Here is a 144,179-nt window from a genome sequence, read left to right on the forward strand (position 1 = left end):
AACACCGGAGATACCGGGAGCTGGGAAGCCTGGAGGAGCCGAAGTGATGAGAACTGACACATCCGAACGTCGACGGAAATAGCCGAACTTCAATCCGAATGCTTTCGGAAACAGTCGAGGCGAAGACGGAAACAGCCGAGCGTCAGCCCAAGGACAGCAGAATTCAGACGAAACTAAGCGAGACAGTGGAGCGATGAAATGACTACGGTGGCGGAAATAGCCGAGTGTCATTCCAAATGGTGGCGGAAATAGACGAGACGTGGTGGACCATAGAAATGGACGGAGAGACGAAGATAGCCGAGGGTCAGTCCGAATGGTGGCGGAAATAGACGAGACGTGGACCATAGAAATGAATAGAGACGGAAATAGCCGAGTGTTAGTCCAAATGGTGGCGGAAATGACCGAGCGTCAGTCCGAGGACAGCAGAATGCAGACAAGACAGTGAAGCGATGAAATTACTACGGTAGCGAAAATAGCCGAGTGTCGGTCCGAATGGTGGCGGAAATAGCCGAGACGTGGACCAATGTATAGAATACTGAAAATATCTGAAAAATATTAAATGATTTTGTCCGTGTTTATAGATTTATAAAGGCTACCATATTGCTTGGTGACATTACCTCAGGTTGCGCCATATTATAGTAATTTTATATTTTGTAACTCTCATTAAAAAAGCATTGCGCCTGTGCCATCGGTAAATGGATGGATGTCGCCATAATTGCTGCAACATGATGGCTATGGGGTACAACAGCTCAACCCCGACACCCGCCCCCAAAAAATAGCAAGAAAGAGATGGCGAGCTGCTCATCATGGCTGAGGACCAAAATGAAAGGGTCACTAACTTTTAAAAAAAAACGTATGATATCTGTCAGAGACATATCTAAACTTTAGATCGGTGGGGGTCTGAGTGCTGAGACCCCCCACAATTAGGGTTAAGGGTTAAAAAGGGGTTTGGTTTTGGGGTCCTAGCTTCACACAAAGTAGGATTTGCCATGCGATGTCTACAGGGCTGATGGAAACAGCTGAGCATGAGGCCAGCGATCGGCGATTTATCACCTAATCTATGAACAGGTGATAAATGTCCATTGTGGTACAACCCCTTTAAAAGGATCACAAAAACATGGCCACCTTTCTTCAAGAAACAGCAGCATCACCCCTGTCCATAGGCAAAGCCTGTCCAGCAGGGAAGGGAGAGGCGGGGTGGACATGGCCAGGTCCCTCAGTTCCTCTACCCCTTTACACATGTACAATTAAAGGGGCCGACCTATTTCAGACATTGATGGCATATCGCTAGGATATATGCCATCAGTGTTAGAGGTGCAGGTCCCACCTCTGAGAATCTCTAGAACGGAGCACTCAAAGTGAAGTGGAGTGCACCGCACATGCGCAGCCACCCTCACCGCTATGGGAGTTCAGAAAATAAAGGCGCGTCGGCTCGGCTATTTCCAGCAGTCCCTTAGTGGCGAATGGAGTGGTGCCACTTCAGGGGGCCCTGTTCTGGAGATAGGAGTGGGTCCTGCACTTATCTGACATTGATGGCATATCCGAGCAATATGCCATCAATGTCTGAGATGGGAATAGTGGGAGAAAAAGAAAAAAAATGTGCAAAAAGAGGTTAGAGCATCTGGATCGGCTTAGAGGCGCCCCTAAAAAAGGTAAATTGTGGGCAACCCTTTCAATTGAATCTGTCATCGGGTTTATCCTGCCCATCCCCCTTTATCAGCTGCAGCAGGAGTCCTCTCAATGATGTGTGCGCGCTGTGGAGTCCTTGATGTTCATAGGCTGCCAAAGCCACCGCCACCTGCTGCTGATTGACAGCTTTCTCCTGTCAGTCAGCCACATGAGGGGCCCCTCCACACATGAGTACGAGGACTCCGCTCTCGGCTCACACTGCACCTAATAAAGTGTGATTTTATTTTATTGTAAACCACTGCAAGGAAGCGACATCACTGGAATCTGGGTGCCCGTCACTGCACTGTGCCGCCCTCGGATAGCACTAACCTGGTGATAGCTCATCTGCTGTTGGTTGCAATCAGTCATTCATTATCACTTGTTTTTTTTAATTTAAATGGCATCTGTCAGCAGATTTGTGCCTATGAAACTGGCTGACCAGTTGGCCGCTGAAGGTATCTGTGTTGGTACTAGGGTTGTTGCGGGTATCGAAATATCGATACCCACTCGATACTTTTGTCCACGTATTGATACGATACCAGGATTTGAGATTTATCGATACTAGGCTGCCCTACTGCGCAGAATTAGCATCACGGAACATGAGCGCGCTGCTGTCAGCGCGCTCATGTTCCCTTAGCAGCACAGGGGAGAAGGAGTCACTCTCTCCCTCCCCCCTGTGCCGCTGCTGCTGCCAATAAGAAGAGAGACGGCGGGTTCACTACGCCACCAATGATGGTAGAGGACCTTTCATGGGTCCAAACATTGTAAACTATCAGGACATGTAGAGCGGCGCCCAGGGATGTCCCTGCACTTACTATTATTACTGGGCGCCGTTCGCCCGCTGTGGCCCCCGGTATATTCTCCTGCTCTGTATGCTAATTGCTAGCATCGGAGCAATGGGGAGGAAGAGCATCTGAATCAGAGCGTCACAGCCAAGGAGAAGGTGAGTTTTTTTTTTCTCCCTGGCTGTGACGAGCTCCCCTGTGATTGGACCACGCTACAGCCAGAGAGAAGGAGACGCCCATTAAAAAGGTCAGTCTCCTCCCCCCGATGCTAGCAATTAGCATACAGAGCGGGAGAATATACCGGGGGCCACAGCGGGCGAACGGAGCGGGCGCCGCTCTACAATCCTGATAGTTAGTTTACAATGTTTGGACCCATGAAAGGTCTTCTTTAACCTTTAATACAGGAGGCAGGTGCCGGCAGCAGAATCACATAGCCGGCACCCTGCCTCTGACAGGTGTGGCACCTAAGGGGTTAACTGCCGCTGATCTGCTGCCGGCACCCGCCTCCTGTATTAAAGATTAATTATCATTGGTGGCGCAGTGCGCCTGCCCCCCCGCCCTCCCCCAGTATCAAAATTATTGGTGGCAGTGGCCACAGGGTCCTCTCCCCTTCTCATTGGTGGCAGTGGCAGTTCTGATCAGAGCCACAGCAGTGTAATCCTGGGGCTCCGATCGGTTACTACGGCAGCCAGGATGCTACTGAAGCCCTGGCTGCCATGGTAACATCCCTGCTGCTGTGTGCACAGAGCACAGGGAGAGTGTAAAGTCCTATTAACCCTAATAGAGCTCTATTAGGGTTAATAGGACAAGGGATTAAAAGATCCCAGCTTCTAGCCCCTAAGGGGGAAATAGTTATTAAATAAAAAGTAAAAAAAAAAACACCAAAATATTAAGTATAAATCACCCCCTTTCCCAATTTTACATATAAAATGTACTGTATAAACAATAAATCACATATCGCCACGTCCAAAAAATTTTCATAAAAATAAAAATCTCCTATGCGGTGAACGCCGTAACAGAAAACTATTTTTTTTAAAAAAAAACCCGATTCACCATTTTTATAAATGCGGAATGCACATGGCTTTTTTGGTGTTTTATTTTTTTTGCGTAGTATCGAATGGTAAAGTATCGCAATACTTTATGGTATCAAAATTTTGGTATCGCAACAACCCTTTTTGGTACCATGTTCTTATGTGTCCGCACTGCTGAGAAAAATGTTTTACTATTTGCAAATGAGCCTCTCGGAGCAACGGGGGCGTTACCATTACACCTACTGGCTCTGCTCTCTCTGCAACCACCGCGCCCTCTCCACTTTGACAGGGTCAGGTGTGATGATGTTTACACTGCCTGGCCCTGTCAATCAAAGTGCAGAGAACGCAGCAGTTGCAGAGAGAGCAGAGCCTCTAGGAGTAATGGCAACGCCCCTGTTGCTCCTGGAGGCTCATTTGCATATATTGAAATATCATTTTTCTCAACAATGCGGACACATAAGAACATGGGACCAACACAGATGTCTTCAGATTTTATTTCCACATGGACTTAAATATTGGTGAGGCTTAGTACAAGTACAGAAAGGACTACAATAAAATCTGCAGAAATGTAAAATACATAAAAAAAACTTTATTTATATTTAATTACAAAACATACAAAATTAATTAAGTAGAAAATAAATTACCGTCTCATAATGTGCACACAGTATTGAGAAATATTGATGATCTATCCTCAGGACACCTGGCCCCCGCGGTGCCAGAGGCTAGCAGTGTATGGGGTGTAAGCAGAAGGTTTTCAGCACCGCCATACTGTATCTGAGCTCCCGTTCACTCAATGGGAGAGGAGTTGCACTACCCTGTGTACTCCAGCTCCATGCACCGTATAAGCGTCCGGCACCGCTGATTGGTGGGGATGCCACAAATCTGATACTGATGACAGGTCATCAATATTTGAAGCCTGGAAAACCCCTTTAAGTGCCACAGACTTCATATGTACATGACTCAGGTTTACTATTAGAAGGCACTTATTGAGTCCGACTTTAGATGTCAGCATTTATGGCTTAGAGAACATATATTTCCTGCCATTGTGACTTATTTCCTGCCACTGGTGGAGCCTAGGGGGGTACTAATATAGTTTAGGATGGCGCTCTGGAGCAGGTTGGCTCTCTGCGCTTCCTCCTCTCGCATCCTTAGTATCTCAGCATCCTTCAGTCTTAGCTTCTCCAAAAGGGAAGAGATCTGCGCTTCTTTATCCAGCAGCATCTCACGGTGGGTATTGGCTTGCACTAGAGTGACAGAAAAACAGGACTCTCATAATTCAATCTACAATCACGTCAATGAAATAACACACGCATGGTGATGGTTCCTTGCTTTTTCCAGGGTAGAAAGAGTTAAAGTGGGGTTTATATATATATACATGATAAGGATAGATAGATGATAGATATATAGATAGATAGATAGATAGATAGATAGATAGCATGCATTAGTAAGAAGACTACCTCAAACCAGCCAAACCAGAGACTTCTCTAAAAGCATGAGGCATCTGTAGACAGCTTCTTTTTTTTTTAAACCCGAGAAAGTGAGTCTCTTTACCCAAGTGCTACTAAAAAAAATGTGCAAAGTACACAAGGCTGCTGTCTATCACAAGGCCTCTATGAGCCAGAAAGCCCTGCAACGGTCGGGCATCATTTGCCTCTCTTGAACAAAGCTTAGGGTAGAACCAGTGTCCTCCAGAAGCCAAAGGTAGACTGCCCCCCCAGACTGCCAGGAGGAACTTGAGAAAGTGGAGTGTGGGCAGATGTACCACCCAAAACTATGAATTAACACATGTGGAAATATATACATAACAAACAAGTGTGAAACAACTGAAAATATGTCATATTCTAGGTTCTTCAAAGTAGCCACCTTTTGCTTTGATTACTGCTTTGCACACTCTTGGCATTCTCTTGATGAGCTTCAAGAAGTAGTCCCCTGAAATGGTCTTCCAACAGTCTTGAAGGAGTTCCCAGAGATGCTTAGCACTTGTTGGCCCTTTTGCCTTCACTCTGCGGTCCAGCTCACCCCAAACCATCTCGATTGGGTTCAGGTCCGGTGACTGTGGAGGCCAGGTCATCTGGCGCAGCACCCCATCACTCTCCTTCATGGTCAAATAGCCCTTACTTTCAAAGTTTTCCCAATTTTTCGGCTGACTGACTGACCTTCATTACTTAAAGTAATGATGGCCACTCGTTTTTCTTTACTTAGCTGCTTTTTTCTTGCCATAATACAAATTCTAACAGTCTATTCAGTAGGACTATGAGCTGTGTATCCACCTGACTTCTCCTCAACGCCACTGATGGTCCCAACCCCATTTATAAGGCAAGAAATCCCACTTATTAAACCTGACAGGGCACACCTGTGAAGTGAAAACCATTTCAGGGGACTACCTCTTGAAGCTCATCAAGAGAATGCCAAGAGTGTGCAAAGCAGTAATCAAAGCAAAAGGTGGCTAAGACCCTGGAATATGACATATTTTCAGTTGTTTCACACTTGTTTGCTATGTATATAATTCCACATGTGTTAATTCATAGTTTTGATGCCTTCAGTGTGAATCTACAATTTTCATAGTCATGAAAATAAAGAAAACTCTTTGAATGAGAAGGTGTGTCCAAACTTTTGGTCTGTACTGTATATATATATATATATATATATATATATATATATATAAACCAAGGAATGTGGGCAGCACCACTGTCTGAAAAGTACAGACGGAGTGCCAGCGGCTGAGTCAGCGATCCACCTCCAAACAATATAAAATAAATGAAATCCGCAGCACATCCAGGTAGTGAAGAAGTAAAAGAAGCTTTAATCACCAAGCATGCGACGTTTCAATCCTCTCAATGGGATTTTTCTCAAGCAGTGATCCGATTGAGAGGATTGAAACGTCGCATACTTGGTGATTAAAGCTTCTTTTACTTCTTCACTACCTGGATGTGCTGCGGATTTCATTTATTTTATATATATATATATATATATATATATATATATATATATATATTAATTAGTATTTTATGAAATATTAATGCTTATAGGTGGCCATCTGATGGGACCCCACAGTAAACGAAGTATGGACTGGTTTTAGTCTTGACACTGGCGGAGACAAGGATGCGCATGCACACCTAAAGGCTATCGACACATCTGCCATGGAAAAAATTTTTTTTTTACATATGGTAGTGGTAACCTTAAGTGAAAAAATGTAGTGCTGAGTTTCAGTTTCATTGATTTTTAAATTAGACCTCTTGATATTCAGTTTGCTACCTGCTCCTAGTTTCAGACTTTTCTCATGTGGATGTGCCCCTCCCAGTAATGCATGTTGGATCTGTGTGTCCAGGTTGCTGCTGTCTTCCCTTGCAAACTGCCTTGTGTGTGTGTTTTCTTACCTATCTACAGCCTGTGTGAGCTTGGATGCTTTCCCCGACTCCACCCCCTGATCTGTCTCTAACACTGAGAGAAGGGAGAGCCTTCAGAAACAGGATCAGAGATAACATTCATCAGTACCAGCAGCTAGGTGAAGGACTTACCTACAGACTGCAGAAGCAAAACAGTAGCAAATGAAGAATAAAAAAAAAAATATCTGTGCAAAAGGTGGCCATTTCCCCCGAGAGTTACAAAAAGTGAGTGTAATTTTTCTTAAGTGCATGTCATTTTTTTAAAGGTATTTTCTAATATGTTTTAATGGATTACCTATCCCCTGGATAGGTCCTCAGTATCTGGTCGGGGGAAAAAAATCTCAGAAAACCCCTTTTAACGAGGCATAAATTAGTCACCATTATATGTAACATGTATAGACTGGTACTTTTATCCTAGGCAGTACCTTTCTGCTGTCTCTCCAATGCGGAAATCTTCTCTTTCAGTCCTTCCTGTGCGGTCAACTCAGCCTCAAGATGTCCTAACTGCTCTTGCAGCTCGACTCGCACCTTCGTTACTTCAGACACCTTCTCTTGGTCCTTCTTTGATAACTCCTGCAGATATGCAATAGATCATTATTGCCTAGCAATGTATAATCACTCACCCTGCCGTGAGTGATGTCAAACAGTCGGTCAATAGCTTTTTGGCTTGACTGGCTCAACTGCAACTTATCAGTTCAGACAGAGCAATAACCCAATATTAAAATTATGGACACTTTGAGGATGTGCTTTGTGCCAACACTGAACTATAAGTTCCTCTGCCCACTGCCGGCTATCTGTAATTCTGGATATTCGGTTCCGCTGTACCAACCTGCTGCAAGCCATCATTTCGCCTTTTTAGGGTCTCTATTTCCAGGCACAGTTGGTTGTTTTGAGCTTGCACGTCCCCGGCTAGTTGCTTCTGCTGCAAAACTTGACTCTGAGCCTGATCCCGGGACTGGGTTAAGGTTCTTATCTTGTCCTGCAGAATGGCGGCATGTTGCTGCTGCTCAGAGAAAGTAAGAAAATATTCACATTTCATTTAGTGTGTGAAAAGGATAGATAGATGATAGATAGATAGATAGATGATAGATAGATAGATAGATAGATAACATGCATTAGTAAGAAGACTACCTCAAACCAGCCAAACCAGAGACTTCTCTAAAAGCATGAGGCATCTGTAGACAGCTTCTCAGCTTTTTTTTTAAACCCAAAAAAGTGAGTCTCTTTACCCAAGTGCTACTAAAAAAAATGTGCAAAGTACACAAGGATGCTGTCTATCACAAGGCCTCTATGAGCCAGAAAGCCCTGCAACGGTCGGGCATCATTTGACTCTCTTCACCAAAGCTTAGGGTAGAACCAGTGTCCTCCAGAAGCCAAAGGTAGACTGCCCCCCCAGACTGCCAGGAGGAACTTGAGAAAGTGGAGTGTGGGCAGATGTACCCCCCCCCCCCCCCCCCCCCCCCCCCCCCCCCGCCAGGGACCTCAGAGTCACTGCTCCTGGGCCAAGGGCTTTCATACAACCAGGCTTCACTGCTTTGGCCGGGAGGGTCTGGGTCACCTCCAGGCAGCCAAATGGGCCAATGTGGATAAATAGATATTATAGATGGAGGGTGAAGTTTAACCGGGGTCTTTCTAGCTGTTCCCTTCTCTTTCTTCTAAAGTTCTTTTTTTATGAATATACACAGTGTTGTTACATGAACAGGAATCATCTGAAAATGGAGAGATCTGATCGGTCCATTCAGATCATGTGACCTCAAGAAGCCAGTGTTCTCATTGGTCAATTATCTGCTCTTTATATTATCTAATGATACAATAGATATTCTGCAGAAGTATTTAGTCGTTTAGATACAACACCCACTTTATGTGAGGTTTCTCAGCATTTTATGCATTTTTATGTGTTGATACAGCAGATGGTATGTCCATGTGATTTAGTGAACTATTGCTCATTTTAATTTTAGTTTTATTTGCGAGCTGTGTTCTTTTTTTCTTGCCCTTATGCAGCATCAGAAAATATGTTCTGGAAGAAGCTGGTTCAAGGCGAAACTTGAAATCGGGCAGGATATGGCCATGTTCAGTGCAAGCTTTTAAAGGGATTCTGTCACCAGGTTTCACCACTGTCAGCTAAACATATGCTGGTGTTCAGGGCCTCATCAGGATTCCTAATGTGGGCTTCTAAATGTGATCCGTAGCCTTATTTTGCTAAAAAACAGGTTTTACTAACCTGTCACTCACGAAATAAGGTGCCCAAGGGGATGTCAAGGGATGCAAGGTACCGGCCGCACCCACCGCCGTTCGTGCCCAGCGCCGCCTTTCCAGACTTCTGCACCGCCTCCTAATCCTCTGTGCCGCCTCTCGCTCTCCCTCCCTCCCCCCTCCTCCTGCTGTAAGATATCGCGCGTGCGCACAGGGCTCTGAGAGGCTGGCGCCAGAGTGCAGGTCATACCTGGGTTGAGCGAAGTGCCGGCGCATGCGCACTTCGCTTTAAGAAGCCAAATCGAGAAGTCCGCACGGGCGCATCAGGCAGAGCCCTGTGCGCACGCGCGATATCTTACAGCAGGAGGAGGGAGGAGGGGGGATGGAGGGAGAGCGAGAGGCGGCACAGAGGATTAGGAGGCGGTGCAGAAGTCTGGAAAGGCGGCGCTGGGCACGAACGGCGGTGGGTGCGGCCGGTACCTTGCATCCCTTGACATCCCCTTGGGCACCTTATTTCTTTGAGTGACAGGTTAGTAAAAAATGTTTTTTAGCAAAATAAGGCTACGGATCACATTTAGAAGCCCACATTAGGAATCCTGATGAGGCCCTGAACATCAGCATATGTTTAGCTGACAGAGGTGAAACCTGGTGACAGAATCCCTTTAAGGGGGTTGTCCCAAGATTTAAACTCTTGGGTGGGGGTCTGAGAGCCCCACTGGTCCTGTGTCCCAAGATTTAAACTCACCCCTATATGACTGGTGGGGGTCTGACCACTAAAAGCCCCACTGCTCCTGTGTCCCATATGAACAGAATGGCGGTCCATCATCCACGCTGCTGCGCCATTCATCTCTATGTGACCGAAGAGAAGAGGCAGTCCCACATGCTATTCATAAGGGGAAGGGGGGGGGGGGGGGGGGGGACACAGAACCCCTTTCTTGTGATCTCTGGGCATCTCAGAAGCTGGGTCAAGCTCAGACACTTATCCTATATTCCCCGTGAAAAGAGATATTGTTTTTTTTTTTTTACTAGGTTTTACTAGAAACAGCATTTATCTGTCTGGTATTGCAACTCATTTTTTGGAGTGAGGCCAAGCTGCAATACCAGACACAGCCTATGGACACAAGTGGCGCTGTTTTTTTTTATTTTTGTGTTAATGGAAGGGAAACAAGTAGACCCTTTTTTCTAATTTCATACAACCCCTTTAAGCCTTAAGATAGTAGTTGAGAATAGCAAGTAGTTTGTGGTGAATGTAACAATTTGGTCCATTTCTGGAACACCTAATGCTTAGTAAAACATGGAAAATGTCAGCTCCTGGGATTACAACTAATAACAGGAATTATATATAGTGAGTTTCAGGCTGCATGGCACTGTTATGGTGCCACTGTGGATGGCTATGCTATGGCAGCACTGTGGATGGCTATGCTATGGCAGCACTGTGGATGGCTATGCTATGGCAGCACTGTGGATGGCTATGCTATGGCAGCACTGTGGATGGCTATGCTATGGCAGCACTGTGAATGGCTATGCTATGGCAGCACTGTGGATGGCTATGCTATGGCAGCACTGTGAATGGCTATGCTATGGCAGCACTGTGAATGGCTATGCTATGGCAGCACTGTGAATGGCTATGCTATGGCAGCACTGTGAATGGCTATGCTATGGCAGCACTGTGAATGGCTATGCTATGGCAGCACTGTGGATGGCTATGCTATGGCAGCACTGTGGATGGCTCTTTTATATGGCGGCACTGTGGATGGCTCTTTTATATGGCGGCACTGTGGATGGCTCTTTTATATGGCGGCACTGTGGATGGCTCTTTTATATGGCGGCACTGTGGATGGCTCTTTTATATGGCGGCACTGTGGATGGCTCTTTTATATGGCGGCACTGTGGGTGGCTCTTTTATATGGCGGCACTGTGGATGGCTCTTTTATACGGTGGCACTTTGGATGGCTCTTTTATACGGTGGCACTGTGGATGGCTCTTTTATGGTGACACTTTTGTCAGGCATCTCTCCAATTTCTGCAGAGCTATAGACACTGCACTTACATGCCTGGTATTTTGTTCAATGTATTAGCTCTATTATACGGTAGACTGTTTATCTGTCTTTTGATTTCATATCAAGCTTTTTCCTGATACTGCAGACAGATATTGGAAGCCACAGATGATGCTGATCCTATGATGAAGGTAGATATCTAGATAATGCTCACCTCCTCCTGCTGGACCGCGCTCCTTGCCTTCCGAATCTCTTCTTCCGCCTGGGCTCGCTCATTGGCCAACGTTACTTTCACCCTGCTCAGCTCCTATAGTGAAAGATCAATACCATCTATAATAGGAGCGATGAGCAGCTGACCTGGGGGGCTTCCTACTGTCAGGACCCAACCAAATATAAAGAGCTGCAAATCTGTCACATGAACGATACTCCCAATAATATGACAGGAAGGAGTATATGTAATATATATTCTAATACCGACTACTTCTACATTATCATATCCAGCATATGGACTTCAAATGTCTGATCAGGAAGAGCCCCCGGCCCTATCTTATATGAAGGATGGCCTTATGCCTATCCCATGCATGCTTAAACTCTTTCACTGTATTTGCAGCTACCACTTCTGCAGGAAGGCTATTCCATGCATCCACTACTCTCTCAGTAAAGTAATACTTCCTGATATTACTTTTAAACCTTTGCCCCTCTAATTTAAAACTATGTCCTCTTGAAGCAGTTTTTCTTCTTTTAAATATTCTCTCCTCTTTTACCTTGTTGATTCCCTTTATGTATTTAAAAGTTTCTATCATATCCCCTCTGTCTCGTCTTTCTTCCAAGCTATACATGTTAAGGTCCTTTAATCGTTCCTGGTAAGTTTTATCCTGCAATCCATGTACCAGTTTAGTAGCTCTTCTCTGAACTATCTCCAAAGTAGATGTTTAGCACGGCATTAGGCTCAGAAGAAAATGTCATCCCCAAGGTGTGTACATTTACAAGCCAGGTGGACAATGGTGAGTTCAGGTGCCAAATTTGTCATCTCACCTCCTCAAGGGCCAGCTTTGTAACTTCAAGACGTTGCATCCTCTCTTGCGCCAACCTCTCACTGTCCTCCATGTGACGTGTCATGTGCTCAACCTGTGATGACAGTAGAGGTTACGGCTGGTCATTAAAGGGTTTGTGCCAGGTTTTAAAAGTATCCCTTGTCCACAGGATAGGGGGTGTGTCTGATTGATAGTGGCCTCCCCGGTCACAAGAAGAGGGCTCCCTTGTCTCCCTGTATGAATGGATCAGCTGTTGGGCATGTCCATGCTAATCCATACATCTCTATGGGACTGTCAGAGCATGCTAAGTGCTGCCCTCGGGGTCCGTTCTCCTGATTGGTAAGACCACCACTGATCAGATACTTACCCTTTATCCTGTGGAGGGGATACCCCACCGAATAGACTCTTATCCCACTTAAAACTTGGCAAAAGCCCTTTATGTTGGTAAGAGACAACATAATTGAAGGCTATGTACACCTTTGGAGGCAATTTTTGTTTATGATTGCATTTTACTCGTTTTTGGTGAAAAATCATATTTTCAATTGGCCTTTATTAAAAAAAAATATTAATATTATAAAATAATGAGGTGTTCTGTCACAAAGGCTTAACTGTTTTCTAGCTGTGTGACTGGTACTTTCACGTTGTATTACTAAAAGGTCAAACACTAATTTAAGCCACATTCTTATCAGTAAGATAAGAACTGAGCTATAATGAGTGTTTGTAATGTCAGAGAGCAGAGATAAGGAGCCCGTCAGCTCCCTGACTGACGGAAAAGACAGAAAATCCACAGGCTGCTACTACAGCATCTCAGCTCTGTACAGAAAAAAGGATTCCATATTGTTACTAAAGACCAACTGAAAAAATGATTCTTAGCCCAAAATAAGTAAAATGCAATAATAAAAAAATGCCCCCAAAAGGTGTACATAGCCTTTAATGGTCAGTCTATTTTCTTACTTCTTTCTGCCGCAACACGCTGGCTTCATCCTGCGACTGCCGGAATCTTCTCTTCTCTGCTTCTAATCGTTCTGTGAACAAGATACCATCAAGACAAATGAATACCTGTATGTAATCCAGCCGGAGCTGGGAGATCGCCTGGCCCTTACCTTCAGCCTGCACAGCTCGCAGCTTCAGCTCTGCACTTGTGTTTGTAAGTTCCTGCTTCACATCCAGCAGTTGCTCCTGCTGCATCCTGCACTTTCTCTCCAGCTCTTCCACCTATAGGTGCAGGGAGAGCTTCAATACACAAGGTCTCCAAATTTCTTACACGGCTTCTCATAACATGCAATTTGTCCTACCGTGTAGCGAAGCTGTGCCCACACGTTGTGGCTGGCACATGGCTGAAAACTGCCCAGCTATACAGGTGATTGTTAATGGTCGTCCCGTTTTGCTCCTGTTTATCTGCATGTTGTGACGGCTCTTCTACCGCTTAATCAACAGATTCACTTATGTCTGAGGCTAACGCTACCCTGCGACTTGTGGTTAGGCAACACTAAGATCGCAAATCTCATGCTTCCAGCCACAACTGATGAGTACAAGATGCCATATACCAAAAGCCTTAGAGGCAGCACTGAAATGAAAGGACTAATATGACATCTCCACACCTAGAGGTTGAGGAGCGGTGGACCCACTGTAAGGCCTAGGGCTGCCACCGACCACCCTGCGATCACATTGCAGGGGGCTGATGAGGTACAGAGCGAGCCCTCTTCCTCTGTAAACCACTTAGATGCTGTGGTCAATGCTGACTGCAGCATCTAAGAGGTTAAACACCTGGGATTTGGGTTCTCTCTGATCACGGCCATTACAGTTGAGTCCTCGCTGTGATCGTGCCCATTCAATGACCTTGAGCTGTTCCTGCCTGATCACCCTGACCTCCCAAATGTTGGGAGAAGATCCATTCTTCTGGGAGAGACCAACACATCAGTAAATGCACACTGTATGCGTCTATTACAGTTAAGACCATTGCCTGGGAGAACGGAGGTCAGCAGGAGACCCCCAGTGTGCAAACCAAATCAGATGTAAGGGGCGGTAACTAGTCAGAAATGTTACTGCATTTTATCTGTGAGCCCTCAGACTCCGGCCTGTAGTACATGACAGATGCAGACACGGTCATACCTTACTGCGGTAGAGAAGAACTTTCTCATTAGCAGCTGCCAGGTCTTGTCTGAGTTTTGCTTCTCGCATTGCAGATTCCTAAAGTCAAAAGACAGTAGACATGGATGAAATGCTTACAGTCAACCTGTTTGCTGCTAATAGCTATATAATGTCTGATATCTCTTATTCCTCTAATATGGAAGTCACTGTAGTGGTCGGCTGACTGCACCGGATCCTCTCCGTTTAAAGAGTGACTTCTACAAGAATTTGTACAAGAATCTACCAACAATCTCGATCCAATAAGGCTAGCTAGAGATCCGGCAGGGAACAGCTTGCCAGATCTCTATGCATTCCGGCATTGCTGAAAGCTTGAAAGTCTATGTCCGACCCCATTAACTATAATAGGGAACGGCAGAGATCCAGCCACATTCCGACAAATTCTCTGCATATTTGCTGAGTTTCGGACGGATCTCCGCAGGTCCCTATTAAGGTTAATAGGGTCGGACAAAGACTTTCAAGGTGTCCATCCTGGCAATCGCTTGCTAGGTAGCGGAGGAGACCGCTGCTATTACATGCAGCGATCTCCCTAGCAGCCATGGTGAGGACTCGCTCGTCCCCATACTGTCAAGTGGTTTGCCGGTGGCAGATCACTATTAAACAGCACAAAAAAAATCTGAATTGTCCGATGAACAAGAGTTTTCTTGTTCATTGGGCAATCGGCGGCAGTATTACACTGCAAGATGATAGGCTAAAATATGGGCCGGTGTAATACAGCCTTAACACTACCACTTTCACAATCATTACTTGTGATGTTGCGATGTGACCTTGATTCTGTGAGGCTGTGTGGCCCTATCCTAAAGGTGCTGCAAGGCTTTAGCGAGAGACAGGCTACTTCTGCTCCCTCGGGTACATATACGTGAGTGAAGCTGATGGCCAGTACAGTCCTAGTGAATTCAGCTGAAAACAGAACTACTTGTGAAAATAGCTGCCCCTTAATCCTAGCAATAAGTATAGGGTTTCTGTAGGATATGAACAAAGTTGCTAAGAAGTGCCTTTGTATGTAGCCCAGGTGTTAAATGCACCTTTCTCCTACAATATTGTATCTGCTCATAGCACATCCTACTGTCCTCTGCAATTCTGTCTGTCCTACAGCTCCCCAAAGCACATCCCACCCCCTCACGCCTCTCCTGACCTCCTTCTCTTTCCTCAATTCTCTGGCATGTAGTTCTCTCATGCTGGAGCTATCCCGCTTCGTCTGAGTTAGGATCACCCCAAGGTCTTGCGCTTTCTGCTGCGATAAAGCCAGGGCTGCATCAGTCATGTGTAACCTGCAGAGAGATGACACGTTTACCAAGACTAGAGATACAGCATATGGGCAAGTATAGGTACAGATTACCAAGACTGGAGACACAGCAAATGAGCAAGTATAGGTACAGATTACCACGACTGGAGACACAGCAAATGAGCAAGTATAAGTACAGATTACCACGACTGGAGACACAGCAAATGAGCAAGTATAGGTACAGATTACCAAGACTGGAGAGACAGCATATGGGCAAGTATAGGTACAGATTACCAAGACTAGAGATACAGCAAATGAGCAAGTATAGGTACAGATTACCAAGACTGGAGACACAGTATATGAGCAAGTATAGGTACAGATTACCAAGACTAGAGAGACAGCATATGAGCAAGTATAGGTACAGATTACCAAGACTGGAGAGACAGCATATGGGCAAGTATAGGTACAGATTACCAAGAGTGGAGACACAGCATATGGGCAAGTATAGGTACAGATTACCAAGACTGGAGACACAGCATATGGGCAAGTATAGGTACAGATTACCAAGACTGGAGAGACAGCATATGGGCAAGTATAGGTACAGATTACCAAGACTGGAGAGACAGCATATGGGCAAGTATAGGTACAGATTTCCAAGACTGGAGAGACAGCATATGGGCAAGTATAGGTACAGATTACCAAGACTGGAGACACAGCATATGGGCAAGTATAGTTACAGATTACCAAGACTGGAGACACAGCATATGGGCAAGTATAGGTACAGATTACCAAGAGTGGAGAGACAGCATATGGGCAAGTATAGGTACAGATTACCAAGACTAGAGATACAGCAAATGAGCAAGTATAGGTACAGATTACCAAGACTGGAGACACAGTATATGGGCAAGTATAGGTACAGATTACCAAGACTAGAGAGACAGCATATGAGCAAGTATAGGTACAGATTACCAAGACTGGAGACACAGCATATGGGCAAGTATAGGTACAGATTACCAAGACTGGAGACACAGCATATGGGCAAGTATAGGTACAGATTTCCAAGACCGGAGAGACAGCATATGGGCAAGTATAGGTACAGATTTCCAAGACTGGAGAGACAGCATATGGGCAAGTATTGGTACAGATTACCAAGACTGGAGAGACAGCAAATGAGCAAATATATGTACAGATTACCAAGACTGGAGACACAGCAAATGAGCAAGTATAGGTACAGATTACCAAGACTGGAGAGACAGCATATGGGCAAGTATTGGTACAGATTACCAAGACTGGAGAGACAGCATATGGGCAAGTATAGGTACAGATTACCAAGACTGGAGAGACAGCATATGGGCAAGTATAGGTACAGATTACCAAGACTGGAGAGACAGCATATGAGCAAGTATAGGTACAGATTTCCAAGACTGGAGAGACAGCATATGGGCAAGTATAGGTACAGATTACCAAGACTGGAGACACAGCATATGGGCAAGTATAGGTACAGATTACCAAGACTGGAGACACAGCATATGGGCAAGTATAGGTACAGATTACCAAGACTGGAGAGACAGCATATGGGCAAGTATAGGTACAGATTACCAAGACTGGAGACACAGCATATGGGCAAGTATAGGTACAGATTACCAAGACTGGAGACACAGCATATGGGCAAGTATAGGTACAGATTACCAAGACTGGAGAGACAGCATATGGGCAAGTATAGGTACAGATTACCAAGAGTGGAGACACAGCATATGGGCAAGTATAGGTACTGTGGCAAACCTAGCCACTTACAGAATGTCTTTCTTGTCTGTACCTCTTCACCTCCCCCCTTTTCCTGTCCCATTGTTTCCCCAGCAGGGTGTTGTCTCAGGGACACTGGGAGACCTGTGTAAACTAGCTGCAGTGTCCCCCCTCAACCTCCCATCAGCCCTTGCTGTTGTCTGACCCCACTTTTCCTTGTACCATAGTAATCTATGTATTGTATGTAAATGAAGCTGTTGGCAGTTTGAAACCAGGTGCGCATGCCTAGTAAAGTCAGTTGACTCCCAAACTGTGTGTCGTCCAGTCACTGGGGAAATTGTCTCTTGGTTATTGACCTGCTTCTTCAGCTACAAGGGGATTTAAGTGAAGATATTGAGGGTATACCGTGAAGCTCCGCAACAATTGGTGGCAAGCAGCGGGATACAAGCCTTGCAGCACAGCAAAGCAGCAGTTCGTTGAAACAGCCATTCGGATATACCGGAGTTCGAGAATATGTGCAGTCATTCGAACGAACGGTGAATGGAGACGAATTATGCAACATTGAAACGAACTACGTTAAAGGAATTATTGGAAGCAAGGGGAAGAATAGCCAGCAACAAAACCAAAGCTACTCTTGTGGCCGAACTCATGGAGGGGGACAGAGCGACCACTGCGGCAGCTCCACAGGAGACAGAGCCAACAGAATTTACAAGAGAGCTCAATAGCAGGTTAGCTTTTTACCCAAACACCCCCTCCATGGAGACACTGGAAAGACTGATAGCAGATGTACACGAGTACATTGTAGCGAAGCAATCGAAGCAAAACGCTATTCAGCGAGTCGGGGAAGGAGCTCCAGCGCCCACCAGCACTACCCAGGGAAAAACTAAGATTCCCTACCAAGCTTTTATAAATTACACAGAAGGAGAAAGTGATATTGACGAATACCTACAGGATTTCGAAAGGTTGTGCCAGCTACACGACATCAGCCCAGCCGACCAAGTACCCCTGCTGGCAGGTAGATTGTCAGGCCGCGCCGCAGAGGCATACCGGACCGTCCCAGACGAAGACATCAGGAATTATCCCAAAGTCAAACAAGCCATCCTAGCACGGTATGCCATTACCTCTGAGGCATACCGACTCAAATTCCGGGACATCAAGAAACAAACAAAAGACTCACACTCTGAATGGGCACACCGACTACAACGAGCCGCCAAGGGGTGGATGGAAGCTGCACGGGTCACCACTATGGAAGAGATGTTCCAGTTAATAGTAATGGAGCAGTTTTTTAATGGACTAACCACAGAACTTCAAAATTGGGTACGAGATCGCAAACCCCGTACCCTACCAGAGGCAGCCAAGCTAGCTGACGAGTTCCAAGACACCAGGCGAGATCAACGCACACCACACTGGACCACGTTTGGATCTACCACCCCTCTGCCAGCAGTGACTACCTTGGCTCACCCATGACCAGCCGCGAGCCACAACCCGTACCCTGCTAGGTACAATACCCGACCACCAATCCGCTGCCACACCTGCAACCAACAGGGGCACATCCAGAGAGACTGCCCACGTAACCGACCTCGCCAGAACTGGAACCACCAGGGTCCTCCTCCCCCCAATCCGGCTGCAGTACACTGCTGCCAAAGAGAATCTGTGCTCCCAACATCCACAGTCACCTCAATAGAAGAGCCTCTGGGGATCCTACACGAGGTAAACCCCATACAAGCCGCCTCAGACAACCGCCAAGGGCACCGCCAGGTGGTACACATGGAGGGGAAGAGTATACAAGGATTACGTGACTCTGGGGCCACGTTAACCCTGGTCCAAAATCATTTGGTGCCTAAGCACACCCTCACCGGAGACTGTGTAGCTGTACGGGTGGCAGGGGGAGCAATTTACAAAGTTCCCACTGCCAAGGTGCATTTGAATTGGGGGGCAGGGCATGGAAACGTGGAGGTTGGAATTATGCAGGATTTGCCCGCTGATGTTATTTTGGGCAACGACTTGGGGGAGCTCACCTCTGCTTTTGTCCCTCAACCAACTATCCAAGAGGCCTACCCGGTTGTTACCCGGCAGCAAGCACGCACCACGGCTCCTTCCGATCACTCTGAGGCTCAGGTAAACAATATGCCCCACACCCCTCCTATTCTCCCTTGGGATGCCCCCCTGGAATTTGGCAGTGAGGTGGCCCTAGATCCCTCCCTGCAGGTATATAAAGATAGGATAAACAAGGACCAAGGAGGGTTGGAGGGAGAGAGATATGCTTGGGACAAAGGTCTCATATACCGCTATGCAGAGAAGGTAGTAGCAGGGTCCATACCCGTGCCCACTAAGCAGTTAGTGGTACCCCGAAAGTATAGACAAGAGTTGCTGCGCATCGCGCACGATATACCATTATCAGGACATTTAGGAATCAGCCGAACGAAACATCGGCTGACGCAGAACTTCTTCTGGCCAGGTATCTCAAAGGATATTAGACAATACTGTCAATCGTGCGATACCTGCCAGAGGGTAGGAAAGAGAGGGGATCGCTATAAAGCCAAACTCAGATCCCTGCCCATAATTGAAGAACCCTTCAGTCGAGTAGCTGTAGACATAATAGGACCCCTAGCGAAACCCAGTCCCTCCGGCAAGAAATACATCTTGACCGTAGTGGACTACGCCACTAGATACCCAGAGGCAGTGGCGTTGACCAATGTACATGCAGAGACTATAGCCGATGCCCTTATGCGAATATTCTCCCGTATGGGATTTCCCCAGGAGATTATTTCGGATAGGGGCACCCAGTTCACTGCAGAGGTCACCCACCAACTCTGGAAAGTGTGTGGGGTGAAACCGATCTTAAACTCCGCCTACCACCCCCAGTCCAACGGGCTCTGTGAACGGTTTAACGGAACACTTAAACAGATGATCCGCACGTTCATAGACACTCAAAAAGACTGGGAACGGTTTTTGCCCCACTTGCTCTTTGCCTATAGGGAAGTACCCCAAGAATCCACGGGATTCTCCCCTTTTGAATTATTGTTCGGGAGAAGAGTGAGGGGTCCCTTAGACCTTATCAGAGAACACTGGGAGGGAGGGGTAACTACGAATGGTACCACTATTGTCCCATACGTGCTGGAGTTTAGGGAACGCTTGGAGGCTCTGACCCAAACGGCACGTGCTAACCTCCAAGCGGCCCAACAACGACAGCGCAGATGGTACGATAAGGGGGCCAGGGACCGCAGCTTTCAGGTCGGGCAGAAGGTGTTAATCCTACGGCCAGTCCCTAATGACAAGCTGCAGGCCTCCTGGCAGGGCCCATACAAGGTGGTGGAGCAAATCTGCGATACCACCTATGTGATCGGCCCGTGCGCTGGAGCAGGGGGCAGACGCATGCTCCATGTGAACATGCTGAAGCCCTACTACGAGCGCATAGAAGAGGTGACCGCTATTTGTGCCTCTGCCGCAGAGGACTTTGACAATTTACCTCTCCCAGATCTCCTAGAGAAAGAGGGCCAGAAAGATGACCTGGAAGAGGTTCAGTTAGGTGAACGGCTGAGTCCCCAGGAAAGGGCGCAGGCTCATAGTCTAATAAGGGAAAAGGGAACCACTTTTTCTAATCTCCCCGGGTACACCCCGTTAGCCACCCACAGAGTAGAAACACCAGGGCAGACCCCTATCCGCCAACCTCCTTACCGCATACCTGAATCCGTAAAGGATAATATACGCAAGGAAATTGAAGAAATGCCACAACTAGGAGTCATAGAGCACTCTGAAAGCCCTTGGGCCTCCCCAGTAGTTCTGGTGCCGAAGCGGGATGGGACTACCCGCTTCTGCGTAGACTACCGGAGGCTTAATGATAAGACCGTATCCGATGCCTACCCTATGCCCCGGATAGACGAGCTCCTGGACAAAATGGCCAGGGGCCAATACCTCACCACAATAGATCTTTGTAAGGGGTATTGGCAGATACCCCTAGCCGAAGACGCCATCCCTAAGTCGGCGTTTGTCACCCCGTTTGGCCTGTACCAGTTTAAGGTCATGCCATTCGGGATGAAAAACGCTCCGGCTACTTTTCAGAGGATGGTGGATCGGCTATTGGATGGGTTCCAGGAGTACGCTTGCGCCTATCTAGATGATATAGCAATCTTCAGCCACTCCTGGACTGAACACCTGACCCACATAGGAGCCGTACTAGACCGTATTAGGGAGGCAGGATTAACTCTGAAGCCCAGTAAGTGCCATATAGGGATGGCAGAAGTCCAATACCTAGGACACCGGGTAGGGTGCGGCCAACAAAAACCCGAACCGGCTAAGGTAGAGGCTGTAGCCAAATGGCCAACCCCTCGTACCAAAACTCAAGTACTGGCATTCCTAGGTACCGCAGGATACTACCGTAAATTTGTACCCAACTACAGTACCCTGGCCAAACCCCTCACCGATTTGACCCGCAAGAATCTCCCTAAGATAGTAGTCTGGACCCCAGAGTGTGAGCAGGCATTCCAGCAACTAAAAACGGCTCTTGTGAATTCACCTGTACTTGCCGCCCCTGATCCAACTAAACGCTTTCTCGTCCACACAGACGCTTCTATGTTTGGATTGGGGGCAGTACTGAGCCAAGTCGGAGAAGATGGCGGCGAGCATCCAGTGGCTTACTTAAGCAGAAAACTTTTACCCCGGGAAGTAAGCTACGCCGCCATAGAAAAAGAATGCCTGGCCGTGGTGTGGGCCCTTAAAAAGCTGCAGCCCTATTTGTACGGACAACCCTTTTCCTTACTCACAGATTACAACCCGTTGGTGTGGCTGAACAGGGTGTCAGGAGACAATGCCCGGCTGCTGCGCTGGAGTTTGGCGCTGCAGCCTTTTGACTTTACCATCCACTACCGCCCTGGGAAGCAAAATGGCAACGCCGACGGGTTATCCAGACAAACTGAACTTGAAAAGTGATCTGTGAGTACTCCTCCGGACATCCCCAAGCCGATCCGTTGGGATCAGACTGTGTATGCCGGCTTGGTTCTGGGGGAGCATTGTGGCAAACCTAGCCACTTACAGAATGTCTTTCTTGTCTGTACCTCTTCACCTCCCCCCTTTTCCTGTCCCATTGTTTCCCCAGCAGGGTGTTGTCTCAGGGACACTGGGAGACCTGTGTAAAATAGCTGCAGTGTCCCCCCTCAACCTCCCATCAGCCCTTGCTATTGTCTGACCCCACTTTTCCTTGTACCATAGTAATCTATGTATTGTATGTAAATGAGGCTGTTGGCAGTTTGAAACCAGGTGCGCATGCCTAGTAAAGTCAGTTGACTCCCAAACTGTGTGTCGTCCAGTCACTGGGGAAATTGTCTCTTGGTTATTGACCTGCTTCTTCAGCTACAAGGGGATTTAAGTGAAGATATTGAGGGTATACCGTGAAGCTCCGCAACAGGTACAGATTACCAAGACTGGAGACACAGCAAATGAGCAAGTATAGGTACAGATTACCAACACTGTAGAGACAGCAAATGGGCAAGTATAGGTACAGATTACCAAGACTGGAGACACAGCATATGGGCAAGTATAGGTACAGATTACCAACACTGTAGAGACAGCAAATGGGCAAGTATAGGTACAGATTACCAAGACTGGAGACACAGCATATGGGCAAGTATAGGTACAGATTACCAAAACTGGAGAGACAGCATATGGGCAAGTATAGGTACAGATTACCAAGACTAGAGATACAGCAAATGAGCAAGTATTGGTACAGATTACCAAGACTGGAGACACAGCAAATGAGCAAGTATAGGTACAGATTACCAAGACTGGAGAGACAGCATATGGGCAAGTATAGGTACAGATTTCCAAGACTGGAGACACAGTATATGGGCAAGTATAGGTACAGATTACCAAGACTGGAGACATAGTATATGGGCAAGTATAGGTACAGATTACCAAGAGTGGAGAGACAGCATATGGGCAAGTATAGGTACAGATTACCAAGACTAGAGATACAGCAAATGAGCAAGTATATGTACAGATTACCAAGAGTGGAGAGACAGCATATGGGCAAGTATAGGTACAGATTACCAAGAGTGGAGAGACAGCATATGGGCAAGTATAGGTACAGATTTCCAAGACTGGAGACACAGTATATGGGCAAGTATAGGTACAGATTACCAAGACTGGAGACATAGTATATGGGCAAGTATAGGTACAGATTACCAAAACTGGAGACACAGCAAATGAGCAAGTATAGGTACAGATTACCAAGAGTGGAGAGACAGCATATGGGCAAGTATAGGTACAGATTACCAAGAGTGGAGAGACAGCATATGGGCAAGTATAGGTACAGATTACCAAGAGTGGAGAGACAGCATATGGGCAAGTATAGGTACAGATTTCCAAGACTGGAGACACAGTATATGGGCAAGTATAGGTACAGATTACCAAGAGTGGAGAGACAGCATATGGGCAAGTATAGGTACAGATTTCCAAGACTGGAGACACAGTATATGGGCAACTATAGGTACAGATTACCAAGACTAGAGATACAGCAAATGAGCAAATATAGGTACAGATTACCAACACTGTAGAGACAGCAAATGAGCAAGTATATGTACAGATTACCAAGAGTGGAGAGACAGCATATGGGCAAGTATAGGTACAGATTTCCAAGACTGGAGACACAGTATATGGGCAAGTATAGGTACAGATTACCAAGACTAGAGATACATCAAATGAGCAAGTATAGGTACAGATTACCATGACTGGAGATACAGCATATGGGCAAGTATAGGTACAGATTACCAACACTGGAGAGACAGCACATGAGCAAATATATGTACAGATTACCAAGACTGGAGACACAGCAAATGAGCAAGTATAGGTACAGATTACCAAGACTGGAGACACAGCATATGGGGAAGTATAGGTACAGATTACCAAGACTGGAGAGACAGCATATGGGCAAGCATAGGTACAGATTACCAACACTGTAGAGACAGCAAATGAGCAAGTATAGGTACAGATTACCAAGACTGCAGATAAAGCATATGGGCAAGTATAGGGAGAGATTACCAAGACTGCAGATAAAGCATATGGGCAAGTATAGGTACAGATTTCCAAGACTGGAGACACAGTATATGGGCAAGTATAGGTACAGGTTACCAAGACTGGAGACATAGTATATGGGCAAGTATAGGTACAGATTACCAAGAGTGGAGAGACAGCATATGGGCAAGTATAGGTACAGATTACCAAGACTAGAGATACAGCAAATGAGCAAATATATGTACAGATTACCAAGACTGGAGACACAGTATATGGGCAAGTATAGGTACAGATTACCAAGACTGGAGACACAGCATATGGGGAAGTATAGGTACAGATTACCAAGACTGGAGAGACAGCATATGGGCAAGCATAGGTACAGATTACCAACACTGTAGAGACAGCAAATGAGCAAGTATAGGTACAGTTTACCAAGACTGCAGATAAAGCATATGGGCAAGTATAGGGAGAGATTACCAAGACTGGAGATACAGCATATGGGCAAAAATAGGGACAGATTACCAAGACTGGAGATACAGTATATGGGCAAGTATAGGTACAGATTACCAAGACTGCAGATAAAGCATATGGGCAAGTATAGGGACAGATTACCAAGACTGGAGATACAGCATACTGGCAAGTATAGGTACATATTACCAACACTGGAGAGACAGCATATGGGCAAGTATAGGGACAGATTACTAAAACAGAAGAGACAGCACATGGACAAGTATAGGTACATCTTACCAAGACTGGAAATACAGCACATGGAAAAGTATAGGTACAGATTACCAAGACCGGAGATACAGCATATGGGCAAGTATAGGAATAGATTACCAATGAAGCACGGTAGAACCAGACGTGGTGACTGGAGGTCGAGACACAGCCACAATGCACACAAGGCCATAATGCAGACATAAACTACACAGTTGTGCAAGTCGCGGTTGTTTTTTATTACATCCTTAGGGTGCATTCAAACGACCGTATTTTTGTGTCCGCATCAGTTCCGCAGGTGTGGATCCATTCATTTCAATGTTCTGTTCCTCGGCCCCGCAAAAAAATATAGAGCATGTCCTATTCTTGTCCGCAATTGCGGAAAAGAATAGGCATTTTCTGAGAGAGTGACGGCCATGTGCGGTCTGCAAATTGCGGAACGCACACGGGCCGGTGCAGTGGATCAGAAATTGCTTTTCGAGTTCATCAGATCCACTGCAACTCGGCGCAGAAGCGAGGACATAGTGCTAGACAAGAGGTCTAGTCCTGTCAATAAAAGGGGAGGGGGAAAGCATAGCACAAGGGGCTGAAGCATTAGTGGTGCTCCAAGCGCTATGGACAGCTCCATGGTGCTCGAAATAGGTAATTTGCATAAATTAAAAAAGTTATATTTCTCGGCAGCAATTACTGCTACAGATAAAAGAATGGTATCATTTTACTCAGTATGCTCAACCCTACCTGGCAATAAGCCTGGTTTAATAGGGTTGATCATACTGACAGCTGCTCTTTAAGAACTAACTGGAAAGTAAATCATAGCTGAAGCTAGCCCTAGAATATCAATGACTCACAGAAGTCCTTACTTGGCTGTCAGAGAATTTACAACCGATTTCCTGTCCTCCAACGCCTCTTGAAGTTTGCTGACTTGCAGGGTTTTCGTCCTGGTATTCATGAAAGGAGAAGAAGAAAAAGAAGAAATAAACTAGAAAAGAAAATATTATCCAGGTGAAGATGTCCTGCGGTCAGACTAACCTTGTGGTGTGGCTCATCGCCTCCTTCTGTTTATCAATGGTTCCCATCAAGTCCAGGAACTACAGGAGAAACCAGATCGTTATCAAGAGTCTGGAAGGAAATCAATTCACAGGAGGGCATTTATCAAGCCCTTTGTGCCCATTTTATGGCATCAAAAAGTCACCAATTTTGGGTAAACCTTTATTTGTGGAAACATTTGTGACTTTTTCCCCCCAGTAGTTGAAGGGTCTAATACTAAATCTGGTGCATCTTCCTCCACCAGACTTTTAATATGTATTAAACACCATTCTAAGTAAATCTGCCCCGAAGTCTTCACACGCCCACCTGCTTATTCTTCTCTTGCTTCAAATTCTGGACTTCCTTGGTCAGGATCTGCCTCTGACTTACGGTTTCCTTCTTGATCGTCTGTCTCTCCAGGTTATAATCTATGGCCTGTTCTGTAACACACACAAATGCAATCTTATTGAATCACTTGGACCTTGTTATGGTGCTTAGAACTGCAGGATGTTTTATGTTTTTTCATTGTCGCCTTCCGTTAGAGCCATACCTTATTTTGTGGGCTTTTTCTTTGCCTGACGGATCATTTTTTTAATATATCCATTTTGGGGTAAATATAAATTAGTCATTGAAGAGGTTGTCTGGGATTTTTCTATTAAAGACCTATCCTCAGGATAGGTCATCAATATCAGATCGGCGGGGGCCCGACACCCAACACCCCCGCCTTGCAGGAGACGGCGCGTGCAGTGCCTTCTCCCTTCTCGTTCACCGCTGCTGTCTACGGCACGTGCCGTCTCCTCATACAGCTGATCGGCGGGGGTGTTGGGTGTTGGACCCCCATCGATCTGATATTGATGACCTATCCTGAGGATAGGTCATCAATATCAGATCGGCGGGGGTCCGACACCCAACACCCCCGCCTTGCAGGAGACAGTGCGTCCAGTGCCTTCTCCCTTCTCGTTCACCGCTGCTGTCTGCGGCACGTGCCGTCTCCTCATACAGCTGATTGGCGGGGGTGCTGGGTGTTGGACCCCCATCGATCTGATATTGATGACCTATCCTGAGGATAGGTCATCAATATCAAAAGCCTGGAGAACCCCTTTAAGTTGTATTTCTTTTTTCATAATGCAATTTGCAGTTTACGGCTTATGTTTAATGCCTTGCTATGCTCTGGTTTGATTGATTGAAGAGTTAATTTGCATTTTTTTTCCATGGTGCACTGCCTGTATGTAAGTCTCCATACAACAGCCCATTGTTGGCCTGCGATCAAATTCTACAGTTTGGGTGACACGAGGAAGCCCCCACCCTCTGTCTAAACACCTAAATGACACTGTCCCCCACAGAATCCAAAGGGTTAAAGAAATAGTGCTGTCGTCCGGGCTTCTTCCTGGGGACAGCCGTGATCACCCCTTTAACTATTGATGACCTGTCCTCAGGATTGGTGGGGAAGGGGCCGAGGAGCTCAGGTGAGCACTGCACCCTCTTCCTTTGCTTGCGACATCACATTCATCAGTCAAATGGCCTTTGTGCAGCTCAGGTCTTATTCAAGTGAATGGGACAGAGCTGCAATACGGAGCGCAGCGCTGTGCTTAATATACTGTGAAGAGGTCGCAGTGCTCTCCTGTGTGCCAACTTGGAGATGGGAGGTTCACTAAGCGGAGAACTGCATGTCAGCTTTTAGCTTAGTGGAGCAGGCACAGGCAGGAGCCCGCTCCTCTCAGCTAATCCTGGCATAGTGGATGGGTACAGGAGTTAGTAATCCTCCAGGGGGGCACGGGCAGGGGCAGCAATATGCGCTCCTGTCCGTACTCCCTGCGCTGCGGGCCCATTCATAAATGTCACACTCCTTACACTGCTAAGGCACATAACTGGGCCGAACGGAGCCTAAGGACCCCATAGACTATAATGGGGTCCGTTATGTTTCCGCTCAGAAGATGATTTTGGAGCGGAGACAAAAGTCCTGCATGCACTTCAAAATCATCTTCTGAGTGGAAACATAACAGACCCCATTATAGTCTATGGGGTCCTTAGGCTCCGCTTGGCTCAGTTATGTGCCTTCTCCGTGATGTGAACGAAGCCTAAGCTGTCGGCGGTGTACAGAGAACTGAGTTTTAAGCGCACAGGGGATGGTGCGCTTTAGGGAAGTAAAAGTATAATAAAAATACAAAATTTATTAATAAAGTAAATTAGAAAAAAAGTTTTATTGGGGCCTTAGGAACATCATATTAAAATTTGTTATAAAGGTTTAGTTAGTTACTCTTTAATGCCAAATTATCTTACCGATAGCCTTTAAGATGTCACTGGGGATGTTGTTTCCTGACAGCTCCACCTTCATTATGGTTTTATTGCTCTGGAGACAATCATGAAGGGCCCGACCTCCCAGAAGACCAATGTTATTCCATCGCAGGTCTGTAAAAAAGGGACAGCAAAGTATCAAAGATCGTCCATTTGCACCTGGCTGCACAATGCACAAGGACTATAAGACTAATGAATGAAATGATTAATAAAAATAAAGTACATGTGAAATATGTTTCAGTGCACCCTCAAAGCTGCGGGTGCTGGGAATTAACCTGCACGAGAGAAATCTTGGAGATGGGAGGTTCTGATGGTGGAAGAGGCTAGTCTTAGGTCTCTGGCAGAACATGAAGCAGGGGTAGGGCAGTAGACAGAGAAAAGGGAGGAGATGTAGCGCGAATGCAACAGTGACTTGTCGCGGTGTCCTCACCAAGGAAGAGTCGGTGTGCTGAGGACCACATGAAATTCAATGCTCCCCAACATCATCGGTCAGGAGCTCCCCATTCACATTAGATTGTTGGACGTCCTGCTGATAATGTCAGGTTTGCTCAACAATACGGGGACCTTATCTGGGTGGCTAATGTCTCTGCTCATAAGTGACCGGCTACTCTGAAGCTTACAGAAATCCATACCTAATTCTCGTAGACTGTGGTTCTGTTTCAGCGCTGTGGACAGTTCTTCTGCCCCTTTATGGCTGATCTGGTTATTGCGGAGATCCAGTCTTTGAAGAGTTTGGTTACAGCTAAGTCCATCGCACAAAAGGGAGAATCCATCTTCCCACATGCCAAGGCTGTTCCACTCCAAAGTCAGGCTGCAATACATCGCATACATTAGCCATCTGAGCAGCAGGTCTGGTCTGTACATATAATGATATAACCTGTAAAGAATGCGCTCCTACTGCTTCCTGTACCCTGTGAAGCATACCTAGCGTTAAAGGGGTTTTCAGGGACCCCTAAAAAATTTATGTGAAGGCAGAGAGGTTCTATGAAAAAACAAAAGAAGCCCAATCGCAATCCATTCCAGCACTGCTGCCGGTACCCTCTGCTAGACTTTGTTTCCGACTACCCCACACGACCGCAGAGGCCAGTGACTGGTTGCAGCAATCATATGGGGTAGTCATAGACATCATCGCTGAAGCACCAGAAATAAAAACTGGCAACGCTGGAACAGTGGGTAAGGCTTCTTTGTTTTTTGGATATCACTCTCTGCTTTTACGTACATTTTTCAGAGGGCACCTATAACATTTTTTTTCAATCAGCAGTGCCACAATCAGTAGTTTCTAATATTTTCTATTCCAGCAGCTTGGAGTTCCTCTTTCTAAATGTTCATACTGTAAACTGGCTCTGTCCCCAAAAATACCTCCTGAGTGATACAGTACATAGACAGGGAGGTGAGGGCGGGGAGGGGGGGGGGGGGGATGCAGCTGCAGGTTCTCACTCAGATCCCACTCATTTAGTAAAGATGGTGAAAAAGAGCGAGCCCGTCCGTTTGAGGATAGATAGATGTGGACATCCCAGACCTGATTATAGAGGCGTTGTGTCTCAAGAGCTTCCCCAAGGCTTCTGCACCGTCTCCACGCAGGTTGTTCCCCTTTAAGAACAGAGATCGTCTTATTCCAGGAGTCCACCAAACACCAGAGAAAGGTCTATTAAATTCACACTGACCTTCAAGTCCAGGTGCTTTACTACAGCGTTATTACGGAGGCCTTGCAGGATCGGTTTCAGACCTGTGAACACATAAAAGGACTACCGGTAATCACCACCTTATCACTACTGTATAGGTAAGTGGCACAGAGGGGCACACGTACCATCTTCACTGAGCATGCAGTCGCTGAGAACCACATGTGAGAAGGTGACGTCAGTCTGCAGGAGGAGGCCCAGGACCTGACAGGACTCTAGGGACAGATTCTGGGTGGAAAAGTCCAATTTGCCTTTTCCAGAAGACTCTTTCATCTTCTGCAGTTCCTTTAACACTGCGTCCTGAGTTTCTGCCCCCTTCTCCTGGCACAACCTGGTATATAACCGTTTCAGGTCATCCATCGCTTGCGTTCTGATCAGCTCCTCTAATCCTACAGCCGCAGGAAATCCAAGCTGAAAAAGACAGAACATGGTTAAAGGTGAGATGGGATACAGGGCTGTGGAGTCGAGGAGTCGGACTCTGAGGCAATTTTGGGTACCTGGAGTCGGAGTCGGCAAAACAATTAACCGACTCCTACTAGATTTAAATTGGAATAAAAATAAAAAAAGCAAGTTTAAATGTCCCAATTCACAAAAAGTTATAATTAATTACCAGATTTTTCGCCCTATAAGACACACCGGCCCATAAGACGCACCTAAGTTTTTGAGGCGGAAAATAAGAAAAAATATATTTTGAACCAAAAGGTGTGCTTTTGGTGGGTTTTGAACTAATGGTGGTCTGTGGATGGCACTGTTATGGGGGCATCTGTGGATGGCACTGTTATGGGGGCATCTGTGGATGGCACTGTTATGGGGGCATCTGTGGATGGCACTGTTATGGGGGCATCTGTGGATGGCACTGTTATGGGGGCATCTGTGGATGGCACTGTTATGGGAGCATCTGTGGATGGCACTGTTATGGGAGCATCTGTGGATGGCACTGTTATGGGGGCATCTGTGGATGGCACTGTTATGGGAGCATCTGTGGATGGCACTGTTATGGGAGCATCTGTGGATGGCACTGTTATGGGAGCATCTGTGGATGGCACTGTTATGGGAGCATCTGTGGATGGCACTGTTATGGGGGCATCTGTGGATTCTGTTTCTGTAATGGCAGCGGGGCCCGGTGCCTGCTTCATTTATAAAGTGGGCGGAGCAGGCGCGTGACCTAGTGAGCTACGCTACGAGCGCCCACCCGGCCTCCTGACTGCCAAGAAGTTAGTAGTAAGTAGTACAGCGCTAGATTTAAGATGATTGGAATACTTTAACAATACCCACAAGTTAGATATGATTACCGTATACTACAGTGAGCGGGGCCGGTGTAGTAGAATACAGTGACTGCACCGGGCCCCGCTGCCATTACAGAAACAGATGCCGGCCCCCAGCCCCTCCTCCCTCTCAGCCTATTCACCGGACGGTCGCAGCATTCGCCCCCCATAAGACGCACTTCTATTTTTCCCCCACTTTTGCGAAAAACACGGTACTTCTCTACTGTAAGAATAAAGGCCAATGCATGCAGTGCGTCACGTTGCCGCAAAACAAACACGTTAAGTGACCATGAAGAAGCGTGCTTTTCATATGCTTCACTATATGGCACGCAACGCACAGTTAAGGAGCGGCAATACTTATACTTTCCATTGTGTTGTGTTCCGCTCTTACAGGGAACGCAACGCCCATGGTTACCCTAGCCTCTCACTGATAACTGATTAAGTAAATATGATTTTTGCAGGACTAGAGACACTTGTATAAGTGACGGGAATGGATAGTCAATAGTTCAAGACTGAAGCTGTAAACCAATAGAAAAACTGCTGTCATTCAGCTAAGGCTATAAAAACTTGTAAACTTAGATTGTTAGCTTAAACTTTAAACATGACTATGGGATTCTACTAGGGAAATCGTGTTTTACAATAAATGCCCCTTCCTGGATGCCCCCACTGCCCGATCTTCAGCAGAAGATCAGCACACAAAGGAGAAGGCAGCGGCTTCCTAGCCAGTAGTTCTGTGGTAATGACATGTATGTTGCCTTTCTTTCCTTCAAGGAATGTATAAAATACATTCGCATATTAAATACAGAGGAGTCGGAGTCGGGGTCGGAAGTACCAAAAACTGAGGAGTCGGAGTCGGAGTCTGAGCATTTATCTACCGACTCCACAGCCCTGATAGGATATGACATCACTTTATGATCGGTGGGGATCCAACATCTGAGACCTCCACCTATCGTACACCAGCCAGCGACTGTATACCGGATTATCACATATTCTGGATTACCAGATGAACAATGATAGAATAGTGCCTAAATATAATTACTGACCGTACAATCCTTAAAGGAGTTGTCCCATTAAGACAACTGCCTATCCACACTGTCTAACCAGGGGGGGGACACACACACCGAATGGTCATGACAATGGGGGCCGATGTTCCCCCTTTTCAATGGAACGGTGGTCACACGTGCCTGCTGCCACTCTATGGGGCTGCCGGAAGTGCTTGTAGTCGTCCCATAGGGTTGAATAGAGCGGTGGACATGCATGCATGATACCTACTCCATTCAAATGAGGGAGCACTAGCCCCCATTCTTGTGATCAGTTGGGGGCCCTAGCAGTCGCACCACCGCCGATCAGACACTTTGGATATGAAATAAGTTGTCTTAATGGGACAACCCCTTTAATTACCATCACGGGTCACCTGCTGCCCCAGGATCCCCTAATGTCGCCCCAGGTGATGCTGTGGTGATAATACCGTATTATAGTGACCACTGACACCAGCGCCAATTGATGTTACAAGTCTCAATGGGGGATGTCACCCGCTTTTCATGTTTTCAGTAAGAGCTACTTATTGTCCCAGGATGCTGGTACCAGAACATACAGATATGTACAGGCCTTCAGCCGCCATGCACGCCCCAGATTTCTACCACAGTTTCGGCTTACCAAAGCAGGACAATCGCATTTACAGCGGTGGCCGCGATACTACGGCTAGTGAGACCCTAATAATGTATCCAGGAATAAACAGCAAATATACCCAACCAGCGCAGTGAACATTGGTTGAAGGATGCGTCATGGCGGTATCGGCTCATATACTGTGTATCTTCCTGCGAGTAGAGTCCTCAATGCATCTGGCCGAACGCTGCACCAATTTACGCGGAATACATTGCGGCAGATCTCACCCTCTGCATTGCAAATATGTGTGATCCGCAGAATATGCCTGCAACGGGAACAGACAAGCTGCGGATTTAGGGCTCATGCACACGAACATGTGCCGGCCGGGTCCGCAATATATGGGCCCCCCCCATGGATGCGGACGTGTTCACTGGAATGGGTCTGAAATCCAGAAGGAGAGTGCTTCCGTGGGGTTTCTCTCCGTGCCTCCGCACTGCAAAAAAAATAGCTCTATTTTTTTGTGGTGCGGACAGATCACGGACCCATGGATCCGTCTGCGGAAACCGCACGAATGTTGCCCGTGCATTGGGGACTGAATATTGCGGTCCCCAATGCACAGAACAGCCGTGTGCATGAGCCCTTTGGGTATGTTCAGATGGCGCATCTTGTGTACGGGTTTGAACATGGGCTGAAACCTCCTTCCTATGTTTTCAATGGGAGGCTGCTCCCAGTTCGTGCGGCCAAGGTTTTTTGCCACGCGGTTTTCCAGACCGTGGCAAAAATGTACAGGTCCATTCTTGGCGTGGTTACTGCGCGGACCCCTCGCAAACCTGCGTTCAATGGAGCTAAACTGAGAGTAAGTCTGCACCCTGCAAAATGATAACCCACAGGACACGCGGCGGATTTCGTAACAGATAAAATCCCTCTAATGAACATACCCTTAAAATCCCCAGCGCAGATTCCAGATGAAATTTATGATGACCCAGGTAAGACAAAAGTGTTCAGCAAGTGATCAAATTAATATGTGCATACAAAAGACAGAGGCAACAATGCAGAGTAGTAATAGTGCACTGTACAGGTACTGTAGGTAACAATAACCTAGCCAGCCACTTACCTCGACCAGCTTTCAGTTTCTCCATGTACACACAACATGTATCCAGGAAGACACTGAGATCAATCTGTCATACCCCGAGGAGTGACACTGAAAAATTACGACCTCAATATAGACGCCATTTTGGCAAGGCCGCCCGATAAAACTCACTAGCCTTTTATCGTCAAAAATATGGCCGCCGCCAGCGATGTCCCTTGGAAGCACTGGAGACAAAATGCCAGATTTTACTTCGCGCTCTTGTGTCTTATGTGGGTTTGGGTGGCGGAGAATTCCATGATTGACAGTACCATCCACCAATCAGCTGTCTGCTCAGCGCCGTGTAGGGATAAAGAGGGCGGGAGCAGAGGTGAGCGGCAGATAGGAATGATGGAGCGGGAAGGAGAGCTGGTGGAGTTTCGTAAGGCAAGTCTCCTAATAGTGTACAGGCTGAGGGTGGCGCTGGTGGGTGCAGAGGTGCTCTGTGGGATGGGGACCCTTCATGTCTGAGAAACTAGAGGGTCTTCATGTCTGAGTCCAGGATACATGTGATATATATAATGGCTGAGGGGTAGGAAAGTATATTCTAAAAAAAAACATGACTAGTGCCCCCCCTTAATGGGTGACCTCCATGACGCCCACCTTCCTCAGTGGGTGACCTCTAGTGTTGATCGAGCACTAAGTGCTTGGGACGAACACATCGTGATATTCGGGTGCTCAACCGGGTATAATGGAGGTCAATGGGAGAACCCGAGCATTAAACCAGCCACCCCCTGCTCTGAAGAGGGGAGGGTGTCTGGCTCATAGGAAGAGGTCAGAAATTGTTAGTAACACCACTGAAATGGTTTGGGGACACCATGGGTAGGATGTCTGGATGCATCTTGGACTCCCAGGTCGCTGCTGGGAACTACGTTGTCTGAATAGTACGCCACTTTTACATAATGACAATAATACGCACAAAACCAAGGGGGGGGGGGGGGAATAGATTTTAGAGGAAAAATCATACACAGCCTTGAAAAATTATGATTGATGGCCTGCTGGGGACCCTCAAAAACATTAGGAGCGAGGGCCTGCTGATCTGACCATCTAAAACCTTAGGGGCGAGGGCCTGCTGCTGCTTTGATGACTCTAGTTAACCTGGGGCCGATCGCACGTCCCCGTGCCGGCGACAATCCATTCGGATGTCTGGCCTATCAACTTTCGATATAATTGTCTGCTCAACACCATTGTAAACTACGGGGAATCGGTGTTCGATTCCGGAGAGGGAGCCTGAGAAACGGCTACCACATCCAAGGAAGGCAGCAGGCGCGCAAATCACACACTCCCGACTCGGGGAGGTAGTGACGATAAATAACAATACAGGACTCTTAAGATGCTCTGTTATTGGAATGAGTAATAAAAAAATCACAGGGAATGTCCCTGCGGTATTTTGGATTTGGAAACGTTAGCTAGGGGAGGCCCTGCTGCCGCTTTGTTGACTCTAGATAACTTCTGCCTGATCGCACGTCCCTGTGATGTCCACTATCTATTTGGATATCTTCCATATCAACTTTCGATGTTCTTTTATGCGCCTAACATGATTACCACCGGTAACGGGGAATCATTATTCGATTTCGGAGAGGGAGCCTAATAAACGGCTACTACTTCAAAGCAAGGCAGCATGAGTTGTGGGCCTGCAGGTGAGCTGACCCTGTAAAACATTATATGCGAGTGCCTGCGGGTGAGCTGAGGTGGAACCGACAAACCCAACTTGATTTTGATGGCTCCAATAATCTGCAGGTGACCGTCATAGAGCTCCACAGATTTTCCACCTACATCTTTCTCAACAATCTGTGGCCTCAGTCTTTTATCAAAACTCTGTCATTGTGCCACTATGTGGCCTCCTCATGCTGCCAATACGTGGCCAAGGCATGGGATGTGTCTAAGGTTGCCCAGCTCCAAAGCCGCCACCAAGTTACGGCCATTATCAGACACAACCATGCCGCTCTGCGGCGGAGTGCTGTTTGTCCCCTAAGCAGATCAGCTTCAGCCTGGCCTGTTGCCGCTTCCCCACTGCAGTGCTACACTGCTTCCAGCTACCGACTGATGACTGACTGGTGCTGCATGTGGATACTTCGGAGGAGGAGAAATGGAGGTTGGAGCCGCTAACGTAGGTGGTGGCAGAAACTCTGATGGAATTGGGGCCCGCAATCCATGGTGTCAGTACCACCTGTGCCTTCCCAGGGTACGAGTCTTTCCCGGCCTCCACAACATTCACCCAGTGTGCCGTGAGGGAAATGTAGCGTCCCTGGCCGAAAGCACTTGTCCATGTGTCTGTGGTTAAGTGGACCTTCCCAGTAACTGCGTTGGTCAGGGCACGTGTGATGTTCTGGGACACATGTTGGTGTAAGGCTGGCACGGCACACCTTGAAAAATAGTGGCAGCTGGGGACTACGTAACGAGGGACGGCCACCGACATCAGGCTGTGGAAGGCCTCAGTGTCCAAGCCTAAATGGCAACATTTCCAGGGCCAGTAATTTGGAACGGTGCACATTTAGTGCTATGGCCTGTGGGTGGGTGGCTGGGTATTTGCGCTTGCGTTCAAATGCCTGAGGTAATGACATTTGGACGCTGCACTGGGACAGGGAAGTGGATGTGGTTGCTGATGGTGCTTGCAAAGGTCCAGGTGCAGGGCAGGAGGCATCTGTGCCTGCGTCTTGGACAGGGGATTGGCCAACACGTAACACTGGGGATAAGGAGGCAGTGGTGTGACCCGCAGACACAGATTGTGGACCCAGGCGTTTGTTCCACTTATTACGGTGCTTTGATGCCATGTGGCGGATCATGCTGGTGGTGGTGAGGTTGCTAGTATTCACGCCCCGGCTCATTTTGGTGTGGCACAGGTTGCAAACTACTATTCTTTTGTCGTCCGCACGTTCCTCAAAAAAGCGCCATACTGCCAAACACTTACCCCTTGACAAGGGATTGCTCCGTGGAACAGTTGCGGGTTTGTTTGGTGGTGCCCGCGTTCTACCTTTTGCCACCTCACTGCCTATTCCAGCCTGTTGGAGTGCTGCAGATCCCTTCCCCTCTGTACTGCTCGTCTTGTTGCCACCTTCCCAGGTTGGGTCAGTGACCTCGTTGTCCAGCACCTCCTCTTCCACTTTCTCACTCTGATCATTCTCCTGATTTGTTGACCTAACCACAACTTCAGTGATTGACAACTGTGTCTCATCATCATCCACCTCGTTCAACACTAATTGCCATTCCCCAGAGTCATATTCCTGTGACTCTGGATGCTCAAGAGGTTGGGAATCGGGGCACAAGATCTCAGGTCCCTCTTCAAGCGTGCTTGGCGAGGGCGCCAAATCAATTAAAGGGAGTCTGTCACCACATTTCAGCATATTAGACCGATCAAATAGGGTTATATGATCCACCCAGAACTTAAAAACGGTACCTTTGTTATAGAAAACAGACTTTTCTTTTAGCCGAAAATGAACTTATAAGGTTATGTTAATGAGCCCTCTCAAGTGCCCAGGGCGGTCTCTCAATCCTCGGAGCCCCAGGCAGCACCTCCTAAACGGCTCATAACCCCGCCCTCCGTGTGCCTCTACCCGCCAGTTTACTCCCCTCCCCTGTCCTTTTCCACTGCGGCTGTGCGGTCCAAATCGTAGCGGGCGCATGCGCAATGCGATGCCCGCTCCTGGCAGGGCATCGCAATACCTACTGCGCATGCGCCCGCTACGAATTGGACCGCACAGCCGCAGTGGAAAAGGACAGGGGAGGGGAGTAAACGGGCGGGCAGAGGCGCACGGAGGGCGGGGTTATGAGCCGTTGAGGAGGTGCTGCCTGGGGCTCCGAGGATTGAGCGACCGCCCTGGGCACTTGAGAGGGCTCATTAACATAACCTTATAAGTTCATTTTCGGCTTAGGGCTCTTTCACACTTGCGTTCTTGTCTTCCGGCATAGAGTTCCGTCGTCGGGGCTCTATGCCGGAAGAATCCTGATCAGGATTATCCTAATGCATTCTGAATGGAGAGAAATCCGTTCAGGATGCATCAGGATGTCTTCAGTTCCGGAACGGAACGTTTTTTGGCCGGAGAAAATACTGCAGCATGCTGCGCTTTTTGCTCCGGCCAAAAATCCGGAACACTTGCTGCAAGGCCGGATCCGGAATGAATGCCCATTGAAAGGCATTGATCCGGATCCGGCCTTAAGCTAAACTTCGTTTCGGCGCCCCAAGCGCATGGATCATGTGATCACATGGATCACGTTATCCATGCGCATGGGGCGCTCTGACGTCATTCTGGAGCGCCCCGGGAGCCGCACGGACTGTAAGTATACCGCTCCCCGCTCCTACTATGGCAACCAGGACTTTAATAGCGTCCTGGGTGCCATAGTAACACTGAACGCATTTGGAAGACGGTTCCGTCTTCAAATGCTTTCAGTACACTTGCGTTTTTCCGGATCCGGAGTGTAATTCCGGCAAGTGGAGTACACGCCGGATCCGGACAACGCAAGTGTGAAAGAGGCCTAAAAGAAAAGTCTGTTTTCTACAACAAAGATACCGTTTTTAAGTTCTGGGTGGATCATATAACCCTATTTGATCGGTCTAATATGCTGAAATGTGGTGACAGACTCCCTTTAATGGCGATGCAAAGAGGTCCTCAGAATATCCGAGTGTGGGATCACTTGGATCAAGGTGAGGATTGTGTGGACCAGACTCCTGGCTACTGAGACTGGACTTGGTGGAAGACAAGGTGGTGCTTAACTGACTGGAAGCATTATCTGCTGCAATCCAACCGACCACCTGCTCGCACTGGGTTGACTTCAAGAGTGGTGTCCTGCGCCGCCCTGCAAACTGTGACATGAAACTCTGTATCTTGGATGATTGTTTTTCTTGTGCTCTGGCAGCAGGCACAGTTTCAACGTGCCTAGTGCCACGGGCTCTGCGCGCACCATCAGCATCACGGCCCCGTCCCTTAATGATCGCCTTCTTCATATTATATGTTATAAGGGACAGTTTATAGGAAAAATGTGGATAAATTATGGAAAAAATATAATTGTTTTCGCTAATATTTTTCCCAATATCTGGCCCTGACGCACTTTTCCAGCGCAGAAGTGACAATTCACTGCAGACACCCTCTATCGAAAAAGTCTTTGAAATGTTTTTCTATTGAATATATCGCTCTACACTGTCTGTCCCTTCCTAAGCGCAGCTCTCCCTGACTCGCAATGAGCCGAACCAGCGTCATTGGCTGCTATATAGCACCCGATGATGCGTTCCGGCCAGCCAATCACTAATGCCAGTAGCCAACATGGCTACTGGCATTACAGTGATGGCAGTACTTGCCTGCACGTTTATTGGCTGCTTAGCAGCTGCGAAACGTGCGGGGAGGAGACTCGAGCATGGCGCTCGAGCACATGCGGTACTCGGCCGAGTACCGCCATGTGCCCGAGCCGAGCAAGTATTCAGCCGAGCATGCTCGCTCAACACTACTGACTTCCATGACTCCTATCTTCCTCAGTGGGTGACGTCCATGGAACACTTCCCCCCCCCCCCCCCCCTTTCATTGGGTGATGTCTGTGTTGCCCCCCCCCCCCCAATGGATAAGATCTATGGAGCCCCACCTCCGCCAATGAGTGATGTCCAGGGAGCCCCCCTTGACTGCCTCAATTGGTGACATCCATTGTACCCACCTTCCACAAAGGGTGATGACCATGGAGCATTCTCCCTTCAATGGGTGATCTTCACTGAGCCACTCCCCTCAATGGTGACGGCAACAAAGACCCCCATCAGTGTGATGTCCACTGTGCCCCGTTCACTGGTGACGACCACAAACACACCGCATAGTAATGGCCTCAACATCCCTCCACCCTCCTGAAGCAGTGACACTTCCAGACCACCATCAAACGGACTGTTGCACACAATAATGACCGCTATAGGGTCCAACTCCCATTCCCCCCGCCACTTTAGCTCAAAAGCAGAGCCAATGACAGTGTCCCCATAACAATGTCTTACAGGACCTGGTCTCCAAGCTCCTCCATCTGCACCTGGAAGAAGACAAAACTAAAGGTACGAAGCAGCGACTCTACGAGACCTAATGGCGGGTGATGTACCTGTAGAACGTGCCGCACATAACCAATGGTTCTTGTATTACAGTCAGTGGTGACGCCATACTGCTCCTGGCAGAGCTACTTAAAGTATTTGTACATGGTAAGTACAGTAGCTCTGGAGATCCTCCTGGAATAGGGCGAGAAATCCATTACCTATACCGCTCCTGTGACCGCTGCTCTACCATTACCTGGAGGTCCAAGATGTGGAGAAGAAACATTGTGGATGCTGCGCTCATAACATGCACCTTCCAGCAGGGGGCAGCATCTTGCCAGATAATCTATATTGAGACTTAGGGGGGGTCATTCAGTAACCAGAAATATGTCTATATGAGGCGTATTTCTGGCGCAGATTGCAGTACAAAGGTCCATTGTGCCGCAATCTGCGAATTTTCCCTGCTCACGCCACGTCTAAAAAAGAAAGTGGGCGTGGCCAGCCTGTCCCATTTACCATTTTCTATGCCTGGTTTAGCCTTAGAAAGTGGTGTAAATGTAAGACAGCTGGAAAGTTGGCAGTGGATGCGCTGAAGCTCTCCCTTCAGGGGCCCCGTTCTGGAGAGAAGTGTGGTACCTAGCAATATAGCACAAATGTTGAGATGAGAAAACCACTTTAACTGCAGCACAGACAAGATGGCCGCCCCCACAATCGTGGACAGATGAATCCACAATGCATCGGTATCTGGTTTTAATAAGAAAATCATTTAGGTGATGCTTTCTTTTTAAGTGTACGACACAAGGTAACTGGGCCTGAAAGGTGTGGACAAGGGGTTGAGCACCGTTTTGGGGCAGACCTTTGAATGGAAGCATACTTGCCTGCTTCCTGACGCTGGCTCCTGTCCTCTGCTCGGGTCCCTGGATGTAAACTTCCGTTTTGACGCTGCTTCAGCCAATCGCTGGCCACAGAGGTGACCTACTCTCCTTGCACCACGTGGCCATTTGTCATGACGTAGGGGGGAGCAGGACACCACTGTGGGCAGCAGCTGGCTGCAGCGGCATGTACAGAAGTTTACATCCAGGGACCGTAGTGGAGAGTGCAGGAATTGGGTGCATGTTTCTCTTTTGCAGGTCCCCCCAGAATGTGCACAACCCCCTTTAATATCCCCTGTAAGTCCTATAATGGAAAGCAAAACGGAGACATCCGTCTCTGGTAGCCCTGCAGTGAATGGTCTTCTCCTGGTTTGCAGAGGCAGCGAGCCGAGCAGCGCGGCAGGCCCTGTCTGAAGATGTGCCAGCCGTGGACATCGAACATGTAGAGAAGATCCTGCCTCAGCTGGTAAGTCACTGAACCCTTGTAGAAGACATAGCAGGTTTGGTCCCCAACTCCTTCCATTTCTCCTTCCTTCCAGCTGCTGGACTTCTAGCCTGGACATTGGTGCCATGATGATACCAGACTCCATCCGACATGGCGCTGAAGATGCCACCGAGCCTGGTCTCCCTTTCTGCAGTAAATGACACTGCAGAGGAGCAGCATTCAAGAAAAAGCCCTAAGACTTTGTTCCAATTCAGTGGAAAGCAGAGACGTTTCAGATGGGTTTATTGAAGTTGTCAGCCAAGAGCTAATGCCTTGTCATAAGATTTCCCAGCTCCTCACCAACACCACCCGAGATCTAGTCATAAACACACCATTACTACGTCTGTGCCTGTTCCGTCAGCTCATCTCCTCCGCTGCCAAAACCAACATCCCCGGAGAAGTGTGGTTGTCACTCGGTGACTACCTTATTAGCGCTAGTCTGCTGGTCGGTAACTCATTACCTGCCAAAGCATATGGGCTGACATACTAAGATTCAGTGTAGCAGTGTGTATTCTCTCCAGTAGGTGGCGCCATTCTATTGTATTAATAAATGAGCTCTGCAGCCCGCATGGAAACCGATGTGTAACTACCTGGTAATACTGATTACACGTCAGCAAATCGGGAAAACCCACTAAAAATGAATAAATAGGATATTCATTCTAATAGTTGTGCCTTTGTCCTGGGCTTTCTCTGTACAGTAATATGTTAAACATGTATATGCGGTAAACAAACCATGTACCTTCATAGCCTGTGTTCCAAGTTATTATGCAAGTGAAATGAGCATTTAGTTTTTAAAGTGGAGTTTTATTGCTCATATCTTTAGATGTCTGGAATCCATCTCAAACAGGTTTGTTAGTTACGGCCCTATTACACTGCACAATTTTGTGGAATATGAACTACTTGTTCCCAATAATCGGCTCGTACATTGAACGAGCAAATGCTCTTTCATCAGCTGCTCAGCATCTTTTATAATGATGAAAGATGATCAATTACTAGCAGCACATCTCCCTGCGTGATGAGGGATATGCTGCTTCAGGATAGGTCATCATTATCATATCAGTGGGGGTCCAAGTCCTGGCATCCCCGCCAATCAGCTGTTTCAGGGAGCTGCTGCTCTGATCAGAGTTCTGAGGACAGCGCCGTACATTGTATAGTGGCAGTGCTCGATATTGCAGCCCATGTGACCGATGTACAGTGATGTCACTGGCTTAGGAAGAGGCTGCAGCACTCAAGGCTTTTTCTAACAGCTAATCGGCAAGGGTCCCAGGTCTCGCACCACCGCAGATCTGATACTGATGAAATCCTTAGGATAAGTCATAAATATTTTTTTCCCTGGATAACCCCCTTTTAAAGGGGTTGTCTGCTTTTTACTATTGATGACCTATCCTCAAGATAGGTCATCAATCTCAGATCAGCGGGGTTCGACTCCTGGAACCCCCGCCAATCAGCTGTTTGAAGAGAAGGCAGTGGTCATACGAGCGCTGTCTGTTCTGTTTACCGCAGCAGTGAGCAGATGTAATTACAAGTATGGTGTCCCCATTCACCTCTATGGGACGGCTCTGTAGTATGCACTTGAACAGATAGAGCCGTCTCATAGAAGTGAATGGGGACACCATACTGGTAATTACATCTGCTCATCACTGCAACAAGCAGGTAAACCGAGCAAAGGCAGCACTCGTATGAGCGGTGCCTTCTCTTTAAACATCTGGTTGGTGGGGGTGCTGGATGTCTAACCCCCACTGATCTGATATTGATGATCTATCCTGAGGATAGGTCATCAATAGTAAAGAGGACAACCCCTTTAACTTTGGAGACACGCTCCACACTGACTACGGCTGCCTTCATTTAGAGAGAGAGTGGGGGCAGCAGTAGTCAGTGCGAAGCTTGTCTCCACCATTAAGTAATGCCTCATGCACATGACCATTGTTGTGTTCCGTTCCGCAAAATGGTGTTCCGTGATCCGTTTCCGTGTGTCTTCCTTTATTTTTGGAGGATCACCAGACATAAAGGAAAGTAAAAAAAAAAATCTAAAACAGGTTTGCCATGCAAATGATAGGAAAAAAAACTGGCGTGGACGACAATCTTGTGTGCCTCCGTGTTTTTTAGCGGTCCCATTGACTTGAATGGGTCCGCAAACCTTTTTCCGCGAAAATAGGACAGGTTATATTTTTTTGACGGACTGGAACCATGGACGCGGATGACAAACTGTGCATTAGCTGAGTTTTCAACAGACCCATTGAAAGTCAATGGGTCCGCAGAAAAAAAAAAGGAACAACGGACACGGAATAAAACAACGGTCGTGTGCATGAGGCCTAAACCGAAGACAAGGGGATGGTGTGAAGGCACAAAATGGGCCACTTTAAAGCTATTTTTCTAATAGAAATGTACGATTTCGGTAATTAAAGTATATTACAAAAATGGTTAGTACCACTGCCCCTACATGTTACAAAAAAAAAAAAAACTGACTCCTTGGTTGCTGTGGGCATAAATAGAGAAAAAAGAAAATAATCCTGGTTCGGCCACCATTATATTGAGAACCTGTGGAGCATGAGAGCGGCCGTCAGTACACCTGAAAATGGCATCCTCTGAAATGAAGCGGAAGTTCATGTCATCTCAAAGGCATCATATTAATATGTAACTTGAGCTGGAATTTTTTTATTTTTTATTCTTTTATTAAGTTGTGTTTCTACTTTGTTAATTATCTGTGCCTGCAGCAAATACCAGATTTCTGTTGGAAAAGATACAAATGTCATTATGACCCATTGAATTTTTGTGTTCTTTTCAGCAGAAAGCCATTGCCATTATCAGGCCTTTCTCGGCTAATAACATCCACATTGTAATAGGACTGTGGAGGAGAAAAAAAAATAAAAAATTCCACATACTGACAGTTTAGGAAAAACTGACAAAAATGAAATGGTGCAGATCACTAACCAGCCACACCATTAAAACCTAAAGTGTACTAGGTGGGAAAATGCAAGGTTTTCAGCAATTTATACCACAGTAGATCTTCTGTTGGATTGGACCATATGAGTTTAATGGAAGTAACAAATCAGTTTTTTTTTTCCCCCCCCTGTTCTTCTGACTGATTAGAAGAACGGAAAAAGAAATGTGAACCTAACCTACTTTGGGTAGCTACTAACCAGTGCATGCTGGGAGCACCCCACAAGTCCTGCTGTTTTTGGACATGCTGTGACTCAGTCGTCTAGCCATCATAAATTGGCGTTTGTAAGGCCTCATGCACACGACCGTTGTGTGCATCCGCAGCCGTTGTTCCGTTTTTTTTTGCGGACCCATTGACTTTCAATGGGTCCGTGGAAAAATCGGAAAGTGCACCGTTTGGCTTCCGCGTCCGTGAAAAAAATATGACCTGTCCTATTTTTTTCACGGACCCATTCAAGTCAATGGGTCCGTGAGAAATCACGGATGCACACAAGATATTCATCCGCATCCGTTTTTCCTATCATTTTCAATGCAAACTTGACTTAGTTTTTTTTTTCACTTTTCATGTCCGTGGATCCTCCAAAAATCAAGGAAGACCCACGGATGAAAAAACGGATCACGGACCTACGGACCCTGTTTTTGCGAACCTTAAAAGCCTAAGAGTCGCTCAGATCCTTCTACTTGCCCATTTTTCCTGACTTCACGTGCTGCTTAATATATCCTAACCCCTTGGCATGAGGAAATCAAGTCTCCTTCACTTCAATGGTCAGTGTTATGACTGGTGTATATCTGAGATGGATGCAACCAGTGACATTTTTATGCACTTTTCACATCCGCCCACCGTTCATAGCCAGAAAGAAGTATGAAAAATGTAGCGGTTATCTATCTGGTGCAGAGAGATGTTCAAAAGTGCTCCATTATGACAGCGTGGGATCAGTATCCTTGTATGACAGTGGAGGGAAGCCAAGCTGATCGCCAAACCTACGCGAATTTATAGAACAATTAGGCCTCTTTCAGACGAGCGACTTTTCCGTACGGGAGCAATGCGTGAATTGACCCAGTCATTTCTATGGGTCTGTGTACATGAGCGTTGTTTTTCACGCATCCTCTGCGCTACGTGAAAATCGCAGCATGTTCTATATTCTGCGTTTTCTCACGAAACCCTGGTCCCATAGAAGTAAACGGGGCTTCTGTGAAAAATGCATTGGATCCGGATGCAAAGCGTTTTTCACTGATGGTTGCTTGGAGATTGTTTGTTTTTTTTTTTCTTCACGTGTGTAAAAAACGCATTAAAAACTGATTGCACCCATGTGGGAAAAAAAACAAGCACTGAACGCAATCGCGGACAAAACGGACTGAACTTGCGTGCTAAACCATCAGTTTTTTTCTTGAACAGACACTGAGACACAGAGAATCTGTAATGCTCGCATGAAAGAGGCCTTAAGATGATATACACTATATGGAGAAAAGTATTGGGACGCAGCTCTTAATCAGTGACTTCAGGTGTTTCATGCAGCCCCATTGCCACAGGTGTATAAAATCCAGCCCCTAGCCATGCAATCACCTTTACAGACATTTGTGACCGAATGAGTCGTTCTAAAGCGCTCACTGAATCCCAGTGTGATCCTGTAATAAAATGCCACCAATATCTATCCCTCCTAGATATTTCACCATCACCTGTGAGCGGCGTTATTGTAAAGTTAAAGGAACCACAGCAAATTATGAAGTGGAAACCATGTAAAGTTACATAGCAGTGTCGCCGAGTGTTGAGGTGCATAAAAGTCACCAACGCTCTGCTGACTCCATAACGGCAGAGTCCAAACCTGGCATTAAAATCGGCACAAGGGAATGGGTTTCCATGGCCAAGCAGATGCCTGCAAGCCTGGCATTACTAAGTACAATGCCAAGTGTTGGATGGAGTGGTGTAAAGCACAGCACCACTGAACTCCGGAGCAGTGAAAACATGTGATGTTAAATCATACTTCTCTATCTGGCAGTCTGATGGATGAATCTGGGTTTGATGAATGCCAGGAAAAACGTTACCTGGATTGTGCCAGCTGTTTGGTGGGGAAGGGATGATGCTATAAGGTTGTTTTTCTAGGGTTGGCCTTTACCCCTGAAGGGAAATCTCCATGCGTCAGCAGACCAAGATATTTTGGACAATTGTATGCCTCAAGCTTGGGGAAGGTACTTTTCTGTTCCATAAAGGCATAGTTGGGTGAGTAATGTAGAACATAACTGGCCGCAATGACCACTGACCTCAATCCAATCCAACACCTATAGGATGAACTAGAATGGAGAATGCGAACCAGCTCTCACCCAACCATCCGTGTCTGACCTCAACCCTGACCACTTCTGGATGAATGGGCAAGAATTCACATGTCTCCAAAATCTTGAAGACTAGATGTTTTAGCTGGTGGTGTCTTATCACACTGATGAGTGATAAAAAACCAGAAACAGCTGTCTGCGACTGTGTCTCTTTCCAATTGGAGTAGACTCAGGTTTTGCTTATATCCTTAGTCATGTGCAAGGCCTAATATAAAAAGTCAATCATTGGCTAATAGGACAGCTACCTCAATAGGTGGCACCAGCCACACTTTCCCTGGAGGAGAATTGCTACTTTGCATACCTTACTTCTCAGGGAGCATTGCCTAGCTTGGAAAATGTCTTATGCCAAATCCACAAGTAGAAACTTTATTCCCTCCAGTGATCATAAAAGTAATGGAAATGTGGAAATTAAACAAGCCTGACCTTTCTTTCTCCCCAGAGGAGAATCAGGTCCTGGTGGGTTCAGTCAATATTAATGTGTATAGCCAGATGATACTTTTTTTTGTTTGTACCAGATACAAGAAAAACCTTAGAGGAAAAGATAATGATGACCTATCCTCAGGGGGTCCGAGTCCTGTCACCCCCACCGATCATGTGTTTCAGGGAGCCGCCGTGCTCACTGGAGCTTTGGTTAGAGGTGCAGGCAGCTTTCCAAGCACCGCGCCGTTCATTGTATAGCGGCTTTGCTTGGTATTGGGGCTGAGCTGTAACTAGACCATGTGACTGATGTATGGTGATGTCACTAGCCTAAGAAAAGGTTGTGGTGCTCACGAAGCGCTGGACTCTTCTAACAGCTAATCGGCAGGGGTCCTGGATCTCAGACCCCCGCAGATCTGATATTGATTACTTATCTTAAGCATAGGTCATTAATATCTTTTCCTTGTCCGGCAGATTCTGCAACGAAAATTTGCACTATAGAATACCAATTTTACAAAAGCCCATTCACCCCATGCATTTCACATGGCTCAGACACAACCTCCTCTGGGAATCTGGGCCAACAAAGCCAGAGATTTTATGCAAAGCAATGGTACATAAAGTGCCTTTCCTCTTGCTATTTCAGCTCTGACAAAGGTGATCATCCAGCTTTCTCACAGTGCTGCCTGGCTAGATCAGTTTTGCATTTAGGAGCGAGAACCCTTAGGCCTCATGCACACGAAACTATTTTGTTTCCGTTCAGTTTTTTTGCGGAACCATTCATTTCAATGGGTCCACAAAAAGAAACAGAAGTTACTCCGTGTGCATTCAGTTTCCGTATGTCTGTATTTCCGTTCCGCAAAAAAATAGAACATGTCCTATTATTGTCCGCATTGCGGACAAGGGAAGTACTGTTCTATTAGGGGCCAGCTGTTCAGTAAAATACGGAATGCACACGGACGTCATCCGTGTTTTTTGCAGACCGCAAAATACATACGGTTGTGTGCATGAGGCCTTATTGGAGGTGTAAGGCTATGTACGTAGTAAATTTACTTCAATGTGAAGCCTAATGGTGGCCGTACAGAATGTCCCAGATCTTAACTCGATAGGAGAGGATGACGGTCTTATTTTTCAGCTCTGCGTTGGCTGTCCCCGCAGCTCACACTTCCACAAGGAGCTCAGAAAGACACAATCTAACCACATGGATTTATTCTCCCCTGATGAATCTGCAGCCGGATCACAAAATCGCTTATCTCATCTCCTAGGACATACTGCTCGTCATTTTGCAATTTTGGCTACTCTTCAAAGAATTTTATGGAGCAAATTGGGAAACAAAAACCTTTTTCATCAGCATCTTGAGAAACACTTCCGAAAACAGACCGAGTCCTTCAGACAGTGTGACTCCTCTCTGTCCAGCGCGCCCCCAGAACGTTTTCTAAAACATCCCCTATATTCTCTTTAAACTCAATCCGTCTCCAAACGCCAAGCCGTCCCCTTTGCGTCTGCTAAAACTATAGCTCCTCTTTAACTCCACCAGTCAGCCCACCCCCTCCGCTCCGAGCATTTGGAAGTCATTAGGCATGAAGGAAAACATTCCCTGACTGAAGACAAAGACAGGTGTTGCTTTGAAGCTTGGTCAATTGATATTAAGCTGTGTGTGTAGGGAGGGGAGTAGTGACAGGCACCAATGGAAAGGTGCAGGCCTTTAACGAACTTTCCACATGCACTTGGGGTGTTGGAGCAGTCACAATTAACACAAAAACCAGGGGAGGGTTGTTATGGACGCCGGTGTGTTTTTCCATGCTGCGTCAGAGGAAAGAAAATTGTGTAGTTGTAGAAAGGGGGTGACGCAAAAGATTATGAGGAAAAACACTGAGGGCATTTTATTCCCTGCTGGTTATAAATGCCAAGGATTGTCCCTTTTATCAGCTCTGGCATCTCATGTGTGGCTCAGACGCAACCTCACTGGGGAAGCTGTGCCAACAAAGGACAATTTCAACCCAGGAAAAGCACCAGCCAAGGAAAGCACAGGGTGGAGGAAACGGGGAGTGCAGACAAACTCTAGGTAAAAAGGACCTTTTCAGCTCGGGTTCCTTGTTGTCGGAGGATGAGTAATTAGCAAAGTCAATATGGTGAAGTGGAAAGAGATCAGAGCCAAGGAGCTGACTTCAAAGGCCTTTGGACATATTAAGTAGTCTCCTGCATCGTTAGCACAAGGCCATGTTGTGCTGTTGGAGGCATCATTTTGGATCATTATCCGAGGCAGTTAGAAAACAGCTTCTTCCAAAAGGGACATGTTCATCCATTAAACATTATTTTTTCCACTTAGAGAACATTACCATCAATCTACAGGAGACTCGTCACGCTTTACTCAATGTTAAACTTGCCGGATTCACGCTGCGTGTTAGGTTAAGGTTGTGTGGAACATAGAAATAAGGGAAAAAGGCGCAGCAAGAAAGAAAAAAAAAAAAGACGTTTTAATGGAATCAGTTTAATGATGCAAACAACTTTTCCTGTGCGTAGCTAGCTACTTGAGCACCACTGAAGTAATGTGTGAAACGCGTGGGGTTTCAATTCACATCAGTAGAAGTTCAACTTACAAAGTTCTATCATCAATCAATCCAAAATCCAGAAAGAACACCACATAACTGGTAACCAGACATCTTAGTGCCTCCAACAGGCTCCCTTAAAGAGGAACATCTCTCACTTCTTTCCTAAGGAAACAAGAAGCGTCAGTGATTAGCACATGGACGTGTGTAGAGGCTGGCTCAGCCACGTGCGCTCATTACCTGGTAGCTTCAGCCACTTGGGTACTTTGCCCTCATCCTTTTGAACTTGCTGATGAGAATCAGGGATCCCACACTGCTCCTCATAATTCTCTGGTGCTCTGTGCGCTGCGCTGACCTCCGGATGCTCCTCCATCACAGGTGCTGCAGACACAGCCGGGACACGTGGCATGGCCCTGCGGGAGGTAGAATCTCTGAGCACATGTGGTCAGCAGCACGTCGTGCTTTACTATTTTAATTTAGGGCCTCTGTTACCTGGCGACTATGAGATCTGCTTGGGAAGGAGACGTTGGTTTATTCACCAAGGCATGCCGCAGGAAATGTTCTGTAGAAATGGGGAGGAAAGTGCGTACAGGTTAAAATATACTGTTATTTATGGGCAGCGCCATCTTGTGATGTGAATTTATATGGAGCGTTAGATTCTTAGGAGTCGGTGACAATTCACATCTTACTGGGTCCCTGTAGACTCCTCACTTGCCCCGACATACTATTTAACCCCTTCACTGCGGGGACAATTTTCATACTTTTGACATAAATAAAACTTGAGTTATAAAATAAAAAATCATATTATACCCGCGTACCCATACAACCATCGGCCACAGCATTAAAACCACTGATAGGTGCACTGAAGTTCACCGATATCTCGTGACATTGGCTCCTGTCATGGGGTGGGATATATGAGTGAACATTCACTTATTGAAATCGATGCACTGGTAGCTGGAACAATGGCCAGGGTCAAATTGTGATGTCAGAGCATATCCGAAACGGTAGATCTTATAGGTTGTTCCACAGCAGTGGTTAGTACCTGCCTTAGGTAGTCCAAGTGGTGAACCAGAGCCTTGAGAACCGAAGGTTACTGATGCACGTGGAGAGAGTCAGGAACACGGCCTCTAAATTCCTTACATCTCAATCCGATTAAGTCCAAACCACGGAGGCCGTACCCGACAACTTACAATACTGCCAGTATCGTGATGCCAGATAACGCAAAACACCTTCATAGTTTTTGTAGGGTCTGTGCATTGATGGGTAAGTTATTTTAGCAACAGGAGGGGGTCTACACAATATTAGGCCTATGGTTTTAATGTTATAATTGATCGATGTACATTTTCTAAAAGTGGACACCTGGCACACTAAAATGAGCCGCAGACACAAATGAGGAGGACTTTGTAATCAAGACTATCTGTAAAGTTGCTTCACTTTAGTCGCATAGGAACTACTAAGACTAAATACACTTACAGGAATTTTCCAAAGTTAGCCATTTATGGCATATTAATAGGATATGCCAAAAATGTCTGATAAATGTAGGTCCTATCTATCTCCAGAACAGGGGTACTCGCCTTGCCTGGTGATGTGTCCGGTGATTGCAATTTCTCAGCCAAGAATGAATGGATAGGTGGCCATGCATGTCCGTGGCTCTCGAAAACAGCCGAGCACACGAATTCCCATAGAAGTTAACGGAGAGAACCAGGCTCATGTGCAGCCACCTATCAATTCATGCTTGGCCTAGATGTGGCAGGAGGGAGGTGTGTGATCCCCATTTTGGAGATAAACATGGGTCCCACTGCTGGGACCAGCACCTATCAGACATTCACAGCATATCCTGCAGATATACCATAAATGTCTAAGAATGGAAATTCTCATTTAGGCATCCATTAGAAGTAAGCAATGCCCTGCCTGGCCATCTATGGTCTTGCACATTCCTCCTGTATTCTCATTTAGGCCTCATGCACACGACCGTTGTTTGAGTCCGCATTCGAGCCGCCCTTTTGGCGGCTCGGATGTGGACCCATTCACTTCAATGGGGCCGCAAAAGATGCGGACAGCATTCCCTATGCTGTCCTCATCCGTGGCTCCGTTCCGCGGCCCCGTTAAAAAAATATAACATGTCCTATTCTTGTCCGCGCTTTGCGGTCAAGAATTTACATTGCCAGTGCCCGTTCCGTAAATTGCGGAAGGCAACATGGGCGGCTTCCGTTTTTTGCCGATCCACGGACCGCAAAAAACGGCATGGCCGTGTGCATGAGGCCTTAGGTTGTATTCAGCCACAATGTCAGCTGTCCTGCAGATACATATGCCCAAACTGAAGTAGGCCAGCAGGTACACCCCCTGAATGATGAGGAGCATGGCCCTTTTGCTCTAGAGATCATGTAAACTTTCATACTAAGCTGCTGTGCATGTGGCCCCATGACTGCACTCACCAATCAGCGGAGGGGGCCCTGATCATTAGCAAACAACGCACACCAAACTGGATCCTGATGGTCATCTAGCAGGTACAGTGGCTCCCTGGCTTGTTATTTCAGTGAGGACACCCTCTATGGCCATCTTCCTTCATCTATAGGTACCTTGCAGTCAAAAGAGAGTACTAATTGCAGGAAATATCCTGTACCATCTTATGGGAGGCAGCTATCTGTATATATTGTGCACTCCAGTCTACCTTCCCAGGGCTTCTAATCAGAGTATCGCATAGCTGGAGGCTACGTTGCCCTGAATTTTATAGGCCAAAAGCCCAGGAGTTGGAAGGCTGATGGTGTAGGTCCCGTCAACTGGAAGCCACCTAGCCGCTGGTGGATGGGCCCGACACAGTTTTGATCAAAAAATGTGCACAGAGAGCTTCTAACCTTTATACCTTAAGTATAGCAGTGATGCAATTTACATTTATTCATGGTTTCAGGAGGCGATTTTGGGTAAGCAGTGACTCGTTCACTCGTGTGTGTTACACTAGATGAGATAGCTGCAGTGTTAAGATGTGAGGAGGAGGTCATCATCCCACAGCATAGCAGTCTTGTGGGATGGAGTCCTCTGATTACGTTACTGAGGACATGTCTTGTGACAGTAAGGGGTGCACTACCACAACCCCTGCATCATGATGGCTAAGACTGATATTCCGTCAGACCTTACCTCTTTGTTCCGTTGAGCCAAAATGTATGACAGCGGCAGGAAAAAGCTGGGCCTGGGGTGCAGAAGACAAAAGAACTTACACCAGTATATACATAAAATACAGTATGTAACCTGCAAATCTAATACATCGAAATATACAGAAAAAGACATCCTGCCATGTTATACAGCCGTAGGCAAGCACACTCCGTGGGTCATCATCAGGATTAATATCCAGTTTGCCCACTGAATCAGGTGAGACCCTGAACTGGTTAAACTGGAGCAACTCATTGGGGCTTTATGTGGTTGCAGCCCCCAAATTACTCATACATATGTGCAAAGTGTAAGAATAACATATGATAAGATGAAGCATCACCCAATCAGAAGGAAAATCTTGACCCCACTAGGCGACGGATCTATAGACGTGGATCCGATACAGAACACGACTATGAAGCCATGATCTTCATATGTAAGTGTGTGGAGGGAGATCAAGTATATGAGGGAAACCCTCCCAGTCAATGATGCTGCTGGATTCCTACAAGACTATGTTTTTGCTTAGTAGTGCTTCAAGACAATTTCCAGGTGTTTTTTGCTCCCTTTGGGTTTTTAACAAATCACAGCATGCATTGGGTATGTTTTTTTTTTTTTCAAGCATTTAAAAAAAAAAAAAGTAAAATGTGTGGATAAAAAAAGCCACCTCAAAAAATCTTGTATAAAATGCATAAATTTAATTTCATTTTTCCTTGCAGCAGCGGTGTAGTGTAATTACAAGTACTTACTCCACTCAGGTGAATGAAGCAAGTACTTGTAATTACACTGCGTTTCCGAGACGACCGGCAGTGTAATTAAGAAGAAGAAGCAGCGCACGCATGGAGCGTCGCTTACCCTACAAACAGCTGATCGGTGGGGTCACAGGTGTCGGACCTCCGCCGATCTGATTGTGATGACCTAAGGATAGGTCATTAATATATATGGCCTGCACAAACCCTTTAATGAAATTAGATTTATGAATTTTTTTTACAAGGTTTATTGAGGTGGCTTTTTTTATTTATTTTTTTGCCACACATTTTAATTATTTTTTCAGTTTTTTTTTCTGTAGATAAGTCTATGGTAAAACACCTGAAAAAAAGCCACATTCAACACATGCTGTGATTGTTAAAAAATGCCCAGGGCGCAAAAAACGCCTGGAAACTGTCTCTGATATTGATGACCTATCCTGAGGATAATTCATTAATATAAACCGCCATATCTGTTTTGCGGTCCACAAACCACGGATCTGCAAAATCTGGATACCGTCCATGTGCGTACCTGATTTTCCTCTCTCCCTTCATTAGAACTGGCTATTTTTGTCTGCAAAATGAAGAACAGGACATGCAGGGTGGCCGCATGGATGTGGACAGCACTAGGGTTGTCAGGATACCAAAATTTTAATTCGATTTCGATACCATAAAAAAGTATACTCGATACCATGCGAAAAAAATAAAACCCCCAAAAAGCTGCGTGCATTCAGAATTTTATGGAATGTCCGGCCCATAATCGAAAAGTCCAATCCTATTTTTGGGGGGAACAAGGTGACAAAAAAAATGGCGTATCACGCAGTTTTTGATTTTTTTTGTTAAGGTGTTCACCGCATAGATTTATTTTTTTACATTTTAATAGTTTGGACTTTTCAGACATCCTCACACTCTCCCTGCTGCCCTGGGCATAGTACACACAGCAGCAGAGAGATTACCATGGCAGCCAGGGCTTCAGTAGCGTCCTGGCTGCCATGGTAACCGATCGGAGCACCGATCAGAACTGCCACTGCACCACGAATGAAGAGGGCGGAGGGGACCCCTGTGGCCACTGCGCCACCAATGAAGACTATTAACGTTTAATACAGATACAGGAGGCGGGTGCCGGCAGCAGAATCGCATAGCGGGCACCCGACCTCTATAACAGGGAGCTGTGATCAGAGACAGTTAACCACTCAGGTACAGCACAGGGGGGAGGGAGAGACTGCTTCCTTCTCCCCTGTGCTGCAGTTTTAGCATCTACTTGTATTTCATGAAATAATAATTTTAGTGGAACTTTACCTATACCTCTGCATTGTACAATTCTTCTTTTATTCCTACTGGAAATAAAATGTTAACTGAGCGCTACCGATCCCCTTGTCACAGGGGTGTGTCCCTATGCAGTCTGGCACAAGATCTCTGCTTGCAGTCAGTCAATAGAAGCCTTTACTGTTTTCTCCTAGGGGGACAAAAATCTGTCTAGGTCATGTGACGGGGACACACATGCACAGCTCAATTATCAGAGCAGTCATCTCCGGCCGTGCTCCCACGTGTCATCACATGACCAGCACCAGACTTTCCACAGAAGGTGAAAAATAAAGGTTGAATCCTATTCGTGGATGGGCAACCTGCAGCACTCCATCAGTTGTGAAACTACAACTCCCAACATGCATACTTGCTCTGCTCTTCTCGGAACGCTCATAAAAATAAATGGAGCATGCTCGGAATTGTAGTTTCACAACAGCTGGAGTGGTGCAGGTTGCCCACCCTTGCGTAATGTCAGCAAGCAGAGTTCTTAACGACCGTGAGGAAATATAGAAAATGGATTGGAAAATCTTTTTATTATCCCCAAAATAACATGTACTCGCTGAGGAAGGGCATAAAACATATGCAAAGGTGAAAGTACATAAATGCAAGTAAATGAGAGAGAAAAAAAGATGTAAGAAAAAATATAGTCAGTGGAGCCCCGTGTTATGAATAGAGATGGCCTTGCGGTTCGCCCTGCGGTCGTCTTGCGGGGAACTTTGCTCGTTCATCGGCGAACATATGGCGATGTCCGCTGGCGCCATATTCTTTTGCATTGTGCCTAACTTTGACCCATGACACATCCATCAGGTAGGACAGGACAGCCAATTGGGACCTTTCTGCACATGGACATACCCCCTACCTTATAAATAAACCCGATCTAGCCGCCATTTTACATTCAGTGTTTTGCCAGTGTAGGGAGAGGTTGCTGTGTGGAGCAGGGACAGACTGTTAGGGACACCAAACGCTAGCTAATATGGCCAACAAAAAGTCCTTTTAAAGGACTGGTATAGGTGTGCTATTGATTGGTATGACATACAGAGGGGTGTGATATACTTATAATAAACTTTCTAACATAGAAAGTATATTATAGTGCATTTGTATTGTGCAGAAGTTGTGTGCGGTTCTGCTGAGATACTGCAGCTAGATAGACGGACAAACGCTATTGGAATAATGAATTGCAACTGGTGTGATATACCTGTTGCCCCCCCAAAAAAAAAATGATTGAGGCAGGGGTGTAATATACCTATAATATACCTTCTAACATAGAATGTATATTATAGTGCATTTGTATTGTGCAGCAGTTGTGTGCGGTTCTGCTGAGATATCGTGCACCGTGCACCAGGCCGAAGCCTAAGTTGGAAGTTGGAGAAGGTGCGTGCGATTACGTCGAAGGACGCACCAGAGTTGGTTGAGTGGCTCACTCAGCCTTCCGCTTCTGCACCCTCCTCATTCTCTTTTGGACACCCTGCGATTTTGCAAGTTCTCCCACTTAGAAATCATAGAGGGGTCTGAAATTCACATTGTAGGTGCATTCCCACTCTAAGAGACAAAATAAAAAAATAAAAAACAGGAAATCCCATTGTATGATTTTTAAAGAATTTATTTGTCTTGCACTGCCGAACATAAGTATTTGAACACCTGAGAAAATCAGTGTTAATATTTGGTACAGAAGCCTTTGTTTGCAATTACAGAGGTCAAACGTTTCCTGTAGTTTTTAACCAGGTTTGCACACACTGCAACAGGGATTTTGGCCCACTCCTCCACACAGATCTCCTCTAGATCTGTCAGGTTACGGGGCTGTCGCTGAGCAACACAGAGTTTCAGCTCCCTCCAAAGATGTTCTATTGGATTTAGGTCTGGAGACTGGCTAGGCCACTCCAGAACCTTGATATGCTTCTTATGGAGCCACTCCTTGGTTATCCTGGCTGTGTGCTTTGGGTCATTGTCATGTTGGAAGACCCAGCCACGACCCATCTTCAATGCTCTGAATGAGGGAAGGAGGTTGTTGCTCAAAATCTCACAATAAATGGCCCTCTCCTTAATACAGTGCAGTCGTCATGTCCCCTTCGCAGAGAAGCACACCCAAAGCATGATGTTACCACCCTCATGCTTCACAGTAGGGATGGTGTTCTTGGGATGCAACTCATCCTTTTTCCTCCAAACATGACGAGTGAAGTTTAGACCAAAAAGTTCTACTTTGGTCTCACCTGACCACATGACTTTCTCCCATGCCTCCACTGGATCATCCAGATGGTCATTGGCAAACTTCAGACGGGCCTGGACATGTGATGACTTGAGCAGGGGAACCTTCCGTGCAATGCATGATTTGAAACCATGACGGCATAGTGTTCTACCGATAGTGACCTTTGAAACTGTGGTCCCAGCTCTCTTCATGTCATTGACCAGCTCTTTCCATGTAGTTCTGGGCTAATTCCTCACCTTTCTTATCATTAGTGATACCCCACGAGGTGAGATCTTGCAAGGAGCCCCAGTCCGAGGGAGACTGACCGTAGTCTTTAGCCTCTTCCATTTTCTAACAATTGCTCCAACAGTTGATCTATTTTCACCAAGCTGCTTGGCAATTGCCCCGTAGCCCTTTCCAGCCTTGTGGAGGTCCACAATTTTGTCTCTGGCGTCTTTTGACAGTTCTTTGGTGTTGCCCCTGGTAGTAGTTGGCGTCTGACTGACTGTGGGGTGGACAGGTGTCTTTAAAAGAGCTCAGACAGGTGCTACTAAGTTAGATTAATGAGTGGAGTAGAGGTGGACTTTTTAAAGGCACAGTAACTGGTCTTTGAGAGCCAGAATTCTTGCTGTTTCTCAGGTGTTCAAATAATGTCCAGCAGTGCAAGACAAATACATTCTTTAAAAATCATATAATGTGATTTCCTGAAATTATTTTTTTATTCTGTCTCTCAGAGTGGGAATGCACCTACAATGTAAATTTTAGACCCCTCCATGATTTCTAAGTGGGAGAACTTGCAAAATCTCAGGGTGTTCAAATACTTCTGTTCCTCACTGTACCTCCAGCCACATAATCACTTGATCTTTTCTGTCCGGTGAATGCCTAATGTTTGGGGCCTGTACTCCACTGGCCTGCAGTAAAATTGTTATCCAATGACCGCCTAATGTACCTCCAGTCACATAATCACTTGTTCTTTTCTGTCCGGTAAATGCCTAATTGTTGGGGCCTCAGAGGAATTCAACACCTGTGACGACCACGTGTTATCGAATTTCACCTATTATCATGAGGGGGGATTTCGTTAGCCATGTTTTTAATCCAATTTTATATTTTTAGTTCTTTTAAACATATGTATTTGACATGTATTTGTACTGGCCTGCAGTAAAATTGTTATTCAGTGACCGCATAATGTACCTCCAGCCACATAATTACAATTTCTTTTGTCAGGTGAATGCCTAATTTTTAGGGCTCATACTCCCCGTGGCCTAAAATAAAATGTTTCTAGGCTCCAGCAGGGCACATTTTTGAGAATTTCCCTTTAAGACGCATAAAAATGGCCCATGATTAAAATACTAATTTTTTGTGGGAATTTTTGTCATTGATCCCCCTCTAGTATGTAATTGTCCATGTTGTGGGACTATTTGCGCATTTCTAGTAAGTATTTGGTGGCTGCAAATATGACCTGAAGGTTTTTCAAGTTCATCTGCCATTAAAGTGAATGGGGCCCTCCGCGATCTTGCGGTTTGCGAACATTTGATCGCGTTTGCGCGATCGCGAATCGTCCCGGCCGATGTTCATGCATCACTAGTTATGAAGCCAGTCACAAGAATGACATATACAGTCCATGCCGATGCCATATCTGCTCCTGAAATACTCTGTGCATACACAGCGACAGAAAGTGACCAGAAAAAAACCTACTGAAAGTGGAACTGAACAGACAGTGTAATGAAGGCCTTTGAAGTGAAATGTGGGTCATGTTTATTGCCACATGCAGGTCGACAGTAAAATTCTCCTTACAGGTGAAGCTTTTCTCAAGTCAAGTCAAGTCAATGTGCACCTGAAACAAAGGCTGGGAAGTTGGACATTTCCACTGACCGGACCATAAGGCTAGTGTCACGGCAAGTGGGGATAAGAGGAAAACCAAGAAAACAAACAGCAACAGGTAAACAGACTAGGCCCCAAAGCTAGGGAGGAGGGAATGGTAACATCCTAACAACCCCTGAGCCTCTCCCTGACTGCTGACAGTATGAGCAAGGCCTGATGCTGAACGAACTCATAAGCTGGAACCTACGCCCTGCTGACACTGTAGCAAACCCTAACTTAGGGAGAGGGGAATGAGACAGCCGGTACCTTCCACCGTGAAGGGACCAGCATCTCCCTGAGACCTAGCAGCAACACACACACAAAGGAGAAAACAGGAGGACTTAGCTTGAGACAAGCGGGAAGTAGAGGATCCACAAACAACCAGTATAGAACTCCAGAAGGAAAATATCAACCACAAAGTCAGCAGTAAGAGGCAGACTTAAATAGAGCCTCTTAAAGGGGTTGTCCGGGATTGGGGACATTGTTCTAAGTGTACAACAGTGACACAAATATTACGCACATGCCTGTCGTACCTTTACCACACATGTCTGATGCCCCGTTTTCATATCGCAAATTCTCAGCCGGAAGTGCCTATTTTCTCATAGACAGTGGCGTACCGGGTCCCTTGCTGCAGAGCGAAGCCTCTTCTTCTGCTTCGCAGGGAGCCCGGTGACGTCACCAACAGCCTCAGTAATTATTCAGATCGCAGGGAGGGGCGGTAACTAGGCTGGAAGACCTTGCGCTAAGCCATGCCCCCTCTGGCCCGGTGACTCACCATCAGCCTCAGTAATTATGCAGATCGCAGGGAGGGGCTGTGACTTGGCTGGAAGACATTGTGCTAAGCCACGCCCCTCCGGTGACGTCACCGGGCATGGCATTTTCTGATGAATGAAGGAGGCAGAATATTAATGAGGAGGCGGAGTTACGGCAGAGATGATAGTCAGCTGTAACCACGTGATGCGGCGCTGCACTGGGATCCACAGGGCAGTGCGGCAGGAAGTTAGGCAAAGATAAACCTAGATGTAAACAATGCGTGGGGGACCGTCGGAGCCCTGTAGAAGTGGTGAAAATACATTAAAACATATTGGGGAAACTTTAATCAGCCCTTAATAGTGAGTACTCTTTAAAAAAAAATATATACACTCACCTAAAGAATTATTAGGAACACCTGTTCTATTTCTCATTAATGCAATTATCTAGTCAACCAATCACAGGGCAGTTGCTTCAATGCATTTAGGGGTGTGGTCCTGGTCAAGACAATCTCCTGAACTCCAAACTGAATGTCAGAATGGGAAAGAAAGGTGATTTAAGCAATTTTGAGCGTGGCATGGTTGTTGGTGCCAGACGGGCCGGTCTGAGTATTTCACAATCTGCTCAGTTACTGGGATTTTCACGCACAACCATTTCTAGGGTTTACAAAGAATGGTGTGAAAAGGGAAAAACATCCAGTATGCGGCAGTCCTGTGGGCAAAAATGCCTTGTGGATGCTAGAGGTCAGAGGAGAATGGGCCGACTGATTCAAGCTGATAGAAGAGCAACGTTGACTGAAATAACCACTCGTTACAACCGAGGTATGAAGCAAAGCATTTGTGAAGCCACAACACGCACAACCTTGAGGCGGATGGGCTACAACAGCAGAAGACCCCACCGGGTACCACTCATCTCCACTACAAATAGGAAAAAGAGGCTACAATTTGCACGAGCTCACCAAAATTGGACTGTTGAAGACTGGAAAAATGTTGCCTGGTCTGATGAGTCTCGATTTCTGTTGAGACATTCAAATGGTAGAGTCCGAATTTGGCGTAAACAGAATGAGAACATGTATCCATCCTCTGATGGCTACTTCCAGCAGGATAATGCACCACGTCACAAAGCTCGAATCATTTCAAATTGGTTTCTTGAACATGACAATGAGTTCACTGTACTAAAATGGCCCCCACAGTCACCAGATCTCAACCCAATAGAGCATCTTTGGGATGTGGTGGAACGGGAGCTTCGTGCCCTGGATGTGCATCCCTCAAATCTCCATCAACTGCAAGATGCTATCCTATCAATATGGGCCTACATTTCTAAAGAATGCTATCAGCACCTTGTGGAATCAATGCCACGTAGAATTAAGGCAGTTCTGAAGGCAAAAGGGGGTCCAACACCGTATTAGTATGGTGTTCCTAATAATTCTTTAGGTGAGTGTATATTTGATCCTGGACAACCCTTTTAAACAGCTAACGAGCAGAAACTGTAGAGAGGTGGGATCCAGCCCACAACAACAAACAGAAAGGAAACACAAAAAGACCTGTCAGATAGACTCACGTGCTGCAAGTCTATCCGATCTTCTCAGATCTCTCAGAGGGCATGCAGTGACAGCTAGGGCTGCACGGCAAAATATGTTGCCCGACTTCTTGTCACAGTAAAGTCGCGCAACATTTTTTGATAATAACAGTCACAAAAAATCCATCTAAGCAGCATACCACATGTCGCAGTGCGCCACCATTGACTATCCTTGCAAAAAATGTGCGCGACATTGGTGCAACACATGTCGCGATGTAGTTGTAGTCTTTTTGTAACGCGACACATGCCGACGTGTAGCCCTAGCCTAAAGAATCAGTCCGATCTTATAAAGCCCAGGCACACTGCTAGGATATGATCGGCGGGGATCTGAGCTCAGGGACCCCCACAGTCCTGAGAAGAAGGGGCTGCAGTGCTGGTTAAGCATCAAGCCCCCCTCACCGTTTTTCCCAAAGGAAGCATAGCTTCCTGACAATCATATCCTAGTGATATTCCAGCACTTTGTAAGATGGCAATACCACTTGAAAGAGAAACTCCGGCAGGGGCATACAGGCAGTACTCTATCCAGCACTTGGCCCTGGGTGCCATCTTTACATGAGAATAACCCTTTAGGCCTCTTTCACACGGGCGTTGCGGGAAAAGGTGCGGGTGCGTTGCGGGAACACCCGCGATTTTTCCGCGCGAGTGCAAAACATTGTAATGCGTTTTGCACTCGCGTGAGAAAAATCACGCATGTTTGGTACCCAAACCCGAACTTCTTCACAGAAGTTCGGGCTTGGGTTAGGTGTTGTGTAGATTTTATTATTTTCCCTTATAACATGGTTATAAGGGAAAATAATAGCATTCTTAATACAGAATGCTTAGTAGGTGATCAATTGAGGGTTAAAAAAAAATAAAAAAAATTCACTCACCTTCTCCTCTTGTTCGCGTAGTTCCCGGTCTCTTCTTTACTTCTCAAAAGATGAACTATCGGCTAGGACCTGTGGTGACGTCAGATCACATGCTCCAATCACATGGTTCATCACCACTTAGGCCTCTTTCACACGAACGATACGGATTAGGTCCGTTCAGTGAAACTCGCACCATTTTGCAAGCAAGTTCAATCAGTTTTGTCTGCGATTGCGTTCAGTTTTTTCCGCGTGGGTGCAATACGTTTTGATGTGTTTTTCACACGCGTGATAAAAAACTGAAGGTTCACAAACAATATCTCTTAGCGACCATCAGTGAAAAATGCATTGCATCCGCGCCTGCAATCCTTTTTTCCACTGAAGCCCCATTCACTTCTGTGGGGCCAGGGCTCCCGTGAAAAACGCAGAATATAGAACATGCTGCGTTTTTCACGCAACACAAAACTGATGCGTGAAAAAAACCGCTCATGTACACAGACCCATGGAAATGAATGGGTCAGGATTCAGTGCGGGTGCAATGTGTTCACGTCATGCATTGCACCCGTGTGGAAAACTCGCTCGTGTGAAAGGGGCCTTAAAAGTGCCTCACAGCTATCCCTTCCAGTCCCCCCTTCCCCTCTCTTCTTTTCTCATACAGAGTCACACTCAACTTGGCTGAGAGTGCATGTGGTCTCAAAATGGGGAGAGCGGAATAAGCAACCGCCAGACACCTTAAGGGCTTCTCTCCCTTAAGGCCCCTTTCACACGAGCGAGTTTTCCCGCGCGGGTGCAATGCGTGACGTGAACGCATAGCACCCGCACTGAATCTTGACCCATTCATTTCAATGGGTCTGTGTACATGAGCGTTGTTTTTCACGCATCAGTTCTGCGTTGCGTAAAAACCGCAGCATGTTCTATATTCAGCGTTTTTCACGCAGCCCTGGCCCCATAGAAGTGAATGGGGCTGTGTAAAAACACATTGCATCCGCAAGCAAGTGCGGGTGCGATGCGTTTTTCACTGATGGTTGCTAAGGCTACTTTCACACTAGCGTTCTGCTGTCCGCTCGTGAGCTCCGTTTGAAGGGGCTCACGAGCGGAGCAGAACGCTTCCGTCCAGCCCTGATGCAGTCTGAATGGATGCGGATCCGCTCAGACTGCATCAGTCTGGCGGCGTTCAGCCTCCGCTCCGCTCGCCTCCGCACGGCCAGGCGGACAGCTGAACGCTGCTTGCAGCGTTCGGGTGTCCGCCTAGCCGTGCGGAGGCGTGCGGATCCGTCCAGACTTACAATGTAAGTCAATGGGAACGGATCCGCTTGAAGATGACACCATATGGCTCAATCTTCAAGCGGATCCGTCCCCCATTGACTTTACATTGAAAGTCTGAACGGATCCGCTCAGGCTACTTTCGCACTTAGAAATTTTTCTAAGTTATTAATGCAGACGGATCCGTACTGAACGGAGCCTCCGTCTGCATTAATATGATCGGATCCGTTCAGAACGGATCCGATCAAGCGCTAGTGTGAAAGTAGCCTAAGAGATGTTGTTTGTAAACCTTCAGTTTTTTATCACGCGCGTGAAAAACGCATCAAAACGCAGTGCACCCGCGCGGAAAAAACTGAACAACTGAAAGCAATCGCAGACAAAACTGACTGAACTTGCTTGCAAAATAGTGCGAGTTTCACTGAACGCATCCGGCCCAAAAACATGACGCCCGTGTGAAAGAGGCCTAAAGGGGTTATCCCATGATTAATGTAAAAATGAAAATCGGACATCATACAGGTGAAACATTTCAGTAATGCAACTTAAAAGGTGAAACCAATATATGAGACAGACTCATTACATGTAAAGCGAGATATTTCAAGCCTTTATTTGGTATAATTTGGATGATTATGGCTTATAGCTTATGAAACCCCAAAGTCACAATCTCAGGTCCCCTTTGCTCAGGGGATATGGATTAATTAGCTGACTAGAGGGTGACACTTTGAGCCTAGAATATTCAACCTTTTCACAATATTCTAATTTTAAGTTGCATTACTGAAATAAATGAACTTTTGAACGATATTCAAATTTTTCGAGTTTCACCTGTAGTACATGACAATCTCTTTCTAACAAAGCCAGAAGCAGCCCTGTACCTCACATGGGTCCAGAAATCTCCACATTCATTGCTCTGCTAGATTATCTTCAGCCTGGCAGCTCAGAGGGTGTGCCCTTTCTGCTGTAACTGTTAAAGCTTTTAACGAAACACATGGCTGGTGGCAGTTGAAGATTTAAACTGAGCGTGTGTGACCACCTCGATGAGGTGGACAAGAATTAAGGAATCGAAAAAAGAGCAGGTGGCGCTATACAGATAAATTTTATTGAATAACTCGGTGGCTATGCTAAATTTTTAATAGGCTGTGTGAACATGTGCAGAGCTCTCAATTTCCAGAACCACCACAGCATTGCCGTACAAGGATGGGGGAACTAGTTCAAGGCCTGCAAACAATGAGCTGGGGTCAGGGGTGCAACTAGCCTTTTTGCTGACTGAGGCGAAAACTGAAATGGCGGCGGCCCCCCCCCCCCCAATGCCAATTTCTTAACCTAACCCCATTGCCACAATGAAAGCTATCATTCATGCCCCTTCTGCTGCCCCCCTCTTGCCGCCTGAGGCCTCACCTGGCCTCATTAGTGGTGCACCCCTGGCTGGGGTTAATGCCAACGTTTGCTTATAATGGGGGGTTTTGGTAGGGGGCGTGAAAGTTTCCTCTCCTCTTTGTAGCAGGTGATATCACTTCATTCAACCATGACCAATGTGACCCGACCCCAATATCTAAAAGGATTAAAATGGGGAACCGTTGCATGTACATACAAGAACGCGTCTGTACATCTCAAGGATGGGGTCAAGCCTATGCCGCTACGGGTGATGCTGTGTAGCGACGCTGAGTGCTGCCCGTGTTATCAGGTCAGACGGGACATGAAACTAGATGGCGGCAGGACGCGGTATGGGCCTTTTTTTTATTTTAACATTTCCTTTCCAATCTGCATTGTGTAAGGTTGCATGCCATCGGGAAAACAAAGACAGCTTTCCGTAAACTTTAATTACAGAGTACCAGACGTGGTCGAAAGGCAGAGCGAGAACACTCGCCAGCGCTTTGATGTTTCATCTGTAGGGATTTCACTATTTAGAGAAAGGACAGCTTAGAAAGGGCCCCTCGCTCCCCCTCCAAACACACTAGCCCCCTTTAAACACAACATTTCTTTTATGCACTCTGGAGGCTGGAAAAATGAGGTTTGTGTAGCGTGTTAGTGCTGGAATTTTTTAATAACCTCCTCTCTCTCTTTACTCTTCCCCCCCAATTATCGTGGTGAATAATTAACATAGTGAAGGAGATAACTAAAGCCAGCATCTCCCAACTGAAAGATCTTTAGTTCAAAGAGCGTCCCTTTTTTTTTTTTTCTGTCCATTCCCCCTGGTGCCGCCACTAAAACTTCCTTGTCAGTCAATCTCTGGGCAAACACTTCAAAGCCTCGTGAGGAAAAAGGCCCCGAGGGTCACACAGAATTCATTGCAGGGAGGAACAGGCCGCACATACACCCGGCAATAGGAACACAAAGACAACAGGGCTCGGCGACACTGAGCCGCAAAGAATAGAGTCATACAAAAAAAAAAAGCATAAAGATAAATAGCGGAGGTGGTGGTGGTGGGGGGGGGAGCGGAGGTAATCTGTACATCTGTCACCAAATCTATGTTTGCTCCACTGTTCTTCCAGTGTCCCCCGAGCTGGGAAAGCTGGTGGCATGTGAAGCATTCCTTCCATCCTGGGACGGTCGCTGATTAAAGTGCCACAGGTCTGTTTAGTTTGATGTTGGAAGATCAATGGGACCCGGAGCACTTCAAAGGGGGCGAGCGGGGATGACGGGCAGGATCCAGAATGCAAACATTTACAGACACATAGGACGATCTGAGAGCTTTCACAAATGACGTCTTGGGGCTTGAGCGATGTCTTCACAGGGAAGCAGATCAAAAGCTTCAGACAGGAAGGAACCACCAGCGAACAACTGGAGGAGAGGAACCAGAGCATCCACGGCAAGGACGCTGTAATTACGGGGTCTGCAGCCAGCCGGGGGAATCCGACTGCGACCTTGACAAAACCCAAAACTATTTTAATTATTAAAACGACTACTAGTGTTTGGCAAAAACATCCTGTGGTTTGGGATGCGGGAGGGACACAGCCAATGATACACTGGGGAGGGGGAAACCTGCTGAGTGCTAATTAAAGGGGAACTCCAAATTCTTTGTAAAGCATACAGATCTGGATTTTTAGTTAAAGAGGTCTTTTCACCTCTCCTGACACATTGGTTTCAGGAAATACCTGTATTGCCCATAATATACAGTAACTATTACTATTAACTTGATGGACTTGTCTTTTTTCAACCGTATTAACTATGTAACTATTATAATCTTAGACCTGTACGTTGTGCTGTTCCTCTGTTATTCCTCCTGGGGATTTATAAATAAACTGACAACAGGGTGTTTTCAGTTGAGGGTTGCCCCTACATGCTCATAGTGTCCAGTTGGTGCCAGACGGTGTAGGGGTAAGGCGGGATGACTATGCAGGAAGCAGGCCCGTCCAAACAAGAAGAAGTGGGAGGGGCAGGCAGAGGAAGTAGGAGGTGCAAGTGTGCACAGAATGGCTTGGGCCCACCCTCAGTGCACATAACTGCTCATTTCCATATGGATTTAAAGTACTTTTGTTCCAGAATGAAGCAACATATCGCTAAGGCTAATTTCAGACAAGCGTGTCTCCGTGTGGGAGCGTGATTTTCCATTCTAGACACTTCTCTGTTTAACGCACTGCACTATAGTGATTTATAATGTTGTGTGTCTCTGCCCGACCTTGAATCTACTGAATTACCCTCAGGTAAATGGAGGTATGGAACAACCCTAACTGAAAGGTATCATTTCATTCAGCTGACCTAGCCCTACAGTGGTTTATCAGTGAGTTTCTTGGTGACAGACAGCATTGCTTTCCACAAAATAAAATACAATTTACAATTTATACAAATAAATACAATTTACACTTTTCACTTTCACCCACAAAGCTCTCCTCGGTGCTGCACTGCACCCCCCTATACACCTCCTCCTTCATCTACCACCCTACCCCTGCTCCTCGCTCTACTAATGATTTACCCCTAACCGTCCATAATCCGAACCTCTCATTCCTGTCTCTCTTGAGGTGCACCAGTTCTCTGAAATGCATTACCCCACCCACTGCCAACAACCACCTTATGGCACAACCCATAAAAACACATCTTTTAAGGGTGGCCTATGACATTCCCTAATCTAACTCAACTTCATACCCCTTCCCCAAGATTATTCAACAGAACCTGGTACCTCCAACCAAAGGTATCCACCACAACCACCCAATACTGGCTGGTGGCCTCTATGTATACACTACTCACAAAAAGTTAGGGATATTTGGCTTTCGGTGAAATTCATGGAAAACGTAAAAAGTTCACGCTACAGTAATATTACATCATGTGTCGGGCATTTAAAGGGACACTGACAGGCCAAAACAGCATATATAGTTAGATATATCACATGACAGGTCTTATACAGTCTTTTAAAAGCATATAAGTATCCCCCCTGTCCACCTTATAAAGAGCGAAATATAAAGTTTTATAACCTGCTTCTCCTGTCAGCAATCTGCCCAAGGGGCGGCGTTTCATGTGAAAATGCGCCCAGCCAGCCTTCCAAACTGCCGTTCTTAAGCCCCGCCCAGCTCATCATTATTCACTTCGCTGGGCGGCGGCTAGAACTCTCCCCAGTCCCGATCCTGCGCAATTCAATCCTCCGGGCATCATTCATGCCCAATCTTCTGCGCCTGCGCCCCGCCGTGCAGTTAGATCGCGCCTGCGTACACACACCAGCCTGCGTCTTCGAGGCAGCTGCAGCTGCCTCGAAGACGCAGGCTGGTGTGTGTACGCAGGCGCGATCTAACGGCGGGGCGCAGGCGCAGAAGATTGGGCATGAACGATGCCCGGAGGATTGAATTGCGCAGGATCGGGACTGGGGAGAGTTCTAGCCGCCGCCCAGCAAAGTGAATAATGATGAGCTGGGCGGGGCTTAAGAACGGCAGTTTGGAAGGCTGGCTGGGCGCATTTTCACATGAAACGCCGCCCCTTGGGCAGATTGCTGACAGGAGAAGCAGGTTATAAAACTTTATATTTCGCTCTTTATAAGGTGGACAGGGGGGATACTTATATGCTTTTAAAAGACTGTATAAGACCTGTCATGTGATATATCTAACTATATATGCTGTTTTGGCCTGTCAGTGTCCCTTTAAATAAAAGCACTATAAGAGTTCAATGTAAATTTTCCAATACGCTGCCTGGATGGTTCTAATTGCAGCGAGTCCCAAAGTGAAGTGGATCCTTATTCACAAAAACAATACATATATAAAAAGGGGCCTCGCAAAACTCCAAACCAATAGAACTGATGTGCGTCTTCCACCAACTCTCAGCAAGCACACACTAGCTTCGTTAGGCGTTTCTTTCAATTAACATCCTGTGAGATTATAAAGAAGACACGCACATAGTGAAGCACTGAAACAACCAGCCGTTCCTCCTCTCGATGTTATACTTACAAGCGTATAAGTAGAATATGCGCCTCAAAAGAAAGCCGACGAGTAGGTCCTCTGCACAGTTGTTCTTGTTGTGCCTCCTACAGATGATTAAATATTGCTCCCATAGTGAAAATCCGTATTTTAAAATTCATAAAAATGGTTTATTATACTCACATTCAAATGAGATAAAATGCGCAATGATAAAATCAACACAGATCAATAGCCATTTGGAGCGAAACCCGGGTCGGGCAGGACTATTGATCTGTGTTGATTTTATCATTGCGCATTTTATCTCATTTGAATGTGAGTATAATAAACCATTTTTATGAATTTTAAAATACGGAGTTGAGGCATGGCATCCCACTCTTCTTGAAGAGCGGCCCTCAAAACATTGAGGTTCTGGCTTCAGAGTTACAAGCCTCTACACTGCGACTCAGCTGACCCCAAAGGTTTTCAATGGGATTCAGGTCTGGAGAAAGTGGAAGCCACTCCATTTGAGGCACCCCAGTTCCCTAATGATGCAACCTCAATGAGCTGGTGCATTGTCGTCCATGAAGATGAAATTAGGCCTGTGTTGTTCATGCAGAGGCACAATGACTGAACTAATGATGTTATTCAAGTAGTATGGGCTTGTCACTGTACCATTCACAAAGTGTAGGGCAGTTCTATATTGACTAGACACACTGTAACACCACCACCACCAAAGTCTCGTCTGGTGACAACAGTGGATGATGCATAGAGCTCTCCTTGACGTCTCCAACATCGTTGGCGGCCGTAATTTCTGCTCAGCGTGAATCGACTTTCATCAGCAAACAGCACTGAGGCCCACTGGTCCCTCATCCAGCATAGGTGCTCACTGGCCCATGCAAGATGATGACGCCTGTGCCTGGTGGTATGGTCAGGTACCCTTGCAGGTCATCTAGCAGGCAGACCACACTGATGTAAAGGGTTTACAATGGTCTGGCATGACACTTCGGTGTCTCACCTGCCTTAAATGTGCCTGGAGTTGTAAGGCCTTCATCATCCGGTTCCACAGGGCATTGTTTTAACAATGCAGTGGTCATCAGGGTGGGATGTGGCTGAAAGACATCTATGCCTTTCTGTGATTCTTCCAGTTTCTCTGTATCTCAGTTGCAACCTGCTGATGACACTGTGACACTCTAAGCTCAGTGGCCACGTGCGTCTGAGAACATCCTGCTTGAAGCCTCGCAATGGCGAGATACTGTTGATGATCAATTGTTAGGTGTCGTCTTGGTCTCATGATGTCAAAATGTGAACAGCATGATGAGGAGAACTGTTGGAATACAAATTCTAATTGAACCAGGAAGTTTATCGGGCGATTCATGGATCAAACACCTGCTGTGAATTTTGCCGTTAAGATCCTTGTTAGAGAACAGCAAGTTGTGCAAAAAGTACAGAAACATTGAACAGTTGGACATGTGCATTCAAAAGTTTAGAGAAGATCACATCAAGAGTACATTTAGGTTCATCCTGAAATTTCACCCACAAGCCAAATATCCCTAACATTTTGTGAGTAGTGTATATATCTCCCTACTCCGGTTTCCTTCCACACTCCAAAGACATACTAATGGGGAACTTAGCTTGTGAGCCCCATTGGGGAAAGCGTGATGTTAATGTCTGTAAAGTGCTATATAAGTGCGTATAATAAATAAAAATAATAATAAATGAATACAGTGGTAATATGGGCCCTGCACTGTGGTATCTGGAGATGATACAGTGGTAATATGGGCCCTGTACTGTGGTATCTGGAGATGATACAGTGGTAATATGGATGCTGCACTGTGGTATGTGGAGATGATAAAGTGGTAATATGGGCGCTGCACTGTGGTATCTGGAGATGATACAGTGGTAATATGGATGCTGCACTGTGGTATCTGGAGATGATACAGTGGTAATATGGGCCCTGCACTGTGGTATCTGGAGATGATACAGTGGTAATATGGGCGCTGCACTGTGGTATGTGGAGATGATACAGTGGTAATATGGATGCTGCACTGTGGTATCTGGAGATGATACAGTGGTAATATGGATGCTGCACTGTGGTATCTGTAGATGATACAGTGGTAATATGGGCGCTGCACTGTGGTATGTGGAGATGATACAGTGGTAATATGGGCATTTCACTGTGGTATCTGGAGATGATACAGTAGTAATATGGGCCCTGTACTGTGGTATCTGGAGATGATACAGTGGTAATATGGGCGCTGCACTGTGGTATCTGGAGATGATACAGTGGTAATATGGGCGCTGCACTGTGGTATCTGGAGATGATACAGTAGTAATATGGGCGCTGCACTGTGGTATCTGGAGATGATACAGTGGTAATATGGGCCCTGTACTGTGGTATCTGGAGATGATACAGTGGTAATATGGGCGCTGCACTGTGGTATCTGGAGATGATACAGTGGTAATATGGGCCCTGCACTGTGGTATCTGGAGATGATACAGTGGTAATATGGGCCCTGCACTGTGGTATCTGGAGATGATACAGTAGTAATATGGGCCCTGTACTGTGGTATCTGGAGATGATACAGTGGTAATATGGGCGCTGCACTGTGGTATCTGGAGATGATACAGTGGTAATATGGGCGCTGCACTGTGGTATCTGGAGATGATACAGTGGTAATATGAGCCCTGCACTGTGGTATCTGGAGATGATACAGTGGTAATATGGGCGCTGCACTGTGGTATCTGGAGATGATACAGTGGTAATATGGGAGCTGCACTGGGGTATCTGGAGATGATACAGTGGTAATATGGGCGCTGCACTGTGGTATCTGGAGATGATACAGTGGTAATATGGGCCCTGTACTGTGGTATCTGGAGATGATACAGTGGTAATATGGGCCCTGTACTGTGGTATCTGGAGATGATACAGTGGTAATATGGGCGCTGCACTGTGGTATCTGGAGATGATACAGTGGTAATATGAGCCCTGCACTGTGGTATCTGGAGATGATACAGTGGTAATATGGGCGCTGCACTGTGGTATCTGTAGATGATACAGTGGTAATATGGGCGCTGCACTGTGGTATCTGGAGATGATACAGTGGTAATATGGGCGCTGCACTGTGGTATCTGGAGATGATACAGTGGTAATATGGGCGCTGCACTGTGGTATGTGGAGATGATACAGTGGTAATATGGGCGCTGCACTGTGGTATCTGGAGATGATACAGTGGTAATATGGGCGCTGCACTGTGGTATGTGGAGATGATACAGTGGTAATATGGGCGTTGCACTGTGGTATCTGCAGGTGACATAGAGGTAATATAGGAACTGCACTGTAGTATTTATTTGTCGCCAATACAGTTACGATACGATAAGGGCGCTGTGCTTTAGTCTTTGTCCACTGGTGAGATCCTGGCATCACCATGTTTTCGAAAGGGAATCCCAAGTAGAGACTATTTCAGAAGCTCTAATCTACACAATGCAAGTATCTGACAGATGCAATAAAACATATGGACTCGTTCCGCTTAGGGTTATAGAGGAGGGCATCTATACGACTCACTTCCTTCTGATTAAACCCTGTTTAAAAGGCTGATAACTTTTCCACATGTAAAATAAGCAGCCAGCACCAGGGGGCTGCAATCATGTGTCAGTATACAGATCTAAGTACCCTCTTCCCCCAACATACACAATCCTCCTCACGACAGGATGTGTCTTATTGCCCTCCGAGCCCCGGGGATGGACGTCCCTCCACCGGTGACACTTTTATTGAGTGGTTTAAGGTTCAGTGGAAGCGCCTCTATTAGGAACAGCAGTCATGGAAAGCCAGCCAAGAATAACAGGGCTGCCAGCAAGATGAAAGTCTGAGGCAGGAGAGGCTTCGCTGCCGGGACGTTACAGAGAAGAAAGACCCCTTCACAAGCTGCCAAGAGCTCAGAGCCCCCTCTCCTCCCAGGAACCTACTCTGAGCACACAAGCAGGGGGCTCAGGTTACTACTGTAGAGGAGGATGGGAAGACCCGCACTGCACACTGGTCATATAGAGGATGACCGGCAGGGACACACGGGGAAGACCCTGCATCCACAGCTGGAGTGTCCAACCTATACCAGCCATGCCGAGTCCAAACGGCTTTCCCTCTGTTAGGCTCAGGTAACCCTATGGACATGCTGTCCATGTATGTCAAGAGCTTTCACAGCATACATGCTAAACGTACATCACAAAGGTAATATGAACAGAGTCTTAGGTCACAACCTGCACTTGTACAAGGTGCTCGCCATTTTGAAAATTTTTTGGCTTTCACGTGAAGATTTCTGAGTATTTTTTGCACTCAAGGAAGCAAAAAAAAGTGATTCCTCGGCCGTATATTAGTGATTGTTGTCATCCAGCATGGCTTGCGGCTGTCAGTCTCCCTCATTATATTACATATGTACTGTGCGAGACCTGGTCATTGTAAGATAGAGTCGTAAGCCTGGGATGTCAAGTTGTCTTTTTAACACCAGAATAAGAACCTTCACAAACCTACCGAGAAAGACTGAAGACCTCTAGTGTACGACGAGCATAAGGGTCCTTTTACACAGTCTGATGTGTGGCCATATTGACTACCATTCAACAAAAAAGCAAGTTGACTGTCAATCACTTAAAGGGATTGTTCACCTTTTAAACAAATTTTAGGTCCCCCCCTCCTTTTCTGGACTTGTGAAGGGAAGCTTACTTGCCTGCTCCGCACCGCTCAGTTCCGACTGCTTCCCTTCCCGGTGATCCAGTCCCCGTTTGTCATCTCCTGGCATGGACAGGGGTCACGTGACCCAGTGACATGCCATTTGGGGTACATGTCATTGGCTGCAGTGGAACACATAACCCTTGTCCATTCCAGAAGCTGACAAGCAGGGACTCGAGCGCCAGGAATGGTAAAAGCCAGAACAGAGGCAGGGAGCAGGAAAGTATGCTTCACTCCACAGGTGCAGCGGGGAAAGGGGAGTGCCTTTACATCGGCTGATGGAAACTGAATGAATGGGGATGAACAATCATTACTACGATCATTTGTCCCCCATGCACTTTACATCATGCTGGCAGTGGTGCCGATGATCAAGCATATTTTATGCCCATGTAAAAGACCAGATCAGCCATCAAACAAGCAGGAACGGGTGTTCGTATGAGCACTTGTCTGCCCGATCACTGGCCCTGTGAAAGTTATCTCCTCAGGACCTGTCAGAGATCTACTAGTTGCTTACCTAGTGATTGCGCTGAAATATCACTTAGCCGCTCATGGTTTGTCAGACTGATTTATAGTCTTGTGTGGGTGGATGTTGAAGGTTTCTGTTGGGAGGATTTCCTAACATTTACTTCCAATATATGCCAAAGTATGGGGGCACATGTTGCCCACAGACACTCGTGTTATTACTGCATGACTCTCTCTATAGTATAGCACAGCAGACTGCGTATTTCATACATCAGTAACAAATTATAACACATACGGGTCCAACAGAAGCTAAAAGGACAATCTATTGGGCGACTTGGGTGTACAGATAATTCTGGGAGTTTTTCTAACGCAGCGTTAATTGTGCCCCTCCACGCTCCATACATCTTGGTTACAGGTTTGTTCATACTTTTCACACGATTTATGCTGTCACATATCTCTCTCACCCAATCCTGGTGCAAATATTTTAAAGAATCCTTCTTGCAATTTCCAGAATACACTATTATAAGATTAGTGCAGTGCTATAGTGCGGCTGTATGATGGGAGGGTGCATTTATCTGGCCTCTCGGCAGAATAGGTCTCCTCTGGTTTGCTCATCCAAGGTATGGCCGAGTGAAGAGATAAACCACGTGTGCCTAGAATTACTCAACATTTTATGAAGCGGAGACAGTAACATCTGAAGTCTCACTCACCTGGAATAGGGTAAGGGCGTCATCACTCAGCTCAGTTCTTGGAGGAGTAATAACTGGAAAAAACATTAACAGCCTCACATTACTACAAGAAAATGATAGATCCTTAGACGCAAAAAGTGCTGCTCCAACAGGGGTTACTGCTGAGCAAGAAAGGGAACAAGAAATTCTCTGTAACCCAGTAGATGGACTGCATGGATGCTTATGTGGCTTAAAGGGGTATTCCAGTTAGAACAAGTTATCCCCTACCCACTCAATAGGGGATAACTGTGACATTGTTGGGGGAGGGTCTGCCCGTTGGGACAACCACGATCACTAGAATGGAGGACCTGTGTCCTGCTTTTAAATTAAGCGCTAGTCATGCATGCCCACCACCGCTCCATTCATCTCTATGGGACTACCAGTGGTTAGTCGAGTGCAGCGTATTGCTATCTCCCGTAGACTATGAATGGTATGGTGTTGCACATGCTCAAATGGGGGACTCAGGTCTCCTGTTCTCATAATTTGTGGGGGTCCCGGCAGTCGGACCTCTACAAATCTAATAGTTATACTGTATCCAGTAGATAGGGAACAACTGGTTCATACCCCTTTCAAGAACTGATAATAAAATTAGGGAATTCCAACTCATGCACTTCTCGTCATGAGGAACTATATTGAAGGGCTGTCTCACAAAGATGACCCCTGTCCATATGCCCTTTTACACCATACTGACATCATAAATTGGGTTCCCCACTCAGGACCCTCCTATATGGACCATAGCGGAGGGGTGCTCTGTCAGAGTCACACCCGTATTATGTGACTGGCCATTCATGAACACATGTAACACATCTCCCCTGCAGAAGCTGGTGTATTTATTGTCAGACAGGATGGTATATGCTGATTGCCAGGCGTAAGAGCAGCGTCCCTGCCATGAGGATCAGCTGGTCACTGCGCCAGAGCAAAATACCATCTAAAAAAATCTGCTGCTATAGCTTTGTTTTTTAATGAACAAATGGCAACACATGCCAGATTATCAGACTTTCCAGATTAGATTTTCAGTGTTATTTTTCTTTATATTTTCTAGACATGTTATGTTCCCTATGGTAGTCCCCCCCCCCCACACTCTTGTTATATGGGTGCACAGCTATTCTACTGCCCCATGTCTGTCCCTAATAAACCTAAAAGCTGTATTAGACCTAGAGATTTGGTAGGCGATTGTCGGGAACAAAGCGTTCCTTCCCAGCAATCGCCTGCTCATTAGTGGAGGAGATCGCTGCTATTAAATGCGATCTTCTCCACAGTATGGGGAGGAGCGATTGCTAATGCCATCGCTTGTCCCCATACTGAATCATTGTTTGCCGGCAGCAGACCATGATTAAACAGCTCTACCTGCCAGGGGTAAGACCGTGATTTGACAGCTCGATCTGCCGCCAGTAAGCGAGATAAACCTGCTAAAAGACTGCGATTGCCCAATGAACGAGTAAACACTCGGCGGTAGAATTACACAGGCAGATCATCGCTAACGAGCATTCCTACGAACGCTTGTCAGCGATGATCTGCCCAACAACTGGCTGGTGTAATACAGCCTTAAATTCCATGACCATCTATTATCACAGTCTTTCTGACAATCTTGATCCTTCAAGAGCGAGGTGGAAGTCTGACAGTCGCGGTTTCTGTCACAGCACAATGACAGCACTATATCAGTACAGGAGCAGATTGTTAGGAGCACATGTGATGGTAATGACATACATAGGTAGAACGGGATCCCAGCTTCTTCCAGGTGGTTTGACACAAACTCTCGCACAGCACCAACTGCATAAGAAAAGAAGGAATCAGCATTTCAGTAGTGTGAACGGTGTACGGAGGAAGAATGATCAGAAAGCTCATCACATACTTGTTTCTGATATACGGAAAAAGCCCTGCAGGATATAGCGGTCTGGGAAGAGGACACGGAGGACGACCTGTGGAAGTGATCACAGAACAGTCATGAGAGGATGGTCTGCCCTGCTAGATTAGTAGCCACAATTCGGCCTCTAGAGCAGATAAATAGGGGAAAAACATCATACATGGTACAGGAATCCCAGCAATGGTTTTACAAGAGGTGTCATTTCAGTTATAAAATCCAGCAACTAGTGAGTTAATCCTACATACAGAGCTGTCTTTGGACTGGTGATTTCTGTATCTCTGTGGCTCTTCTACATTACATACAATACCGTCAGCGGCTCTATAAGATGGCCATACAGTACAAGCCCTTCTGAGTGTGGTGGTAATCCGCTGATAATCCAGTATGTATGCTGAAATCCTGCCTGTTCTCCTAACAGAGAAAGACAGGGTCAGGCAGGTTGCACTTTCACTTTTTTTTTTAAAGGGGTTCTCTGGGGATTAAAGGGAACCTGTCATCAACTTTATGCTGACCTCACTGAGGGCAGCATAAAATAGTGACAGAAATGCTGATGTCAGCGGTGTGTCACTCATGAGCTAATAGTAAGTGGTTGCTGAGAACCAGCATCGTAATCATTACAGCCCAGACCTTGAAAAGAGTCACATCTACCTGAGAAGAGTCCTGGTTATTCCTAATCTCCTGCTCTCTCACCGATCTGCTGATGATTGGCAGTTCTCTCCTAGAAAGAAAGGGGGAAAACTAGGTAGAAGACTGTCAGTCATCAGCAGGAGAGAAGGAATTCATGAGTAACCATGACTCTTCTCAGGTGGCCGTGACTCTTTTCCAGACCCAGTCTGCAATGGTTGTGATGTTGGTTCTCAGCAACCACTTACTTTTAACTTATAAATGACAGACCGCTGAAATCAACTCACCTGTTACTACTTTATGCTGCCGTTAGTATGGGCAGCATAAAGATGACGACAGGTTCCCTTTAAGAAAATGAAAATACTTAAACATTACTTTATTATAAATATATTCCCAAATACCTTTTATTAGTAATAATGGCTCGTTTTCTTTGGGGACCAATCATTAGGAGAAATAAAATGGCTGCCGTCCTATTAGTGCACACAAAATCTGGCCTAATCACACAGGAGAACAAGTTACTTCTCAACACTGAGCTACAGAGCTGCCTCATCCTCCTCTCTGCTCTACTTGTCAGGGATTATGATCATGAATACAGGTGATAAGATCTTCAGCTGAATCTCTGTAGGAATAGAGTTCATGAGGAGACATGAGGATGGACAGACTGTGGTAATGGAGACTGCATACAAGTGGTGCTGCTCATGATCCACATCCCCACCTCCTCTCTGTATTTCATGTCAAAGCAGAGAGGAGGATGAGGCAGATCTTTAGCTCAGTGTTCTGAAGTAACCTGTCCTCCTGTGTGACTAGGACAGGTTTTGTGTGTAATAATAGGACGGCGGCCATTTCATTTCTCCTGATGATTGTTCCCCAGACAAAACAAGCCATTATAACTAATGAAAAGGTATTTGGGAATATATTTTTAATAAAGAAATATTTAAGTATTTTCATTTTCTTTATAGCGCCTTTCAATAAGAGATAAGCGGCATCTGAGCTGTCTGGAAGCCGCTTATTTCCTACTAAAATGACATGCACACTTACTGGAGAGACAAACGTGTTTGTGTAGGATGTGGAGAAGACAGCTGTTCCACTTACAGTTAACCTATATGTGCAGGGCCAGGTTTTTAGGTAAAGGCGTCACAAATAAACAAGAAAAAACAAAACAATATTCTCATATAATAAAGCAAAATTGCACCAAATCCCCCTATAATGTCTTTTGGTGCATCAGGTGCATTCCCTGTTAAATAGTCCATTTGGGTACTAGTTATAATCATGTTTCTAAAAGCAGAGGGATGCAGATTCTACATGGGGGTGTCACCCTGCTTCCCTAAAATGGGTTTATGTAGTCATTTATGATTAGGTAGACCTGCTATCCAGGAGTCCGGAAAAGACAATCCCTGTGGGAGTGAACAGCCGCCTTGCTGGTTGTCACCGTGAATTCACACACATACCCTCCTGCCAGCCTCCCTGTGTAATGTCAGGATGGGGCCAATCGTCAAAAAGGTTTCAGGTCCAAATCGTAAAGGGGTGGACTGTGTTGCTGGAGGCCAAAAATCCACAGAAGGGATAATTCAGGAGATTACATGACCCTGGCACGCCTGTACGGGGATTAATCCTTCCTATTTGATGGGTATGATACTGATAGGATGGTATACGTCATTATCTTCTTATGTCTTTGTGATTGTGAACCTGTCTAGACGGAAACCATTCACACAAGCAAAAAAACAACATCTTTACAAATCCTACATGAAAGGACGATGTGGGCAGGAACACGATGGGAGTAATCAGCGGAGAACAAATCGCTCTATTAGACACCATAATAATTGATACCGGTTTCACAACGCCTGGAGAAATGTTCCTGACAGGTTATATCAGAAGTGAACGGTGCGGTGTCCAGTGGGTGGTATCAGATCACTGCACGAAGCCCCATCAAATTCCTGAGGTCCCCAGAAATCAAAAACCCCAACAAGTGATTCATTTCAGAAAGAGCACCCCCGTACGAACATTTTAAGTGGTGAAAAGGGTACTTTTCAGCAAACAAGTGTCCCACAGAAGGCAGAAATACTAGAGAAAGGATTTCAAAGCACACATTTGTAAAAATTAAAAATTACTAGCAGACCCCAATTTTTTGTTTAAGGGACAGGGACGGAGTGTGGTTTAGGGATCTGGAAAAAAAATATAAAAAAAAAATCGGTGCTGCTATTCCAGATGTTCTTCTTTCTTCTTCTTCTATCTTTTCAGCAGCAAAGGGGTTAAATCGCTGTGGTGTGCACCACAAGTCCCAGCAAGCAGCACAGAGAAGCACAGAACCTCTCTGCATGCAGTCACCAGCTAGAATGGCTGCATGCAGGGAAGTTCTGCCTCTTCCTGTGCAGCTGTAGCGCTGCCATTGGCTGGAGCGTTGTTCCAGCCAATAGCAGCGCTGGCGGGGGACCCAAAACACTGGTGTCCCCTGCCTCACCTCGGAGGTGACCGGACTTGTTCAGCACCTGCCACTTCCCCCTGACCTCCTCCCAAACCTCCCCGATGCCTCTGACAGCTTCCTGCGCTGCGATGTGCCCGTCTGATTGATCGGCCAATCGCAGCGCTTGGAGCTGCAGGGGGCAGTGCAGCACAATGCTGCCCTTACCCAGCCAGTAAGAGCAGGCATGGTGCCGCAACTACTCCCCCCCCCGATCGTTCCCCAGAGCCCCACGGACCTTGCGCCGTACATGTATGGCGCTGGGCGTTAAGTCATGGTTACAGACTACAATGAATCCATGTGCGTAGTCAGATCCTGCGGTCAAATCTCTGTCATACTGCTGCTGGGTTACACTACACAAGGTTTGTTTGTAGTCTGTAAGCATGCTATAGACCAGTGGTCTCCAACCTACGGCTTTCCAGCTGTTGCAAAACTACAACTCTCAGCATGCCCCGACAGCCACATGCGGGGAGTTGTAGTTCTGCAACAGCTGGAGAGCCACAGGTTGGAGACAATCGATGTAGACAGAAAACAGTAGGATACATTTGATCCAGACTATTTGCAACGTTTCCTTACTTTACATTTTAACTGTATTGGATCAGTGAAAAAAAATTAATAAAAAACTTAAGCAAGACCTTCAAGGCATCTACACTCATAATGGTGTTGATTTTAGGGAAAGTGGGTAGAGCAATGCATCCACAACCAGTGGACCGCGCAACATTTTATATGATGACGGTCACACAAAAATCCAACTTGTTTGTGCAGTCACAGCATGACACCATTGACTGTCATCATAAAAAAATTTGCGCAGCTTTTTGCCGTGTCGCCCTAGTCTTATCCAACTTGGTTTAAACGGTGCCGCTTTTTAGCGTCAGAATGGGGGTTTATGTCAGACAAAGTCATTTTTGGCACATCTGAATAATAAATGTGTCTAATATAAGATGTGGCAGAATAGCACAGTAATGGAGGGCCAATGTATCTGTATGTCATCGCCTCCGCCACCAATGACAGGATCAGGGAGAGATCACAGGCAGCGCAGGAGGACGCCCATGGTTTTTTCACTAACCCTCAGCTCTCCTGCCCTGGAGAAGTGAACCCCCGCTCTGTTTCCTAGAATAACCTCTTTCTTCTGAAGATTCGTTCGTTATCCATCAAGGAATAATCAGTATCTGCCTCAATTACGGGAAGTGCTTAGTAGGTAAATACTAACTCTCCACTAAACCCAGATCAAAGCATACTTGTGCGCTCTCCGACGATTACAGTCGCACTCTCGGGCTGACTGATACAACCAGTCTCACAATTTTGGAATTTGGATCACGTTACGGACAAATAACACACAAATTAGGGTATTAAAGGAAAAGAAAAGAGGAGAGAAGAAAGAAAAGACAGCTCCAGGGAGGAAAAATTTGGTTTGTATCAATATGGCACATACAGGAATCCCAATAGTAACCACTGCATTACAGCATGGGAGGAAGGAGACTGGAGCTCAGCATGCCCAATTCTGTTCTTCTTAGGGCAAATAAGCTGGCAGCTCCTTAAGGGTCCATTCACACGTCCACAAATTGGGTCCGCATCCATTCCGCAATTTTGCGGAACGGGTGCGGACTCATTCAAACTTCCGTTCCGCGACAAGAAAAGGCATTTCTATAATAATGCCGGCCATGTGCGGTCTGCAAAATGCGGAACGCACGTGCCTCGCAGCCAAGCTGAGTGTGCGTGTAGTTGTGTGTGGGGGGGGGGGGGGCTTTAGTCTACCTTTTATCTGTAGAATATGTCATCAGAAAAGGACCTATTGTCTAAATCAAGTTTTATGTTAAACATATTTTAAACAGTTTTTGCTGATCTGTTATTTTTAACTTCCCATCTCATTATCTATGTTAAAAAAAATAGAATCCTGCAGTTTTGGCACTGGTCGCTAAGTCTAATAATAGGCGCCACTTTTTGGTCTGTACAGATCGCTTTTCAGCAGTCATCACAGGCAGGATTACAATGACAGATTGATATGAGATAGACATACAGATAGATAGACATACAGATAGATAGATAGATAGATAGATAGATAGACATACAGATAGATAGATAGATAGATAGATATGAGAGAGATAAATAGATAGATAGCTTAGTTCCCCATAGCAACCAATCAGACTTCAGCTTTCATTTTCCAAAGGGGCTATGAAAAGTGAAAGGTAGAATCTGATTGGTTGCTGTAGGCAAGTTAGGCTACTTTCACACTGGCGTTTTGGCTTTCTGTATTTTAGATCCGTTCAGGGCTCTCACACGCGGTCCATAACGGATCAGTTTTGCTCTAATGCATTCTGAATGGAAAAGGATCCGCTCAGAATGCATCAGTTTGCCTCCGATCAGTCTCCATTCCGCTCTGAAGGCGGACACCAAAACGCTGCCTGCAGAGTTTTGGTGTCCGCCTGACGAAACTGAGCCAAACGCATCAGTCCTGGCGCACAATGTAAGTCAATGGGGACGGATCCGTTTTCTCTGACACAATATGGCACAATAGAAAACGGATCCGTCTCCCACTGACTTTCAATGGATCCATCTTGGCTATGTTACAGATAATACAAATGGATCCGTTAATGACGAATGCATGCGGTTGTATTGTTGTAACGGATCCGTTTTTGCAGATCCATGACAGATCCGCCCCAAAACGCGAGTGTGAAAGCAGCCTAAGCCATAGTTATGAGATAGATAGATAGATAGATAGATAGATAGATAGATAGATAGATAGATAGATACAGGATCCACCATTCACAGTAGGTGATTGTCAGGACTTATCTATTCTCTCCTTGTACAATGTCCTCTGCACAGGTCACAGAGCCTAGATGAGGTCCCCTCCTGACCATTGTGTCTGTGGACCATGGAGCTGCTATAAACCATATCTCTAAATGCTGTGAACAGCAGTTCAGGCAAGATGTCTTCTCTCCTAATCATCTTCAGGCAGTAGAATAAAAAAATTACCAATCAGAAAACAAAAATTCACTTGAAAAATAAGGTAAGTCTCAATGTCTGGTTTTAGCTGGCACAAACAAATGACAGGTGATACATACCTTTTAAATGTACTATTGTTCCCGGTTATCATCTATTAAACAGAGAAAATGCTTCCCCAATGGGGTTAGTGACCGCCGTCCAAAAAAACGAAAATCGAATTCCCCCCACTCAATATGATTACTGTGCACGCAGGACCACCAGACAATAGGAGACCTGTGTGTAGACAGTAGCAGCTCTTTAGGATTTTCTCTACCCTTACAATGCCTTTTGGAGCTGTTGGCTTGTCAGTCACTTTAAGAAACTGTAGAACAAAAGGACTACCCCTCATTTACGTAAACCTGACAAATTCTACGTGGTACGATCACAGGGTACGCTCTGCAGCAAGCCTCATGTACTTCTCAGCAGGTGACTTGTGCTCATTACAATGGGACCTTCCAGCGTTCCTAAGCATGTATAATATGCTGCTCAATATCCGCAGGCCTCTCTTTCAGCACTTTATAGAGGAAACATCTGTATCTCACATTTGATTTGATTGCAACACATCGGGCAATGCTATAAACCCTGCCCAACAGAAATACAGACCTACCCTTTAGGAACGCCATATAAGAAGCTATTTTTGGTCCCAAGCAATGATTTGGCTGGAAATGAAGCCAAGTATGGAGAGAAGAGGATGGGAAATCTCTTTGCAATGATCTCAACCTTCTCAATTTTCTCATCCTTCACACTAGCATGGATGGTAAAGAGCGGGAAGACACCCCACATATGCAAACAAAACCGGAGCCTACGCGATGCAGTCTCCATTGGAAACCAGCAGTAGTGACTTGGTGCTGTCATGGCACGGTCACCTCTGCAACATGTACTACAGCTTCCCTGGTAAACAGATATCCACCCTTATTGAATTGACTTGTCCGAGAATGGCCAAATGGCCATGTGAGGCTGAGCTGCAATACCAGACACAACCCATGGACAGGAGTGGCGCTGTTTATGGAAACAGATGAAAACATCTGGCGCCCGGGGGGGGGTGGGAGGGGGGGGGCATAAGCCAATAGCAGACGGTGAGAGGGATGAGGCTCTGTAGCGTCACCTGCGATGCTAGGGAGGCTGGTCCCCGTCACCATTGGGATGCAACGGGGAGATCCAGCGGCGGCCACCAGAAACTACGCAGGTGTCGGGGAGCGAGGCAAGTACACTGTGTGTGAAAGGTCTGGGCATATGGGGGAGGGGGCATTTCAGGGGTAGGATAACCCCTTTGAGCCTGTATTAGACCTAGCGCGCAATCATCAGGAGGGAAGCTCTCCTTCTTGGCAATCGCCTGCTCGCTAGCGGAGGAGACCGCTGCTATTACATGCAGCGATCTCCTCCACAGCACAGGGAGGTGCGATCGTTCTGCCATCACTTGTCCCCATGCAGCAGATCGTGATTGCACAGCACGCTGAAAGATCGCGATTGCCTCGTTCATCGGGTTTACATTGCGGGACTGCGGAACGAGCGTTACTAAGAACTGGCATAAAATCTGCCAGCGTAAAGGTCCCGACAATCTGCAGATCGCTAGTGCATTTACATACAGCGATCTCCTCCTGAGTATGGTGAGGAGTGATCACTAATGCCATCGCTCTTCCCCATACTGTCCTGTTATTTCCCAGCAGCAAATCTTGTTTACACAGCACCGTCTATTTTTTGTGCTACAAAAAGGATACAATTACCCGATGAATGAGCGGTTTGCTCGTTCACTGGGCAATCGGCCGTGCATTTACACCGCCAGATCATGGCTTATTAGCATTACTAGTAAAACTGGTTAGCGATGATCTGTTCAATTGTCGGCCCCTGTAAAGGGCCCTTAATACAGGCTTTATTCTGCTTGGGCACAAACCCCTCTTTTGAATCCCTATGTGAACAATGGCCATTGTTCTAGAAATCCAAGAATGGATGAAGTAGTGGAGCAATTCACTGAAGACCCGCACTGTTTACACTCAGCAGATTTTTATCACCCCAGGGGGTCAGTAATCCCTGAGACTGAGAAGGTGATCCGCCGTGTGCTTCATTGTGTATGAAGGGAAATGCCAGCTGCGTCCGTATAAACACTCTGATGCCAGCATGAGAAGCTGAGATTAAAGGAGGTCTACGGATGAAACACACACTGGATTAAATGCAGTGACCTCTTTTTGAGTAATAGATTCTGTTAAAAAAAAATTCTCCTAAAATGTTAATCTCGGGGACGGGGCTACGAACTCCCTGTGTATATCATTGCAGCAGTCTATACAGACCGCTGCAGGTCACAAATATACACAAACCATACGAAATACTGTACACTGATGGATTTCCTTTCTACATTGCAATCAACCCCTTCCACATGTAACCTTGTGTATGGACTTATATGGTTCAGCCCCTTCTCTGTGCTTAGCTTTAAAAGTGTAACTGTGTGTACGGGAAGCGATCACGGGTACTTTTGCAATATACCGGTACTTTATTTGGAGATTTTGTTCCCCCGACTCTGAAGTTGTCCTTTAGCAATGAGTTGCTAAGGAAAACCTGTCAGGGCAGTACTGTACAGTGAAGATGCTGGGGCTCATGCAGAGCCGTCCTGCGGCTACCCGCACTGCCTCCCTCCTACACACCGATATCCCTGACCCTATATACTATAAAACTACTTCTCTCCCGTCATCTACACTGTCTGCGGGGAGCGCTCTATATCCCCGGCACACTCACTAACTAGCCGCCGGGAATATATAGGAGAGCGGGCAGTCAGCACTCACCACTGACAGTACATATAGAAGGCAGGGAGAAGCAGTTCTACAGTATATAGAGAACTATCCCTAGGAGGGAGGCAGTGAGGGTAGCTGTAAGGTCTCGTATCTTTATTTCAGTCCGTAAGCCAAGGATCTGCAAGATACAAAGGCCTTCCATGTGCATTCCACCTTTTTCTCACTCCCATCAATAGAAATGGCTATCCTTGTGAGGACCAGAATAGGACATGTCCGATAAGGCTACATTCACAGTAACGTCATGAAATCTGGCAGGCTGTTTTCTGTACCCGGCATCGAGTTTACCAACTGCTCTTGGTAGGACTGTAAAATTAGGGATTTAAATTAGACAAGTTCATTCTATTACCGATACAAGCCCCAATGTAGCATAGGACAACTACTATTTAGCCATCTCAAAAGTGCTGCCCTTCCTGTAAAGGCCTACGGCAGCTATATCCCCCCTCCCTACAACCCCAATATGCTGCAGACTGATGTTTGTGAATCGTCACAGACAATAATCATACCTGTCACAGACATGTTTTTAATGCCCCAAGACACGCTAGAAGTTTAAGATAAGGACAAGTCTGATCCTACCCTCGGATACCTCTCCAGTTTCTCCTTTAGCTGCGCCTCCCTCAGAGCTTTCGTCATTAGAGGAGCTTCTTCATGCCGCTTCCTATGGAGAGAAATTATATTAAAGGAGCATTCTAGCGACTCCAGGCATAGCAAGTGACGTCATATCACTGGGCCCCATATCTACACAGCACCACTCTTGTCCAGAGGTCTTCTTGGCTATAGGTTTTCTCTGGAACTTTTCACTTGGAATACCCACAGAGAAGCCGATTTCAGCAGCCGCAGGCACCAGAAACAAAACAGTGGACAGGTACAGAAGCATCAGGCTCCATCCTCCGTGTGGTGGCCGTGCCATCATCATACAATTATTTATAACATTTACCGTTCCCGTTATAGGACTGCTGAAACCGAAGTCTGTAGCTGCGAATATCATTCACATATGCTGTATTTCTGGGGGTTCTCGCTCCTGCTGGTAATCATATTATAGCACACTACCACCACTCATCCTTTCAGGCACACACTAGGCGCAGTGTCCCTAAAAATAAGACAATGTGGATTCCATTGAGGTAAAAAAACACAGATTGTTCACCTTTCACTTCTGAGTTCAGCAAATCTTCTCCTTACATCATCCACTGTGACCTCAAAAAAGTCATCTGGAAGCTCTTGGGAACTGGTACTTGAACTTCCCTCCAAATCCAAGTGGCAAACAAGGGTCTCTCTGTCTAATGGCTGGAAAGAAATAACACCACAAAGACCACATTTTAGACCTTTAAAGGGCATGTGCCATCAGAAAATGACCTATTGTTAAGTTTATTTTGGTGATGTTGTTTTTACTTTCTATGTTGCTATTTATAATTTTTTTTTTTTTAATCCTAAATTTTGCAGCTTTTATACTGACCACTAAGCCTAATAATAGAATGATCCTTTTTGTTCTGTTGAGATCACTTCTCAGCAGGCATCTCATTATCATCAGACAGGATTATAATGACAGGTAACACTTTTGTGCAACAGGATCAACCATTCATAGTAGGTGATGTCACAGCTTATCTACTCCCCTTCACTGCACAATGACCTCTACACAGGTCAGTGAACATCCCCACAACACACTCCCACAGAAGTCAATCTCCAGCATATTGTGTCTATGTCCAGCATCTAGATGTCTTCACGTCTGAGCTTTATTCAGACTTAAAGGGGTATTGCCATCACATACAATGGGGGCATATCGGTAGGATATGCCCCCCATTGTCTGATAGGTGTGGGCCCCAGAGAACAGAGCGGGGAGAGCTGTGGCTGGAGGACCCTGGGTTTCCCAGGGTCCGTCCACCACCAACTGCTGCTCCCTGCTGCTCCAATACAAGTGAATGGGAGCGCACGTGCGGTCCTTGCTCCCATTTATTTCTATGGGGCAGACAGAAATAGCTGAGCCAGTGCTCGGCTATTTTCCGCGGCCCCATTGAAATGAATAGAGGGCGGCTGCGCATGCACAGTGCGCCCTCCACTCATTTACCCATCTCCATTCTCGTTGTAGGTGCAGGTCCCAGAGGTGGGGCCCGCACCTAACAGACAATGGGGGCATATCCTAGCGATATGCCCCCATTGTATGTGATGGTAAAACCCTTTTAAAGTACAATAAAAAAATTCTGTTGCAGGCAGCAAAAGACCTTATGCGTTTCGGACACAAACCGTGTCCTTATTCATAGCGAAATGTTTGGCAAGATCATTTAAAAAAACTACACTCAGAAAATAAAAACAAATTAGAAAAAAGAAAGTTTCTGGGTCTCATTACTAAAATTTACAGACGATTCATCCCTTTTTTTCTAGAATTACAAAAATATTAGAGGACTGCTTGTTCCCCTTCATCAGGATACAAGTTCCCCTTCATCAACACGTTACTGCTGCAGCCTGGTGGATGGGACCGAGTGGAGGCCAAAACAATATGTCACCACTGCAGCCTGGTGGAGGGGACCGAGTGGAGGCCAAAACAATATGTCACCACTGCAGCCTGGTGGAGGGGACTGAGTGGAGGCCAAAACAATATGTCACCACTGCAGCCTGGTGGAGGGGACTGAGTGGAGGCCAAAACAATATGTCACCACTGCAGCCTGGAGGAGAGAACTGAACGGCGGCCAAAACAATATGTCACCGCTGTAGCCTGGCAAGGCAGCAGTGATAGATTGGAGGGAGGTGTAAGAAGAAGCACTCTTTAATATTAGCTGATTGAAGAGGCCATTACGGTTGCCCTTCACTGGTCACCAGGTACTGCGCCAAGTATTTAGTAAGGACCATAACTGGTATTGCTGTAAAATGATATACACTTGAAAGAGGCTGAGCTGTAGGGATTTACAGTAGCTGGTGCAGTCACTACAAGGGTATTGTATTGTGCCTGGTATATAATGAAGGAGATGTAGCGCTTGCTGCAACCATTTTAATGGGCTGTACAGGGGTGCTCGCAGTCAGACTCACACCCATGTGATATTATTGGCCTATCCTAATCACAGTCATTATTGCAGTCCCAGAAAACCCATTTAATGTAATACGTTTTAGCCCATGAGGCAACCCCAACAATCATTCACTCATGCTCACCCCTGTAGCACTATGCTCGCCATCAGTCTTGGATTTCTTTGGCTTAGAAGGGCCTGGACTCTGAAAAGGTTCTTGGGCTGTGGCAGTTAGCATGTTGGCTTCTGTAGGGACATTGGCACCTCCTAGACGATAGCCTCCTCCTTGGAAAGGCATAAATAAAGTCACCTGAGGCTGAGCAGAAGCTTCACTGAAGCCTACAGAGGAAGGTCCAGGCTTTTCACACTCCAGATCTGGCGGTACATCGGTCACATGACATTGGTTAGTAGACTCTGCTGATGGTAGCCTGGCATCCGCTGCCTCCACAGGAGCTCCACTGGGTTCAACACCGCATTGCTGCTCTTTCTGACTTGGAGCTGAAGGTTTCTCAGCTGCTTTCTCAGTTACTGGAGGACTTTTTCGCTCACTCTTCTTGACAGAAGTCTTCTTTTTTGTTTCCTCTTGAAGTATGGCAGGCTGCCTGTTCTCAGACGGCTCATTCTTCCGCACTACAAACCTTGTAGAGAGACATATGTGATTATTATATTTTATATAGATGATGCCCGGTATGAATGTTAATCAGGTATTAGATAGGCCTGTGCATAAATACCTAATTATGGCACTTCCACTTGTAAGACCCAAAGACTGGAGAGTTGTCTGTTTCAAGGACTGCTCACCTGAGACCTAAGAGATGGTATATGATCAGGACTAGAATTCACAGTCTACAACAGTGGCCAAATCCTGTTCACACAATGAATCCTTCAGTTCATCATGGGACCATTAGTCAGGCAAAACGGGCAATTTCTATGGCTCTCCAAACATAAAGATAATGGCGACATTTATCATTTCTGGTTGTTTTTGTGTCAGTTTTAAAAGGGTTTTCCAAGATTTAAATACTGATGACCTATCCTCTGCATAGGTCATCAGTATCTAATCGGTGAGGGTCTGACACCTGGGACCAGCTGTCTGAGAAGGCACCAGCGCTCCTCTGAGTACAGTGACCTTCTCTTAGCTCACCAAGTACAGCGCCGTACATTGTATAGCTGTGCTCGGTATCGCAGATCAGCCCCATTGAGCTGTGCCTAGACCATGTGATCGATGCATGTGACATCACTGGCCTACGGAAAGCTGCCGCTACCTTCTCGAACAGCTAGTTGGCGGGGGTCTTAGGTGTTGGACCCCCACCGATCTGGTACTGATGACCTCTCCAGAGGACATGTCATCAGAATTCATGTCTCGGAAAACCCATTTCAGTCTGTCTTTGCTCTGTGTGCCTCCGCCAAATTTATGAACATTTGTCATGAGTGCCATGTGGTTTACACCTATATATGTGAACGTACACCAGGGGGTGTCTTACTTTTAACTATAGACCACTTGTGGCGAGCAACAACAAATGTCGCAAAATTTGACCAAATGTTGCAGAAAATGTCAAAAATGGCATCACGTGACATTTTTAAGCCACAAAAAGACGTATATGATTTGATAAAGGTCCCCCAATGTTTACATCTAGCTTTTCCCAAACTAAACAGCTAGCCATACACACTAGAAAGCTCCTTCAGCTAACAGCTATCACTTTTAAAGCCATGCATGTTTGGGTCAGCAGAGCGTGCATGTGTTCTCTACAGGGGATGTTGAAATCCAGCAGCCCGATCCTCCTTCTCCCTATGATCTGCCATCATACATCTAATATGTATGGCCAGCTTAAGGCCACGTTCAGACGTGCAAGATTTCTTGCGCATTAGTACAATACAATACACGAGAACAAGGTTTTCAGAACCCCATTTACATGATCTGGGGGCATTCTGTGGATTGACTTGCCATTCGCAATGCAAAGGATGAAATCCTCAGCAAATCTATGGCAAAACTCAGAGTTCCCACGTGTATTTCGCTACCATTTCATTGTGGATTAGCGTGCATTTGTAAAATCTATGGCTGATGATTTTTTCCACCTCATCTGAACAATGGCATCATTCCCTGTACAGGACTTTAGTATCAAGTTCCCTATTTAGGATATGGACTGAACGCAATGTAAGGACACTGTGATTATGGAAAGTAAGGTTTTTCTTTTGCATCCCTACACTGCATTAAAAGGGGCTTAAAAGACTAGCTTTCTTTCAGACACAGCACCGCACCTGATGATTGGTAATGTCTGGTGTTGCAGTTCAGCTCCACTGAAGTGAATGGGACCCAGCTGCAATACCATACACAACTTTCGGAATGGTGTGGTGTTACTTCTGAGGAAAAGCAGCCGTGTTTTCTAATCCTGGAAGCCCCTTTAATATAAAATATTACATAGCTAGTCCCAATGCAATCCACGATTCTGCAGCAAGTTTCTCTCAAGATTTGATGATGAGAAGGTAAATGTAGGAACACGGAAAGTAATAACAATGTCCAGAGATAAAAGCTGCCCTCTCATTTGGTCCAACTTGAGCTGTGCCCTTTTAAGAGATGTTGGGCACACACAGCGCAATGCCAACTATATAATGAAGTCATCCGAGTTCCTTTTAAGCCCATTTTAATGATGCTCTTTTATTAGAACTTCAAAGCCTGTTGATGGGATGCTCTCTGGCCACTGTCGTACATCAGTTCTTGAGTTTGGAGAACAGAGAGAGGTGCGAGCTGGAAACCCAGCAGTAATAACTCATTAACGAGCTGTCTGGCTCTGTACTCTGCTGCTTGCGCATTACCTTACCTCATCGCGCATATAAATGCATACGGCAACGCTCCCAGGAGCAATCTCTTCCACACACGCCCTGAAAAACAGAAACATCGGTAAAAATTAACCAAAAAAGTGGACAGAATCATCTCATCTACAGAGCTGAGAGCCAGATAACCATACCTCCCAGAAAGGGCAGGATCTGGGGAAAATATAAATTCTTCAGTCGTCTCTTTCCGTCAGTCCTTTCATAGTTAAAGAGCCTCTGCCAGCGGCATCAACCCTATTAAACCAGGCATACTGACTAGTAGGGCTCATCATGCTTATTAAAATGACTCCTTTCTTTTGTCTGTATGATAAACAGCTACAGAGATATGTGCAATGTATTCATGTGCAAATGAGCATGTTGGAGCACCAGGGGGGCAGGGCTGAATCCTTGGAGCACTGCATTTGTAACAACCTGTGCTCTGCACATTTTCCCCTCTCCTTAATTTACAGGGTTAGATATCAACATGCTAAGGGCAGGGCTGTGTCCTAACATTTTTCATACAATATACACTACCATATTGAGAATAAGGGTTTTCTGTGCTTAGAAAGCTAACACATATTACTGGTTTATTCACATGCACAATTTATCATTATAAGCAAACCAGTAATATGTATTAGCTTTCTAAGTATAGAAGACCACTATTCTGAATATAAGGCTGTAGCCTGGAGGAAAGTGGTCAGCCTTGCATGTAGATATCTCAGGTTCAAATCCCAGGAGATTTGAACCTGAGGCACTATTGATGTAAATACACCAGTAATATGTATTAGCTTCCTAAGCAGAGAAAACATCAATATTCTTGATATGTATGGCTATGGCCTTTTATTTTGGGTAAATGAGGGAGTTTCTCCTGGGATTTAAACATGAGACATCTGCATGCAAGGCTGGTGGTTTTCTACTTTAGCTTTAGAAAGCTAATACATATAACTTTTTTCAACCATGATATACTGTGCCTGTGAATAAACAGTAATATGTATTAGCTTTGTAAGTATAGTAAAGTAAGGCTATAGTAAGTAGGTTATATGACATGTACATGCTATTACACAGCTCTAAAAACAGCTCTGCCCTCATCATGTTAATGTCTAGCCCCGGTCAATCAAGGGGAAGGGGAAGTGCGCAGAGCACGGGATTGTTACAAAAGCAGTACTCCAAGAATTCAGCCCCACCCCCTGGTGCTCCAATGTGCTCATTAGCATATGAATGAAAAACAGAGGATGATCAACTGTACATCTGGTTTATTAGGGCTGACTCTTCTTATATTCACCATTTCCTTGTGGAATCCATGGCGACTTTCTCTGTTTTTGTATCCATAGGTGGGAGAAATCACATGAAAATCACATGGTTTTAGCATGTTCTCTGCATGCTCTATTCACTTCTATGGGAGTTTCTTGAACAGCCAAGAAAGTATGCATGTTGGGAGATGTAGTTTTTACAACAGCTGAAGCACCATAGGTTGCTGACCCCCAAATGTAGACGATAGTTCCCGTAGAGAAATATTCCGGCTGCTTGCCTGTTTATGATTTAACATTGACCAAAAGACTGCATGGAGCCCTAGCTTCAGGCCTGATTCACACAACAGTATTCTCCACCCATGTGCTATCCAGACTGCACCCACACAGCACACGGAGCCATAAAAGTAAATGGTGCAATAGTACTGTAGTCCTACATTATAACAGTTACCTAGTCCGTGAAAAATGGCTCAGGACTTCCCATAGACTTTGGCTGCAGAGAAACTCGTCCTGTAACCTTTCCCCTTCTTCCAACTGCAATGCTACTCGAACTTTCTAGGAAAGGATTACAGAACATGGATGTCAGACATTCATTTAATATCTAGGAGTAATAAAAAGACAATACAATCTAATGTAAGTGCAGTCACAGACAAACAATAAGCAGATGGCGGATGATCTTATGCGCATGGCAACAGCAGCTCTGGCTTCTCTCAGCTATTGTCGGTGGGGTAAATCGTGACTGCCCATCCATTTCTTCTGCAGGGGAAATTAAATGTCGCCCATCCAAATAAATGGACAACCATGTAATGTATGGTCCTAGCTGCGATTTCAGTTGACACCCTTTTTGCAGTGGCCATGATAAGAGATAACTTCGATTCCAGCCTTTTAATCCTTCAGATGCTGCGGTCAGCAGCGGTCACGACAAATGAGCGGTCAGATAAAGGGAGGGGCTCTCTCTGTCCTCCAATCAAATGCATGACAAGCGGCAGTCATGGCAGCCGGGGACCTTGTGACAGGTTATAATAGGATAAAATCACAAAGCTTTGCAATATAGAATTATTGCAGTGTATTGTACAAGTGATTGCATGTTCACATTCCCTAAATGGAGCAAAAAGCGGAAAAAATGTAAGTAGTATTGCCATGACTTGGGAACACGGTTAAAATATTATATATATATATTATATAATGCGGAGTGTGTGTGTGTGTGTGTGTGTGTATATGTATGTATGTACGTCTGCTAAAGGAATCCACACCGTCGCATTTACAATCACTAAATTTGGCACACAGGTACATCAGGTGTCTGGGAAGGTTTTAGACCGGGTCTCAGATCTCTAGCAGGTACCGTTCCTGAGAGATTACCAAAAAAATGCAAATATGGCACATCACATGACCTACATTAGCCAATAGAAGCGTGCAGGTCTTTCGCCTCATATCCCAACTGCCATACACACGGACACATGTCCCTTATCAGCCAATAGAAGCTCGTAGGTCCTTAGTCTCCACATACACACAGTTTTACACCAAGTTTCCATAACAACCCAGTCATTTTTCTTCACTGCTGTAGGTCAGCTTTAAACGGGCAGGGCGCTGAGGTCACAGTTCAGGGGGCAAACAGAGTGAAGGTAAGAATCAACATGTCAGCTGCAGGCGTGGGAGGGAGGGTGACTTTCTCCCTGCAGCTCACGCTTAGGCAGCTGTTCAAAAAGACATCCCTGTGTCCATCCAGGCCCTGCGCCAAACGGAGGACAGGGAGTCTGAAGGCCGGACTGTCCGGCCTAAAACCAGACCTCCGGCCACCCTAGGGGCAGGCTGCTGTGGAGGTCACAGTTAAGGGGACGGCCCACTATCAGTGTTAAGGGGCAGGCCGCTGTGGAGGTCACTGTTAAGGGAGGAGGTGACTGTGGAGACCACTATTAAAAGGGGCAGCGAGGTACTGTGGGGTCACTGTTAAGGGAGCGGGGTACTGTGGAGGTCACTATTAAAGGGGCAGTCGCTCTGGAGGTCTCGGTTAAGGGGGCCAGGAATGGTGGAGGTCAGTTAAGGGGACTGTAACCTATGGTCAGTGTTAAGGGGCGGGTGCTGTAGAGGTCACTGTTAAGCGGCGGTTCCCTGTGGAGGTCACTGTCAAGGGGGTGGGGTGCTGTGGAACTCACTGTTAAAGGGGAAGGCTGCTTTAAAGGTCAAAGTTAAGGGGGTGGGCTGCTGTGGAGGTACCATTTTAAGAAGATGGGGCACTGTGGAGGTCACTGTTAAGGGGGCGGGGTGCTGTAGATGTCAATGTTATAGTGGATAGTGTTGATATCTTTTAACAACGCACACAAACATGAAATGAAATAGATTAAAAATACCCATGCGAAGCTCAGTCGTTCAGCTAGTATATATATATATATATATATATATATATATTACACACACACACAGTACAGACCAAAAGTTTGGACACACCTTCTCATTCAAAGAGTTTTCTTTATTTTCATGACTATGAAGGCATCAAAACTATGAATTAACACATGTGGAATTATATACATAACAAACAAGTGTGAAACAACTGAAAATATGTCATATTCTAGGTTCTTCAAAGTAGCCACCTTTTGCTTTGATTACTGCTTTGCACACTCTTGGCATTCTCTTGATGAGCTTCAAGAGGTAGTCCCCTGAAATGGTCTTCCAACAGTCTTGAAGGAGTTCCCAGAGATGCTTAGCACTTGTTGGCCCTTTTGCCTTCACTCTGCGGTCCAGCTCACCCCAAACCATCTCGATTGGGTTCAGGTCCGGTGACTGTGGAGGCCAGGTCATCTGGCGCAGCACACCATCACTCTCCTTCATGGTCAAATAGCCCTTACTTTCAAAGTTTTCCCAATTTTTCGGCTGACTGACTGACCTTCATTTCTTAAAGTAATGATGGACACTCGTTTTTCTTTACTTAGCTGCTTTTTTCTTGCCATAATACAAATTCTAACAGTCTATTCAGTAGTACTATCAGCTGTGTATCCACCTGACTTCTCCTCAACGCAACTGATGGTCCCAATCCCATTTATAAGGCAAGAAATCCCACTTATTAAACCTGACAGGGCACACCTGTGAAGTGAAAACCATTTCAGGGGACTACCTCTTGAAGCTCATCAAGAGAATGCCAAGAGTGTGCAAAGCAGTAATCAAAGCAAAAGGTGGCTACTTTGAAGAACCTAGAATATGACATATTTTCAGTTGTTTCACACTTGTTTGTTATGTATATAATTCCACATGTGTTAATTCATAGTTTTGATGCCTTCATAGTCATGAAAATAAAGAAAACTCTTTGAATGAGAAGGTGTGTCCAAACTTTTGGTCTGTACTGTAATTATATATATATATATATATACATATACACACACACACATACATATACATACACACACACACAATATATACAGTATATATCTATATATATATATATATATAGAAAGGAAAAGTCCAACGGGAGCACCAGCCAAGGTGTGGGTGCAGAGTCCAGGATGGGGTAACGGCAATCCCCAATAATATACGCAGAGAAAGCAGGACTGCACTCCAAATAGTGATGAAAGCAAAAAAGTTTTATTCACCAATAATGTGGCAAATCTTGCGACGTTTCAGCTCACACGAGGAAGGCTCGTGTGAGCTGAAACGTCGCAAGATTTGCCACATTATGGGTGAATAAAACTTTTTTGCTTTCATCACTATTTGGAGTGCAGTCCTGCTTTCTCTGCGTATCTATATATATATATATATATATATATATATATACACACATATACATACACACACACACACATACATATTTAAAGTGAAATGCTTTTTTTTTTGGTCACTTCACCTTCTAAATAAAACTGAACAGAGAAATGTACACCAATAAAAACTTCACTTTGCTCCACAAAAAACAAGACCTCACACAGCTCCATCCGTAGAAAAATAAAAGTTATGGGTGTCCATGACCATGCAATTTTTACTGCATAGTGAATATCATTAAAAAGCAAAAAACAAATAGCAAAATAGTTTTTCCCTATTAATTTTTTTTGCTGCAACACATTATATTTTACATTAAATGGGTTGTCTCACTTCAGCAAATGGCATTTATTATGTAGACAAAGTTAAAGGAGTTTTAGCTGCTGACCTATCCTCTGAGGACGCACTGGCACTCGCAGTAACGCCGCTGCCTTTTTGCAACTCACCAAGCACAGCCCCGCACATTGCATAGCGGTTGTGCTTGGTATCGCAGCTCAGCCCCATTTACTTCAATGGGGTTGAGCGGGAACTAGGCCATGTGACTGATGAATGAGATGTCACATGGCCTATGAAAAGCTGCGAGAAGGCAGCGGCGTAACTATGAGTGACGGCGCCTTCTCAAACAGCTGATCCTAGTTGTCGGACCCTCACCGATGAGTAACTGATGACCTACCCAGAAGATAGGTTGTCAGTAAATGTCTCGGAAAACCTCTTTAATACAAGGCACTTACTAATGTATTGTGATTGTCCATATTGCCTCCTTTGCTGGCTAGTCCAGCGCTCTTTAGTCCAGTGCCTTGTATTAAACTTCTCTACATGATAAATGCCATTTGCTGAAGTGGCTGTTCACTTACACTATTCCCCTATCCATGTCCATAGAAAAATACAAAGCTATGGCTCTTAGGCCTCATCCACACGACAGTTGTTTGGTCGGCTCGGATGTGGACACATTCACTTCAATGGGGTTGCACTGTTCCGTGGCCGCGCCAAAAAAATAGAACATGTCCTATTCTTGTCCGTTTTGCGGACAAAAACAGGCATTTCTATTATGGGCGGCCCCAAAACATGGCATGGTCGTGTGCAAGTAGTCTTACAAGGTGAGAAGGGAAAATTGAAAATGCTGTTGAAAAAATTGGTTTGTCCTGAAAGAGTTAAATGCTGGTCTCAGAGAAAAAAAAAAATAATTTCATAGGGAATGATCGCCATCTTTGTGTTCCTCCTTCAAATTGCCAGGCTACATAACCAGTGGGTAAAATGCACACAAATACTGCTCAGTGAGCACAGAGCTCACAGTAATCACAGTAGGAGGGCTTCACTAGATCTGGCCACTCTTCCAGCTCCGAATTATCACCCAGCTTTTCTAGACTGCTGAATGGTAATTCTGCCTACCTGATTTATTTGTGGGGGCTCTAGCTTTGTGGTTACCGTCTATTAAAGGGGTTGTCTGCTTTTTTATATTGATATCCGATCAGCTGTTTGAAGAGAACACAGTCCTGGTACGAGTGCTGCCTTCTCTTCAAGGTGAGCAGGTGTAATTACAGCTCCACCATCTCAATTCCCTTCAATGGGACGGTTCCTTCCTGTTCAAGTGAATAGGATGGAGCCGTCCCGTTGAAGTGACTAGGACGGGTAGGTAATTACACCCGCTCACCGCTGCGATGTCAATGGGCTCGTACGAGAGCTGCATTCTCTTCAAACAGCTGATGAGAGGGGTGCCGGGAGTCGCTCCCCAACTGATCTGATATCGATGACCTGTCCTGAGGACAGGTCAACAATATAAAAAAAGTGTACAACCCCTTTAATTTGTTTTATGTCTCCTGAACAGAACCCCCCTTGGAGCCAGGGTGGAGATGCCCATATACCGGAATGGTTGCCACGAAATTCTACATTGCAGTCACTGCATGGGAAATAATTACATAAGGTGATTTTCCTCAGCTTTTTGATGGACAGTCCCGATGCCACCCAAATTAAAGGGGTTGTGAGACAGAAAATAAGCAATTAAAGGAATTTTTCTCCAAAGAGCACTTATCTCCATTCACACGATACAGGACAAGTGTCTGATCACTCAGGCTCTGACTGATGGCACTTCCAGCAAAGCAATCCTTAGACCAAGGTCTCAATGGAGCAGTAGTGCACATGTGTGACCGCCGCTCCACTCACATCTGGGGGACTGTTGGAGCCAGAGCTGAGCGCTGCACTGAGCAGTCTCACTGAAGTGAATGGAGCAGTGGTTATATAAGCACACTACTGTTCCATTCGCATGGGGACTCGGGGACCTCCGTCTTCATGATTGCAGTCCCAGCAGTCAACTTCCTGTCGATAGCAAATCAGTGCTGTGAGAAATCCCCAGTAACGGTACCTTATTTTTTTAAATACATGCATATTACAAAGCCCTTGGACAGAAGCTAGCAGCTGCCCATTCGTATGGACACCACAAATGCCGCCACAAGCCTAATGTACCGAGAGAGAGACTTATGTCATACTATTCTTAGACCCATTACAATGAATGTCCATGCGTGATACCAGACAGGGAAAGGGGGCATGCACGCTGCCGCACAGTATTCTGTAAAACCATGAAAATGCTGGGAAATGCAACATGTGCTCATTACCGAGAGGTGGATTCCATGTATGAAATAGTTATATTAAAACATAACCTTTAATCAAACCACTAAAATATATATGAGATGGGCCCGATATTGTTGGCCACATATACTGAGATACTATTCGACAGCATGTAGGCCATGTTCGTGTGGAATTGACGAATAGAGGGCCTCGGCGGCCATACTGCCCAGTAATGCGTTCCCATCCACATTAACTACCTCCATTCTCCTCAGCAGGTCCATGGTGTTCCTGGTGTAGGAGGGGAGTGAAGTCACAAATGGTGCCAGGATCTGATCAGTATATACCCCCTAGATTTTGCCAAATTCTGCCTATCCCTGACACCATGGGTCTACCTTTAAGGGGGTTTAACCCCTTGTGTACCTTGGGGAGGTTCAGACTCCTCTTGCGTGATGAGTTTCTGAGGTTTAGCTTCTGAGAGTACCGTATATACCTTAGTTCATTAGGAAAGGTATAACTTGGGTCAGAAGGCAAAATAGCATAGCCGTCCTTATCACGTAAAAGGTTTTCACAGATCTTTTCATAGTGTTCTGAGTTTAAGAATACTATGTCGCCCCCTTTATCGGAAGGCTTAATGGCTATAGTGCCATCTTTTTTGAAGGGCAGTAATGGCTTTCATTTCTTCTTTGGTGCAGTTATAGTGCACCTCGGATTGGGAAAGGTGTGTGAGGTCATTGGATGTCATCTGTAAAAAAAACATTGATACATGACACATCACCTTGAGGGGGCATTGTCTTGCTTTTATTGCGCAGTGTAGTAAAAGGGCCCTCTCCCACCATTCTACTGCCATCATCCCTTTTTTCTACATTCTGAAAAGGTTTGTGCCACCTAGGTTTACGGGCAAAGAGATTCAAATCTTCTACCCAAATAAAGAAATCAAAATGGCGTGTAGGAACAAAGGAAAGACACTTGCTGAGGACAGTCATTTCCAGGGGTGAAAGCAACTGGTCGGAGAGATTGGTCATCTCTGAACGTGTTGCTCCGTAACCTGTGTCCTGTTCCTCAGAGGGTAGCTTGTCCCTTGATCCAAAAAACACGCTCCTACTCCTCGTCCTCTGTTAAAAGTACCCGTCCTCTTCCTGTTTTGTAAGCATTTTTGTTGTTATTTCTGTGTGAACTAGTGTTATGTTCCTTTTATGAATCAGAAGGTTCCGTCTCAGGATAAGGGTGCATTCACACGACCGTATAAATGGATCCGCATTGCGGAACGGGTGCAGACCCATTCATTTCAATGGGGCCGCAAAAGATGCAGAAAGCACACCGTGTGCTGTCTCTAAATAGCACCAGCCATATGCGGTCCGCAAAATGCGGAACGCACAAGGCCGGTATCCGTGTTTTGCAGATCCTCAAAACACTTATGGCTTTGTGAATGTAGCCTAAATCAGTATCTAGTTCTTTTGGTGGGGGGGGGTTTCTCCTTGATCACTAAATAAGCTTTGTTCTCCTTAAACTCAGCCAGGTCTCTATTGAACTGTCTGTGTTTGTATTCCCTGAGGAAGTACTGACACTTCTCCACTGATCTGTAATTGTTTTTCTTTATTATCGTACTCTGCCTCTTGGAAAAACATCTGTTTAACCTCTATTCGGGCTTTTAATTTAAAGGCTATGTACACCGATGTACGCTAATTTTTTTTATTATTGCATTGTACTCATTTTTTTTAACTAAAAATATTTTTTTAAACTGGTCTTTATTAAAAATATGGAATCCTTTTTTCTGTACAGAGCTGAGATGCTCTAGTAGCCCCCTTTGGATTTTCTCTCTTTTCCGTCAGTTGGGGAGCAGACTGACTCCTTATCTCTGCTCTCTGACATTATAAACACCACTTATAGCTCAGTTCTTATCTACCTGATAAGAATGTTGCTTAAATAAGTCTTTAAGACCTCTCAGTAGTTTAGAGATAAGGGTTATTAGATAACCCCCACAAATTAAAAGTACCAGTCAGACAGTTAGAAAAACTGTTAACCCTTTGTGACAGAACGGCTCATTATTTTTAATAAAGGCCAACTGAAAAAATTATTTTCAGCCAAAAATTAGAAAAATGCAATCATAAACAAAAATTGCCTCTGAAGGTGTACATAGCCTTTAACCCGTTCGCTGGAGCGATGTGTAAACATGGCGCCCGCTCGCACGTGCAGCGGGCGCCATGGCCGGCAGATCTCTGCTGTTTCATACAGCAGAGACCTGCGGCTAATTACCGTGACCGGCAATAATGCAGATTGCGGTAATTAAAGGCTTTAGATGCCGTGATCATGAGAGATCATAGCAACTAAATGCGCAAAATCCCGGTCAATGTGCGGTCAATGTAGGCATCGGTAGTTGCACTGAACACTGTAAGCCTCGCTGACGAGGCTTTAAGTGTTCATGCTGCAAATATTATTTTGGCCACCAGATGGCAGGCCAGGATAAGAAATGAGAAACTTCTAGTTTAAATGTCATTTTAAAATCCCTGATAGAACAAAATCAAAAATTAAAAAACATTATTTATAGGCTCATATATGAGCTTCAAAATAAATCACAAAAAAAATAAAGATTTTTTTTTAAATATATAACAAATAAATATAAAAAGTTTAAATCACCCCCCTTTCCGTATAATTAAAAATAAATACCTAAATAACAATAAATATAAACATCATGGGTATCACCGCGACCGAAAACACGCATACTATTAAAATATTTAAAACAATTTCCAATACGGCGAATGGCGTAACAATAAAAAGTGTCAAAATGGCCAATTTGCAATTTTTTCATTGCTTCTCTTACCCCAAAAAATTTAATAAAATGTGATCAAAAAGTCACGCAAAAATGGTATCAATAAAAACTACAGATTGTTCCGCAAAAAAAGATCCCCTAAACAGCTCAGTAGGCATAAGTATAAAAAAGTTACGAGGGTCAGAATATGGTGATGTAAAAAAAATATATAAAAAATACACATATCGTTATCGTTGTAATCGTACTGACCCAGAGAATGAAGGGCATGGGTCACTTTTGTCGTAAACAAAACTCAGTGGGAACAAAACCCGTAAAACGGTGGAGGGATTGCGGGTTTTTTCCAATTCCACCCCATTTGAAATTTTTTTACCACTTCCCACTACATTTTATGCCATAATTAATGGTGGCATTAGAAAGTACAACCTGTCCCGCAAAAAATAAGCCATCATACAACTATCTGACCGGGAATATAAAAAAGTTATGGCTCAAGGAAAATAGGGAAGAAAAATGAAAATGCAAAAACGAAAAAACCTCCGGTAGCCTAAGGGTTAATGTTAAGGTTCTCCAAATTAAGTTTTTCTTACTCAAGTAGCAATCTCATGAATTAAAGGGAGCTGGATGTTGCTGTTCCCATTAATTTGTAAATCCTGGGCTTCTCTGGCTGTTGGCAGGGGTGAGAGGGATTCTCACACCTCTCCGTACTATGCCGTATTTGATATATATAAACTTTGCACCTCCCACCAGGTGTGGTTTTTATATAGTTTCCTGAGTTCCCTAAATGCAATATTGAAAGATGGAGTATATTTCTTCTGAATGTGTGTGGGGGCTGCAAATGATGAAAATTCCGTTCCACGGCCCCGCAAAAAAATAGAGCATGTCCTATTCTGGTCCACAGCCATAGACAAGAATTGGCATTTCTATCAAAGTGCCAGCCATGTGCTGGTGTCCATGTTTTGCGGATCCACGATTTGTTGACCGCAAAACACTTGCGGACGTATGAATGGACCCTTACCCTGATGAACTACTGTGAAACATACATGTAGGGAATGGCCGCTGCGTACCAACGGTTGTTCTTTTAGGGAATTATCTCTTCCATTTTTGAGTCTGTGTTTATCATCTCTCATATATCTTAGTGGTTTCATTAAAGGTTATGTTTTAATACTATAACTATTTCATACATGGAATCCACCTTTGAGTACATTATTCAGATGATTTAGTTTTTTCACTCTATCCATTGAAATCAGTGTCTTCCTAAATGCAACACGTGCATTAACCAGAAATACTCCTGAAGGCGTCTCACCGTGCTCTCTGCTCCAGCGCGCTGCTGAGAGCGGCTCACCATCTCTAGTTTGGCATTATTGGGAAGGTTGGCAAATCGCCACTGCAGTGAAAGATCCAGCACCGTCCTCTGAAATCTGCAGAAGAAAGAAATCAGATGATCCAAACACCAATGACATATACAGGGAACACATGGTGAAGGTAGAAGAATTCCTTACATGCTGCGTGCTATGGGCACCTTGTAAGGTTATATATTCTACACAACGTCTTAGAAGGGACTGCCGATAATAAAGTGATCACAGTGACCTGCTGAGACTGCCAGCAGTCAGCTGTAACCAGAATGAAGTACTAGACACTGAATACCTTCTAATAATCCATGTACATGATGAAAAGTAGTACTTGCCTTTTTATTCACATACATACAACTACTACACTTCATCCTTCATATTTATCATGGATATATATTCAGCAGCGCCATTCATAGATGCCCCATAACAGATCCAGCATCTCAGATAACTTAGAAATCGAATGGGCGCATTCAACATCCACGTAGCTTAAGGCTCAGGAACAGACCCACACTCCATAGAGTTCTGCAGGACTCTCACTGTCTCTCCCAGGAGTCCTGTCATGAATGACTCTGCTTTTTACTCCGAATCCTGCTCCAAATCATATAAACTATACCTCCCAACTTTCCTGGATCTGGCAGGACAGTCCTGTATTTCGGGCACCATTTTGGGAGGGTGGTGACCTGTCCTGGTTTGATCTGTATCTGTGTCCTTAGGATAGAATGGTGTCAGCTCTCCGTCTGTGGCTTGGCACAGCTAAGGGCGATGCAGTTACGACATTGGGCCTCCTGCGACCAAACTCCATGCAGCATAGACCTGTGGGGATCTGCAGAGTGACCGGTTCTGCTGGTTGTGGGAACGGAACTAGGTCAGTAGTACCTTTTTTAGAATTTTTGGTGGAACTAATTATTTGATAGGGGCACTAAGGGGTAGCATCATACTGTGTTGGGGAACTAAGGTGGCAATTTACTGTATGGGTGGAACTAAAAGGGCATTATACTGTGGGGAGTGGGGCACTAAGGGGACAATATACTGTGCACAAAGGGGATCTGGTGGGACTGGGCAGGGATAATGGTAACTGGGCAGGGTTAGAGGTGCAACTTAACAGACTGTCATATCCTGCTCTCAGATAGCGTAACATGAATCACCTGACAGGTTCACGTTAAAGGGGTTATTAAACAATGGACCTATCCACATGACAGGTGATAAATGTCTGATCGCTGGAGTCACCATAGCAAAACAGAGGTCCTCATTCATCCTCACTGCACCACCACTGAAGCAGCAGAGCTCTGTACTGTGTTGTCTCCATCAGTCCCATAGACTCTGGGGGAGGTTCATGATACACCAGCATTTTACACCGGTCGATGATATCCCCTGCTCTGCCACAGGATGTGCCCAATTTATGACAAGACGTAGACCTCGTCATAAATTAGTCGCCGCTCCGGCAGTCTGTGTTACCAAACTGAAATTCTATGGCAGCTCCAAGCTGCCGTAGATTTTAGTCTTCTTTTGCGCCAGAAATCTGGCATAAAAAAAGATACGTTTGCCAGGACCCCTGGACCCCCCCTCCCAACGTGGAAATGCCACTTGAGACAATATTTTGTCACAATGGCATTTAAAAAGTCACAAACATGTTGTCTGTGACTGTTTTCCACTAGAAAACTAGTGCAGGGAGATGATAAATCTCCCCCTCTGAGTGAAGCAATGCTCCTCACACTGCGGCCATGCAACAAGAAGGCTCTGGACCCCTATTTCCACAACAGAATCCGGATCTGCAATACACCCGGCCGGCACCCCCATAGAAATGCCTATTCTTATCCGCAATTGCTGACAAGAATAGGACATGTTCTATTTTTTTCCAGAGCCGCAGACCGGAAGATCGGCCACGCGATCCGGAAATGTGGATGCGGAGAGCACATAGTGTGCTGTATGCATCCATTCCGTCCCCATAGAGAATAAATGGGTCCGCATCCGTTCCGCAATTTTCGGAACGGATGCGGACCCATTATTACGGAGGTGTGAATGGAGCCTTAAAGTGGTTTGCAGTGTTTAGATATTGATGGCCTCTTATCAGGAAAGGTCATCAATATAAGATTAGTGGGGGTCCAGTACCGGCACAATCAGCTGCTTTGGGCAACCACCAGTGACTAAACCACATGGTCCTATCCACTGTGTAGTAGCCGTGCCGGGATATTGCAGCTCACCCCCCATTCAAATCAGTGGGAGCTGAGCTGCAGTATGCTGGCGCCTTCTGAAACAGCTGATTGCTGCAGAGTGTCAGACTCCTGCTGATTTGATATTGATGACCTATCCTGAGGATAGACCATCAATATCTAAGTACTGGTCTTTAATCTTAGTAGCACACACATCCACTATACAGTATAAGCTTATTTAAAGGGGTTGGCCCTTTTCATACATCGCTAGGATACGCCACCAATGTCAGATAGGTGCGGGTCCCACAGCTATCTCTAGAATGGGGCCCCCAAAAGGAAGGAGGGTAAATTGCGCAAGCATGACCACTCTCCGTTAACCTATATGGGTGTGCCAAAAATAGCTGAGCACCAGATTGACTATTTCTGGAACTCCCATAGGTAAATGGAGACGTGGCCACGCTTGCACGGCTCTTTTCAGAACTTCCACAGACATGCGCGGTGCGCTCTCCTTCGCTTTGGGGCCTCGTTCTAGAGATAGGTGCAGGTCTCAGAGGTGGGTCCTGCACCTATCTGACATTGGTGGCATATCCTAGCGACATGCCACCAATGTGCGAGATGGGCCAACCCCTTTAAAAAAACAAAAAAAAAGTAATTACACACTTACTTGAGATTATATTCTCTGGGATTAAAGTTCTGTTTCTTGCAGACTTCTTCCAGCACCTGCAAACACATAAAGACTGAAGAAAAATCCACACAATACACAACGTGATAATTTACTAACAATGTAATATAAAATCATATTTATACACCCTTTTTTGGTATGAAAAATAATTAGCGGGAAGGTTCTCCTCAGGTGAACATTTACCATTATGACTAGGGTTGTTTCGGGTATCGAACTTTCAATACCCAATCGATTAGAGTTGTTGCGATACCAAATTTTTGATTCGGTTTCGATACCATAAAAAAGTATTGCGATACTCGATACCATTCGATACCACGCGAAAAAATAAACCAAAAAAGCCACGTGCATTCCGCATTTTAAAAAAATGGCGAATCGCGCAGTTTTTATTTATTTTTTCTGTTCCGGCGTTCACCGCATAGATTTTTTTTATATTTGAATAGTTTGGACTTTTCTGATGTGGCGATATGTGATAGGTTTATTTATTGTTTATACATTTTATATGTGAAATTGGGAAAGGGGGTGATTCATACTTAATATATATATATATTATTTTTTTTTGTTTGTTTTTTTTACACTTTTTATTTAATATCTATTTCCCCCCTTAGGAGCTAGAACATGCCATACCTGAGGGGTTAACTGCCGCTAATCGCAGCTCCCTGTCAGGGGCAGGGTGCCGGCTATGCGATTCTGCTGCCGGCACCCGCCTCCTGTATTATGTGTTAAAGTCTGGACCCATATAAAGTAGTCTTTAAGTATTAGGCTACACAGAGCAGTGCCCAGAGATGTCCCTGCACTTACTATTATTCCTGGGCGCCGCTCCGTTCGCCCGCTGTGCCCCCATTACTGTCTCCTGCTCTATATGCTAATTACTATCGGAGCAATGGTGAGGAGACATCAGCTTCTCTAGTGGGCGTTCCTTCTTCCTGGCTGTAGCGCTGTCCAATCGCAGTGCAGCGCAAGGAGAAGGAACGCCCACTAGAGAAGCTGATGTCTCCTCCCCATTGCTCCGATAGTAATTGGCATATGGAGCAGGAGACAGTAATGGGGCACAGCGGACGAACAGAGCGGCGCCCAGGAATAATAGTAAGTGCTGGGACATCTCTAGGCGCCGCTCTGTGTAGGAAAAGTCCTATCATTGGTGGCGCAGTGCGCCCGCCCCTCTCTCCGTTCATTGGTGGCAGCAGCAGCGGCAGCACAGGGGGGAGAGAGACACTGCTTCCTTCTCCCCTGTGCTGCTGAGGAAACATGAGTGCACTGACAGCAGCGCGCTCGTGTTCAGAGATACTAGACTGCACAGCAGCGCAGCCCAGTATCGAAAAAATGGAAATCCCGGTTATCGATACCGGGACAAAAGTATCGATTGTGTATCGAAATTTCGATACCCGCAACAACCCTACAATCGATACTTTTATGCCAGTATCAATTCGGTATCAGGATGTTCATTTTTTCGATACTAACTAGACTCTCCTCTTATGGCGCTCGGCGTGCAAGTAGACAGTTGAGAAGGAGGGAGGAAGTCCCTCCCTCCTATGACGTGGCCGTGCTGAGCCCAATGAAGTGAGTGGGCTCTGAAGCTGCCCGCACCACTGCCACCAATGAATGTGCCGCTATTAATTAAAGCAGGAGGCGGGACGGGGGAGGGAATACACTGCTGCGCAGTCTGAGCTAGTGAGCTCGGCGAACGGCAGCAGTGGCAGCAGCCTCCTCCTCCTGAGTGTCCTTCCCAGAGTCAAGCAGCCAGCATAGCAGGTGCCTGGCCCCTGTGCCACCAATGATAATTAACCTTTAATACAAAGTACAGGTACCCGCCTCCTGTATCTCTATTAAAGGTTAATTATCATTGGTGGCGCATTGCTCTCCCCCCCCCTCCCCCAGTATTAAAATCATTGGTGGCAGTGGCAACAGGGTCCCCTCTTCATTGGTTGCAGTGGCAACTTGTGATCGGAGCCCCAGCAGTGTAATCCTGGGGCTCCGATCGGTTACCATGGCAGCCAGGACGCTACTGAAGCCCTGGCTGCCATGGTAAGCTCCCTGCTGCTGTGTGTACTATGCACAGGGCAGCAGGGAGGGTGTGAGGCCCTATTAACCCTAATGGAGCTCTATCAGGGTGAATAGGACAAGGGATTAAAAGATCTAGCCCCTAAGGGCAATAGTTATTAAATAAATAAAAAAAAGTAAAAAAAACAAACAAATTATTAAGTATAAATCGCCCCCTTTCCCAATTTTACATATAAAATATATAAACAATAAATAAACATATTACATATCGCCACGTCTAAAAAGTCCAAACAATTAAAATATTTTAAAAAACTCCTATGCGGTGAACGCCATAACAGAAAAATAAATATATATATAAAAACCCCACGATTCGCAATTTTTTTTGGTCACCTTGCTCCCCCAAAAAATAGGATAGGACTGTTCAATTATGGGCCGGACGTTCCATAAAATGCAGAATGCACGCAGCTTTTTAGGCGTTTTTATTTTTTTCGCGTGGTATCGAATGGTATCAAGTTCAGCAATACTTTTTTATGGTATCGAAACAGAATCAAAATTTTGGTATCGAAACAACCCTAATTATGACTAAATCACTCTGGATGGAAACAGCAGGGTTAATAAATAGGTTACATAAGACCACAGAACAGCGCCATGCCTGTCCGCAGGTTGAGGGTAGGTTCACACAGGGGGTTTTGGAGGATGTTTTGAGGCAGATTTCTCTTCAGGTTTTTCAGCCAAAGCCAGAAGTGTATTTGAAAGGAATCAGAAATATAAAGGAAAGACTTTGGGGGTCATTTTTGACCAGATATGCATACACTATTCCCCGTTCACGCCAGGTCTATAAAAGTGGACGTGGCGGGGAAGGGGACGTCTCATTTACCATTTTCTACACCTGTTTTAGGCGCAGAAAATGATCTAACTGTAAGCAAGGAAGCCGTATTACATTTAGAATTGGTGGTGGATACTCTGAAGTTATGTAGAGGCCGGCGCCTCTACATAACTCTGGCGGATCCACCTCCAATGCAGGGGTTATAAAGACCGGCGTCTTAAACGCCCTATATTCCTGCTGGATCCAACTCTGGTTTTCGCCAAAAAACCTGACGGAAGATCTACCTCAAACCTCTGCAGGTTGTGATCCATATCACGGACCTATCCCTAAAATGTTTGGGGTAGGTCCGTGATATGGAACACAACCTGCAGACAGCTGGGGCACTGTTTCCGGAAGGAAGCAGCCATGTTTTTCTAATCAGATACTATTCCATACACTCTCTTTGCCTCTGTCTTTGCCACCTGTTTAACGTACGTTAGACGGATGCCATGCAGTGACATCCGTTCACCATAGAGATCCATTGTACAAAACGCATATGTTAACGTATCCTTTTTTTCCCCTGACTCTTGCAGGACGGACAAGCGTGGTGAGCTGCACCTTTGGATCCCCCCCCTAACGTATACGTTAAACAGAGGGCAAAAACATGGCGTCAACTAGGGTTGGGCGATATACCGGTGTTCACGATATACCGCGGTATTAAAAAACGGCGATATGGCGATATCGCTGTTTACTAATTACTGCGGTATTTTGTGACGTCACACGAAGCAGTCATGTGCACTGACCGCTTCAAAAACTGCGTCCGCGGCCGCCCGCCCCTGCATCATTACACACCAATTGCTTCCCGCAGCGGCCGACCAGGCTCCTCCTCGCTTGTTCCCATGGTGCAGTCTCCGCCAGCTCTCTGAGAAGCTCTGGCAGACGTTCTTCTGTACCTCTTGCATGATGTTTTTTGTTTTGGTTTCACTTTGTCATCTCTTTTCCTTCTCCCAGCTGTCATCTATTTACACTGATTGCCTCCCTTTATATCCCCTCCCATACTGCCTCACTTTGCGTTTATACTACTTCCTGGATTGTGTTCACTGCTAGAGGTTGCAACTGCTGGTTCCCCAGATAAGTCTTTTCCTTTATTTGTGTTTCCGTGCTGGCTTGATTCTAGGTGACCCTGACTCCCTCCGTATTAAGTGCAGGGAGTCGGTGGTCGTGTCCCCTCACTATTATAGGGTTTTCAGGTGTCACACAGTCTAGGTACGAGGGCATGCAATTATCTATCATAAAGATCTTTGCATGGGCAAAGCAGTGAGGAAGAGCTCTAGGGGTTTTATAGGGCTCACCCATATGTTCCTTAGTTTGGGATCAAGTCAGTCGGATGTTTATTTATAAGTTCCAGTTTTCTGCAACACCATCCGTGACATCCGCCCACTGACATCTAACGTCGGAATCAGATGACGCCCAGGCTGAGCAGCTCAGTAGCAGCGAGCGAGTGGCGGGAAAATCTGTCAGAAGTTGAACTTAATCACAGCTGCCGGACGGGCAGCTATTAAAGGTGTAATGTCTCTGCCCCAATTATATGTCTTCTGTCCGACCTTGGCCTACTCAGTCGTCAGTCCTTCATGCCTGCCTGCCTGCAAAGCAACTAGCTGCATGCTCCGCACTGCACATTGAAATAGCAGCCAGTAGGCAGGCAGGGAATGAGCAATCACGAGTCCCTCCCTCCCCCATGACCAACAAGAAGGAATTACTGTATGGTGGTGGCAGGCAGGTCACATAGGTGGCCATAAGACATGGGGGGGGGGCAGCACCTTGTGGCTGCTGCCCCCACTGTAATGTCTCCTTTTGTGGCTGCTGCCCCCACTGTAATGTCTCCTTTTGTGGCTGCTGCCCCCATACTGTAATGTCTCCTTGTGGCTGCTGCCCCTGATACTGTAATGTCTCCTTGTGGCTGCTGCCCCTGATACTGTAATGTCTCCTTTTGTGGCTGCTGCCCCCATACTGTAATGTCTCCTTGTGGCTGCTGCCCCTGATACTGTAATGTCTCCTTGTGGCTGCTGCCCCTGATACTGTAATGTCTCCTTTTGTGGCTGCTGCCCCCATACTGTAATGTCTCCTTGTGCCTGCTGCCCCTGATACTGTAATGTCTCCTTTTGTGGCTGCTGCCCCTGATACTGTAATGTCTCCTTTTGTGGCTGCTGCCCCTGATACTGTAATGTCCCCTTGTGGCTGCGCTGCTGCCCCCATACTGTAATGTCTTCTTGTGGCTGCTGCCCCGGCGAACACTGCCATACAGTGTGACAATGTCTCCAAGTTGTGGCTGCCTGGCCGCTGCCCCAAGCCAATGTCTCCTTGTGGCCCCCATTATCCCCATAAAGTATAATGTCTCCTTGTGGCTGCACTCATATGTCTCCTTGTGGTCCCCATACAGTATAACGTCTCCTTGTGGCCACCCATACAGTATAACGTCTCCTGCTGGCTGCCCCATACAGTATAACATCTCCTTGTGGCTGCCCCATACAGTATAACGTCTCCTGCTGGCTGCCCCATACAGTATAACATCTCCTTGTGGCTGCCCCATACAGTATAACGTCTCCTTGTGGCTGCCACCATACAGTATAACGTCTCCTTGTGGCTGCCCCCATACAGTATAACGTCTCCTTGTGGCTGCCCCCATACAGTATAACGTCTCCTTGTGGCCGCCCCCATACAGTTTAACGTCTCCTTGTGGCCACCCATACAGTATAACGTCTCCTGCTGGCTGCCCCATACAGTATAACGTCTCCTGCTGGCTGCCCCATACAGTATAACATCTCCTTGTGGCTGCCCCATACAGTATAACGTCTCCTTGTGGCTGCCACCATACAGTATAACGTCTCCTTGTGGCTGCCCCCATACAGTATAACGTCTCCTTGTGGCTGCCCCCATACAGTATAACGTCTCCTTGTGGCTGCCCCCATACAGTATAACGTCTCCTTGTGGCTGCCCCCATACAGTATAACGTCTGCTTGTGGCTGCCACCATACAGTATAACGTCTCCTTGTGGCTGCCCCCATACAGTATAACCTCTCCTTGTGGCTGCCCCATACAGTATAACGTCTCCTTGTGGCTGCCCCCATACAGTATAACGTCTCCTTGTGGCTGCCCCCCATACAGTATAACGTCTCCTTGTGGCTGGCCCCATACAGTATAACGTCTCCTTGTGGCTGCCCCCATACAGTATAACGTCTCCTTGTAGCTGCCCCCATACAGTATAACGTCTCCTTGTGGCCGCCCCCATACAGTATAACGTCTCCTTGTGGCCGCCCCCATACAGTATAACGTCTCCTTGTGGCCGCCCCCATACAGTATAACGTCTCCTTGTGGCTGCCCCCATACAGTATAACGTCTCCTTGTGGCTGCCCCCATACAGTATAACGTCTCCTTGTGGCTGCCCCCATACAGTATAACGTCTCCTTGTGTTATTTTATTTTAAACTGGTATTTTTCACGATATATATCGTTATCGCGATAAATTTCTTAATATCGTTATCGTCTGAATATTTTTGATATCGCCCAACCCTAGCGTGAACCCAGCCTTACAGGTACAGTCATGTGAAAAAATTAGGACACCCTTTGAAAGCATGTGGTTTTTTGTAACATTTTTAATAAATGGTTATTTCATCTCCGTTTCAACAATACAGAGAGATTAAAGTAATCCAACTAAACAAAGAAAACTGAAGAAAAGTCTTTTCAAGATCTTCTGTAAATGTCATTCTACAAAAATGCCTATTCTAACTGAGGAAAAAGATAGGACACCCTCACATGTATTCCCTCTTAAATTGGCTCAGATCTCACACAGGTATATCACACCAGGTGCACATAATTAGTAGATCGTTTCTCTGCATGTTGAATGAGGCTTGCCCTATTTAAACCTCAGACATTTAGTTTGGTGTGCTCCTGACTGTTGAAGTGAGAGTGAGCACCATGGTGAGAGCAAAAGAGCTGTCAGAGGACTTCAGAAAAAAGATTGTAGCAGCCTATGAGTCTGGGAAGGGATTTAAAAAGATCTCAAAAGATTTTGAAATCAGCCATTCCACTGTCCGGAAGATAGTCTACAAGTGGAGGGCTTTCAAAACAACTGCCAACATGCCCAGGACTGGTCGCCCCAGCAAGTTCACCCCAAGAGCAGACCGCAAGATGCTAAAAGAGGTATCCAAAAACCCTAAAGTGTCATCTCGAGAACTACAGCAGGCTCTGGCTACTGTTGATGTAGAAGTACATGCCTCTACAATCAGAAAGAGACTGTACAAGTTTAACTTGCATGGGAGGTGTGCAAGGAGGAAACCTTTGCTTTCCAAGAGAAACATCGAGGCCAGACTGACATTTGCCAGCGATAAAGTTGACAAAGACCAGGACTTCTGGAATAATGTTCTTTGTACAGATGAGTCCAAAATTGAATTATTTGGACACAACAGCAGAGGACATGTTTGGCGTAAACCAAACACAGCATTCCAAGAAAAGAACCTCATACCAACTGTGAAGCATGGAGGTGGAAGTGTCATGGTTTGGGGCTGCTTTGCTGCAGCAGGACCTGGTCAGCTCACCATCATAGAATCCACGATGAATTCTACTGTGTATCAGAAGGTGCTTGAAGAACATGTGAGACCATCAGTTAGAAAATTAAAGCTGAAGCGGAACTGGACCATGCAACATGACAATGACCCAAAACATACTAGTAAATCAACCAAAGATTGGCTGAAAAAGAAGAAATGGAGAGTCCTGGAATGGCCAAGTCAAAGTCCAGATTTGAATCCCATTGAGATGCTGTGGGGTGACTTGAAAAGGGCTGTACGTGCAAGAAACCCCTCAAACATCTCACAGCTGAAAAAGTTCTGCATTGAGGAGTGGGGTAAAATTTCCTCAGACCGATGTCGAAGACTGGTAGATGGCTACAAGAACCGTCTCACTGCAGTTATTTCAGCCAAAGGAGGTAACACTCGCTATTAGGGGCAAGGGTGTCCTATCTTTTTCCTCAGTTAGAATAGGCATTTTTGTAGAATGACATTTACAGAAGATCTTGAAAAGACTTTTCTTCAGTTTTCTTTGTTTAGTCGGATTACTTTAATCTCTCTGTATTGTTGAAACGGAGATGAAATAACCATTTATTAAAAATGTTACAAAAAACCACATGCTTTCAAAGGGTGTCCTAATTTTTTCACATGACTGTACATCAAAAATGTAATTTAAAAAAAGAGGGCTATTCCCATCTTAGGCTGGGTTCACATCACATTTTTGCCATCTGTTTAACGCAGGCATGCTCAACCTGTGGCCCCCTCCAGCTGTTGCAAAACTACAACTCCCAGCATGCCCGAACAGCCTACAGTTATCAGCCTACAGCAGGGCATGGTGGGAGTTGTAGTTTTACAACAGCTGGAGGGCCGCAGGTTGAGCATGCCTGGTTTAACGTATACGTTGGGGAAAAAGCACAGCACACCACGCATTTCTATCATGCAGAGTCCGGTAAATAAAAATATATGTTAAAGGGGTTGTCCGGGTTCAGAGCTGAACCTGGACATACCCATAATTTCACCCAGGCAGCCCCCCTGATGTTGGCATCAGAGCATTTTATGCTCCGATGCTCTCCCTTGCCCTGCGCAGGGCAAGGGTTCTTTTATTTACTATAACACACTGCCGGGCGGAGGCTTCCACCCAGCAATGTATTCGGTGACATCACCGCCTCTGATGGGCGGGCTTTAGCGCTGCCCTAGCAGTTTTACAGGTTAGGGCAGCGGTAAAGCCTGCCCATCAGTGCCGGTGACATCACCGGGATCACTGCTGGGCGGAAGCCTCCGCCTTGCAGCCCTAAGGATAGCCCAGTTCGTCACCGGAACTCTAGAAAATGCCTTTGCGATTTAGCACAGGGCAAAGAAGAGCATCGGAGCATGAACTGCTCTGATGCTCAAGTCAGGGGGGCTGCCTGGGTGAAAATGGGGATACAGTCAGGTCCATAAATATTGGGACATCGACACAATTCTAACATTTTTGGCTCTATACACCACCACAATGGATTTGAAATGAAACGAACAAGATGTGATTTAACTGCAGACTGTCAGCTTTAATTTGAGGGTATTTACATCCAAATCAGGTGAACGGTGTAGGAATTACAACAGTTTGCATATGTGCCTCCCACTTTTTAAGGGACCAAAAGTAATCGGACAATTGCCTTCTCAGCTGTTCCATGGCCAGGTGTGTGTTATTCCCTCATTATCTTAATTACAATGAGCAGATAAAAGGTCAATAGTTCATTTCAAGTGTGCTATTTGCATTTGGAATCTGTTGCTGTCAACTCTCAAGATGAGATCCAAAGAGCTGTCACTATCAGTGAAGCAAGCCATCATTAGGCTGAAAAAACATTAGGCGTGGCCAAAACAACTGGAACATTCTTAAAAAGAAGGAACGCACCGATGAGCTCAGCAACACCAAAAGACCCGGAAGACCACGGAAAACAACTGTGGTGGATGACCGAAGAATTCTTTCCCTGGTGAAGAAAACACCCTTCACAACAGTTGGCCAGATCAAGAACACTCTCCAGGAGGTAGGTGTATGTGTGTCAAAGTCAACAATCAAGAGAAGACTTCACCAGAGTGAATACAGAGGTTTCACCACAAGATGTAAACCATTGGTGAGCCTCAAAAACAGGAAGGCCAGATTAGAGTTTGCCAAACGATATCTAAAAAAGCCTTCACAGTTCTGGAACAACATCCTATGGACAGATGAGACCAAGATCAACTTGTACCAGAGTGATGGGAAGAGAAGAGTATGGAGAAGGAAAGGAACTGCTCATGATCTGAAGCATACCACCTCATCAGTGAAGCATGGTGGTGGTGGTGTCATGGCGTGGGCATGTATGGCTGCCAATGGAACTGGTTCTCTTGTATTTATTGATGATGTGACTGCTGACAAAAGCAGCAGGATGAATTCTGAAGTGTTTCGGGCAATATTATCTGCTCATATTCAGCCAAATGCTTCTGAACTCATTGGACGGCGCTTCACATTGCAGAATGACAATGACCCAAAGCATACTGAAAAAGCAACCAAAGAGTTTTTTAAGGGAAGGAAGTGGAATGTTATGCAATGGCCAAGTCAATCACCTGACCTGAATCCGATTGAGCATGCATTTCACTTGCTGAAGACAAAATTGAAGGGAAAATGCCCCTAGAACAAGCAGGAACTGAAGACAGTTGCAGTAGAGGCCTGGCAGAGCATCACCAGGGATGAAACCCAGCGTCTGGTGATGTCTATGCGTTCCAGACTTCAGGCTGTAATTGACTGCAAAGGATTTTCAACTAAGTATTAAAAAGTGAAAGTTTGATTTATGATTATTATTCTGTCCCATTACTTTTGGTCCCTTAACAAGTGGGAGGCACATATGCAAACTGTTGTAATTCCTACACCGTTCACCTGATTTGGATGTAAATACCCTCAAATTAAAGCTGACAGTCTGCAGGTAAAGCACATCTTGTTTGTTTCATTTTAAATCCATTGTGGTGGTGTATAGAGCCAAAAATGCTAGAATTGTGTCGATGTCCCAATATTTATAGACCTGACTATGTCCGTGTTGAGCTCTGAACCCGGACAACCCCTTATTTTTTACCATGTAACTCTATGGTGGTGAATGCCACTGTATGGCATCTGTCTGTTGCATCCCTTAAAGAGTAACTACCGGTAACCCTTTTTTTTATTTAATTTTTTTATATGTCACAGAGACAAATCATAAGTGTTGATAGCTCTGAGATCCCCACCAATCGCTAGAACGAGGAGTCAAAAGCGCTCAGCCGAGTGCCGCTTCTCCTTGCTGCTAAGCGCGAGACTGTAGACGGTTTCAATAGAAAGTCTATGAGCTCGTCCACAGTCTCGCGCTCAGCAGCAAGGAGAAGCTGTGCTCGGTTGAGCGCCTCTGACTTCTAGTTCTAGCGACCGGTGGGGGTCTCAGAGCTGGGACCCCCGCCGATCAACACTTCTATGACATATCAAAAATTAACAAAAGGTGCAGTTACTCTTTAAAGTATACGTTTTTTGTATCTGTTAAATGGATGGCAAAAACGTGATGTGAACCCAGTCATGGGCAATGCCATAGATGTCCGATTAAAGCAGACTTGGCATGGGGGGGGGCGTTTCAGTTTTCGTCTCAGGCATCAGAAAGGCTAGGTGCACCCCTGGGGCTAATTTACATCCACAATTTTCCAGGCAGGAAATCGCAGCACGTAATCCCGCGCATGTGCCGATGAACGCGATATCGGCGCATGCGCATTGAATGAGCACTGTCGGGCCGGGGCATCGCAGTTTAGCATGCACATGTGCGGGATTACGGACGGGAGGAGGGAGGTTAGAACAGAGACTAAGGCCGGGCAGACGCGGTGGAGGGGGGAGTGCCTTCGTATGAAAATGACCCAGGGGTCGGGGCACCGGCCGTTGTAACGCCGCCCCTGGGCACCTTCACAGACTCATTTGCATGCGGATTAAAAGTGTTTTTCTCCACAACGATGCTAGCAGGGAACTAACGGTAAGCACCGTTTTAATAGGGGGGATGCCGTGGACATAACACGGTTATTAGGTTAATCGGGTGAATCTGCGTGAAAGACTCCCTTTAATGCATTTCAATGGAAATTAATCCGGCATTCCGTCAAGTGTTCAGGATTTTTGGCCGGAGAGAAAACTGCAGCATGCTGTGGTATTTTGGGTACTTTCACACTAGCGTTTTTATTTACCGGTATTCAGTTCCGTCCTAGGGGCTCAATACCGGAAAAGAACTGATCAGTTTTGTCCTAATAAATTCTAAATGAAGAGCAGTCCGTTCAGGATGCATCAGCTCAGTCTCTCTTACGTTTTTTGGCCCGGAGAAAATACCGCAGCATGCTGCAGTTTTCTCTCTGGCCAAAAATACTGAACATTTGCCGGAATGCCGGATCCAGCATTAATTCCGGATCCGACCAAACGGATCCAGATTTCCGGTCCTTGCATGTGCAGACCTTTAAAATTGCAAAAAATATATATATATAAATACCGGATCCGTTTTTCCAGATGGATCCGGTATTTCAATGCATTTGTCATGCCATCCGTTTGCGTCTGGATTGCCGGATCTGGCAGGCAGTTCTGCCGGAATCCTCTGCCGCAAGTGTAAAAGTAGCCTTTCTTCGGCTAAAAAACGTAAGAGGGACTGAACCTCTCTTGCTCTCCATTCAGAATGCATTAGGATAAAACTGATCCGTTATTTTCCGGTATAAAGCCCCTAGGACGGAACTGAATGCCGGAAAAGAATAACGCTAGTGTGAAAGTACCCTGAAGAGACCTACAACCACACACAACCCACACTGTCAGGCTTCCATACGCGGCACCCCCTCGTGAAGCGAACGCCCCGCTGCAGCTTTCTCAATAGCGCGTACAACCAGCTCTGGTCCTACTGTGGAGATCTCAAAATGGACACTAATAAGAAGAAGGTTCAACAGGAAAGTCATGTCTTTTACTATGGCAAGCTACACTGGGTGACACTGGGACATGACGCAGCTAAATGTGACACATGGCACAAGCCGGGCTCCTCCTCTTACAGAACCACAAGTCCCAGCGCGCCCTCCCTGACTGCTGCCACAGAAAGCGTCGCGCCGACATAAAGCGAGAAAGTGCTAGTAGAGACGGGTCACGTGACGAGCAGCAGCACACGTCACGTGATCACCCTTCTGTCAGGGGCTGCAGATAAGGGGGCGGGATTACCGGGGGTGGGTGTTTATAATACGTAATGGCCTCTCCGGTCTGCGCCCGTTGTGGGGTGTTACCTGAAGAAGTGCGCTCCCCGCTGTCACTTTCACTGTCTGCCGCCGCCCGTTGGGAGCCAAAACCGACACCGCAGCTCCACTGGCTGCCATTTTGGCTGACGTCGGAGAAAGCTTTCAACCAACTTTATTGAAACAAACGTCTGACGGACAAAACGTCTGCTCTGTGGAGAGCGGTTTACCCCGAGCGGTGTTGTTGTTGTTGTGAGGTGACTGAAGTCACTTATCATCACCTGACATGTGCTGTGTGTTGTGACGGTCGAATAAGGAGACATTTCTCACATAATTCCCGCCTTCAGTCTACAAAACGTTTTATAGTCTTAGCACTGCTCTCCTGTACGGGTTTCACTTTTGGCGGGAAAAATATGTGGCCTCCATTTTCTGATAGTTAAAAACTGAAGAATTTCATTGGCTTTTTTTGTTTACATCCCAACCACTTCGGTGCTCTCAGTATGTATAGTGGCCCCCATTTTAACCCCTTCAACTTCCTGCCCAGACCATTTTTTGCAAATCTGACACGTGTCACTTTAGGGTCTGTTCATACGTCCGCAACTGTTTTGCGGTCCGCAAATTGCGGATCGGCAAAACACGGACACCGGCCATGTGCGTTGTGCATTTTGTGGACCGCACATGGCCGGCACTATAATAGAATGCCTTTTCTTGTACGTGGCTGCGGACAAGAATAGGACATGTTCTGTTTTTTTGCGGGGTCGCGAAACAGAAGTGCGGATGCGGACAGCACGCTGTGTGCTGTCCGCATCTTTTGCGGCCCCATTGAAAATAAATGGGTCCGCACCCATCCCGCAAAATTGCGGAACGGATGTGGACCCATTTTGCAGACGTGTGAATGGACCCTTATGTGGTAATATTTTTGGAACACTTTTACTTATCCAGGCCATTCTGAGATTGTTTTCTCGTGACACGTTGTAGTTCATGACAATGGTAAATTTGAGTCAATATATATATATCGCCTTTATTTTTTTTTAAAAAATTGGGAAAAATTCACAAATTTTTATTTCACTACTTTTTAAGACAGATCTTAATGCCTCATAAAATAGTTATGTCAACATTCCCCATATGTCAACTTTATGTTGGCATCATTTTGTAAATGTCATTTTATTTTTTTAGGATGTCAGAAGGCTTAGAATGTTAGAAGAAAATTTCCCAAACCATTTTTTAAGCATCAGTTCAGCTTACGTAATGGAAACCACCCATAAATGACTCAATTTTAGAAAGTACACCCCTCAAATTATTCAAAACTGATGTTAAAAACTGTTAACCCTTTAGATGTTCCACAAGAATTAAAGGAAAATGGAGGTGAAATTAAATTTTTTTAATTTTTGTGGCAATTTTTTTTATTTTTTGCAACTCAGCAAGGGTTAAAAACAAAATAAACTTCAATATGCATTACTTTGATTCTGCAGTTTACAGGAATACCCCCATGTGTGGTAGTAAACTGCTGTAGGGGCACATGGCAGGACACTGAAATGAAGGAGCGCCATATGGTTTTCGGAGGCAGATTTTGCTAGATTGATTTACAGGTGCCATTGGTTTTTATTTTTTGAGCGATAGTCTTATGTGGGGGTTCATTTTTGCGGGATAAGTGACGTTTTCATTGGTACCATTTTGGGGTACATACGATTTTTTGATCACTCGATATTACGCATTTTTTAAGGCAAGGTGACAAAAAATTACTGTTCTGGCACAGTTTTTATTTATTTGACAGGGTAGATCATGTGATATTTTTATAGAGCAGGTTGTTACGGACACAGCGTTACCTAATATGTCTACACATACTAGGTATTACCGCGTCCGTAACAATCTGCTCTATAAAAATATCACACGATATGCCCCCTCAGGTGAGTGCTGTAAAAAAAATGTGCCATAACAGCAATTTTTTGTCCAAAAACCATATGGCGCTCCTTTTTTTCTGACCACTGCCATGTCCCCCTACAGCAATTTACTACCACATATGGGGTATTTCAGTAAACTGCAGAATCAAAGTAATGCATATTGCGGTTTATTTTGTTAACCCGAATGCAGTAAAACCTAATACGTGTATTTAAAAAAAAAAAATTGTTATGTTTTACACGGTAAAAGCATTTTTTAAAAGCATAAAATCTTGTTTTTGTGTTGCCATTTTCTGAGCAGGGCCTGATGCTCTCTGTATGATCATGTGACATCACCGCACTGCGTGCCTCAGATCCTGCTGCTTCCAGTGTAGCGCAGGTATTCCCTCGTGTGTGGCTTTTTTTTCCGTTTGTTTTTTTTAACTCCTGAAAGGCCCTTTTGCACCTATTTTAACACCATTAGACGGTGTACTCTTGTCTAAATAGCTGTTAAACGCTTTCCATCCGCCCATAGGATATAAACGTCCTATGGGTGGACCTCTATTTCTGAAAGCACGTTTTAAAACGTCCTTTCAGAAATAGCAGCTGCACGCTAATCGTGCAGCTGCTGATCGGGTTGCCCGCTGTCAGTGACAGCAGGGCAACCCTAAGACAAGGCAGGGACAGTGCCCAGGTGTCCCTGCCTTCAGGATTGCTGCAGACACAGCGCTCACCGAGCGCTGTGTATGCAGAGAAGGAAGCGCTATGCGCTTCCTGTTCCGGCCCGGCGGTCATGTGACCGCCGTGACCGGAGAGTGCAGGGGCTGTGTGAGGTCTCTCAGAGACCTCGATCAGCCCTGCTCTGAGGCTGTACAGCGCTGGATTGCTGCTGTACAGCCTCTCTAGGGGTGTATTTGTCCTGTAACTGGGGCTACTATGTCAGCCCCAGTTACAGGAGAAATCAACAGTGAAAAAAGAAAAAGTGAAGTAAATGTCCCCAGAGGTCTTGTATGACCTTATGGGGGACGAAAAGTGTAAAATAAAAAAAATAAAAATAAAAGGTTGAAAATAAAAAAAAGTTTCACTTGTAAAAAAAAAAAGTCCCCAAGTAAGGAATGAAAAAAAAAATGTTAAAAATAGAAAAAATAAAATAAAATAGACATATTTGGTATTGCCGCGTCCGTAAAAACCAGCTCTATAAAAATATCACATGACCTAACCCCTCGGGTGAACACCGTAAAAAAAAAAAAAACTGTGTCAAAACAAGCAATTTTTGTCACCTTGCATCACAAAAGGTGCAACACCAAGTGATCAAAAACGCGTATGTCCCACAAAATAGTACCAATAAAACCGTCACCTCATCCCGCAAAAAATGAGCCCCTACATAAGAAAATCTCTCAAAAAATAAAAAAAACTATAGCTCTCAGAACATGGACACATTAAAACATAATTTTTTTGTTTCAAAAATGCTATTATTGTGTAAAACTTTAATAAATGAGAAAAAGTATACATATTGGGTATCGCCACGTCCTTAACAATCTGCTCTATAAAAATGTCACTTGACTGAACCCCTCAGGTGAACGCTGTAAAAATAAATAAATAGAAACTGTGCTAAAACAACCAATTTTTTGGTCACCTTGCCCCATAAAGTGTTATAATGAATGATCAAAAAATAATATGTACCCAAAAATAGTACTAATAAAACTGGCACCTTATCCCCTAGTTTCCAAAATGGGGTCACTTCTTGGGAGTTTCTACTGTAATGGAGCATCAGGGGGCTTCAAATGGGACATGGCATCTAAAAACCATGTGGAGTTCCTTTTCTTCTGCGCCCTGCCGTGTGCCCATACAGCAGTTTATGACCACATGTGGGGTGTTTCTGTAAACTGCAGAATCTGGGTAATAAATATTGAGTTTTGTTTGGCTGTTAACCATCGATGTGTTAACCCCTTAAGGACTCAGGGCGTACCGGTACGTCCTAACTTAAAATCTGTATTCCGGCGCCCCAGGGGTTAATCAGAACGGGATTTCGGCTGAAATCATTCAGCCGGCATCCTGTGACAACGCCAGGGGGGGTCATGTGACCCCCCCCCTCCCCCGTATCGGCGATCGCCGCAAACCGCAGGTCAATTCAGACCTGCGGTTTGCTGCGCTTTTTGCAGTTTCTGATCCCCGCGGTCCCTGACCGCGGGGATCAGAAACCTTAGTGTCCCTCAAACAGATTTCACACACCCCCCCTGCACCCCTGCATGATTTTTTGCAGGCGGGTGGTGCAGGGGGGGTAGTTTGCCATTGCTGGCACCCTGGTATAAACGGCTGACATCGGTGATGCGATGTCAGCCGTTTAACCCTTTCCATACAGTGGTCCGTACGGACCGCTGTATGGAAAAAGTTAACAGTAAGAGGGAGCTCCCTCCCTCTCCCATCGGGGGGCTGCAGTGCCTTTGCAGCCCCCCGATGGGGAGGGAGAGAGCCCCCAGACAGCCCCCCGACAGATCCCCTCCTTACCCTTCCCCGTCTGCACAGTTCTGACCAGTACTGAGCAGACGGGGAAGGTTCCCATGGCAACAGGACGCCGTCTCAGGCGTCCTGCTGTCCATGGTGCTGAACAGATCTATGCTAAAAGGCATAGATCTGTTCAGACAAGTGTAAAATACAGTACAGAACAATATATATTGTACTGTACTGTATTATACAGACATCAGACCCACTGGATCTTCAAGAACCAAGTGGGTCTGGGTCAAAAAAAAGTGAAAAAAAGTAAAAATCAAAAAAACACATTTATCTCTGATTACAAATGGAAAAAATAAAATTCCCTACACATGTTTGGTATCGCCGCGTCCGTAACGACCTCATCTATAAAACGGTAATGTTACTTTCCCCGCACGGTGAACACCATAAAAATAAAAAAATAAAAACTATGAGGAAATTGAAATTTTGCCCACCTTACTTCCCAAAAAAGGTAATAAAAGTGATCAAAAAAGTCGCATGTACGCCAAAATAGTACCAATCAAACCGTCATCTCATCCCGCAAAAATCATACCCTACCCAAGATAATCGCCCAAAAACTGAAAAAACTATGGCTCTTAGACTATGGAAACACTAAAACATGATTTTTTTGGTTTCAAAAATGAAATCATTGTGTAAAACTTAAATAAATAAAAAAAAAGTATACATATTAGGTATCGCCGCGTCCGTATCAACCGGCTCTATAAAAATATCACATGACCTAACCCCTCAGGTGACCACCGTAAAAAAATAAAAATAAAAACGGTGTAAAAAAAGCAATTTTTTGTCATCTTACGTCACATAAAGTGTAATAGCAAGCGATCAATAAGTCATGTGCACCCCAAAATAGTGCCAATCAAACCGTCATCTCATCCCGCAAAAAATGAGACCCTACTTAAGATAATCGCCCAAAAACTGAAAAAACTATGGCTCTTAGACTCTAGAGACAATAAAACATTTTTTTTGTTTTAAAAATGAAATCATTGTGTAAAACTTACATAAATAAAAAAAATTGTATACATATTAGGTATCGCCACGTCCGTGACAACCTGCTCTATAAAATGACCACATGATCTAACCTGTCAGATGAATGTTGTAAATAACAAAAAAAAAAGTGCCAAAAAATCTATTTCTTGTTACCTTGCTGCACAAAAAAGTGTAATATAGAGCAACCAAAAATCATATGTACCCTAAACTAGTACCAACAAAACTGCCACCCTATCCCGTAGTTTCTAAAATGGGGTCACTTTTTTGGAGTTTCTACTCTGGGGGTGCATCAGGGGGGCTTCAAATGGGACATGGTGTCAAAAAAAACAGTCCAGCAAAATCTGCCTTCCAAAAAACGTATGGCATTCCTTTCCTTCTGCGCCCTGCCGTGTGCCCGTACAGCGGTTTACGACCACATATGGGGTGTTTCTGTAAACTACAGAATCGGGGCAATAAATAATGAGTTTTGTTTGGCTGTTAATAACTACTGATGTCCAGAGGACTAATATACACTTATTAATCCCGCACCTATTCCAAATTACCTAGTACTTAACTTTTATTTATATATTAGTAAAACGGATTGCTACCTTAACTATATCTTAAAATTCCAGTGCGTTACAGTCCTCACTTGTCTATTAGAGTACTATAGTGTTATACAGCATCCCCTTACTGTGGGATACAGGTCGCTCCTAATCACCACTGATGCAGCTGGCTGCGCGCTGCCAGCATGCTCAACATTCAGTGTGCAATTCCCCTTATGCTGTTTGGGGCTGTAAACTGCACTGTATTAAAACTAAAGCCTCACGCTGCCCCCCGACATGTTTCGCCGTTACCGGCGTCTTCAGGGGTTAGGGCAGAGTGTGCGCGTGTCTCCTCCCGGATGGTTTATAAGACCCACAAAGGTCTTATAAACCATCCGGGAGGAGACACGCGCACACTCTGCCCTAACCCCTGAAGACGCCGGTAACGGCGAAACATGTCGGGGGGCAGCGTGAGGCTTTAGTTTTAATACAGTGCAGTTTACAGCCCCAAACAGCATAAGGGGAATTGCACACTGAATGTTGAGCATGCTGGCAGCGCGCAGCCAGCTGCATCAGTGGTGATTAGGAGCGACCAGTATCCCACAGTAAGGGGATGCTGTATAACACTATAGTACTCTAATAGACAAGTGAGGACTGTAACGCACTGGAATTTTAAGATATAGTTAAGGTAGCAATCCGTTTTACTAATATATAAATAAAAGTTAAGTACTAGGTAATTTGGAATAGGTGCTGGATTAATAAGTGTATATTAGTCCTCTGGACATCAGTAGTTATTATTTTGTGAAAAAAACACTGCATCCAGCACTAAGGGAAAGCATAGTTTTTTTGTTTGGCTGTTAACCCTTGCTTTGTAACTGGAAAAAAAATATTAAAATTGAAAATCTGCCAAAAAAGTGACATTTTGAAATTGTATCTCCATTTTCCATTAAATCTTGTGCAACACCTAAAGGGTTAACAAAGTTTGTAAAATCAGTTTTGAATACCTTGAGGGGTGTAGTTTCTTAGATGGGGTCACTTTTATGGAGTTTCTACTCTAAGGGTGCATCAGGGGGGCTTCAAATGGGACATGGTGTCAAAAAACCAGTCCAGCAAAATCTGACTTCCAAAAACCATACAGCGCACCTTTCACTCTACGCCCTGCCGTGTGGCCGTACAGCAGTTTACGGCCACATATGGGGTGTTTCTGTAAACTACAGAATCAGGGCAATAAATAATGAGTTTTGTTTGGCTGTTAACCCTTGCTTTGTAACTGGAAATAAAATATTAAAATTGAAAATCTGCCAAAAAAGTGAAATTTTGAAATTGTATCTCTATTTTCCATTAAATCTTGTGCAACACCTAAAGGGTTAACAAAGTTTGTAAAATCAGTTTTGAATACCTTGAGGGGTGTAGTTTCTTAGATGGGGTCACTTTTATGGAGTTTCTACTCTAGGGGTGCATCAGGGGGGCTTCAAATGGGACATGGTGTCAAAGAACCAGTCCAGCAAAATCTGGCTTCCAAAAACCATACGGCGCACCTTTCACTCTACGCCCCGCTGTGTGCCCGTACAGTAGTTTACGGCCACATATGGGGTGTTTCTGTAAACGGCAGAGTCAGGGCAATAAAGATACAGTCTTGTTTGGCTGTTAACCCTTGCTTTGTTGGTGGAAAAAATGGGTTAAAATGGAAAATTAGGCAAAAAAATGAAATTCTCTAATTTCATCCCCATTTGCCAATAACTCTTGTGCAACACCTAAAGGGTTAACGAAGTTTGTAAAATCAGTTTTGAATACCTTGAGCGGTGTAGTTTATAGAATGGGGTCATTTTTGGGCGTTTTCTATTATGTAAGCCTCGCAAAGTGACTTCAGACCTGTAGTGGTCCCTAAAAATTGGGTTTTTGAAAATTTCTGAAAAATTTCAAGATTTGCTTCGAAACTTCTAAGCCTTGAAACATCCCCAAAAAATAAAATATCATTCCCAAAATGCTACAAACATGAAGTAGACATATGGGGAATGTAAAGTCATCACAATTTTGGGGGTATTACTATGTATTACAGAAGTAGAGAAACTGAAACTTTGAAATTTGCAAATTTTTCAAAATTTTTGGTAAATATGGTATTTTTTATGTAAAAAAATTTACTTTTTTGACCCAATTTTAGCAGTGTCATGAAGTACAATATGTGACGAAAAAACAATCTCAGAACGGCCTGGGTAAGTCAAAGCGTTTTAAAGTTATCAGCACTTAAAGTGACACTGGTCAGATTTGCAAAAAATGGCCAAGACCTTAAGGTGAAATAGGGCTGAGTCCTTAAGGGGTTAAAGAAAAAAATTGATTAAAATGGAAAATCTGCCAAAAAAGTGAAATTTAAAAATTTGATCTCCATTTTCCTTTAATTCTTGTGGAACGCCTAAAGGGTTAACAAAGTTTGTAAAATCGGTTTTGAATACCTTGAGGGGTGTAGTTTCTATAATGGGGTCATTTATGGGGGTATCCACTATGTAGGCCCCACAAAGTGACTTCAGACCTGAACTGGTCCTTAAAAAGTGGGTTTTGGCAATTTTCTTAAAAATTTGAAGAATTGCTTCTAAACTTCTAAGCCTTCTAACGTCCTAAAAAAATAAAATGACATTTCCAAAATGATGCCAACATAAAGTAGACATATGGGGAGTGTTAAATAATAAATATTTTATGAGGTATCACTTTCTGTTTTAAAAGCAGAGAAATTGAAATTTTTGGGTAAATTTGGGATTTTTTCATAAATAAAGGTGAAATATTTTGACTCAATTTTATGACTATCATGAAGTACAATGTGTCACGAGAAAACAATCTCTGAATGACTTGGATAAATAAAGGCGTTCCAAAGTTATTACCACATAAAGTGAGATATGTCAGTTTTGCTAAATTTGGCCTGGTCAGGAAGGGGGCAAATGGCCCAGATGGCAGGTGGTTAAAGGAGTTTTCTGTGATTTTTTTTTTTTTAATACTGATGACCTATGCTCCAACACCCGGGACCCCCACCGATCAGCATTTTAAGAAGAAATCAGCGCACAGGACACGGTCTTCTCCGTGCTTACCAGGTAATCGGTAAAAAAAGAAATCTCGGAAACCCAGTTTGAGCCCTGGAGATGTTTTTCTTTTTCACTCTCTGCCTTTCCAGAGTCTTAACTTTTTTATTTTTTCGTTCACATAGCCATATGAGTAGAGTTGAGCGAACACCTGGATGTTCGGGTTCGAGAAGTTCGGCCGAACTTCCCGGAAATGTTCGGGTTCGGGATCCGAACCCGATCCGAACTTCGTCCCGAACCCCATTGAAGTCAATGGGGACCCGAACTGTTCGGCACTAAAAAGGCTGTAAAACAGCCCAGGAAAGAGCTAGAGGGCTGCAAAAGGCAGCAACATGTAGGTAAATCCCCTGCAAACAAATGTGGATAGGGAAATGAATTAAAATTAAAAAAAAATGACCCAATATCAATTGGACAGAGGTCCCATAGCAGAGAATCAGTCTCTTCATGCCATAGCAAAGAATCAGGCTTCATGTCAGCACAGAATCAGTCTCTTCATGCCATAGCAGAGAATCTGTCTTCATGTCAGCACAGAATCTGTCTTCATGTCATAGCAGAGAATCAGGCTTCACGTCACCCACCACTGGAACAGGCCACTGTCACACATTTAGGCCCCGGCACCCAGACAGAGGAGAGCGGTCCCGTAACAGAGAATCTGGCCTTATGTCAGCGCAGAATCTGTCTTCATGTCATAGCAGAGAATCAAGCTTCACGTCACCCACCACTGGAACAGGCCACTGTCACACATTTAAGCCCAGGCACCCAGTCAGAGGAGAGAGGTCCCGTAACAGAGAATCTGGCTTGATGTCAGCACAGAATCTGTCTTCATGTCATAGCAGAGAATCAGGCTTCATGTCACCCACCAATGGAACAGGCCACTGTCACACATTTAGGCCCAGGCACCCAGGCAGAGGAGAGAGGTCCCGTAACAGAGAATCTGGCCTTATGTCAGCGCAGAATCAGTCTTCATGTCATAGCAGAGAATCAGGCTTCACGTCACCCACCACTGGAACAGGCCACTGTCACACATTTAGGCCCCGGCACCCAGGCAGAGGAGAGAGGTCCCGTAACAGAGAATCTGGCCTGATGTCAGCGCAGAATCTGTCTTCATGTCATAGCAGAGAATCAGGCTTCACGTCACCCACCACTGGAACAGGCCACTGTCACACATTTAGGCCCAGGCACCCAGACAGAGGAGAGAGGTCCCGTAACAGAGAATCTGGCCTGATGTCAGCACAGAATCTGTCTTCATGTCATAGCAGAGAATCATGCTTCACGTCACCCACCACTGGAACAGGCCACTGTCACATATTTAGGCCCAGGCACCCAGGCAGAGGAGATAGGTCGCGTAACAGAGAATCTGGCTTCATGTCAGCACAGAATAAGTCTTCATGTCATAGCAGAGAATCAGGCTTCACGTCACCCACCACTGGAACAGGCCACTGTCACACATTTAGGCCCCGGGACCAAGACAGAGGAGAGGTTCATTCAACTTTGGGTTGCCCCGCAATATAATGGTAAAATGAAATTAAAAATAGTATTGAATGAGGAAGTGCCCTGGAGTAGAATAATATATTGTTAAGGGGAGGTAGTTAATATCTAATCTGCACAAGGGATGGACAGGTCCTGTGGGATCCATGCCTGGTTCATTTTTATGAACGTCAGCTTGTCCACATTGGCTGTAGACAGGCGGCTGCGTTTGTCTGTAATGACGCCCCCTGCCGTGCTGAATACACGTTCAGACAAAACGCTGGCCGCCGGGCAGGCCAGCACCTCCAAGGCATAAAAGGCTAGCTCTGGCCACGTGGACAATTTGGAGACCCAGAAGTTGAATGGGGCCGAACCATCAGTCAGTACGTGGAGGGGTGTGCACAGGTACTGTTCCACCATGTTAGTGAAATGTTGCCTCCTGCTAACACGTTCCGTATCAGGTGGTGGTGCACTTAGCTGTGGCGTGGTGACAAAACTTTTCCACATCTCTGCCATGCTAACCCTGCCCTCAGAGGAGCTGGCCGTGACACAGCTGCGTTGGCGACCTCTTGCTCCTCCTCTGCCTTCGCCTTGGGCTTCCACTTGTTCCCCTGTGACATTTGGGAATGCTCTCAGTAGCGCGTCTACCAACGTGCGTTTGTACTCGCGCATCTTCCTATCACGCTCCAGTGTAGGAAGTAAGGTGGGCACATTGTCTTTGTACCGGGGATCCAGCAAGGTGGCAACCCAGTAGTCCGCACACGTTAAAATGTGGGCAACTCTGCTGTCGTTGCGCAGGCACTGCAGCATGTAATCAAATAGCCAAGTCAGGGGGCACACCACATAATGAACGGAGTGCAAAAGGTGGTGAAAAAGAACGTTAAACAGTATTGACCCAAGAGAGAGTCATTAGAACCACCTTATGAATGCACATCCGACAATAAATCCGTATAAAAATATATAAAGTTTATTAGACACACCAACAGACACATTAAAAGATTGTATACAATTAGAGCAAAGTGCGGTATGCAGTGAATATGTAACCAGCACATACAGGTCCACTGAATAGCCAAAGCATAGGCAAAAATAATATACCAGCATATACAAATATCAATGTAAAGTATGGAGCAAATGTACCATAGGGTGAGACCTCTTAACAGATACAGACAGACCTAAAATGGGGTCACGATCAAAGAGTCAAACCGTCATGGAGAGCTGGTGCAGTGGACCTGAACAGATGAGAAAGCGCCCAACGCGTATCGCCGGAGCAATCCGGCTTCCTCAGGTTTGCTCCGGCGACCCCTGAGGAAGCCGGATTGCTCCGGCGATACGCGTTGGGCGCTTTCTCATCTGTTCAGGTCCACTGCACCAGCTCTCCATGACGGTTTGACTCTTTGATCGTGACCCCATTTTAGGTCTGTCTGTATCTGTTAAGAGGTCTCACCCTATGGTACATTTGCTCCATACTTTACATTGATATTTGTATATGCTGGTATATTATTTTTGCCTATGCTTTGGCTATTCAGTGGACCTGTATGTGCTGGTTACATATTCACTGCATACCGCACTTTGCTCTAATTGTATACAATCTTTTAATGTGTCTGTTGGTGTGTCTAATAAACTTTATATATTTTTATACGGATTTATTGTCGGATGTGCATTCATAAGGTGGTTCTAATGACTCTCTCTTGGGTCAATACTGTTTAAGGCACTGCAGCATGTAGTCGCTCATGTGTGCCAGGCTGCCCAGAGGTAAGGACAAGCTGTCCTCTGTGGGAGGCGTATCGTCATCGTCCTGTGTTTCCCCCCAGCCACGCACCAGTGATGGGCCCGAGCTGCTTTGGGTGCCACCCCGCTGTGAACATGCTTCATCCTCATCCTCCTCCATTTCCTCCTCATCCTCGTCCTCCAGTAGTGGGCCCTGTCTGGCCACATTTGTACCTGGCCTCTGGTGTTGCAAAAAAACTCCCTCTGAGTCACTTTGAAGAGACTGGCCTGAAAGTGCTAAAAATGACCCCTCTTCCTCCTGGGCCACCTCCTCTTCCATCATCGCCCTAAGTGTTTTCTCAAGGAGACATAGAAGTGGTATTGTAACGCTGATAACGGCGTCATCGCCACTGGCCATGTTGGTGGAGTACTCGAAACAGCGCAACAGGGCACACAGGTCTCGCATGGAGGCCCAGTCATTGGTGGTGAAGTGTGTCTGATCCGCAGTGCGACTGACCCGTGCGTGCTGCAGCTGAAACTCCACTATGGCCTGCTGCTGCTCGCACAGTCTGTCCAGCATATGCAAGGTGGAGTTCCACCTGGTGGGTACGTCGCATATGAGGCGGTGAGCGGGAAGGCCGAAGTTACACTGTAGCGCAGACAGGCGAGCAGCGGCAGGGTGTGATTGCCGGAAGCGCGAACAGACGGCCCGCACTTTATGCAGCAGCTCTGACATGTCGGGGTAGTTGCGAATGAACTTCTGCACCACCAAATTCAGCACATGCGCCAGGCAAGGGATGTGCGTCAAACCGGCTAGTCCCAGAGCTGCAACGAGATTTCGCCCATTATCGCACACCACCAGGCCGGGCTTGAGGCTCACCGGCAGCAACCACTCATCGGTCTGTTGTTCTATACCCCGCCACAACTCCTGTGCGGTGTGGGGCCTGTCCCCCAAACATATGAGTTTCAGAATGGCCTGCTGACGTTTACCCCGGGCTGTGCTGAAGTTGGTGGTGAAGGTGTGTGGCTGACTGGATGAGCAGGTGGAAGAAGAGGAGGAGGAAGCTGAGTAGGAGGAGGAGGAGACAGGAGGCAAAGAATGTTGCCCTGCGATCCTTGGCGGCGGAAGGACGTGCGCCAAACAGCTCTCCGCCTGGGGCCCAGCCGCCACTACATTTACCCAGTGTGCAGTTAGGGAGAGATAGCGTCCCTGGCCGTGCTTACTGGTCCACGTATCTGTGGTTAGGTGGACCTTGCCACAGATGGCGTTGCGCAGTGCACACTTGATTTTATCGGACACTTGGTTGTGCAGGGAAGGCACGGCTCTCTTGGAGAAGTAGTGGCGGCTGGGAACAACATACTGTGGGACAGCAAGTGACATGAGCTGTTTGAAGCTGTGTGTGTCCACCAGCCTAAATGACAGCATTTCATAGGCCAGTAGTTTAGAAATGCTGGCATTCAGGGCCAGGGATCGAGGGTGGCTAGGTGGGAATTTACGCTTTCTCTCAAATGTTTGTGAGATGGAGAGCTGAACGCTGCCGTGTGACATGGTTGAGATGCTTGGTGACGCAGGTGGTGGTGTTGGTGGTACATCCCATGTTTGCTGGGCGGCAGGTGCCAACGTTCCTCCAGAGGCAGAGGAAGAGGCCGAGGCAGCAGCAGAAGAGGCCGAGGCAGCAGCAGAAGAGGCCGAGGCGGCAGCAGCAGAAGAGGCAGCAGGGGGAGCCTGAGTGACTTCCTTGTTTTTAAGGTGTTTACTCCACTGCAGTTCATGCTTTGCATGCAGGTGCCTGGTCATGCAGGTTGTGCTAAGGTTCAGAACGTTAATGCCTCGCTTCAGGCTCTGATGGCACAGCGTGCAAACCACTCTGGTCTTGTCGTCAGCACATTGTTTGAAGAAGTGCCATGCCAGGGAACTCCTTGAAGCTGCCTTTGGGGTGCTCGGTCCCAGATGGCGGCGGTCAGTAGCAGGCGAAGTCTCTTGGCGGCGGGTGTTCTGATTTTGCCCACTGCTCCCTCTTTTGCTACGCTGTTGGCTCGGTCTCACCACTGCCTCTTCCTCCGAACTGTGAAAGTCAGTGGCACGATCTTCATTCCATGTGGGGTCTAGGACCTCATTGTCCCCTGCATCGTCTTCCACCCAGTCTTGACCCCTGACCTCCTGTTCAGTCTGCACACTGCAGAAAGACGCAGCAGTTGGCACCTATGTTTCGTCATCATCAGAGACGTGCTGAGGTGGTATTCCCATGTCCTCATCATCAGGAAAAATAAGTGGTTGTGCGTTAGTGCATTCTATCTCTTCCAGCCCTGGGGAAGGGCTAGGTGGATGCCCTTGGGAAACCCTGGCAGCAGAGTCTTCAAACAGCATAAGAGACTGCTGCATAACTTGAGGCTCAGACAGTTTCCCTGATATGCATGGGGGTGATGTGACAGACCGATGGGCTTGGTTTTCATGCGCCATCTGTGCGCTTTCTGCAGAAGACTGGGTGGGAGATAATGTGAACGTGCTGGATCCACTGTCGGCCACCCAATTGACTAATGCCTGCACCTGCTCAGGCCTTACCATCCTTAGAACGGCATTGGGCCCCACCAAATATCGCTGTAAATTCTGCTGGCTACTGGGACCTGAGGTAGTTGGTTCACTAGGACGTGTGGCTGTGGCAGAACGGCCACGTCCTCTCCCAGCACCAGAGGGTACACTAACACCACCACGACCATGTCCACGTCCGCGTCCCTTATTAGATGTTTTCCTCATTGTTCCCGTTCACAACAATTTTGAGAATGGCAAATTTGGGAATGCTTTTTCAACCCAGAACAAAAAGTCTGCTTTTACGGTCACTACAAATAACTTGACCAGCTAAAACTGTGCAGATTTGGTTGAATAGAGATGTGAGACCTGTTTTTTTTTTTTGCGCTGTGTGACAGTTATAGGTTTAATCACAGAATGACACTTCTATCAGCACGCTAGCGTGTGTCTTAGGTTTTTCTGAATGACACTATCAATACCTTCAATGTAAGATTTTCTTTTTGGGATAGATTTCAAGTAGGCCTCAAATACCACAAACTAGTTATTTTCAGAATGGCAAATTTGGGAATGCTTTTTCAACCCAGAACAAAAAGTCTGCTTTTACGGTCACTACAAATAACTTGACCAGCTAAAACTGTGCAGATTTGGTTGAATAGAGATGTGAGACCTGTTTTTTTTTTGCGCTGTGTGACAGTTATAGGTTCAATCACAGAATGACACTTCTATCAGCACGCTAGCGTGTGTCTTAGGTTTTTCTGAATCACACTATCAATACCTTCAATGTAAGATTTTCTTTTTGGGATAGATTTCAAGTAGGCCTCAAATACCACAAACTAGTTATTTTCAGAATGGCAAATTTGGGAATGCTTTTTCAACCCAGAACAAAAAGTCTGCTTTTACGGTCACTACAAATAACTTGACCAGCTAAAACTGTGCAGATTTGGTTGAATAGAGATGTGAGACCTGTTTTTTTTTTGCGCTGTGTGACAGTTATAGGTTTAATCACAGAATGACACTTCTATCAGCACGCTAGCGTGTGTCTTAGGTTTTTCTGAATCACACTATCAATACCTTCAATGTAAGATTTTCTTTTTGGGATAGATTTCAAGTAGGCCTCAAATACCACAAACTAGTTATTTTCAGAATGGCAAATTTGGGAATGCTTTTTCAACCCAGAACAAAAAGTCTGCTTTTACGGTCACTACAAATAACTTGACCAGCTAAAACTGTGCAGATTTGGTTGAATAGAGATGTGAGACCTGTTTTTTTTTTTGCGCTGTGTGACAGTTATAGGTTTAATCACAGAATGACACTTCTATCAGCACGCTAGCGTGTGTCTTAGGTTTTTCTGAATCACACTATCAATACCTTCAATGTAAGATTTTCTTTTTGGGATAGATTTCAAGTAGGCCTCAAATACCACAAACTAGTTATTTTCAGAATGGCAAATTTGGGAATGCTTTTTCAACCCAGAACAAAAAGTCTGCTTTTACGGTCACTACAAATAACTTGACCAGCTAAAACTGTGCAGATTTGGTTGAATAGAGATGTGAGACCTGTTTTTTTTTTGCGCTGTGTGACAGTTATAGGTTTAATCACAGAATGACACTTCTATCAGCACGCTAGCGTGTGTCTTAGGTTTTTCTGAATCACACTATCAATACCTTCAATGTAAGATTTTCTTTTTGGGATAGATTTCAAGTAGGCCTCAAATACCACAAACTAGTTATTTTCAGAATGGCAAATTTGGGAATGCTTTTTCAACCCAGAACAAAAAGTCTGCTTTTACGGTCACTACAAATAACTTGACCAGCTAAAACTGTGCAGATTTGGTTGAATAGAAATGTCAGGTCTATTTTTTAGGCGCTGGGTGACAGGCTCAACTTGCCCCTGATGTAATATATGGCCAAAAAATAACCACACTGTTGATGGTTAAATGCACTTGGGTGACACAGGCTCAGCCTGCAGCTGATGTAGTATATGGCCAAAAAATAATCAGACTGTTGATGGTTAAATGCACTTGGGTGACACAGGCTCAGCCTGCAGCTGATGTAGGATATAGCACAAAATAACCACACTATCGATGGTTAAATACACTTGGTGATAGCTCGTGCTGGCGCACCACAAGTCACAAAATGTCCGCCGATCGCCCCAGAAGAAAAGTGATCTAAAAACGCTCTGGGCAGCCTCAAAAAAGTGAGCAAGTCAATAATAGCACTTCAATGATCCACAGCTGCAGATCGATCACAGAATCAAGTCTTTTGGAGGAGTTAATCTGCCTAATCTCTCCCTATACTGATCATAGCAGAGTGACGTGCGGCGCTACGTGACTCCAGCTTAAATAGAGGCTGGGTCACATGGTGCACTGGCCAATCACAGCCATGCCAATAGTAGGCATGGCTGTGATGGCCTCTTGGGCCAAGTAGTATGACGCTTGTTGATTGGCTGCTTTGCAGCCTTTCAAAAAGCGCCAAGAAAGCGCCGAACACCGAACCCGAACACAGACTTTTACGAAAATGTTCGGGTTCGGGTCCGTGTCACGGACACCCCAAAATTCGGTACGAACCCGAACTATACAGTTTGGGTTCGCTCATCCCTACATATGAGGGCTTGTTTTTTGCAGGACAGGTTGCATTTTCTAAAGCGAACATTTAATGTTGCATACAATGTAGTGGGGAGCTGGGAAAAATTCCAAATGGGTTAAATTGGGGAAAAAACGCAATTCCACAATGTATTTTTTTTTTTTGTTTTTTTTTTATGACGTTCACTATGTGGTAAAAATGACCTGTTACTTTCATTCTCTAGGGTAGGATGATTATGGTAATACCACATATGTTTAGTTTTTCTTGCATTTTAATGCTGGAAAAAAAAAAAACATGAAAAAAAAAAGTTATTCTTTTTGTTGCCATATTCTGACCCCTATAACTTTTTTAAAGTTATGTCTATGAAGCTGTGTGAGGGTTCATTCAATCAGTACTTTTTATTGTACGACTTTATTTTATCACTTTTTACGAAAAAAATTTGTGGGAGGTGGTGACCAAAAACAGCAAATCGGCCATTTTGACATTTTTTTCGCATTTTACTGTTTACCGTGTGGGATAAATATTTTTAGATCTTAATAGTATGAATTTTTTGCACATGGCAATGCCCATGACGTGTATTTTTTTATTTTATTGTTTATGTAGTTTTATTTTCATTTTGAGGAAAGGGGGATCATTTGATCTGTGGAGTTAAAAGTCCACGATCGGCATTACCACCGGTTTCGGACATTAGGCCCAGGTGTCTGCTGTATATAACAGTAGGCACCTGGTTGCTATAGCACCCGCTCCACTCTGGAGCAGGCGCCACCTTTAAAAACCCAACATGTGACGTGCTAGTACGTCACATATCAGGAAGGGCTTAAAGCTGGTCGAGCAAATTAAAGGGGTTGTCCAACCTTTAATAAGTGATGGACTATCCTCCAGGATAGGTTTTTACGAGCTGAAAAGCAGGGGTCTGACTCCTCCACCAATCAGCTGTTCTGGTGTAGCTGATTACACAGCACTGTCAACCTTATTACTGGAGGCAGCACAATGGGAGCAGCGCTGTAGTAACAAGCTCCCTCCTCTACAAGGATGACTGTACTGTGTACAGTCGTGGCCAAAAGTTTAGAGAATGACAAAAATATTAGTTTTCACAAAGTTTGCTGCTAAACTGCTTTTAGATCTTTGTTTCCGTTATTTCTGTGATGTAGTGAAATATAATTACACGCACTTCATACGTTTCAAAGGCTTTTATGGACAATTACATGACATTTATGCAAAGAGTCAGTATTTGCAGTGTTGGCCCTTCTTTTTCAGGACCTCTGCAATTCGACTGGGCATGCTCTCAATCAACTTCTGGGCCAATTCCTGACTGATAGCAACCCATTCTTTCATAATCACTTCTTGGAGTTTGTCAGAATTAGTGGATTTTTGTTTGTCCACCCGCCTCTTGAGGATTGACCACAAGTTCTCAATGGGATTAAGATCTGGGGAGTTTCCAGGCCACGGACCCAAAATGTCAATGTTTTAGTCCCTGAGCCACTTAGTTATCACTTTTGCCTTATGGCACGGTGCTCCATCGTGCTGGAAAATGCATTGTTCTTCACCAAACTGTTGTTGGATTGTTGGAAGAAGTTGCTGTTGGAGGGTGTTTTGGTACCATTCTTTATTCATGGCTGTGTTTTTGGGCAAAATTGTGAGTGAGCCCACTCCCTTGGATGAGAAGCAACCCCACACCTGAATGGTCTCATGATGCTTTACTGTTGTCATGACACAGCACTGATGGTAGCGCTCACCTTTTCTTCTCCGGACAAGCCTTTTTCCAGATGCCCCAAACAATCGGAAAGAGGCTTCATTGGAGAATATGACTTTGCCCCAGTTCTCAGCAGTCCATTCACCAGACTTTCTGCAGAAAATCAATCTGTCCCTGATGTTTTTTTTGGAGAGAAGTGGCTTCTTTGCTGCCCTTCTTGACACCAGGCCATCTTCCAAAAGTCTTCGCCTCACTGTGCGTGCAGATGCGCTCACACCTGCCTGCTGCTATTCCTAAGCAAGCTCTGCACTGGTGGCACTCCGATCCCGCAGCTGAATCCTCTTTAGGAGACGATCCTGGCGCTTGCTGGACTTTCTTGGATGCCCTGAAGCCTTCTTAACAAGAATTGAACCTCTTTCCTTGAAGTTCTTGATGATCCTATAAATTGTTGATTGAGGTGCAATCTTAGTAGCCACAATATCCTTGCCTGTGAAGCCATTTTTATGCAACGCAATGATGGCTGCACGCGTTTCTTTGCAGGTCACCATGGTTAACAATGGAAGAACAATGATTTCAAGCATCACCCTCCTTTTAACATGTCAAGTCAGTCATTTTAACCCAATCAGCCTGACATAATGATCTCCAGCCTTGTGCTCGTCAACATTCTCACCTGAGTTAACAAGACGATTACTGAAATGATCTCAGCAGGTCCTTTAATGACAGCAATGAAATGCAGTGGAAAGGTTTTTTTGGGATTAAGTTAATTTTCATGGCAAAGAAGGACTATGCAATTCATCTGATCACTCTTCATAACATTCTGGAGTATATGCAAATTGCTATTATAAAAACTTAAGCAGCAACTTTTTCAATTTCCAATATTTATGTAATTCTTAAAACTTTTGGCCACGACTGTAGTTCTCACAGCAGAGCTACACCCAAACAGCTCATCGGAACCCCCCACTTAGTAAAGGCTAGACAACCTGTTTAATGACCAGTTAATCTGGCAGTTTTGGTGGAGCTGGACATCTAATGTGTATAAGGCCACCTTATGTCAGGGGAGAGAAGGATTGGGTATGTTTGATTTCTACATAGCAATCCTTTTGCTCCTAGGAAGACAAACTGCTGCCAGAGGCGTCTGCTCCTCATTCATCGGGTATGTATATGGCAGGTGGGTGTCACGAGGGATAGCTGAACAATCACTGACAGCTATCTAAAATGTATGGACAGCTTAAAGGGGTTGTGCAAGAATGGCCGAACCTTCAAAGGAAAACTTGCTTCCTGGCATTGGTTCCCCGCTGACATAGCCTGCAGCCAATCACTGGCCGCGGCGGAGACAGGATCCCCTTGCATCACGTGACCATTTATCAAGACGTAAGGAAATCCGGTCACTGCCGCAGCCAGTGATTGGTTGCAGTGATGTCAAACCGGGTGTTTACAGCAGGGGAAACCAACGGAGCATCGCAGGCCTGGAGGAGAAGGTGCGAGGAGCCAACGCCTGGAAGCAGGTAGGCAAGCTTCCTTTTACAAGTTCGGCCAAGTGAGGAGGGGTTGCAAAAACCCCCCATTCTTGTGCAACCCTTTTAGGCACCAACCTTCCTCCAGTACAGACGTCCATTACTAAACTTCCTCACCAATGTTTTCAGGAAATGTGTAAAATTAGGTTGGTTGTGATGTATGATACTATTACATGGACCACAGTATAGGGTGGTCTCTGCGTGGCATTGGTACAATATTGTGATATATAGGCTCAGTCTGGCATCATCATAAAATGGCAGGCGAAACTCCACAAATATTGATCTACCGTTGGTCAGAGCAATGGATATCACTTTTATCCATCCAAGTAGTTATCTAGAGGGGAACACTGGTGATCCCTAAATTGATACTACACTCCATAACCCACCTTGTAGTACTGATCATGTAGTATGTGTGGAATGCCACTTAAAGGGGTAAGCCAGCTTTGAAGCATTTTTTGGCATCCTCTCTGTCCCTGCCGACATATGTAGGGAAGGATACGAGGGGTGTTCAATAAGTTATCTATCTGAATATGAAAACAAAATTTTCTGATAAAATTTAAAGGGGTTCTCCGGGCTTTTAATATTGATGTCCTATCCTCAGGATAGGTCATTAATATCAGATCGGTGAGGGTCCAACACCTGGCAGCCCCACCAATCAGCTGTTTGAAGAGGAGCCGCACGCCGTGCCAGCGCTGCCTCCTCTTCACGGTTTACCTTCTCGCTATCGCCTCTGGCACGGCGCGTGCCTCCTCTTCAAACAGCTGATCGGCAGGGGTGCCGATCTGATATGGATGACCTATCCTGAGGATAGGTCATCAATATTAAAAGCCTGGAGAACCCTTTTAACTTACTACATTTGAATGTTATCCCCCTTGACTTCAACACACTTACTCCACGTTGCCTAAAGTGATCAGATGCCCTCAGAATATAATTTTTTCTGCTGCCGGAACCCTGTTACCGCCTCTTTGACTGCATTATCATCAGGAAATTGTTACCCATGCAGAAATTACTTTAGGTTTCGAAAGAGAAAGTAATCACTGGGAGCCAGCTCTGGTCTGTAGGGTGGATGGTTAAGCTCCATGAAGCCACATTCCCTGATAGCAGCTTGTGATTTGAGAGACTTGTGTGCTGGCGCATTGTCATGAAGCAGCAACACACCTGCTGACAACTTCCCACAGTGTTTCTCTTTGATTGCCTCACGTAATGCCTTTATTGTTGAAGAATAGGTGTCTCCAGTAAATCTCCAGTAAATCTTGTCGTGCCTGGCATAAATTCTAGTAATAAAACGCCTTCTGTAACTGTTGCCATGAATTTTCCAGCTGACTGCTGCACACCAAATTTCTTTGGAGTTGGTGACCCATTGTGCTTCCATTGCACGTACTCTTGTTTGGTATCTGGTTTACGGTGGTGGACACATTCTTCATCACCCATAATAATTAGAGAATAGAAGTCTCCAAGCATGTCTAAATTGCTGCCCCCCCATACCCCAGTATTATAAATTATAATCATTGGTGGCGCAGTGCATCCAAGCCCCCCGGTATTATAATCATTGGTGGCAGTGGCCACAGGGTCCCCTCTTCATTGGTGGTGCAGTGGTAGCTTCTGATCAGCAGTGAAATATCAGGGCTCCTATCGGTTACCATAGCAGCCAGGACGCTACTGAAGCTATCCATGGCTGCCATAGTAATCTCCCTGCTGCCGTGTGCACAAAGCACAGGGCAGCAGGGACAATGTGAGATCCTATGCACCCTAATAGATCTCTATTGGGGTGCACAGGACAAGGGATGAAAAGATCCCAGGTTCTAGCCCCATAAGGGGGCTAATAGTTATTAAATTAAAAAGTTAAAAAAACAAAACACCAAAACATTAACATTTTAAATCACCCCCTTTCCCAATTTACATAAAAATATATATAAACCAATAAAAAAAAAATAATTCGGTATTGCCACGTTTGAAAAAGTCCAAACTATTAAAGTATTGAAAAATATCTCTTATGTGGTGAACGCTGTAACAGAAAAAAAAAGTAAAAAAACACACGATTCTCCATTTCCATAGTCTCCTTCTCCCCTAAAAAATAGGATAGGACTGTTCTGTTCACTTTTTATTGGCATAAAATTTTTCTTTTTTATAGGACTGAAATTGAATAAAATTTTTGGTATTTTGACAACCCTAGTCACGGGGGTATAAGTCCTTTAGGTCACAAAGAAATGGTATCTAGTGGCTGTAAACCCCCAGAGGCAGGAGACCGGCACTGGATATCAATCGCTGCACTCTTGGGGCTGCTGCACAGAGAGGCCGGGGCTGAGAACCGTTAGCTGCACTCTGGGGGCTGCTGCACAGAGAGGTCGGGGCTGAGAACCGTTAGCTGCACTCTGGGAGCTGCTGCACAGAGAGGCCGGGGCTGAGAACAGTTGCTGCACTCTGGGGGCTGCGGTAATATGGCTGTAGTGTGTAGGGACTAAGACCCATATGGGAAGCGCCAGTCTTTAGTAAATGACCCCCAATGTTTTATTTGACTGAAAGGCATCTTTATGATGCCAAGGTGCCCTTCCTGACAATGTGCACCTATGATGGGCACACTCTAAACAACCCACTTATCAGGGTTTTCCGCTAGGATGTCCCATTTTCTGTGGGAGCGGTGAAGATGGCTGATCGCTGCTATCTCCAGCACTCCCATAGAGAATGAATAGAGCAGCAGGGGCACGGCCGTTCCATCAGATTTGGGGGTAACGGTGACCCCGTTCTTGGTGGGCAACTAAGAGATATTACTACATGGGGGCATCAAAGAGACATTATAATGTATGGGGGCAACAAAGAAACACGAGTACATGTTTTGAGTGTTTTTTTTTTTCTAAACGGACATTTATCGCGATATATATATCGTTCTCGCAATAAATTTCTTAATATCATTATCGTGGGAATATTTTTGATATCGTCCAAACCCTACTTTGACATAATCAAAACATCATGAACAATAATGGCTACTGTGCCAACTGAAATACCTAATTCATGAGCAGACTTTGACCTGACGATCTTCCAAAATCATGGCCTCCATTTCACAGCAGATTCCCTCTGAACATGCTTCGACAGGTCGCCCTGAACGGGTGTCATCTTCAATTGATTCCCTAACCCATTTAACCCCTTAACGCCCAGCGTCGTACATGTATGGCGCAACTGGACGAGACTTTACATGTACGGCGCGCTGATCAGGCGGGTTCAGGAGTTGCACCCGTCCGATCCACGGCAGGGGTCCAGCAGTCACTGATAGCCGGACCCCTGCTGTATGCCCCTGCACGGCCGCGGTCAGCGCTGACCGCGGCACTTGCGATGTCCGTGCAGGGAGGAAGCAGCCATCGGGTCCCCGCGCTGCTGTGACCGGAACCCGATGGCAGGGAAGGCAGCCCGATGCCTTCCTTAGGCATCGTGGTTGCCTTCCGGGAGAGACTGTGAGATCCAGCCCCCTGGATCTCACAGGCAAGCAGGCTGTAAGTGTATTGTATAAGAAGTATTGTGATGCATTGTAAAGGGGATCAGACCCCCAAAAGTTGAAGTCCCAGAGTGGGACGAAAAAAAAAGTGAAAAAAATTTTGTTTTCAAAAAAAGTTATCCCAGTGAAATCTGCCTTCCAAAAACCATATGGCGTTCCTTTCCTTCTGCGCAATGCCGTGTGCCCGTACAGCAGTTTACGACCACATATGGGGTGTTTCTGTAAACTACAGAATCAGGGCCATAAACATTGAGTTTTGTTTGGCTGTTAACCCTTGCTTTGTTAGTGGAATATTTTTTATTAAAATGGAATATCTGCCAAAAAAGTGAAATTCTGAAATTTCTTCTCCATTTTTCATTAATTCTTGAGGAAAACCTAAAGGGTTAACAAAGTTAGTAAAATCAGTTTTGAATACCTTGAGGGGTGTAGTTTCTAAAATGGGGTCATTTTTGTGTGGTTTCTATTATGTAAGCCTCACAAAGTGACTTCAGATCTGAACTGGTCCTCAAAAAGTGGGTTTTGGAAATTTTCAGAAAGATTTCAAGATTTGCTTCTAAACTTCTAAGCCTTCTAACGTCCCCCAAAAATAAAATGGCATTCACAAAATGATCCAAACATGAAGTAGACATATGGGGAATGTAAAGTAGTAACTATTTTTGGAGTTATAACTATCTATTATAAAAGTAGAGTTTTTTCAAAATTTTTGGTAAATTTAGTATTTTTTAAGTGACACATGTCACATTTGCTAAAAATGGCCTGGGCAGAAAGGTGAAAAATGGCTTGGTCCTGAAAGGGTTTAATTGCTTGGCCAAAAACTTTACTTGGTAGTAGGAAGGTGCATCGCCACAATATACAGCAATCATCCTTTCATGGATTTCTTCGTAAGGAATTTAATCACCGAACAAAGCTTCCAATCCCTCAATTGTACTGCATTTGCCATCTTGTCACTTCCAGTGCTTTCATCAGACTGAACAGCTACTGTGTATTTTGCATGTCCTGACATGTCTCAACCTGCACCAGCTCTCTAAGGCCTCATGCACACGGGCGTTGTTTGCGTCCGCATCCGAGACGCAGTTTTGACGGCTCGGATGCGGACCCATTCACTTCAATGGGGCCGCAAAAGATGCGGACAGCACTCCGTTCCGCGGCCCCACTAAAAAAATATAACATGTCCTATTCTTGTTCGCGCTTGGCGGACAAGAATAGGCATTTGTATTGCCGGCGCCCATTCCGTTCCGCAAATTGCGGAAGGCAACACGGGCGGCTTCCGTTTTTTTCGGACCCGTATGCATGAGGCCTAACACTGACAGAACACGCTCTGGTCCCAGCTTGTAAACTTTTGGAATAGACGGGGGTCACATGTGCTGCTGCAGAAGTGATGTGTCCCCCAAGTCACTGGGTCACCCTCTCTGCCCTCCACAGACCCAGCAGGAAAGAGGGGCTGCCGAAAAGTGTTTGAAAGTTGGACAATCCCTCAAGAGTGGGGTTCAAAAATCCCATTCTGCTTTTCCGAAGTAGCTCCAGTGCCAGAAGTGGGCAAAGGAACTCTGCAGCTCCACCCATTGTGTAGTTGCGTGCTGCAGTACTGCACCCATTGAAGTGAAAGGTAGCAGCAGGACCCTGGGTGCTGAAATGGAGGGGCTTTCTGAAGCTTAGTGCGTTTTTTCTTTGTTTTAATCCTTTCCTGATTGCCCAACGTAAATTTACATTGGCGGTCGGGCATTTAAAAATGGCGCTCTCAAGCTGAGCAGGGTGTCTGCTGTTTTAAACAAAAGGCACCCGGGACTAATGTATGTGATCGACAATAACATCGCTCGCATACTTTTATCCAGCCGTGGTCAAATGTTTTATCCATGCCGTGGGGTCCGTGGTGGTTATGGTGTCAAGTTGAGTGCTTGGAGCCCTTGGGATGCACTAGGAGCATCCATCAACGGAGGTACCCAGTCGGGGTGCCAGGAAATCCATTACAGAGCCCCTGCGTAATCTCTATGTAATGACTGCTTGTTATAGTTTCCTATGGAAACTTAAAGAATGTAAAAAAAAAAAAAGTTATGCCCCTTTCACACAAGCGAGTATTCTGCGTGATGCGAACGCATTGTGCCCGCATGGAATCCGGACCCATTCATTTCAATGGGGCTGTGTACATATGTGTTGGTTTTCACGCATCACTTGTGTGTTGCGTGAAAATCGCAGCATGTTCTATATTCTGCGATTTCTACATTCTGGCCCCATAGAAGTGAATGGAGCTGCGTGAAAATCGCGTCCGCAAGCAAGTGCGG

At 45.6% G+C, this 144,179-nt stretch overlaps 4 protein-coding genes across 4 annotated transcripts in view; 1 reads left to right on the plus strand and 3 right to left on the minus strand.

The window, feature by feature from the left end:
* The window catches only part of RAC3 (Rac family small GTPase 3), a 10,794-nt gene extending 10,695 nt beyond the window's left edge, over positions 1 to 99 (minus strand). Inside the window, exon 1 of the mRNA XM_040435556.1 lies at positions 1 to 99. This exon is cut by the window's left edge and continues 67 nt beyond it. The gene's annotated coding sequence lies outside the window, so the exon portion shown is untranslated.
* A 4,083-nt stretch (positions 100 to 4,182) lies between these two features.
* Positions 4,183 to 33,994, minus strand: LRRC45 (leucine rich repeat containing 45). Its single transcript, XM_040435555.1, has 18 exons — positions 33,916 to 33,994; positions 30,060 to 30,342; positions 29,917 to 29,978; positions 29,772 to 29,842; positions 28,885 to 29,063; positions 28,238 to 28,366; positions 26,285 to 26,397; positions 25,961 to 26,019; positions 25,792 to 25,869; positions 15,377 to 15,512; positions 14,206 to 14,283; positions 13,197 to 13,308; positions 13,048 to 13,118; positions 12,095 to 12,187; positions 11,274 to 11,366; positions 7,700 to 7,873; positions 7,296 to 7,443; positions 4,183 to 4,728 (listed from the first exon to the last, which is right to left on the minus strand). The coding sequence occupies exons 2-18, from the start codon at positions 30,289 to 30,291 to the stop codon at positions 4,535 to 4,537; spliced, it is 2,022 nt and encodes a 673-aa protein (XP_040291489.1). The 5' UTR covers positions 30,292 to 30,342; positions 33,916 to 33,994; the 3' UTR covers positions 4,183 to 4,534.
* Positions 33,995 to 34,244: 250 nt separating this feature from the next.
* On the plus strand, positions 34,245 to 42,077 carry CENPX (centromere protein X). Its single transcript, XM_040435557.1, has 5 exons — positions 34,245 to 34,314; positions 39,892 to 39,943; positions 40,031 to 40,084; positions 41,166 to 41,254; positions 41,328 to 42,077. Exons 1-5 carry the CDS (start codon positions 34,276 to 34,278, stop codon positions 41,340 to 41,342), a joined length of 249 nt encoding a protein of 82 aa, XP_040291491.1. The 5' UTR covers positions 34,245 to 34,275; the 3' UTR covers positions 41,343 to 42,077.
* A 7,354-nt stretch (positions 42,078 to 49,431) lies between these two features.
* On the minus strand, positions 49,432 to 118,155 carry ASPSCR1 (ASPSCR1 tether for SLC2A4, UBX domain containing). Its single transcript, XM_040435558.1, has 16 exons — positions 118,014 to 118,155; positions 105,373 to 105,428; positions 102,513 to 102,627; positions 92,594 to 92,697; positions 90,904 to 90,964; positions 88,822 to 88,895; positions 88,236 to 88,728; positions 86,242 to 86,381; positions 85,674 to 85,755; positions 76,245 to 76,311; positions 76,100 to 76,162; positions 74,375 to 74,427; positions 52,639 to 52,690; positions 49,996 to 50,065; positions 49,744 to 49,916; positions 49,432 to 49,668 (listed from the first exon to the last, which is right to left on the minus strand). The coding sequence occupies exons 1-16, from the start codon at positions 118,101 to 118,103 to the stop codon at positions 49,658 to 49,660; spliced, it is 1,704 nt and encodes a 567-aa protein (XP_040291492.1). The 5' UTR covers positions 118,104 to 118,155; the 3' UTR covers positions 49,432 to 49,657.
* Positions 118,156 to 144,179: the final 26,024 nt, after the last annotated feature.

The sequence above is a fragment of the Bufo bufo genome, chromosome 6 (assembly GCF_905171765.1).
Source record: "Bufo bufo chromosome 6, aBufBuf1.1, whole genome shotgun sequence".
NCBI lineage: Eukaryota > Metazoa > Chordata > Amphibia > Anura > Bufonidae > Bufo > Bufo bufo.

What these genes read in the sequence shown, in the direction of transcription:
- ASPSCR1 (XM_040435558.1), bottom strand. Translation starts at nt 118,103, where the DNA reads ATGGCAGCCAGTGGAGCTGCGGTGTCGGTTTTGGCTCCCAACGGGCGG. An exon ending in GCGCTGGAGCAGAGAGCACG is followed by an intron (nt 92,698 to 102,512) that starts GTGAGACGCCTT and finishes ATCCTTTCCTAG; the next exon opens with AAAGTTCGAGTAGCATTGCA. An exon ending in TGGCTCAACGGAACAAAGAG is followed by an intron (nt 50,066 to 52,638) that starts GTAAGGTCTGAC and finishes CCATTTCTACAG; the next exon opens with AACATTTCCTGCGGCATGCC.
- LRRC45 (XM_040435555.1), bottom strand. Translation starts at nt 30,291, where the DNA reads ATGGATGACCTGAAACGGTTATATACCAGGTTGTGCCAGGAGAAGGGG. An exon ending in TTCTTCTCTACCGCAGTAAG is followed by an intron (nt 13,309 to 14,205) that starts GTATGACCGTGT and finishes CTGCACCTATAG; the next exon opens with GTGGAAGAGCTGGAGAGAAA. An exon ending in GCGTGTTGCGGCAGAAAGAA is followed by an intron (nt 12,188 to 13,047) that starts GTAAGAAAATAG and finishes CTGTCATCACAG; the next exon opens with GTTGAGCACATGACACGTCA.
- CENPX (XM_040435557.1), top strand. Translation starts at nt 34,276, where the DNA reads ATGATGGAGCGGGAAGGAGAGCTGGTGGAGTTTCGTAAG. An exon ending in AGCTGGTGGAGTTTCGTAAG is followed by an intron (nt 34,315 to 39,891) that starts GCAAGTCTCCTA and finishes AATGTCTTACAG; the next exon opens with GACCTGGTCTCCAAGCTCCT. An exon ending in ACTTAAAGTATTTGTACATG is followed by an intron (nt 40,085 to 41,165) that starts GTAAGTACAGTA and finishes CCTGGTTTGCAG; the next exon opens with AGGCAGCGAGCCGAGCAGCG.